This window comes from Taudactylus pleione, unplaced genomic scaffold, assembly GCF_031769625.1.
Source record: "Taudactylus pleione unplaced genomic scaffold, aTauple2 ptg000026l, whole genome shotgun sequence".
Classification (NCBI taxonomy): Eukaryota; Metazoa; Chordata; class Amphibia; order Anura; family Myobatrachidae; genus Taudactylus; species Taudactylus pleione.
Window position 1 is genome coordinate 29,879,500 of NW_028284428.1, and position 144,179 is coordinate 30,023,678.

A 144,179-nucleotide genomic window follows, 5' to 3' on the forward strand; every position below is an offset into this window, starting at 1 on the left:
ACTTGAAATTTTTCCTGAATGTACACATCTCCGAACAAGCCTCCTTGCCTGCCCTGCCCCCCCCAATAAATAGAACATCATAGTAAAACCTTGCAGTGACAGACACTGACTCTATCTGGGTATCTCATAAAGCCTAAAGAATGCACCTGCTCGGTGGCACCCCCCCTTCTTTGCCTGCATAATGAAGCAGCCAAAATTACAGCAAAATATCAGGTAGAGTACTGCATTTTAAATATGACACTTAGATGCTTAAAATGTTTGTGAGTCTAATGATCTTTGTAAATTCGCTTTGTGATTTACTTTTCATTTTTCAAAAATATGTATAGTTTTAATTCCATTACTGTGGTCAATAACCATTTTTTTAAGACTGTAGGAAAATGTGCACATGTGCAAAGTCATTATACTAAAGTAAACTATCTAATAAATATAGTGGTTTGCAGAACACAATAGTTTGTTGCTTGGTAGCCCATATTAAATTTATCAAAAAGTTTAACAATCTCTGATTAGGAATATACTTAAAACTGTTATTCCTGCAACTGTGAGATATTGTTTTTGTGTGCAGTTTATGAATGAACCTTTATGAAGTGCATTATGCAGTGGCATAACTAGGCAGGGCGAGTTGGGCATATGCCATGGCAGGCCCAGCATAGGGGGGCGCCACCGACCAGAACATCATATTTGCACCACCTGCCCACCTGGACTGGACTGAATGAGCAGGCAACTGTGCCTGTAGTGCTGGGGATGACTAGGGAGAGCTGCAGCAAAAGCGCACAGCCCCTTGCAGTTAGTCTTCTCATTCCAGCTATACTGACTGAGAATTGCAGCCAGAGGTGATGATGTGACTGTGATTCTCCTTCCCCGGTGCTATCTCTGCTCCGGACCAGCCAGATAAGTATTTATTTTGTGCTGGGGGGTCGGACTGCCATGGGGGAATTGGACTACCCCGCGGGGAGGGCCATGACTTTCAATTTGTGTTGGTGATGTTTTTACTTGGCTGGCTGCATTTGTGTGAAAGGTTTGTGTGTGTATCTGTGTGTGTGCGTGTCAGTATCTGTGTCAGTGTGTATCTGTGTGCATGTGTGTCAGTGTGTGTGTGCATATCTTTTTGCATCTGTGTCAGTGTGTGTGTGTGTGTGTGTGTGTATATCGGTGTCTGTGTGTGTCTGTCAGTGTGTGTCTGTATCAGTGTGTGTGCATGTATCTGTGTCAGTGTGTGTGTTTGTCAGTGTGTCTCTGTGACAGTGTGTGTGTATCTGTGTCAGTGTGTGTGTGTATCTGTGATGGTGTGCTAAGAGATGACATGGGGGAGGTGATGGTGTGGTTGAGAGATGACACAGATGGGGAGGTGATGGTGTGGCTGAGAGATGACTCAGGGGCAGGCAATGGTGTGGCTGAGATAGGACGCAGGCAGGAGGTGATGGTGTGCTAAGAGATGTCCCAGTGGGAGGAGGTGATGGTTTTGCTAAGAGATAATGCAGGGAGGAGGCAATGGTGTGGCCATGAGATGAGGCAGGGAGGTAGGTGATGATGTGCTAAGAGATGACACAGGCGGGGAGGTGATAGTGTGCTGAGAGATAACACAGGGGGGTAGATGGTGGTGTGGCTGACAGACAATAAGGGTGGAGGTGATGGTGTGCTGAGAGATGATGCAGGGGAGGAGGCAATAGTGTGGCTGAGAGATGACGCAGGGATGGAGGTGATGGTGTGCTGAGAGATGATGCAAGGGGGAGATTGTGTGGATGAGAGATGCATGGGAAAGGAAGTTACACAGGGAGAAGAAGTCTGGTTGAACCGCTGTTGTATGATGTTGACCTTGTTAATATTCCTACACAAACAGGCATCTTCTGGATGATGTGACCTACAGTACATGAATAGTGAATACCGACTGAAGATGCTGTCATCCCAGAGAAGATACATCTCTTCAGAGATCCCACATTGTGAGAAACCACTGTATAGGTAAGGTGCATATCGAATGGAAAAGAATGTTCCCAAAGTGATGAGAAATGAGTGGTGTGTCATGTGGACACACCCCATTTTCAGTGTCCATGCCCATTTGGTATGTGACCACACCCCTTTGGTATGTGACTACACCCAATTTTTGCCACAAGCTGAAGGCACAAAATTATTCTTTATGCTTGAGTGAGTGTGGAGGAAGGGGGGGCATTTTTTATCTTGCCCTGGGCTCTAATAACCATAGTTATGCCACTGGTATTATGTCACTACTTTTGTTAGCCATTCTAAATATATGTGATGGCATCTACTTCATATTTAGTCTACAGTACTTTGGCATATTTTATCAAAAACGTTCAGTATTTACATACTTTATGGATAATTCAAGGTTGCACACAAAACAGCTGCAATTTACATTTGCATTGTGTGAATGGAACTAAACAATTTGTTTCCTAGCCGTTACCATTATTGGTACACAGTCAAACATGCCCTATCCCTGGTGCAAGAGACCCATTTGAAATCAGATGGATAACTGAATATACTTAATTCACTATACTGTAGTTCATTTATCTGTATACACACCTTAAAAACCCCTAACTAAATTTAACATAGGATGTATATTTACTAAAGCTTCTAAAACAGACAAGTGAAGTGTATCAGTAGAGGTTAAAAACAGTGGTATATGATTCTTGCTATATACTGACCATCTGTGTTAACCTATGTATGTTTTTATATTATCCAAGCTAAGAGCCTTGAAAGATGATGATGAACAGAATATTTTGTATCACTGTCTGGTCAAGTAGTGACACACACACACAAGTTTTTATTGAGATTAAAGTGCTGAATATGCAGATTATTAGTTTTATTATAACAGCAGGTATCTGGCATTGGCATTTGGAATATGTAGATAAGCAGGAGAGCAAATGTATTTTTCTTTTTCTATTTTCATAATTGAGGAAAGACTGCCCCATGCTGCTAAATTAAGTAGGACACAAATGTATGTGTTCTATAGCTTCTACTAAACTGGGGAAGTTAAAGCTTTCTTCAGCTCCCCTAATAACAGTTAATAAAAAGAAGTTACTACAGCAGATGGGAGCCCTTGTCCCTGGAGCCAATCTGATGGCATCCAGTCTCTATCCTTAATCTGGACATAGGGAGCTCTCCAGGAATCATTGAGCCTTATGTCTATAAATTGCATTGAAGCTGACCTTATCTCTTTCAATAAACTTCATATGTTTGTTATCTTGTAATCTTGTGCTTCTGTATTTACTCAATCATGTGTTATTTTAGAAGCTTTAGTTAATCTACCCATGACGTGAATACCTCACTCCTATGTCTACTAAGCATGCAGTGCTATAAAATTTACTATCGTATCTGAGTGCTACTCTGCATCAACTCCTTTATAAAAAAGTTTTATTGTCAAATATATACTGTATTGCTCAAATTATCAAAATAATTTCTAACAACAAACATTCAGAAAAGTAACATTTGATTTGAGTTTAGAATGGTTTCCAGATAAGTATCAGATTTTCAATCAATAAAAGGAAAATGGAATCCCACAGTATTAAAGGTTGGAATGGGAGTGTATCTAGGGCACCCTTGACAATATTTCACTTGTCCTCTCTACAAGGAGCCCTGAGAGAAGATGCAGATGACCACAATAGTTCCAGTTTTTTCACATCAATAGGCCCCATCCTGTCTTTCTTCGAGAATTGAGCCATGTTTACCCCATCCCCTTAATTGCTGGTATTATCTCTCTAGGAAGTGGGTAGGATGCTTGAGATCCACCCACTCTTGGGACTACCCAAAATATCAAGAGCTTTCTGGACCTTCCAGGAGTGTAAGCAAGTATGATCTAAGGAAATCTTCCTATCAGTTGTGTAAAGAAATACAGGAAGTAAACAAAAAAGATTGTGGACAAGCCAGTGTCTGGGAACCAAGTGTGCATATATATTACCAAGGATTGGTACTAATAAGAGATGTGCGCCGACCCTCGTGTTTTGGTTTTGTGTTTGGATAAGGATACCCCTGGTTTTGGATCTGGATTGGTTTTGCCAAAACCTCACCTCTGTGTTTTGTTTTTGTGTTTTGGTTTTGGATCTGGATTTTTTCTTAAAAAATCATAAAAGCAGCTAAAATCACATAAATGGGCCTGTTTTTGTTCCTACAGTATAATTAACCTCTAACATTTATTTCCAGTAATTTCCAATCAATTTTGAACACCTCACAATATTATTTGCTTCATCTAGTTAAGGCCAAAAGCCTGCATCCAGCTAGCTGGCTGACTAAGCTAAGTGACACAGTGGGTGGCACTAACATGTGGCAGTTCAGCTTATAATTTCCAACATGGATACAGTGTGTTATACAGTGTGGGTTGGATACACCAATAGTGTACTTACTGTGACAGGAGTATTGGTAGAGTTGGGTTGCTGATGGTGTCCTCAGTACATGGAATGGCAGTGCTGCAGTGCTGGCAGTGTTCTCAGTGAAGGGTACCGGAGGTGTCAGCAGAACGGTGGTGCTGGCAGTGTCCTCAGTGAAGGGTACAGGTGATGTTGGCAGTGTGGGAGTGCCAGCAGAGTCTTTAGTGCAGGTTTACTGGCTGTGTCAGCAGTGCGGGGGTTGCTGGCATTGTCCTCAGTACATGGAATGGCACTGCTGCGGTGCTGGCAGTGCTCTCAGTAAAGGGTACTGGTGGTGTCAGCAGATTGGAAGTGCCAGCAGTGTCCTCAGTGCAGGTTTGGTGACTGTGTTGGCAGTGCAGGGGTGTTCTCAATGCAGGGTGCCGGCGCAATGGGGTTTCCAGCAGTGTCCTCAGTGCAGGTTTGCTGACTTTGTTGGCAGTGCAGGAGTGTTCTCAATGCATGGTGCCGGTGGTGTCAGCAGAGTGGGGTGCCAGTGGTGTCCTCAGTGCATGTGTTCTGACAGAGTCAGAAGTGCAGGGGTGCTGGTGGTGTCCTCATAGTGGGAGTGTTGGCAGTGCTGGCAGTGTGAGGGTCGCTGACAGGTGACCTCAGTACATGGGGAGCAGAGCAGGGGTGCCGGCAGTGTAGGCAGCAGTGGTGTTGGCAGTGGGGGATGCTGCCAGTGGGGGTACCGGTGGTGTAGGCAGTGGGGCTGCCGGCGGTGTCAGGTGGTGGGGATGGCGGGAGCCATCTTCTTTTTCTTCTGTGCGCATTTTCAATGGGCTTAACGCTGATTAACTGAGAGCCATGACAGACAGCTCTCTCAACCAATCAGCATTAACCCCGCTCAATACAGAACCTCGCGACCCGACAGCCTTCAGGTGGGTTCAGATCTCTGAGATCCAAACCTGCTCATCTCCCTTGGGCTAGCTGTATGAGCTGGAGAATGGGTGAAGCTGGGTGGTTCAATAATGCTATTTTTCATGCAGGTATACTAGTAGCAGATGACCTAAGCAGGAGAATGGAATTGAGAACAGATGCAGGCTAGCAGGATTAACTGCATCTGCAGCAGAATATAAAATTGACAGAGGCAGATAGCAATGAACTAGAACTGGGTGCTGGAAACACAATTGAGGCAGACTGCAATGAAATATGCTGTGACACAATCCTTTTAGCATGTTTTCTGGATAGCAGTGGTGCAGACTTCTATGAAGTAATACTGGAGCAGGTTTTCTGGATAGCACAGGATCAAATACTGAACCATGAGCCAGGGAGTACTGATCGTCAGAGAGTGATGTTGTTCTGACACCGAGCAGTCAGCAGTCCCTGATATAAATAGGGCACAATTAGAACCAATAGACTGGATGACTCATGGGACCATGTGAGTTGCTGGAGACTGGTTTGTCAGAGTGAGTCATGTGATACTGTCCAAGATGGTGGCAGCCATGATGCAGAACAGCAGGATATGCCTTTGCAGAATAGTGAGCACAAGTCTCAGGGATGCCACAAGTGGCCAGAGGGAACACAAATGGCAGTAAGGTGACACTGCCAGACCCAGTAACTGGGCCCCAGACCCTGTTGTGTGACAGTAAGCAGGTAAGCTGGTATCAAAACCAGATGTTGTTTTGGACACATAGCAGGAAACAATTATGACAGATGACATATAGAGGAAAGGAAAGGGAAGAACTTGTCAATCAAAAGGTTCTGTAGAACTGAGCGTCTGATTCACCATGGATCGCTATTGCAATCGCAGATGCGATTACAGACCCTCCAAAATGGCCCATTCCATTAGGTATAAAATGCTCTGCTCCTGGACTTCCTTCTTAATTGATGATGGTCTCATCTATTACCTGGCTCAACAAAGGTGACTGCAATCATCAATTAGGTGGAAGTACTGGAGCAGAGCATTTTGTACCTGATGGGAGGGGTCATGTTGGAGGGTAGGCAATTACGCATGCAGGACTGCTGCGCAAATATGCTAATGAATGCAATCGTAAAGCTGTTGCACAGCCAGCATAGAGACGCCCACTACCACTATCTCACATCCATAATACCTTGGAGTCCTGCATATACATCAGGAACATTGAGTAACATCGCCCCCTCACACACAGTTACAACAGGTCTGACCTTATTCAGAAATTGCTAACCTCATCACACGCAGTAAGTACTCAAGCTGTGTATGTCATTGCAGTGGCTAATTTATGCATGGCCATACAACATCGTTCAGATGGACAGGCACTCCTGCATTTCTCCAACCGTTCCCACATTACCACCCCCAAACGCTGACATCCAGTCACTCAATCTGCGATGGCTTTCTTTCTGCATGCGAGAACACAGAACGATCATAATGCTAACTCACGCATGTGCACTGCGATCCATAAGCATGCGCAGTACCCAACATTGGCCGATATGCGTATGCTGTTGCAGTTGTGATCCATAATGAATCAGGCCCTGAGTTCTCAGTTACAGTGTGCTGTTCTACCTATAGTAGCCACAAAGCCCATTGTTTCTGCAGGTACTCAGATGCCACAGGTGTTTACATTTCATAAGAAAACCTTCACAGGTAAAAAAGATGGCAACAGAACCAGGGAATGAAAACAAGTAAAACAGCAGCAAAAACAGATCATAACATACTGTAGGACTAGGAACACAGAAATTAGTGAAAACAGGATTAATGACAATGACTGAGACAGAACTTGTACTAGGACATCTCAAACTCAGACATGCAGAAACAAGGCAAAGCTTGATAGAGACAAGCCACAAAATGGGTTTGAATCAGATATGTATTAAGTGCCGATATTTATGCAATTTAGCAACTATCAGCCAATAGTGCATGCATCTTAGTCTCAATGCTCATGCACAGTGATTGAATTGCAGTGATCAAATATGACTATGGTTGTAGTATGGATTTATTCGCAAGTGACTTACATGCAAAGTCCGTTTTGTAGGGAGTAACAGGGAGTGGTGTCAAAAATGTGGGCATGTCGTGACTGTTTTTGGGGCATGTATCTGCATACATCTAAAATCCCGTATGCAAAAAATATGGCATCAGCATTTCAGTTCTCGCTGCCATTTTGTGTGACCATATCGAAGGATCTGTGACCACTGCTGTGAGTTTGTACACACTTGCTTGGATCGGAGAAACCACTGGTGTGCATCTTAATACATTTCCAGATGGCTGCATTCATTAGCATATTTTGACACAGCTGCTGTGTACTGGATCGCAGCTGCGATGACATTAGCATACAATTCTGAATCAGGCCCAATGAACCAACAATCTCCTGTGCTTCAGCAGGCCTTATAAAATCTTGGAGATTGCTGGGAATTCACTGCAGCTGAATTACATGGGGTGGAGAACACAAAGTATAAAGGAAATACATGTTCCAAAACCCCAGAGGCTGAAATAGAGGCCTTCCTGGGTTTAAAACCACAGAAGAACATCACAAATGGCTGATAATCAAATTAATATTTACTGTTTTGAATACAACACATTTACCATTTCTAAATCTTTACCTTTCTAGATTGTATCTGTCTCTATAGCATGAATTGCTTTGTGAAATACAAGGTTAACAAGTATATTTATCACTTTATAAAGACATTATCTGAATTTTGTATTTTTTTTTTTTATAAGAGACCATCTAAGAATGCACACATTGCAACTCATTACCATGGAAACTAAGGTATGAAACTTTAGTCTACAGTACTTACAGGAATACATTATAAATTGAAACTAATGACATGCTTTGAAAACTTAAATAATTGCATTTTTCAGTAATATTATTCATTATCACATTAAAAAAGCAAACATAACATACTTTGTGGTGTATTTCTTGACTCAGCAGGTTACAATGACTTTATCACTATCATTTAAACCTGCTGCATGTCTATACCTGCTGATGATTCCTGTGGTGGATGTAGTGCACAGGACCAGGGCCGGATTGAGGGCCACATGGGCCTGGAGCTGAAAATGATCAAGAGCCTATTAAGAGAAGCAGATGAGGTGTGACCAGGGCTCTGTGGTGTGGCCAGAGCCACATGGGCATATACACCCTCTATAATCTCAACACCAATGTCTCCATAAATATGTAAATGAAAAAAATGCTGTATTTTGTGAGGTAAATAGAAATACAATTTTTGCAGATGGTCAGTCAACATCATGCTGTCATGATGATGGGCCTATTTTTATTTGGAGGCCTGGAGCTGTAGCTCCATCTGCCCCATTGTTAATCTGGCCCTGCCCAGGACTGAGGTCTACCTGTTCCATATTAACAGCAAAGAGGGATGTCCAGTGGATCACCTAGCCAGACAGTAGTGTCACTGAGGAGTAACTATATGTTATGTTGTTTTAATACTTTGTGAGTGCTTTCATATATTAAATTACATTTTCCTGTCAAGGGTATCTGCACTATTGTTTGTGTTTTGTGTCCCATTAGTCTAAAATGCTTTAAGTGCATAGGACTACAGGGGACAGATGCATTATTTTGTGGGATCTGAATTTATCTGAATTGGAAGAATTCAAATTCTGGTTGGCACTGTGAAGTTGATTGCACACATCACCTGTGAATGGAATATTATATAAGGTTGTTGACCTTCTATTATCATTTAAAGATATAAGTGGACTGCACCTGTATATTATTCTTTTTTTTTATTAAATGCTACTGGGATATCTTAGAAAGCTACATATGTATGAGGGACATGCTTGAGGTCTCGTATACCTATAGGAGTTAAAGTTTATAGATGGAAAAAGTATGGATTTTACGTAACTTTTATATTATGTTTTTATTATTTTACTCTTTGATTGTACACTATGGATATTATGTTATACTTCTGAGTCGAAGGCAAAGTGGTAGTGCTTGAGTGATGCTGTGGCAAGGATCCATGCAGCTTCAAGCAGGAAGTAAATCCACCTTCTTATTTTCAATACATGGCCAAAACCGTCATCATTAGTATCTACACTTGCACCAGCCCCATGCTAGGTGCAAGAGATCTGTTGGATACAGGCTTCCCTCCTACATATAAAAGACTTAGAATACTATGGAGCTCTAGCTGTATGCCCTTGATACTACCATGATACTCTGACAAGTCAGAACAGTTCAGTACTATTATATTTTCACTGCCCAGTTCCCGCCTCAAATCAACCATTTCATGCAAAGCAACAACCAGCTCTGTACATTCACTTTTGCTCTTGCGCTGTATGCTAAAGCTCCATTATTTGCATCCATACAAAAATAAATCAGCTCCATTATGCATATTACATATATAGCTACAGAGGTAACATGTTATTGTAAATATCCAGTATATAATAAGAGCTATGCTATCATTATCAAGTTTTGGAATCTTAAATACAGAAGGTTCATTTACAGTACCTCAACTTTATTCTGTAACATCTTTTATCTGCATTATTTAATATGTAATGTGTTGCATTAGCAGATTACTAAATATTTATTTATTAAATATAGCCTGTATCTTAGTTTGGTTATCCCCACTTTTTTTGTACCAGCGTTATAATAGGACTTACCGCCCATTAATTAAGTCACCCGTGCTCAAGCATGGATTTCCTAAAATTCCTGGACTGTAATAACAGAGTTTGGGAACCTTAGAACTAGAAGATTGGTAATGAATATGCTAGTGAGAAAAGGAGAGATGAAGACCAGTGTAATAATAAAATTCTATAACACTGTATAAATGTCAACTTTATAAATGATCACATGTTAAATGGATAAATGGGATGTTCAATTTGAAAAAAAAAGCTTCTATAAATGTTATTATGTATCATGTTTTTATTTGTACCTTATTTGGTGTTAAATGTGAAAATCTTATCCTTACTTAACTTGAATACATGGAATTGTTTTGATGGCATATTTTACTTAAGAAGTTATTAGTTCTTAAAAACATGCTCCATGCCAGGGGCCAGAGTGTAAAAAACATTGTTGTGCTTTTATCCTTCTTGTCTTCCTTGCGGCAAAAACTTTAAATGTCCTATTATAAAATATCAGAGCTGCAAGGAAACTTTTACTAGGGTATCTTCATTTTCTAGATACAAATGTATGTTAAATGCCTAAGGCATTTTCTGTAACACCTATTGTAAACTTAAATTAACCCAGCACAGATGTTGTTAAAGTAAAACCAGCCTCTATTGCTTAATTAATATTTAAAGTTGAGAAATTCAATGAAATGTGAGTATACATATATATATATATATATATATATATATATATATATATATGTATATATATATAAAACAACATTTAGCCAGAGCTCATCATACCAGTACATAAGGGCCCATGTGCTCAACCAAAAAACAGCAAGTGCACAATCCACGGGGGGTGGCACTCAATAACTTTAAAGTAGGCAATCACATTTTCAGTTTATTCAAAACCCATCAGGCAACAATAGATCATACAAACCCCGTTACCTTAAATACAGCAATGTGCAAACAATCTTGGCACTGCTCTTAATGATGTCAGGAGGGCACACAGCTGTAATCAGCCTGTGTGATTGCCAAATTTGAAGTCCTGGAGTGCCGTCCCCAATGAATTTTATATAATATATATATATATATATATATATATTTATATATATATATATATATATTTATATATACTGTGTATATTTAGGTCCAATTGGTCCGGCATTCCCGTTTCCACTGATTTTACTGCCTGCATGCCCTCCTCAATGGTGGATGTAGACAACAAAAATAGGTGGCACTGCAGGTCTTATTGAGCGTTGAATTTATTTTGCCAACGTTTCAGGGCTTAACGCCCCTTTGTCAAGGATACATAAAAAATAATGAACCAAGATTCTTACCTTAAATAGTTCACTGGTGCATGTGTGTGTGGCTTGAGGAGACCCAAGGCTTCCACATGTTGCAGGGCGCGTCCCCCACCAATGACATGTACTGTATCCAGCTTCCCCAGTTGCCTAGGAGACCCAGATGCCACGTTCACCAGCCGCAACTGTATCATAGTGAAATAAAAATTAAGGAGCATACCGCCACCAATAGACATAACATTGTTAAACTAGAAATATACTTGAGCTCATATATAAATGCATATTTACAAATATATACAATGTGAAATGTTGAACCGGGAATATATAGCGACCAGGAGATAGAGCAAATAAGCATTTCTAAATGGGGAAACATTCTCACGTTAAAGTACTGCAGTCCGCTGCAAACAACAGTTAGATAATCATTATATGCTACGGAAAACTACTGCTAGGGAAACCAATACTGTTGGTTGCATATCGAAAGGTGTAGTTCAAAATGTATTCCAACAGATCTTATTGTTTAGACCTTTTGGTGCAATAGTGTCCAGTTCCATTATCCACTTGGCTTCAAGTCATAATAATTTTCTCTCCCTGTCTCCCCCTCTTGGGGTGGCAGGGTCATGATCTATGTTCTTATGTTTGAATGGTGCCAATGAATGTTTCTGTTCTGAAAAATGATGCGCTAGAGGCTGATCTGTGGTTTTGCCTTGTAAAGCAGCTCTTATTGCTGTACATGTATATTCCCGGTTCAACATTGCACATTGTACATATTTGTATATTTGCATTTATATATGAGCTCATGTATGTTTCTAGTTAAACATTGTTATGTCTATTGGTGGCAGTATGCTCCTTAATTTTTTAATATATATTGCTGTATATATATATTCCTGGTTCAACATTGCACATTGTACATATTTGTATATATGCATTTATATATGAGCTCATGTATGTTTCTAGTTAAACATTGTTATGTCTATTGGTGGCGGTATGCGCCTTAATTTTTATTTCACTTTGATACAGTTGCGGCTGGTGAACGTGGCATCTGGGTCTCCTAGGCAACTGGGGAATCTGGATACAGTACACGTAATCGGTGGGGGATGCGCCCTGCAACGTGCGGAAGCGCGGGTCTCCTCAAGCCACACACACATGCATAGGTGAGCTATTTAAGGTAAGAATATTGGTTCATTATTTTTATGTATCCTTGACAAAGGGGCATTAAGCCGTGAAACATTGGCAAAATAAATTCAACGCTCAATAAGACCTGCAGTGCCGCATATTTTTGTTGTCTACATCCACCATTTAGGAGGGCACGCAGGCAGTATAATCAGTGGAAACAGGAGTGCCAGACCGATTGGACCTATACAGTATTGGGTTTTCTCTGAGGATCCCCTAAAGGGCCAGGGCACCCGTCTGCTTCATCTTTTCTCAAAATAAGGATTACTTTTAAATTAATCTCATCACTTGAGACTGTTCATTCACTTCACATTATAGAGCAAGCTGCAACACCAGGACCGGTGGATATTACAGGTTGCAGGCGAATCTATTATAGTCACAAGGAACAATACAGCTTCATGGATGAAGAAGCTGAGAACATTCTCTTCAAAGAAAAATTAACACAAGAGGATACTAATGTAATTAATGAAGATCTTTTTTGCTACTTATTAAAAATGAAAAAGAAGGAGATAGATTTTCAACTACATGGGATTTCATTGTTTGAGTACTATCGTGAGAAAATGCTACTGCGGGGTTTCAGGGTTAAAAACAGTCCGACCATAGGTCGATACAATCTTGAATTTTGCCATAAATGGACAGGTATATTAAACAAATGCGAGATGGACCTCATGCTCCTCGTAATAGAGGAGGCAGGTAAAGAGTTAAAACTAACTAATTCAAACCTGTTTGAAGCTACCAACAAAAGCATTTTACAAAAAACAACACATGATCTACATCAAAAATTATTTACCCAGTGTGAGAATTATAGGAGAGAACTGATTAAATTTAAACAAAATAAACTGCATATTGTCCAAGCAGACTATGAAGGGAACAAAGTCTACCGCTGGTTAACGGGGAATGAACAACAAAAAACACCTCCTTTTTTCAGACAGAAACAGAGTTGGAGAAAGAGAAGAGGGACTAATACCACAAGCGATATTATCACTTAATAAATAAACAGCGACAGTGATATGATGAATGTTGACCCAGATGGACCAAGCCAAAGTACATCTTTCCCTTTAGAAATACCTTCTGCAGTAGTCACGTAACCTATAGGATGCCCACCTGTCGGGGGGGCCAAAATAAAAGAAACCGTGATAAGAAGAGGGAGGAAGAAGACTTAATAGTCAACTTATCCTCCAGACAACTATCTGAAGTGGAAGGGTTTTAAACAAGGGCCTTTAATTTGTGCCAACCAAGAACCACAATGAATTTGAATGGCAAGAAGATTTACATAAATACACATGCAAATTGCGATTGCGTGAATTTTTCCAGCACAAGGTGGACTCAGACCAGCTACAACCCTTTTCTAGCTTTATCCAATCGAGATCCACTTCAAACTTTGAGCCGCAGTCCCAAAATTCATCCATTAAAACCTATTCAAGATTACTGGATAACTCAGTAAAAAGATATTACATGGCAAAAACTGTAAATCATTATAATCTAACCAGTGAGGAAAATAAAGCTTTAAAACAATTAGGTCAACGTAGAGACATAGTGTTCCACCCTGCGGATAAGGGCGGTGCTTTAGTTGTGTTAGACCTGAAGGATTACAAGACAGTGGTTAGTTGTCAACTATCAGACCCAAAGGTATATAGTAAATTACTAAAAAATCCCACTACAGAATATAAAGCAGAGATAGATGAACTACTCAAACAAGCCACACAAGAAAATAAAATTACCAACAAATTGTGTTTGGCACTAACTCAAAAATTTCCTGTAGTGCCAGTTCTTTACCTGGTACCGAAGATTCATAAAAGTCTTGTACAACCACCAGGCCGCCCGATAATATCGGCAAAAAACTCATTATATCAGCCAATATCGCAATTTTTAGACACAATTCTGCAACCCTATGTCTCTAAACAAAGTACAGTGCTTACAGATACCACATCATTTTTACTTCAGCTCAAACTAATTGAGAGAGTACCTGAAAACACCTTGATTTGCATAATGGATGTATGCAATTTATATACTGTCATCCCACACAGTGAGGGTCTTAATGCTTCTAGGAAATTACTCATATCTGAAAACTACAGTGAATTGGATCTAGACTTTCTTTTACATCTGCTGGAACTCACTTTAACCCGCAACTATTTTCTGTACAATGGTGAATACTATCTGCAATGCATGGGTTGCGCAATGGGTAGCAATGTGGCCCCCACTTATGCAAATATATATATGCTAAAAGAAGAACAGAATATGTTTTTTCAAAATCAAGAAATATCAAAGCATATATTATTTTTTTGCCGTTATATAGATGATCTATTTATGTTTTGGAAAGGTGATGAACAAGATTTTATTGATTTGATGACAACTATTAACAATAGAGAATCACCTATAAAACTTACCTATCAGTACAGTAAAGAAACACTGAATTATTTAGATGTGAAGGTGTCTCTTGTAAACAGAAAAATTGTTACGTCAGTATATAGCAAACCAACAGATAAGAATAACCTTCTGCTTGCTTCAAGTCACCACCCAACACCATTGAAAAATGGCCTTCCAAGATCACAAATGTTGAGAGTGGCCAGGATAACAAGTAATCCGGAGTAGTTAGGAGATGCATTAGATAACATCATTACCAAATTTTTTAATAGAGGATATGATATGAACCTATTAAAACAACAGAAATTGTAAATTCTTAAGATAAATAGAGAGCAATTGTTACAACCCAGAAGTAAACAGGACAAACTGGTAATTACTTGGAAACAGAGATATACGACTTCTAATCTGGTCACCCAACATGCTAGTAAAGCTCTATGGCCAATATTGGTGACAGGTAAGGATTTACCAAGCTTCAAAGGGAAACAACCAATGACCTGTTTTCTGAGAGGACACAACATAAGAGACACAATAGTACATGCGGATATTACAGGATTTGACAAAAAAATAGAAGATGGGTTGAAATTCCTTAGAAAATCAAATGGCTGTTATCATACTCTGACATGTGACACATTTCAGACATTTGAAACATGTGGGGACTTTAAACATCCCCACTATAACAGAAGTTATAAAATACATCATATACTATCAAGTACATCGTCATACATAGTGTATATTATCATTTGTCCATGCGGATTAACCTATGTAGGGAAGACGATTAGAACTATGAGAGAAAGGATGGCATTATATCGTACAGCAATAAGAGCTGCTTTACAAGGCAAAACCACAGATCAGCCTGTAGCGCGTCATTTTTCAGAACAGAAACATTCATTGGCAACATTCAAATATAAGATCATAGATCATGTCCCTGCCACTCCAAGAGGGGGAGACAGGGAGAGAAAATTATTACGACTTGAAGCCAAGTGGATAATGGAACTGGATACTATAGCACCAAAAGGTCTAAACAATAAGATCTTTTGGAATAAAATTTGAACTACCCCTTTCGATATGCAATCAACAGTATTGGATTCCCTAGCAGAAGTTTTCCGTAGCATATAATTATTATCTAACTGTTGTTTGCAGCGGACTGCAGAACTTTAACGTGAGAATGTTTCCCCATTTAGAAATGCTTATTTGCTCTATCTCCTGGTTGATATATATTCCCAGTTCAACATTGCACATTGTACATATTTGTATATATGCATTTATATATGAGCTCATGTATGTTTCTAGTTAAACATTGTTATGGCTATTGGTGGCAGTATGCTCCTTAATTTTTATTTCACTTTGATACAGTTGCGGGTGGTGAACATGGCATCCGGGTCTCCTAGGCAACTGGGGAATCCGGATACAGTACACGTCATCGGTGGGGGACGCGCCCTGCAACGTGCGGAAGCGCGGGTCTCCTCGAGCCACACACACTTGCATGGGTGAGCTTTTTAAGGTAAGAATCTTGGCTCATTATTTTTATGTATCCTTGACAAAGGGGCGTTAAGCCCTGAAACATTGGCAAAATAAATTCAACGCTCAATAAGACCTGCAGTGCCGCCTATTTTTATTGTCTATATATATATATATATATATTCCAAAATCAACTCTGGCACTCCAATGATGAAACAAGAACTTTGCTCTGGTGCCGTCCTCAAGGGCTGGTGCCCCCATAATGTAAACCTGTATGTAGCAAACAGGCGGCACTCGGAGACTAAGAAATTCAAACAAGTGACCCCATAGCAGGGGAATTTATTGTCAACATTTTGGAGATCAAGTCCCCTTTCTCAGGACAAAATATGGGGCCAAACACAGACAGGCATCTGGTATAACCTCACATGCAACACCTTCTCACTCTGGGCCTAGAGGTGTTACCTCTAAAACAGGCTATAACACGAAGGCTGAAACACAAACTGTGTGTTCACAAACTTCACAGATCCTCGAGGAGAGTCTAAGGGTGTCAACAAGTGCTCTGTGTGAGTCTGACATTCTGAAACTGTAACTGTAGATAAGCCTCCTTCCACCATATCTTCACCCTCTGCAAATGTAAGGACGAGCACTAGTAATAGTAATGGTGGTGACATAGAAATTGAGAATGCTACTGTGGAAGTGCAACACAATGAGTAGGATATTTGTGTATCTGATGCTAATGAGGATGTTGATGATGAATGTGTTGGACAAGAATAAATTGATAAAATTCAGTAGGATGCTGTCTTTGTCAAAGTAAGACAGCCACCAGTTCTTGCCAGAGATAAGAAGAAGGCCATTGTCATGCCTGGGCATAAGAACAAAAAAATCCACCTCTTTTGTGCGGAATTATTATTTTCAAAATCCTGACATTTGTCAAGACAGGCAAGGTTCAGTCACCGGAGAAAGACGGTTAGGGTTTGGATAGGAAATGGGGAATGGTTAGGCTAAAGACCAAAAGCTGTTGGTATCCTAACCCTGTTGGGATGCCTGCATGAGGATTCTGACCACTGAGATCCGAAGTGCTGGCATCTCAACCCTTGGACAAGTGGTACTGGTCAAAGTAATGATTACATGACTGTGACAGCCAACAGGGTGGTTGAATCACCTTTAGAAGCAACAGCATCCAACAAATAATGCCAGCTCATTCATAGCAGGCTACTCTCTTTATTACAGGCATCACTAATAAGCATACCAGTGTCAACTTGTTGGAGAAACTTATGTGATAGCAAAATAGCTTACTCCACTAAGACTTTACTCAGTATTTGTAATTTCTGATAATTCAAGTAACATTGTACAACAATTACAACTGGGATCATGCTTTGCACACACAATAAACTTGGTGGTTCAAAATGAAAAAAAAAATGACAGGTGTATTCAAGAGATGCTGATTGTGGTACAAAACAAATCTTGACATTTTTGTCATTCAGAAAATGCTTGTAGAAGATTGCAGCTGCTGCAAGAACAGTTCCATCTGCCATGCCACCAACTAATTTAGAAGGTAGTAAGCAGGTGAATTTCCACCCTTTATTTGCTTCAGCGACTGGATAAACAGCAACAAGCCATCAAAACATATACAACAAACCATGGCTTAAGAACTGGGAGAAGGGTGCATTGTATTCTCAACACAGTGGAGAATACTAAGTGTTTTATGCAATCTATTGAAACCATTTGTAAGAGAAACCAATGAAGTGAGTTCAGACACTGCTAACATCAGGTGATTCCCTTAATTATAATATTAAGCAAACAGCTAGAAACTGAAGGAGGAGACTGAAAGAAGCAATTCCACTAAGTATGTTAGACTTCAATGTCAAGTTCTTTATCTGTATTACCAGGATCAAAAGGGTTTGCAACACTCTGCATTTGGATCACTACATTTTGGCAACCATGCTTGTTCCTATATATATATATATATATATATATATATATATAGTGCATCCGGAAAGTATTCACTACGTTTCCCTTTTTCCACATTTTGTTATGTTACTGCCTTATTCCAAAATGGAATAAATTGATTTTTGTCCTCAAAATTCTACACACAATAACCCATAATGACGATGTGTAAAAAGTTTCTTTGTGAATTTTGCCAGTTCAATAAAAAATAAATTAATAAGAAATCACATGTACATAAGTATTCACAACAATTGCTCAATACTTCGTTGATGCACCTTTGGCAGCAATTACAGCCTCAAGTATTTAAGTATATGATGCCACAAGCTTGGCACACCTATCTTTGGGCAGTTTCACCCATTCCTCCTTTATCCATCAGGTTGAATGGGAAGTGTCAGTGCACAGCTATTTTCAGATCTCTCCAGAGATGTTCAATTGGATTCAAGTATGAGCTCTGGCTGGGCCACTAAAGGACATTAATAGAGTTGTCCTGAAGCCACTCCTTTGATATCTTTTCTATGTGCTTAGGGTCATTGTCCTGCTGAAAGATGAATAGTCACCCCAGTCTAAGGTCAACAGCGCTCTGGAGCAGGTTTTCATCCAATATGTCTCTGTACATTGCTGCATTCATCTTTCCCTCTATCCTGACTAGTCTCCCAGTACCTGCTGCTGAAAAACATCCCCACAGTATGATGCTGCCACCACCATGCTTCACTGTAGGGATGGTATGGCTTGGTGATGAGCAGTGCCTGGTTTTCTCCAAACATAATGCCTGCCATTCACACCAAAGAGTTCAATCTTTGTCTCATCATGGTCTGAGAGTCCTTCAGGTGCATTTTTGCAAACTCCAGGTGGGCTGACATGTGCTTTTTACTAAGGAGTGGTTTCCGTCTGGCCACTCTACCAAACAGGCCTGATTGGTGGATTGCTGCACAGATGGTTGTCATTCTGGAAGGTTCTTCTCTCTCCACAGAGGAATGCTGTTGCTATGACAGAGTGACTATTGGGTTCTTGGTCACCTCCCTGACTTGGACCCTTCTACCCCAATCACTCAGTTAAGCTGGCCGGCCAACTCTAGGAAGAGTACTGTTGGTTCTGGACTTCTTCCATTTATGGATGATGGAGGCCACTGTGCTCATTGGGTTCTTCAAAGCACCAAATATTTCTCTGTACCCTTCCCCAGATTTGTGCCTCAGAGGTCTACAGACAATTCCGTGGACTTCATGCTTGGTTTGTGCTCTGACATGCCCTGTCAAGTGTGGAACCTTATATAGACAGGTGTATGCCTTTCAAAATCATGTCCAACCAACTGAATTTACCACAGGTGGACTCCAAGTAAGCTGTAGGAAAATCTCAAGGATGATCAGTGGAAACAGGATGCACCTGAGCTTAATTTTGAGTTTCATGGCAAAGACTGTGAATACTTATGTACATGTGATTTCTTAGTGTTTCTTTTTTTATTAAATTTGCAAAAACTTTTTACAGGTTGTCATAATTGGGTATTGTGTGTAGAATTTTGAAGACAAAAATGAATTTATTCCATTTTGGAATAAGGCTGTAACATAACAAAATGTAGAAAAAGTGAAGTGTAGTGAATACTTTCCAGATGTACTGTAAGTCATATGTAATGTATTTCTTTCCAACTGACACAGATATTAAGATATGCAAGCAGGTTGTCAGCTCAAGTGTCACATGACATGATTACATCTCCTGCTTCAGTTTCTCTTGCAAATGCTGCTGTCAGGAAAAAATGATTATTTCCAAGGAGACTCATTGGTGATGAGGATGAGTGAACTTAACACACCAGAGTGAAACATCCTTATGACATCTGGTCAGGCTAAAAATTATTTTCCAAAATTATTGACATCTCCACTGTGACTTAATCTGATTCAGTAAACATCAATAGAATAGTGCATAATAATTTTAATGATAATGTACAAATTTACATACCACACACTCTCTTTGACAACTGGGAGAAAAAAGAGGAAATTTGTATCTCCTTGTACAAGCTAGCTTTGCTTTACTTAAGTTACCCACTATCCAGTGTATACTCAGAAAGAGTGTTTAACACATCTGGAAACCTTGTATCGATTGGTGTAGGAGGCTACTTCCTAAAATTTTGGAAAAATTAACTACAAATTCTATGAGTAAGACCTTTGCCACCAATTACAAAAAAGTACAGAGACTTCTGCAATTGTGGATTCCAAAAGCTGGCTAGGCAGGTGACATCTGTTGAATTAGAGGTGCCCAGCCACTTTTAGGTACATGTGGATATCTGCATGTGTGCAGACACTGCAGGTCCACAGCCAGTCTCACCTGCCTAGCTATGGCTTCTGTACCCAGCAGGAAACTATTTGCCCATACAAGCATCAAACTTTGCAGCACAGCATGGCTCCAACTACACTGTGCACAAGTGACTGGATTGACTGTGTTTTCTAAAGTGCTTACTGTTGACTGCTTTCCCATGTCCCACATAAAGTGGATCAGTTTCACACATACCAAAATTGGAATATAAGTGTGCCATACCCTGGAGCTATACAATGCATTTATAGGGAATATTTAATATCAAGTCAAAGTTGTGAAAGGGCATATAGCACAAATTTTTATTTATGCCAATTGCTTGAAAGATTTAGAACTCTGTATTTTTCTACTCGAGGATTTTTTGTTACTAATACTTTTTATTTCATGTCGATATTGACTTCATATGGGTGCTACTAATATGCCCAAAAGCAAGGAACAACCTTAGTGCTATTTACTAATTTGCTTTAGTATCCTATACAGGAAATAGTGGTTTTTAGAATACCAATATGGTTAAATAATTTATGCTATGCATGATTAAGATTTAATGTTACATTTTAAATTTAAAACAATTGTATTATATTGTTAAGAGTACAATTTTTTTTACATTTTATTGTGAAATTTCAAAAATATAATAGAGTCATCAATCAAAAATATATAAGTCTGAGAATTAAATGAGTACATAAATTGATTCAAGAAAAATAACAACAGGAATGGCAAATGTAAGGGAGGGTGGGCATAGAAGAAAAGAAACAAGAATAAAAAAATAGGCAAAAATAAACAAAAAGCAAGGGGGAAAGGTTAATCACATAACATAAATAGTTTGAAATGAAAGGGAGAACATAGCTGTGAAAAGTATTCTACATGGAAGCAAAGGGCCTGATTCAGACCCACTCGCGAGCGGCTGTCCGCTCGCAAGTGGGTCGATGTTATGCACTGAGCATGCGCACGACGGAGGGAGCTCCGTCGTGCGCATGCGCCAGACGCGATGAGCGAAGGAAAGTCCTTCGCTCGTTGTGTCCGATCAAAGGGGGCGTGATGTCAATGTTGATTGACAGCACGCCCCCGTTGGTGGGCGTGCCGGGGGCGTGCCTCCCTGACAGGGGCGTTCCCACGGGAATGCCTCCCGTCAGAAGCCAGCCCACTGACATCACTAGTGATGTCAGTGGGAGTGATTTTGGCTCTGATAGAGCCAAAATCACTCCGGAGCTTGCGGTTGAAAACCTCAACCGCAGGCTCCGGCTCACAATTTCGATGGTCGCGATGGTCTCGACCATCGCGGCCATCACAAAGCACGCTCGTATAGCCTGTGGGTGGTGACCCACAGCTATACGAGCGTCCAGGAGGACGCTCCATGAAAATGGAGCCCGGCCCTCATTCAGAGCGTGCGCTCTGCTCAGAGCGTACGGCTCTGAATGAGGGCCAAAGTCTTCTCAGTGTCCAAATAAGTCAGGGATGTAACATTTCCTTAATGAAGCATATCAAAGGTATAAATACAGTTAAATCATCTCAAGTAAATAGAAAGGAAAAAAGTCAACAAATTAATAAGTTAAGAAATTTGGCGCAACAAGTACCATTTGGTCAATTCAAAGGTCTTAATGGTCTGAAATTTAGTAGATGATGGGAGTGTATATATGGTCACCATTTCATATACAAATGTTTGACACCAAACTCTATATCTAAAAAAGTATATCTATGATCTAAAAAAAATTAATCTAAAAGAGCAGTTTGTAAATCACTAATTAAGGGTATGGTTTCCTTAACCCATTTATAACAATTTTTTTTTTTTTTGCAACCATAACAATGATTGTAAAAATGGGGATGAGGTGATTATTTTAAGCCTCCATTTCCCATATGTCAAAATTGGCAAACAGAAATGGAATGGGGTGAAAGGATTGGTGAAGATGGAATTATTTGTTAATAAAATTCAGGTCCTTGTTCCAATAATTATGGACCTTCGAAAACGACCACATGCCATGGACATAATCTGTGTGAAAAACTTACATTTAGGTAAAAAACCAGAAGTTTAAGGAAGCATTTAATGGAGTTGCAATGGTGAGACATAGGCTCCATGTATGGCTTTCAAATTAATTTCTTGAAGTGCCGCTAAATTTAGCATTTTTAGTTTTTTATCTGTGGGGTGTATAATGGCTGAAAGATCTGTTTCCTCAGGTAGGTCCTTAGAACAAGCTGAAGAAAGAGATTTCCAAAGGCATGAAGAATCTTGAGCTTTCAGGTCAGTGTAAAGGTACCTAACATGAAACAAATTAGAGGCCAAAGAGCATACCAATTAATTATGTCAGTATGAGGACGGTTATGAAAGTTATGTTGAGGAAATTTGCTGGATATGAAATGTTGAAGATACATAAAGAAATGAGAATTGGGAATATGGAATTTATGACACAATTGCTAGAATGTAAACATATGCAATCCTGTGTCAAAAATATCTGAAATAACCGTAGTCCCTTTAATTTTCCACTGTAAAAACGAAGCATTGTGTAAGGATGGCATGAAATCAGGGTTACCCCAAATGGGAAATTATATAGATTTGGTGTGATCCTCAACAAGTTTCCTATTGATCATCACCCATGCTGAATAAGTGTCTTTAAAAAAGAGGTGGTTTTGTATATGTGAGGGGATGGATGCCCTGTGGAGGTGAAGTAAAGCTGCTGGTGCAAAAAGGGCCTTATCTAATGAGAGGATAGTGAAGAGCTCACAGTTTAGTAACCAATCAGTGACTTAGTGGAATAAAGCCACCTGTAAAAAGACACAGATGCTAGGAAGACCCAGGCCACTCAATTGCCTTGCCTGTATTAAACAAAGTGAGGATATTTTTGTTTTTTTAGTTTTCCAGATAAATTTAGTGAAGGCTTTGGAGCATATTGAAGTATATCCACCCCTTATAGAGACTTTGCAGCTGCCATCAATAAATTGAGACTGAACTCTATAAAAATAATTTTTGTTTCTATATCAGCACTTGAGAAATTATTTTCTCTTTTTTTTTCTCTTTTTTTCTCTTTTATATTGAAATATCTGCCTTAGACATGGCTAGAGGGAGCATTTGAATGAAATCATAAAGTTTAGTAAATATTGCACTCTTTATTAATGCATTCTCCCAAGCAATGAAAGGGGCAAATGTAGTCTATTGCTTAATTGGCTTATAATCTTCCAGACAACCAGAGAGAAATTTAGATTGTAAAGCCTTTGTATAGATGCTGGGATATGAATGCCCAAATATTTAATGGATTGGTGTGAAATGTGAAATTTTGATAAAACAGGTAGCTACTGGAATGAATGACAAGAGGAGCATAAGGGAAGGATGTCAGATTTTTGGATGTTAATATGATATCCAAAGAAAGAGCTGAATGTAGTTATATAAATCCATTATAGCAGGGATAGTTGCATCTGGGTTGGATATAAATAGCATCATATCATCAGCAAAGAGTAAAACTTTCAGCTCCAAATGCCTGAGGCACAAGAGGTTCTAATGCTAAAGTGAACAGTAATCATCCCGCACTTTATAGAAAATGGAGAAGATAAGAAACCATTGGTCAAGACATAAGAAGGTGATGTATATGAGGTCTGAATTAGTTGAATATATTAGATAGGAAAGCCAAATCTTCAGAGAGTCTCATAGAGGTGATCCCCCACATCAAGTGCTAATAGAAACTGCCCACAGAGGACACAGCTGGCAGAACCTTGCAGATGTTTGTGGCTGAGTGCTTTCACCATATAAACCTGTTTTGGTCCATGTGTACAATATTCGAGAGTAGACGTTTCAAACAATCAGCAAGAATTTTGGTAAAAAATTTGTAATCTGTGTTTAGTAATGATATTGGTCTAAATGAGGAAGGCATTAAAGGGTCTCCACCTACTTTAGGAAGCAATTTTATAGTGGCCAAATTAAAGTGTAAAGAAAGAGTGTAACTCTTAGTCAAAGAATTAAAGAATGACGTGAGAGGAAGTGGGATTTTGAGCAGTGATACTTTTATAAAACTCATTAGTCAATCCATATGGACCTGGGGTTTTAAAAGTATTTGATGTTTTAATAACTACCTTAACCTCTTCAATGGTGAAAGGAGTAAGCTAAGATTTGCTTAGGTGTAATTTGTGGCAGGGAGAGGTCTTCCAAAAACATTTTCATGTTGTCTACATTAAAATAGTTCTGAGAGTATATGTTGGCTAAAAAGCATTTGAAAATCTTAGAGATATCATTGCCCTAAGTTGTCAACTTGTTTATTTTAAGACTATTACATCACTAGGTGGTATGGTACCCCGGAGTACTGTAAGTTAGATAGCAAACAACCTGATTAGTTGCAATGCTTTTGAAACATATAGCAGCACTTGTTTCCCTGGCGATCACTAATTTAAGTAAGGACATTGTCATAATGAGATTTAGCGGTTCTATACAACTGAGCATTAGAGGGTGAACAAGATTTCATATTTTGATTTGTAGTTGTTAAAGTTTTTTGGGCAGCTATAAGATCCTTTCTGAATTTATAAGTACTGTATAGTATATAATGGTGCCTCTAACAGAAGCTTTAGCCATCTGCCAATACAAGACCAGATCCCCAACATGAGATGAACTGAAAAAAGCAAAGTTATCCCAGGCTGCTATTAGCATGTCTTTACATTTTTGGGAATTCACTAGGGCAGATGGGAAACACCATTGTTTGTAAGATCCTACATAAACTTAATTAACACTAATTAATTAACACTAAGCCTAACAATTAATTAACACTAACATTTTGCAATGTTACCCAGATGGGAGAATGGTCAGAAACTGATATAGAGACAATTGATCACATATAAACTGAATGTCAACTTTATACAGACGAGTAGGAGGATAAACTTTGGATTTCCTTTTAAGAGTTTTAGATGCCACTATATTAAAGTCACCTCCCAAAATAATATGCAATCCCACATTGGGATATAGGCTGTTAATAAGTTTTAGGAAATAGGACTTAGAATGTGAGTTAGGGGCATAAAGATTAGCGACAAAATATCGATGACCCACTAGTGTGGCATCTAGAAAATAAATTTAATTTTGGTATACTTCTACAAGACCATATTTTGAATGGGGTAATCAGGCTAGATTTAAAAGTAATATTTAAGAAAAATATGAACCTGAAGAGTGTATTAGCTCTAAGTGCTTTAAAGAGAGCAAAGAAGGTGCCTGCAGTGGCAGGAAAAAAATGGCTTCTTCCCCCCTAGCAGGGTATTTTTGATGTGGGACTACAAGATGTATTACATCATAGAGTATTACAGTATTAATGATTTCATTAACTGAAACACTGTGTTCTGTATATAAGTACTGCAATGCCCATGTGGCCTACAATATATGGGAACAACTACACGCACACTAAAAGTAAAATTCAGGGAGTCTAGGGTGAATATATTGAAGAAGTATTGCCTTCACAGCATTACACAACATTTTGCAAAAGTTCACAATGGTGACCATACTGGACTCACTATAACAGGGGTTCAACATATAGCACCTACTGATAAAGGTGGAGATAGATATAGGCAACTATGTGAAAAAGAAGCCTTGTGGATATTTAAGTTACAGACCTTGTTCACATCTGGACTTAATGATAACATCGATTTTGAATCCTTGACATCTGTATAGTTTAGGAGTAGTATACATCTTCAATGTCCTGAATTGTTTGCTATTTGGGCTATTATTTATATCTTTGTTAGGGTTTATGAGAGTAAGGTCTCATTTGAGTCCCTCTATAGGAATCTAGTATTAGTGTGAAACCTTTATATAATGTGACTCCTTTTGTTTTATATATTGTGGGGTAGTGGATATTTTGTGTACAAATAGGTGACATCAATATATATCCATTTGAATGTTAGATCTATTAACAAGGGTTATTTTGGATATTTTATGTGTCTTATAAATAGTTAGTGGTTTAACCAGAGGGACCAGTACATTGAACACGAAGTATAATCTATATGTCATATTGAGGCTGTACTGTGCTATCTGAATAAGAAAGTCATAAAATCTTGTTTATATCTGTATACAAGCTGACTGGGGTTCAAAATACAGCAGTGGATGTTTTAATTTTATTATAACTGGAGAGTATTTTTACTTATTTTTTGTTCAACATTGTTTTTTTTATTGTTTTTTGAATATTTAATATCCTGAATGTTTTGGATCAGGATGCCATATGTTTTATAACTAAGATAGATTGTTATTCTATATGCATCATAAATTTAAATCTAATTAGGTTCATAAATTACACTTGTTGAAACAGGTGCTGATTAAATAATGAGGTGGGCAGGTGTAAAATAGGAGACCTGTACCATATGACAATATGCTCTTTGATAAAGCTTCAAACTGGGATGTGAAACATGTCAGTGGAGTTTTTATTGTGACTGGAATATTACTAGAAAAGTGGCTGTAAGCTGTTACTCCACATCTCCCCTTACACTTTGTTACAATGGACCTGACTAGATGTTTGCTGACTATGGGACTTTCTATGTAAGCATCAGATTTTGGTGCTATTTAAACAAAGTATCCAACTGGAGGTTTTCCTTGATAGGATATTGTTTGCATAAACGGCTATCTGCAGGGTCGTCACAAGTAAATAATTACCTTTCAAGCTGCTGGCGGAATTGGACATATAGTGTAGCTCACACACAGTGCTAGTGCAGTCTGGGGTGACATACTCCGCTGCATCTTTGGAGATCTGTGTGACAGGAGATCGCGTACACAAGTGGCAATCGGCAGGGTCATCATGAGCTGACTAAAGTTTTACCTGTTAAGCTGCTGGAGGAATTAGATGCATAGTGTTTCTCACACACATTGTTAGTGCAGTCCATGGTGACTTACACCAATGCTTCTTTGGAGACCTGTGTGTGGAGGAGCGGATCCTTATATTTCATCTGTGTTGAGTCCCAGTGAGATTTTAAATGTGGACAGACTGTCTATGATTTTATACTGTAGACAGGTAAAAGGCAGCTTATCCCTGTACATTTTTTCAGAATTGATTGTGGTTTTTGAGAAGTAGAATGCTGCTATATTGATTCAAATATATTGTTTTTAACATAATATAATATTAAATATACGTGAATACAGTATATGGTTTTGGCATCTTGATTCTTTTTTGCTTCTACCATATAAAATTTATTCAACAAGGTATATATTTATATTAGCACAAAACATTTCTCTTTCTTAGAAATATAAATCTGTCTCCTGGGTCTATTATGGTATGGTTGGCCTCAACTGGAAAATCCCTACGGGCCAATATAGCCACCTAACTTTATTTAGAGGAATATGATGCTGAAGCTAAAACATTGTGCCTAAGCATCCCGCGTTTGGTTCAGCTTCGGGTAGGTGTGTTTCTTGTAATAGAGAGATATCGGCATGAGCTTTGTTAAGGAATATTAATATACACTTCCTCTAATTTACAGCCTTGACATTCCATGAAAATACCTTAAGTATAGTTATAATACCAAAAGATGGAAAAGAAAAGCAGTGAGAGCTGCATGATTAGAAAAGGATGAGGTTCCAAGAAAGAAAAAGATGGAAATGAGAAAGAGGAAAATGAGGGAGAGTAAACCAAACTAGAGCATATTGAAATAAATTGAGAATAAAATAAAAGTTGTGGTAAGACCCCTTAGTTGTCATTGACATGGATGAAAACAAAGGGATAACAGAAACATGTGCATATAAGAAATAAGTCAGAACTTATGAATATTCTATAAAGTGACAGTGCTTAACCTGAGTAATGTCGAGACACCATAGTAACCAGCTGGTTATAAAACAGGAATACCCGTAAACATTACTAATCATAAAATAGAGCAAAGACCAGTATAACAATATTTGGTAAACAAATTAACAAATAAACTAAGATAGGAATATTAATAAAAAGAGTAAACATTGACATAAACAAAAGTCCAAATACTCAGCCAGGGTATGCAGGTGCGGAACATTCAGCCCCTTCAGAGCATTCCATATCTCTCTCTATTAAGAACTCCTGTGCATTAGCTGGAGTGGTGAAGTCCTTAAAGTACTTGACCTCATAAATGGAAAGGGGGGCTGGGAAAAGCAAAGCAAATTCCGGTGAGTCCAGGCTAGTTTTGTACAAATTGGTGTCATCTCACGGTGAGCCCTGGCAATTTCTGCAGAATAGTCCTGGAACATAGGGAGGGAGAGGCTATTCTATTTGATTTGATATACATACATTGATTTTTGCATTAGGGCTTCCATAGTTTCCCGGATGGCCTGTAGAACATCAGAAAACATGATTGGTGATGGGAAAGGGTCCATTGTTGTAGGAGAGATAGTAGTGACCAGCAGTTGCATAGTAGAGATGGAAGTATTTGTTTGAACACCGGCCAGAGGAGAGGGAGGCCAATTATTATGTGTGCTTAAGCATAGGCGTTGTGACTTCACTCTAGTGGAGGAATTATAATGGATTTATTAGCACAATAAAAAGGATGTAAAATTAGACAAGACAGCATGGAATACAAGTCACCAGCTTCATCAAAAGAGATAGTGCATAGAAATCTTCACCTGTAGCGGTGACCACTAGGTTGGGACCTATAACAACAAAACTCACATATTAAGGACTAAAAATGTAGTTTGAAGAATAGGTGATCTATAGCAGTGGTTCTCAAACTCAGTCCTCAGGACCCCACGCAGGTCATGTGTTCCAAGTCACCCAGCAGGTGCACAGGTGTAGTCAGTACTCACTGACACATTTTTAAAGATCCACAGGTGCAGCTAATTATTTCACTATTAATTATGTGAGGAGACCTGCAAAGCATGTACTGTTTGGGGTGCTGAGGACCGAGTTTGAGAACCTGTGATCTAGAGAATGGGACAAGTAGACACTTTTCTTGTGTGAATTGACGTAGACTAAGCACAGCAAAAATAAAGCAGACAATCTTCACAAAAAAAGAGAATTGTAGGATGGAATAGTATACAAAAGAGGCTGGCTGTTAGAAAACAAAGTTTATTCTCCAGGGGAAAGGGAAGGATAGAAACACTCACCCAGGATACTATATGGCTTCTGTACAGTAGAGCTGAGATGCTGCTATAAATCTTGTTGGCAGCAGGGCAGCAGCTGCAGCTGGAAGTTCTAAAAGGAAGACTCTCCAAGATGGCACCCACAGTGTGTGTGCAGAGAATCCAAGTGTCCTAGTGAAGATTCTGCAAGTGTTGGTGAGTGCAGTACATCTTATTTGTCTGCAATGTCCTGACCAGCGGTGTCCCTGTGTATCTTGGAGAATGCATGTAGCACCAAGCCAGTGGGGTGCCCAGTGGCCGTGGGATCTAAAAATGGAGTACCATCATGTAGGGAGTCCCAGCAGGCCACAAGCTCTGTTTCCATGGCAGCCAAAGTGGAGATGTGGCTGATCACCCAGAGCACAAGGCAGTGGAGGTGTTCTGCCAGCAGGACAGCCGCAAACTGTCAGTTCAGTAGGGAACAAGGAGGAGTGAAGGAGCTACAAATTGCGGAGTTCCTGCACCATGCTGTCCAAGACATGCCCCTACATTTTTTTTAACTAATGCTACTATATGGATTAATAAAATAGATATTTCCCTGCAAGAAAGACAACACTTTTCTCTGTTTATATTGAGAACTGAGGGGAAGGGGTGACTCTGTGAAGAAGGGATAGGATAAACTATGTTTTGGACTTGAACTAGAAATTGCTTTGGAATATATTTGTGCAGACAACTAATTAGACACACAAGTTAGTAGTAAAGAGGAAAGATATGGAGAGTGGAAGTAAATCTTTATATTGTTAGAATAGGAATGGCTCTGGAGGCAAAAGTATTAACTAGGTGAACAGTGAGAAAATCAGAGTGCATAGAATGATCCTTGTGGAACACCAATTGATGGTAGGAGTAGAGGGATGGATTTACCAGATTTGCAGACACATAAATGAGGGTTACATAGCAGATATACCATTAAAATACTGTTGCAAAGGTCAATGAAGTGAGACATGTTCTTAAGAGTGATCAACAGTGTCACAAACTGCAGCAAGTTCCAGGAATATAAGCTATTACCGTACTGTAGGTAATTGATCATGTTTGTAATATTGGAGCTTAGTATTTGATTGTAGAAATTTGATTAGTATTTGATTGTAGAAAATAACCCACATACCCATCTACAGGTATGTGGCCTTTTGTGTGTGTTTATGTTTAATATATTTTTTTCATTGGAGTTTCATTTGTTTTTTTATTGAATATATGTCTTAATAACAGCCATATCTTTGTCCCACACAGTTTTGAAATGCCTTATAGTCTGCTTAACAACTGCTGGAATACTATTCCATATATTTTTTACCCTGGTTTTTAAAATATAATTATATTACCTTTCAGTCTACTTCCCACCAGTATCAAACTTTTATAAAAAAAATAAAAAAAATGATATCTTCCTGAACTATTTTAATACCTTTGATATGTAGGCTTGTTCCTACCATATCACCTCTGTCCCTTCTTTCCTTTAAGCTCTGCATGTTCAGCTCCTAAAGTATTTAATGAATCGTTGTATTATAGTTACACTGCACCAATTTAGTAGACTTTCTATGATTTACTTTAAATTGTTTAAAGTTTTTTAAAGGAGAAATGCCTCCAGAGCTGTATACAGAACTGGCAGTTGTGTCTTATTAGTGACCTAGAGCATACAGATATAACCTCACTCTTCCTGCTTAAAATAGCTCCTGTGCAGACAAGTATTTTACTGTCTTTTCCCACTGCATCACTAGCCTGCTTGCTTACCAACATATCATCTGAAACTCCAAGGTCCTATAAATCAAAACCCACTATCATTTAAATGCTTAACATTCTGAAGAAAAACACTTGAATTGCTTGCTGTCAATGCTGATAATTTATTTTCTCCATTTTATAATATTTGAAATGATAATAGTGTGTCTAAAATAATCTACACATTATATCATATTAAAATTGTTATCCGCTGTATAGCAATAAAAATGTAAATGATTGAAGCAAAAATGACCAGTACAAACATCCCAAAGATAAGCTTCTTTATTTTGATGAAGCAATTAACAGATATATTTTTTAAGTACTATCCACAAAATATTATCATAATATTTAAGCCACTGTAAATATAAAGACACATTATTGTCTCTTACATGTTACATATTAGAAAATGTTTATTTTCTACTTTATATCCATAAGATAATGGATGCATTAATAATGTTTTCATTTTATTTTGAAAGGCTTTATTCAGTATCTTAGGATAGTATATTAAGCTTTAAAATCATAAACAAAATATAAAGTTGAATGTACCTTGTTATTCTAATTTAAAACAATGGTGCTGGATTATCAAAAATACAATAAAATATTATGTTCCCCCATACACACATGCGTATGCAATTCTCACACATACATTCATGGTATATTACTCAATTTATTCTGTTTAATTCACCCTGCAGCATATCTGCAGTGAAACTTGTGCATTAAGATCACACATCACACATTACACATTGGCACATGTACAGTGCATGTTTTAAAGTTCTAGAGAATTCATAATTAATCGCAGCAAAACCAAATATGAATAATATAATTTATGTGATAAATATAAATTCTTCATATTTTTGAAGTAAATGAATGTAAATTGGAAATTAATTTTATTCATGGTATAAGTATTTCACCTATTGTACTGCAATGTATTGCTGGTCTTTTCAAATGTTGTGTGTTCTGAGAATGTCACAAATATTACAATTGGCACATTTTATGATGTTTGTTATGAATAATCATGATTTATACAGGAGCTGGAATAAAGCACCAATGTGAAACATGATTTGCATTCATTTCCTCTGTTGTTCTCAATGTCTGATTGTGAACAAAAGGGGGGTTTACACACAATCTCAGAAAACAAGGATCTGTGTCATATATACCATTACTGAACACACACATGGCTGCAATACAGAAGTTTTTAGGTTTATTTGTGCTGTACACATGATCTAGTTTTTAAGTGTGCAGTTTGTATGTGCTTCATATGAAGATTATTTGTGTGCAGTTTGTACGTGCCGCATATGAAAATTTTCTGTGTGCAGTTTGTATGTACAAAATTATCTCTGTGTAATCTGTATGTACTTCTTCTAAAAAATCCTTAAAATACAGCAGTTGATAGACTTGTTCCAGTTTAAGAAATTCAATTCTGAGTAAGTTATAACATGTGGTGTGTTAGTACTGTATTATGTGTGTATTTAGATTGCATGTAAACCACATATAATGTTGCAGTTATAACTGAGTGTGATTTGTAGCTTTGCATAATATGCATAATACATTATGTTTAAGATAATCAGGGAACTTGATGCATTTTGTAAGGAATATTAGGGCGATTATTGGCCCTGTGAAAGCTTGCATGTTTAGCTCACATGAAGCTTTGTATGCTATGCATATATACATAGTGTGCATAGTGATAGTGACACAGTGTCTGGGGTCTGTGGTACAGGACAGGAAATGTAAAACAACTATATGGAAAGGTTATCAAGGTTCAAATATATATAAATTCCTTAAGATTATCTAAAATATCACAGGTTTCGTAATTTCGACGTGATGAATATTGTGGTAATTAGCAATTATTATTGTTTTTTGTATGTAAGGCATTCTGTTGTTTTAATTCTAACCCTTACTTCATACAGAGGCATGTCTTTGAAAGTAGCGGGTACTGCTTCGGTGATGCAATAAGAGTTTTGAGCAGACAGAGCATGCACTGGGAACCTGTAAGGGCATGAATTAGCTACTCTTGCTGGGTGATCTCAGATCGGTAAGATAAATTCTCCAATCTTGTAAGGATTGAGGACTTCATTTCCACTAATACAGACAGGAAAAAGTAATACACCAGCAGTGTCAGACTGGAACAGTGGGGCCCACCAGATGTTTCCTATACCCTTATGGCCCAGTCTGACCCTGTATACTAGTCATTCCTCAGATAGATATGGATCTCCGTAAATAGATTAAGGAACTCGCAATGGGAGGTATGTGTTTAACCCATTTATTCAGTTCTGTAACAGATATATAGGTGACTCCAGTGTGAAGCTTAGAATCAAGTGATGTATTGCTAAGCAGAGAATGATTAATTTGATCATATGGCAAGTTTGCAATGAGTCCTGTAATAATCATTCTGTATATACTGGTAAGTAGAATATGGTTGAAAAAGACTGAATCGCAGGTTGGCGGAGTCTGTTTTAAAGGGAAAAATGAATAATCATTTAATTTTAGATGCCACAGATGTTAGGATGTCTAAATAATTGCTTTCCTTTAGGTAAACCAGTCATGTGGTAAGTGGTAAGTATATATGATATTGATGAACAATGTGATATGCATAATGCTCAGAACGTTGGACATGAGATATTCCTTTAGAATTAGGGATATCATATGGAAAGCAACAATAAGGAAATCTAAATTTGTCTTTACTGCAGTAAATAAGCAGATGTCCTTATGATACTGATACTGATTATAGGTGATAATGGATTTAACATTTAAGCTTATAGCAATGTTTACGATATATGCAATTGTTCTTAAGACTGTATATATTATAATATGGGTTAAAAACAGAGAGGTGGTATAAAATCCTGCTCATTTTAAAATCCCAGGTTTATACAGTTAAATTATAATGGTATAAATATGAATATCAGAGTAAAGAATACTAAAATCACCTAGTGGTAATAAGTAGGTATTGCAACCCCTGACCAAATTCATAGTAATTGGAAGATGGGTGGACAAGGTCATTTTTGAAGGATCTTGGAAATATTAATAGCTGAAAATACTGTTTATTTCCCATGAAGTGATGTATGTGGTGAATGCCATCGGAACTGTTCTAAGTGGTAACAGTTCATAAGGAATAGTTTTAGAGATCCCAATTGATTTTTAGTAACAGGCACAAATGTAATATTTTTGTGGTTATAAATCCCTGTAAAACCTATTTAAATTGTGATGAAAGTATTAAAGGATAACCCTATGGTTGAGGTTTCATTCACCAGAACAAGGGGATTGCCATAGATCATAAAAATATGGGTATGATCATACGGTTTTAAATTGTTGCAGTGACAATACTCAACAGAATGTAAGTTTTTCTCAAAAACACCTGTTGTAATTTTGATGTTTTCCTCCTATGACCAGTAGAGACACTCATAGGTCCTAGGAGGAGGAGTTGAAAGGGAAATACACATCCAATTCCCAGCAGAGGTGGTAAAACCTGGAATTACTAAGGGTTTTCAATGAAAAATTACATTTAAGGTGGTCTTATGGTCTTATTTAAGGTTACACAGGGTGATTTTCTGTTATTACTAAATTAATTGGGTGTATCTATTAACAGTTTATATATTTTGAATAGATAGGTATTAGTTACATATTGACATGCCTGTATTATGTATACTAACAATTCTTTCTATTTTCTCAGAACATCGGAATGCAGGTTAAAGTGTATCAAAGAGCCCAAGACTTCTCTGATTCTCCTCAACAATTAATACACAGATTATTGTCAAGAGAAAAGGGAGGTGTTATATGGGTATTTGAAGGTTGAAAATTTTGAATTTTCCAGGTTAGGGATATTTTTTTGGAGATTTTTATTGGTAATGAGAAAAGCAAAGGCATAGTAGGATCTTAAAATGCCACCTAGTGGAGAAAACAATGTAAAGTTCAGTCTGTAACACTAGTCAATGTTAATGATATGTGATTTTTGGAAACTCCAATATGGAGCAGACAAAATTATAAATTATCACATTGGGGAGGGACCGCTAATGCTTGGAGAATCTGTTTTTTGCCCATATAGGGAAATCAAGTCAACAACAGGATATCTGAAGACTGCAGGCAGATAGGATGGAAAACAAGATGTCAGATTTGGTAGGAAAGGTAGAAACATTCAAAATAACTGATATCTCTTAATTCTTATTTAGATGCTGATGAGGCACAGCTGCAGACAGATGATATTCCTGACAGATGACTGCATGAACACTAAGATGATTGGATGGAACTGAGGGTCTGATTCAGAGCCGTTCATAAGCGGCCGCTCGTTCGCTCCGAGCGATGTTCGCACATCTGCGCATGCATATGGGTCATAATGCGCATGCGCCAACCAGTCATTGCGGTCGGAAATCGAGCGCTCGCAAAATAGCGAGAGCCTGCTAATTTGAGTGACAGGATGAGGCGTTTGTGGGTGGTAACAGGGGAAGGTGCTTGAAAACAGGGAGTGGTGATCTGAACGCAGGCATGCCAAACGGTAAAAATGGGCGTTTTAAGGGTGTGCATAATTAACAAAGCAGCATCATCGACTACGTCACTTCGTTGTTTCTTAGCCTGAACTGTTCGCATGATTGCGGTAGGATAAACCTACCACAAGCACTGCGAGCAGTTCAGATGCCTTTCGATGTTCTCGATTAATCAAATAAATAGCGGAGATGATGTATGATGCGAGCAGCCAGGGGGCGTCTTTACAAAATAGCGAGCGCATGTTTCATTCGCTCGCTCAGACATAGAGGCGTCAACAGACCGCAAAGAGCGAGCCCTCAATTTAAATAGCCAGCCCCTTTTTCTGAATGAGCGAGCGCAAATAACATCCGGCTCTGAATCAGGCCCTGAGATCGGAAAGATCGGAACACAGATCATCCAAAACAGATGTCCAAGATGACTACATCCTAGAAGCACACCCTCACCACATTTGGCAAAGATGACATCATACGAACAACTTTAGGCTTTTGCTTCCAAAAGTTAATAAAAATTAGGAACGGGTTTGTCTCACATATGAAATATTTTTTATCCTTGCATAAATCCACATATATACAAAAACAAGGTTTTTTCCACCCAGTTATGTGAAGCAGGGGAGAGCCATTAGTTATCCACCCTTTCATTACTTTTTACTTTGAACTATGAAAATTACATTGTTATGATTCTCTCCAATTTTCTCTCTCTTTTCACTACCTGTACGATCAACATACATACACATAACACATACACTTATATGATGATAATACACAAGCTTATGTCAGTTCAGCTGTCATTAGTAATCAAACTCATGCAGGGGGAAATGTAACAGTGTATGTATTAAAATCACAACATATAAATGAATATTACATTCTTATTACAGCTATATAATAAAATGAATTACTTATTTTAGTTACAGCTAAGGTCATGTAAAAAAGTAACTATAGGAAGCCCAGAAACCAGTTTATCAGGGTCCACACCAGCATATGAATAGACATAGCCAGTTCAACCTACAATCTAATTAACCAATAGGATATTCCCTCTTGACCACACCTTACAGGGGATGTGAGGATGTGGCTGTACAGAGACACACACTGGGAACAGACACACACTCTTGCAGAGAGATTTGAAGGACAGCAGACACCCTCCACCCCAAAAGGCTGCTAAGATGGGCATAAGTACTCCAGGAAAAATGGCTAAGTATATTGTTTAAATAATGTAGTAAACTGTACAGTAGTTAGCCTATATGGGTATTTGTAGCAAGTTTGTAGTTTGGTAAAGGAATTGATAAGTCTATGTTAACATACAGTGGATGATATAGGGTGATCTAGTTTGTCTATTATATGGATATGGCTTCTGTACTATTGTTACTAATATGGTGGTAATACAGTGGCACTAGACTTGACAGTCCGGCATGTTTGGGCATTTGGCTGGATGCATGACATCGCCACATTGGTGACGTAATCACGATGCATTCGCACTGTATCATAGGCATGTGCTGATGTCGTCACACCTCATGCACCTGCGGTCAGCGCGCATAGGTAGCACCAATCACCTCCGACACTCTGTTATATAGGTATGTTTGTTTGTTTGTTATCTTGTTTGTGTTCTTGATAAAAGCCTGTATTGATGAAAACGTCGGACAAGAATTGACATAGTTGTCAGAGTGATTCTTTTCTTTCTACAAGACCCGTGAGTGCTGCCATTTAAATTTGACTTTATATGCACTGCTCCTCTGGAGCATGATGGATGGTACCTGGGCCAGTTAATTTTTTGCTTGAATGTGGAGTAGCATCCTTTTTGACATTATATATATATATATATAAATATATATTTTATATATATATATATATATATATATATATAAAATCTGATGTTAGTTATATGATAAAAATAGATTATTTTCTTCAGAAATATGAGGTTTAAACTGGCAATTGCCTGTCTGCAGGTACAAATAAACAGAACAAGCACAAGGAGGGAAAACAACGCACCCCTTAGCAAATATATTCAAAGGTGTGAACAAAGCAACTGGTTTTATATAATTTTAAGGAGTTTCTGGAATTTAAAAATATGAGCAATCAATAACATTTTATTATATATTTAAATGTCTCCATTTATGTATTAATAGTTAGTAGGGATGTGCAGGCTCGGTTCTACTCGGTTCCGTTCGGGTTTTTTTCCCGAATCTTATTGGGTTTCAGCTGTCACGAGTTTTGGATAGCCAATAAGATTCGGTAAAAAAAAACGAACGGAACCGAGTAGAACCGCGTAGAACCGAGCCTGCACATCCCTAATAGTTAGTCATATTATCAAATATCAATTAAAAGATTTGAACAGCTGGATAGGCATGTCTTTATGTTACTTTCAAATCTAATAAATGTTGTGCTTGACACTGGGATTGTCCTGTCATTCTGGTAGTAATGTACAGTGTACTATACTCTCGCCATGGGTGAAAAGAATGCACAGTAGTTCCATAATAGAGGGCCAGAGTAACAAGGCACCTCTGGCAAGAAGACCAAAGAAAAATGCACTTGTTATTAGTTACTGTATGATTTAAATAAAGAAATAACAACAACCTCTTTAATACCTCTTTAATACTGCAAATGTAATCTCCCTGCTTGCAAATGAATGAAATCAAAAGAAAATTGTTTATAAATACAATCAGCCAATCAAAAATGGCTAGCTAGTCATCATCATCATTTGTTTACAAGAGTCCTCAGACACCCACATGTGTTGTGGCATGTCCACAGGTTTGCCTCAGTCACAATTGCACAAAAATGCACTCACTGAACATTGATGTAGATATAGAATATATATACATATACAGAAAATCTTATTGGTCCACACTCACTCCATCATCTCCATTACCAGCTGGGGTGCCACACCAATTCCATGTTGCCAAGGGATCCATGCAATATTCAGAATAAGGGGTGCACTAATGAGGCTTGAAGTATGCAAAAAAATACTTTATTTCAGCATTGTAAGACACAGCAAGACACAGTCAGCCCATTGACATTTTGATCCTCACTCAGATCTTTGTCAAGATAGTCACACACTGGCACCTTATGATCTTTTTTATACCATATTATTTATGCTGAAATAAATTATTATTTTTCTACTTTAAATCTGATGATAGCACCCCTTATTCTGAATATTATATATATGTATAAATTCCAATCAGGCAGCACTTCAGCAATATACAAGAAAAAGTCCCCGGTGCTCTCCATCAACAGACTCAGCTTGTGAGCCCAAAATACAGACACTCAGGTCAATAAAGTCACCAATGTGCAGGTAGAGAATATCAACATTTTGGAGAATTTATTATTCCATCATCAGGATACAAAATACATTAAAACATATACTCACTTATATCGCCAGCACCACCCCACGTGTTATGCACGGCTACCGGCGTCCGGCTGGATGGCACATCTCTAACATGTCAGCGCCGTCCGACAGATGCTTATGAGACCACCAAACAAACAACACACAAAGTGAGAATCAGAACATCTAAATTGCATATTGAAAGTACAAAAGCGGATCCTAACATCATGACTACACATTACACAAACACACCAACAGGTGTGATAACTACAATATAGATAAATAAGCAGCAATACAATAATGTTAATTGATTGCTTCCGATCTATCAAATTCACAAAAGTGAGCAACATATTAAACAGACCAACAAATATGTTAAATGCTGTTCAGTATTAAGTCCAAGTACCAAGGCTATGGTATATAAGTGTTAAAAAAAAAATAACTCCCTAATATACAAAATTTACATGGTCACACATTAGAACCTGCAGACTAATATTCCACTGTTGTTAATATCATTATACATGTTAACCATTTTTGTGATCACATTTTCTCATGCACCCCTTTTAACTAGTTTAATCTAACTTGTGTCACTGTTTTCCTAGGTGCTTTGCAACAGGTGTGCTTGGTAACGGTCTCACGTTTAAAAGCAAAGTTGCTGTGAGCTTTAAACCTTGATAGCATACCTTGAGTTTAACAATAATGTGATGGATATGTCCATGTTATAATTCTGAGCAATAGAGTAGGGACTTGCAGTAAAGTGGGGTCCTGTGGTGGCGGCTGCAAGCTTAAATGCATTGATCAATTCATGAACCAAAACACTACTGTTTATTATGTTTATTATTATTGTTAGTTATTACGGTGAGTGCAGAGCCCCTGTGATTTCTATTGAAACAATGTGGTCACATACCATGTTGCACCCCACATCTAGGAATGGTGAGTGCCGTGGATTAGTGCTTGATGTTTATTTTGATTATTTTTATAATTAATCATTTTTGTGATCACATTTTCACATGCACCCCTTTTAGCTAGTTTAATCTAACCTGTGTCAGCTGTTTTCCTATATGCTTTGCAACAGGTGTTTTTATATATATATATATATATATATATATATACATATATATATATATATATATATATACAGTCAGGTACATAAATATTGGGACATTGACAGAATTTTCATATTTTGACCTCTATTCACCACCATAATGGCTTTGAAATGAAACAAACAAGATGTGCTTTAACTGCAGACTTTCAGATTTAATTTGAGGGTAATTTCATCCAAATCAAGTGAACTGTGTAGGAATTACAAAGGTTTCTATATGTGCCTCCCACTTTTTAAGGGGCAAAAAGTAATAGGACTATCAACTCAAAAGCTATTTCATAGACAGGTGTGGGCTATTCCCTCGTTATTTCATTATCAATTAAGCAGGTAAAAGGTCTGGAGTTGATTCTAGGTGTGACATTTGCATTTGGAATCAGTTGCTGTCGACTCTCAATATGAGATCCAAAGAGCTGTCACTATCAGTGAAGCAAGCCATCATAAGGCTGAAAAATCAAAACAAACCCTTCAGAGAGAGAGCAAAAACATTAGGTGTGGTCAAATCAACTGTTTGGAACATTCTTAAAAAGAAAGAAGCACCGGAGAGCTCAGCAACACCAAAAGACCCGGAAGACCATGGAAAACAACTGTGGTGGATGACAGAAGAATTATTTCCCTGGTAAAGAAAAACCCCTTCACAACAGTTGGCCAAATCAAGAACACTCTCCAGGAAGTAGGTGTATATGTGTAAAAGTCAACAATCAAGAGAAGACTTCACAAGAGTGAATATAGAGGGTTCACCACAAGATGCAAACCATTGGTGAGCCACAAAAACAGGAAGACCAGATTAAAGTTTGCCAAACAACATCTAAAAAAGCCATTACAGTTCTGGAACAACATCCTATGGACAGATGAGACAAAGATCAACTTGAACCAGAGTGATGGGAAGAGAAGAGTATGGAGAAGGAAAGGAACTGCTCATGATCCAAAACATACCACCTCATCAGTGAAGCATGGTGGTGGTAGTGTCATGGCGTGGGCATGTATGGCTGCCAATGGAACTGGTTCCCCTGTATTTATTGATGATGTGACTACTGACAAAAGCAGCAGAATGAATTCTGAAGTGTTTCAGGCAATATTATATGCTCATATTCAGTCAAATGCTTCAGAACTCATTGGACGGTGCTTCACAGTGCAGATGGACAATGACCCCAAGCATACTGCAAAAGCAACCAAAGAGTTTTTTAAGGCTAAAAAGTGGAATGTTATGCAATGGCCAAGTCAATCCCCTGACCTGAATCCGATTGAGCATGCATTTCACTTGATGAAGACAAAACTGAAGGGAAAATGCCCCAAGAACAAGCAGGAATGGAAGACATTTGCAGTAGAGGCCTGGCAGAGCATCACCAAGGATGAAACCCAGCATCTGGTGATGTCTATGCATTCCAGACTTCAGGCTGTAATTGCCCGCAAAGGTTTTGCAACAAAGTATTAAAAAGTGAAAGTTAGATTTAGGATTGATTAGTTTGTCCCATTACTTTTGGCCCCTTAAAAAGTGTGAGGCACATATAGAAACTGTTGTAATTCCTACACCGTTCACCTGATTTGGATGTAATTACTCGCAAATGAAATCTGAAAGTCTGCAGTTAAAGCACATCTTGTTTGTTTCATTTCAAAGCCATTATGGTGGTGAATAGAGACAAAAATATGAAAATTCTGTCAATGTCCCAATATTTATGGACCTGACTGTATATATATATATATATATATATATATATATATACATTGTAATCAAGTCAGAGTGCCTTAAAGTGCTAGATAGTGTAAATAAATTATGTGCAAAAAGAGAGCAGTGAAAAAGCACGAGAGTTAAGACTAGATGTGAAGCACCTCTTACTGAGGTCAATAAACAGACTATAGATCTAGACCATGAACATATGAAGTAAAAAATACATATTTAATAATGACAATGGTCATAATAAAGATGAATAAATGGACATAAATAATGATAACTAGCAATGATAAATTAATGAAATAGACAAAGTGCATGTGAATAAATAAATATAGGGCTTATCTTATTTCATGTATAGCAGAAGGTAAAATCAGGTAGAGTACAGGCCCCAACGCATTTCATCACTAACGGACTTCTTCAAGTGGATGATGTTTGCAAGTGGGATGTAGCTTGTATTTGAGTTTTGCTCAATGCACAAGTTTTTAGCATCTCCTGCAAATAATCTTCTCCACCAAGTGGCAAACCATGTAGACAAATGGTAATTGAGTAGAATGGTTTATAAAGGTTATAGTTTCTTCAAGAGTTTATTAATGCTTTCTGAAGAATATTACTGAATTTTCATGGTAAACATGAAGGAAATTCATATTGTGTGAGGTGCATGGAACCAGCAATGGTAACAAGCAATGAACACACTTGGGAGATACAAGTGAAGAAATGTATGTTGGTACAGTTTTGTTAATTGATGTGTATGTCAATAGAAGTATTTTGTATTGAATTATGTGAGACAAAGGCAACAAAGAGAGGCAAAGTGAAGCAGCATTAAAAGTTTGTAGCTAATGCACTTATAATATAATAACACAATAAATAGGGTGCTCCAAGATTACCTGCATAATGTATAAGTCAGTATTCTGTATGTAATTGGAGATAAAGTTCTATTTTAATGAAACTTGTGGTACAATTATACAATACAATTAATGTTCACTTCAATCTACTTGGCATGGTCAAGCAATCTTGTTCCCTTCTAATACTTAACAACCTTGTGTTACAAAGCCCTGTTGCTACTAAAATCAGTTATTCAATAAGTAATAGTCACTTGTGCAAAATTCAATGATTTCAATCCTTTTGTGCTATTCCAGTCCAATCTGTGCTAGTGCCTTTAAACTAGGGGAGAGCGGGTTCGGATTTCTGAAATCCGAACCCCCCCGAGCCCCCCCGATCCGAGTCCGATCCGAGTCAGGCTCGACTTTTCCCGCCTGACTCGGATCTGAAATCGAGGCAAAACGTCATCATCCCGCCTTCCGAGTCTCGCGGGTTTTGGATCCTATATAAGGTACCCGCGTCGGCGCCATTTTCTCACTCGGCTGTGGACAGTGAAGAGGGAGGGTGGGAGTTAGGGCTGTGTAGTGTAGTGTAGTGTAGTGCTGCTGTTGTCCACTACTTCAAAGTCCATAGGGGCTGGCTGTGTTGTGCTGTGCTGCTGTTGTTAATAGGGGCTGTGTCCACTACTTCAAAGTCCATAGGGGCTGGCTGGACTGTGTTGTGCAGTCAGTTCTCCATAGGGGCTGTGTCCACTCCAAAGTCCTGTGCAGTGTCCCAGTCCTAAAGGAGAGCTGTAGTGTTGTCCAGGGGGTGCTCTGTCCATCAGGGGCGCTCCCCCCAAGTGCTAAAAAAATAATATATTTTCTGTGTTTGTGAATTGTGTGCGCAGTAGCCGCACGTGCATCAACAAAGTAGTGCCAAGCGTGCGCCTGTGTCATAAGTAAAGGGCCGGCTGGCTTGACCGTTAAAGGGTGCTGTAACCCCCGAAAGTACACTCCAGTCCAAACCAAAAAAAAATTATTTTCTGTGTTTGTGAATTGTGTGCGCAGTAGCCGCACGTGCATCAACAAAGTAGTGCCAAGCGTGCGCCTGTGTCATAAGTAAAGGGCCGGCTGGCTTGACCGTTAAGGGTGCTGTAACCCCCGAAAGTACACTCCAGTCCAAACCAAAAAAAAAATTATTTTCTGTGTTTGTGAATTGTGTGCGCAGTAGCCGCACGTGCATCAACAAAGTAGTGCCAAGCGTGCGCCTGTGTCATAAGTAAAGGGCCGGCTGGCTTGACCGTTAAGGGTGCTGTAACCCCCGAAAGTACACTCCAGTCCAAACCAAAAAAAAAATTATTTTCTGTGTTTGTGAATTGTGTGCGCAGTAGCCGCACGTGCATCAACAAAGTAGTGCCAAGCGTGCGCCTGTGTCATAAGTAAAGGGCCGGCTGGCTTGACCGTTAAGGGTGCTGTAACCCCCGAAAGTACACTCCAGTCCAAACCAAAAAAAAAATTATTTTCTGTGTTTGTGAATTGTGTGCGCAGTAGCCGCACGTGCATCAACAAAGTAGTGCCAAGCGTGCGCCTGTGTCATAAGTAAAGGGCCGGCTGGCTTGACCGTTAAAGGATGCTGTAACCCCCAAAGTACACTCCAGTCCAAACCAAAAAAAATATTATTTTCTGTGTTTGTGAATTGTGTGCGCAGTAGCCGCACGTGCATCAACAAAGTAGTGCCAAGCGTGCGCCTGTGTCATAAGTAAAGGGCCGGCTGGCTTGACCGTTAAAGGGTGCTGTAACCCCCAAAGTACACTCCAGTCCAAACCAAAAAAAATATTATTTTCTGTGTTTGTGAATTGTGTGCGCAGTAGCCGCACGTGCATCAACAAAGTAGTGCCAAGCGTGCGCCTGTGTCATAAGTAAAGGGCCGGCTGGCTTGACCGTTAAAGGGTGCTGTAACCCCCAAAGTACACTCCAGTCCAAACCAAAAAAAAAATTATTTTCTGTGTTTGTGAATTGTGTGCGCAGTAGCCGCACGTGCATCAACAAAGTAGTGCCAAGCGTGCGCCTGTGTCATAAGTAAAGGGCCGGCTGGCTTGACCATTAAAGGGTGCTGTAACCCCCGAAAGTACACTCCAGTCCAAACCAAAAAAATATTATTTTCTGTGTTTGTGAATTGTGTGCGCAGTAGCCGCACGTGCATCATCAAAGTAGTGCCAAGCGTGCGCCTGTGTCATAAGTAAAGGGCCGGCTGGCTTGACCATTAAAGGGTGCTGTAACCCCCAAAGTACACTCCAGTCCAAACCAAAAAAAATATTATTTTCTGTGTTTGTGAATTGTGTGCGCAGTAGCCGCACGTGCATCAACAAAGTAGTGCCAAGCGTGCGCCTGTGTCATAAGTAAAGGGCCGGCTGGCTTGACCGTTGAAGGGTGCTGTAACCCCCGAAAGTACACTCCAGTCCAAACCAAAAAAAAATTATTTTCTGTGTTTGGGAATTGTGTGCGCAGTAGCCGCACGTGCATCAACAAAGTAGTGCCAAGCGTGCGCCTGTGTCATAAGTAAAGGGCCGGATGGCTTGACCGTTAAAGGGTGCTGTAACCCCCGAAAGTACACTCCAGTCCAAACCAAAAAAAAATTATTTTCTGTGTTTGTGAATTGTGTGCGCAGTAGCCGCACGTGCATCAACAAAGTAGTGCCAAGCGTGCGCCTGTGTCATAAGTAAAGGGCCGGCTGGCTTGACCGTTAAGGGTGCTGTAACCCCCGAAAGTACACTCCAGTCCAAACCAAAAAAAAATTATTTTCTGTGTTTGTGAATTGTGTGCGCAGTAGCCGCACGTGCATCAACAAAGTAGTGCCAAGAGTGCGCCTGTGTCATAAGTAAAGGGCCGGCTGGCTTGACCGTTAAAGGGTGCTGTAACCCACAAAGTACACTCCAGTCCAAACCAAAAAAAAAATTATTTTCTGTGTTTAGCCGCACGTATATATCAAATCGATATAACATAAATGGAGGACCAAACTTTCTCCGATAAAAATAAAATAGAGAAAGATCAAGAACCACTTCCTCCTAGTGCTGAAGCTGCTGCCACTAGTCATGACATAGACGATAACATGCCATCAACGTCGTCTGCCAAGGCCGATGCCCAATGTCATAGTAGAGGGCACATACAATCCCAAATGGCAAAGTTCAGGAAAATGACCTTGAAAAAGACATTTAAATCAGCTGAAGAGAAACGTAAACTTGCCAATATGCCATTTACGACACGGAGTGGCAAGGAACGGCTAAGGTCGATCCCTAGTATGTTCATGACTAGTGGTTCAGCTTCACATGATGATGGAAGCCCTCCTCCCACTAAAAAAATCAAAAGAGTTAAGCTGGCAAAAGCACAGTGAAGAACTGTGCTTTCTAAGAAGATATCACAAATCCCCAAGGAGAGTCCAAGTGTGGTGGTGGTTGCGATGCCTGACCTTCCCAGCACTGGACGTGAAGAGGTGGCTCTTTCCACCATTTGCACGCCCCCTGCAAGTGCTGAAAGGAGCACCCACAGTCCACTTGCTGATATGCAAATTGAAGATGTCACTGTTGAAGTACAACAGGATGAGGATACTGGTGTAGCTGGCGCTGAGGAGGAAGTTGGCGAGGAGGATTCTGATGGTGATGTGGTTTGTTTAAATCAGGCTCCGGGGGAGACAGTTGTTGTCCATGGGATGAAAAAGCCCATCACGGTCATGCCTGGGCAGAAGACCAAACATTCCACCTCTTTGGTCTGGCAATATTTCTATCCAAATCCGGACAACAACTGTCTTGCCATATGTACCATATGTAAAGGTGAAATAAGTAGGGGTAGGGACGTCAACCACCTAGGAACATCCTCCCTTATACGGCACCTGCAGCGCGTTCATAAAAAGTTACTGTCAAGTTCAGAAACTTTGGCTAAGACCGTAAGCAGTCCAGGGACACCTAAATCCCGTTGTCCTGTTGTATCCAAGCGCCTGCAAACCACACCGTCAACTCCCTCCTCGTCAATTTCCTCCTTAGTCAGGATCGGAAGTAGTCCTGCAGGCCATGTCACTGGCATGACTGACTCTCCTATCCGGGATTCCTCTGGAGGATCCTGCATTGCTACGCCTACTGCTGCCGCTGCTGCTGTTGCTGCTGCTGGGAGTCGTTCATCATCCCAGAGAGGAAGTAGGAACACCACTACTTTTACTAAACAATTGACCCTCCAACAGTCCTTAGCGAGGAGGATGAAGTACGACAGCAGTCATCCTGAAGCAAAACGTATAACTGAGGCCTTGACTGCTATGTTGGTGTTAGATGTGCGTCCGGTATCCGCCATTAGTGCAGTGGGATTTAGACAATTGATGGAGGTAGTGTGTCCCCGGTTCCAAATCCCGTCTAGATTCCACTTCACTAGGCAGGCGATACCGAGACTGTACAGAAACGTCAGAAAAAGTGTCCTCAGTGTCCTGAAAAATGCCGTTGTACACAATGTCCACTTAACCACGGACATGTGGACAAGTGGAACAGGGCAGACTAAGGACTATATGACTGTGACAGCCCACTGGGTAGATGTATCACCTTACGCAGCAACAGCAGCAGCATCACCAGTAGCAGCATCTCAGAAACGCCAGCTCGTTACAAGGCAGGCTACGCTGTGTATCACCGGTTTCAGTAAGAGGCACACCGCCGACAACCTCTTAGAGAAACTGAGGGAAATCATCGCCCAGTGGCTTACCCCACTTAGACTCTCCTGGGGATTTGTGATATCTGACAACGCCACCAATATTGTGCGGGCATTACATCTGGGCAAATTCCAGCACGTCCCATGTTTTGCTCACACAATAAACTTGGTGGTGCAGAATTTTCTGAAAAGCGACAGGGGCGTGCAGGAGACGCTTTGGGTGGCCCGAAAAATTTCTGGCCACTTTCGCCATTCAGCGACTGCGTGCCGAAGACTGGAGCGCCAGCAAACACTCTTGAACCTGCCCCGCCATCACCTGAAGCAAGAGGTTGTGACGCGGTGGAACTCAACCCTCTATATGCTTCAGAGGATGGAGGAGCAGCAAAAGGCCATACAAGCCTATACATCCACCTATGACATAGGCAAAGGAGGGGGTATGCACCTGACTCAAGCGCAGTGGAGAATGATTTCCGTGTTGTGCAAGGTTCTCCAGCCCTTCGAACTTGCCACACGTGAAGTCAGTTCAGACACAGCCAGCTTGAGTCAGGTCATTCCCCTCATCAGGCTTTTGCAGAAGCAGCTGGAGAAAGTGAAGGAGGAGCTAAGACGGAGCGATTCCGCTCGGCATGTGGGACTTGTGGATGAAGCCCTTCATTCGCTTTGCCAGGATTCCAGGGTGGTCAATCTGTTGAAATCAGACCACTACATTTTGGCCACCGTGCTTGATCCTAGGTTTAAAGCCTATGTGGTGTCTCTCTTTCCGGCCGACACAAGCCTGCAGAGGTGCAAAGACCTGCTGGTGAACACACTGTCAGCTGAAGCGGAACGTGACACGTCAACGGCTCCTTCTTCATTTTCTCCCGCAACTGGGGCTGCCAGGAAAAAACTTAGGTATCCTAAGCAACCCGCTGGCGGTGATGCAGGGCAGGCAGGACCAAGTTTGGACATCTGGTTCGGACTGAAGGACCTGGCAACAATTTCTGACATGTCTACTGTCACTGCATATGATACTGTCACCATTGACAGAATGGTGGAGGATTACATCGGTGACAGCATCCAAGTAGGCATGTCAGACAGTCCATACCTGTACTGGCAGGAAAAAGAGGCAATTTGGAGGCCCCTGTACAAGCTGGCTCTATTTTACCTGAGTTGCCCCCCCTCCAGTGTGTACTCCGAAAGAGTGTTTAGTGCAGCCGGGAACCTTGTCAGCGAAAGGCGTAGGAGGTTGCTTCCACAGAATGTGGAGAAGATGATGTTCATCAAAATTAATTATCAGCTCTTCCAGGCAGACCAGCCTCCAGAAGGTACAGAGGGACCTGTGGTGGTGGATTCAAGTGGGGACGAGTTAATACTTTGTGAGGATGAGGATGTACACACTGAAGAGGGTGAGGAATCGGTGGATGAGGAGGATGAGGATGACATCTTGCCTCCGTAGAGCCAGTTTGTGCAGGGACACATTAATTGCCAGCTTGTTTTGTGGGGGCCCAAATGAACCAATCATTTCAGCCACAGTTGTGTGGCAGACCCTGGCGCTGAAATGATTGATTTGTTAAAGTGTGCATGTCCTGTTTATACAACATAAGGGTGGGTGGGAGGGCCCAAGGACAATTCCATCTTGCACTTCTTTTTTTTCTTTGCATTATGTACAGTTTGGGGCCTAGTTTTTCTAACTGCCATCCTGTCTGCCACTGCAGTATCACACCTAGATGGCTCACGTGTTTGTGCCGCCCACTCGTGTCGCTTAGCATAGTCATCCAGCTACATCGGTGCAACCTTTTGGACATAAAAACACTATTGTGAGGTGTGAGGTGTTCAGAATAGACTGGAAATGAGTGGAAATTAAGGTTATTGAGGTTAATAATAGCATAGGAGCAGAAAAACCTACAAATTCTGTGATTTTAGCTGTTTTTATGCTTTTTTTCAAAAAAATACAGATCCAAAACACAAAACCCAGAACCCAAAACACGGAAGGGTGGTTTTGGCAAAACCAATCCAGATCCAAAACACGAAGAAAGATCCAGATCCAAAACCAAAACACAAAACACGAAAAGTGGCCGGTGCACACCCCTACTTTAAACCAGCAAAAACACAGTCCAACAAACTAAGTCCAGCATAACTATAATCCAGCATTGTAAAAGTCCAGCAATATTAAAGTCCAGCAAAAACTGTAGTTCAGCACAACCTTAGACTAGCAACACTTTGGTCCCAAAATTGTCTGCCAGAAAAAAACCCTCATTCAACATGTAAAGTATGCTTCACGTATGAATATAACATCTCAGAAAAACAAAAAAGAAAAGCATCAGGCTCTTACAGACTTCATTTTGCATAGAAGAAAAACATATTTAGATATGTACTTACCCTTCCAATTTGCTTTCATTCTGGTCTTTATTTCTCTGTACTTCATCTGCAGTGTGAGTAGGGGTGGGTGTTTAAGTAGGTTGTGTTGTATGATGAGCAAATGTTCATTCAATAAGGATTTTTATTCAAGCAGTATATGCATTCTAAATAATTGTGTAAATCGAAAAAGGAATGGAAAACATACTGGTGATTAACAATTACATTGTGCAACTAAATATGTCCAGAACATGAGCATCCCCGGATTTCCATTTCTGTACATGCACAGATCATGCTGAAATGCCTACAATAGCACAAACTGTGCCTAGTGTTAGTTCATGTGCACATGCATCAGCATATTTGTTTGATAGGTTGTCTTAGCACTGCTTTCATATTGTTGGTGATGTATGGAAAAACACAAGTGTGTCTCTAGGCTGGTAGTGGCCATTTTATTGGTTGGACCCAGAATCATTTTGCATTGTCACAGAGTCTATTGTCCACATATCATAATACATATAATTTGACATTGTATAATTAAGTTTGTATATTGCAACATAATTAATAATAATACAATATAATAAGTTGTATCTCAACTACCAACAGCTTAATTGAGTTTAATGAATTTTATAAGTTGGCATTGCAAAATTGTAAATAGATGTAACATTCTTGCTATGTTTAACCATCAATATTATTAATACGGGGATAATATATCAATCATTGCCAAACCCAAATTAATTACGTGATATATCTCTATACCTAGTCAGCCTTGATTGGCTGGTTTGAAAATTCTCCTAAAATATATTGTCTGCTACATAGTCTTTATGTATAATATCTCCTGCAGATATGATAATGGATCATATATTAATAAATCTAAAGCCTTTGTTATGGAAAGTGTTGAAGAAATGGTATAAACTATTATTAATTAACGGCATCTATAGTGTACTCCTGGATATCTTGCTCACATCTCTTAGGTAACCTTGTCTCCTTCCACTATAGTATTTTGAAAATGGCACTCTATTCTTAAACCAGTTTAAGTGATTACATGTATGCTGTGGGTCTATATTCAAAGCTTTTGGGGTCAGTGTTTCCAATGTGAAGATCAATTTACTTTTTATTCTGTCTATCTGTTTTCATGGTCCCCTCCCCACCAGTTCAGTTCTACCTTTGCTATAGAAAAAAATCTGAAGTCTTCTGGGTTGCATTGATGTTTTACCATAAATTGTTCCAACCCTGTTTTTTCAAATCCGCTTTTTATGTTTATCACATAATCTCCCACTTGAGTTTTCAAATTTCTGATGGAGTGCCCTATATATTATGCTTTACATGGGCATTCTAGCATGTATGTTATATGTGTGCTATCACAAGTAAACATGTTTCAGATCTTACATTATTATGGGGTCTGATTCAATTGTAGAATTGTGGAAGGTGAGATGTTTCAGTACCCCAAGGTTTTGTAATGTAGCATCTGCCACAGTGGTAAACCCCTGATTGTCCTGGCTCACCAGTCATGGCCTTACTTGATTTCAGATGATTCTTTACTAATTTTTGTTTCAAATCCTGAGCTTTACAAAAAATATATCTGATCTACTCAGTTTACTGTATGTCAGGTTTTTTTTAAAATTTTATTAGCTGATTTTGTATACTCTGTAACAAGATACACCCTATCTGTGTTGTTCATCACCTGTGTATTTTTATAATCCAATATTGTTTTTCTGTATTTTTTTTCATATTCTCAAAAGCTTCCTCTACTTTCACTATGTTATATTTTTTGTCTTTAAACTGCTGTTTTAATTTTTCACTTTGTTCAATATAGTCATCCAATCTTGTGCAATTTCTAATTCTCGTGAACTGTCTTTATGGTATACTATTTATCAAATTTGGATGATGGCTGCTATTTGCTAGAATGTAACTATTCACGTCCACTTTTTTATAATTTGTCATAAGTGCAGATGGTGGAATTTTGAATAAATATGTCTAAATCTAAATATTCAGCTTTATCTTTACTCTATTGGGATGCAAATTGTATATTTTGATTGTTGGAGTTGATCTGTTTCAAGAAATTTGTCAGTGATGTTTCTTCTGACTCCCAAATACATAGCACATCATCTATGTATCTCCTCCAGAGAACCAATTTTGTCCCAAGATCATGAGGCATGGTTTGGGTAAGTCCCATTGAACCTCTCTATTTAGCCTTTTACCCAGATTTGTGAATGGTTTGCATTTAGAATATTCTTGAAATGCCAGCATCAGTTTTCAGGGCATACAGCATGTGCATTTGACTTTTATTGTATTTGTGATGCAAGTAAGATGTATGGGGTAGCTAAGTTGCAAAGTCTGTGGTGCGCCACAAAACCCCGATTGTGGATAAATGTGTGTGGACACATTTTTAAGCTATTTGTTTTGAAACCTTATCTTTGTAGACAAGACCACTAGAGAGATCAAAGTTAGGCCAAATAACCATATTTTCCCAATATATGCACTAAATTGTCTTAAATAGAAATGTACTAGATAAAGATAATGATGATTTTGTGTTTATAGATATTGTATAGAAGTTTAGGTTAAAGAGGTTTCTAGAGCAGGGGACATAATATAGACTATGGCCCTCATTCAGAGCCGCTCGTTAGGGGCAGTATGCTCGTTCCGAGCGATGTTCGCACATCTGCGCATGCGTACAGTTTTTAGTACGCATGCGCGAACCAGTCAGTGCGGCCGAAAATCGTTTGTACGCTATATAGCGAGTGCCTGCTATTTTGAGTGACAGAATGAGGCGTATGTGGGTGGTAACAGGGGAAGGTGCTTGAAAACGGGGGAGTGGAATTCGAACGCAGGCGTGCTTAAAGGTCAAAACGGGCGTTTTAAGGGTGTGCATAATTAATCCAGCAGCGTCATTGACCACGTCACTTGGTTTTTTTAAATCAGAACTGCTCGCAAAATAGCGGTTGACAAAACCAACCACAAGAATAGCGAGCAGTTCATACGCTGTATGATGTACTCGATTAATCAAATAAATAGCGGACATGACGTATGGTGCGAGCGGCCAGGGGGCGTTTTTATCAAATAAACGAGCGTATGTTTTGCTCGCTCGTTCAGACTTAGAGGTGTGAACAGACTGCAATGTGCGAACGGATCATTTGAATAGCCACCCCTTGTTTTTTACCGAACGATCGCAAATAGCGAACGGCTCTGAATGAGGGCCAATATTCACAATATGCTTACAAATGACTGACTTTTACACTTTTAAATGTAGAAAATCACCTTGTAGCTTTACAATACAGGGATCAAGTGAATAGTATATAGTGTATGATACAGTAAATATATTATTCTTACATTTTATTTGCATTAAGTGCTTTATATATATTTAATATAATATAGTCAACTTAATAACATGTTCGAATTATGTTTCAAATGTGATCAAATGCAAGCAGTCACAGTTGTTTGATATGCAAATAAATTCCTCTTTTGTTTACTTTTACTGTATATTTACAGATGTTGCCTCAGCAAGAAACATTTCTATTCTTCCATCTGAATGAAAACTGTTTTTTATATGAACACTCTGTACATCATTATTACATGAGTTATTATGATCATTCGTTTTGAGAACAAGGGCATCAGATAGCACTGAATCCACTCATTTTATAATAAAGTATATGGATCAGTATCTAGAGTATTAATGATCCAATGCAGAAAATAGTCATAAAACTGTTTAAAATAACTTGGAGAAAAAAATGATTGTCTGAGAAAAAAATTGGAAAGTGAATGCAATTTTTCATTGTAAACTTGGAATATATTGTGTTCTTTTTTTCTGAATGTTCATCATATGGAATATTGTTTTGATTTATAATATTTAAAAGCCTGTTACACTGTGTTACATTCTTTTCATTAAACTGATTAGTCCAGTTTATGGTTAGCAAGAATAAAGGGTTCTGCATATAGTGTTCCCACCAATCATTTACTGGAAAAAAATAAACAATATCCCATTTGTGCAATTACATATAAGTTCCAAACAATCATCACTTTAAATGTTTGGCATAATGTTTAGTAATGTGGAGCCCATTTTCCTATTGAAGGTTTTAGTCTTTACAGTTTTGTTAATTTGTTAATATGCAATCTTATTTTATTAGTGTGACAGAATACAAATGGTCGGTGTGTAGGAAAATGGAGTTATCTTAAACAACTGTGATAAGTCAAGAAATTATAATAAGAAAGAAAACATACCCTCTTTTTTTGCTGGATCAGAAGGACAGTTCCAGCCTACTCATATAAATAGAACAAAAAAACTGCAAAACATAGTGTACAGTAGGCCAAATCATTACAGTCCACTTTTGTGACCGTGGATGTGATTACACATGCAGATCTGCAGTGAAAATATGCTAATCAGCCATCTGCGTACACTATTGCAATAGCGATCCGTGCTGAATCAGGCCCAGTAATAGGTATAAATATTGTGGACACTCCATGTGTCCTATAGTAACCTTAGAACCAAATAAAGATCAACATATGAAGCTTCAATTAGCATGTTTAATGCATATAAATAAAATCATTATGCCTAATAAGGCATATTGAAGTAAATGCATGACGTAATAAAATGAAAATGCTACCACATATGTTGTACTAAACAGAATTTTGTTATAATGGACACTCTAAAACTCAGACAGGGGTTTACAGAGTGTGCAGGGAAGTTCCCCATTGTGCTTCCAAGTTCCTACCAGTTGAGAAAGCCCACAGGTTAAATGCACATCCACGTGGGGGGTATCAGCGGTGCACAGTGGTACCTCATGCCAGCACTTGGAGGAACAAAGGGGAACTTTCGTGCATACTCTGCAAACCCCTGTCAGTTACCTTTCTTCAACCTACTCACTCTTTCATAGTGTGAGCTCCTGCCTGTGCTGCACTGCAATACATGCTATCATAAGTGATGTGCGGTGAGGTCAATGGCTGAGGAGGCACTGGCTAGTATCAGAGCCAGATTTGCTCATACATATATGAACCCGAGGATTCATGTGGGCATTATACAAAGGTGCAGCAGTATATAGAGCTGTAAATTTGGAAGTTTTGATCAGGGTTGTGAGGTGAAGATAGGCATGGGAGGCAGTGCCTCACCTGTCACACACTATTTCTCCAGAGTTTTGACTATAAAATAATTAGAATAATACAAAGAACATATTTGTAATATTTTCTTACATTTTTCTTAGAATTTTTATAGTAGAAAGAAACTGTGGAGATGACCTAAATATACCATACAAGTATGACAGTAAAGGCTCTGTCTTACCTGCCTCACCTGACCGAATGTCAATGGCTATCAGTGCAGTCTTATTATATGTAAAGATTGTAAGTTTTCACTGAAACACAGCAGCAGGCACTTATAACCCAAAAAACATTTTTTGTAATAGTAATCTAGTACATTCATTTTCAAAAAAATATTTTTGGTGTCTCTGTATTTGAAATAAAACATTGATGTCCTTATACTATGTTAAGGGCCAAGGAATGTATAGGTGTGTACCCAACTTGAATGTCTGTTATATCTACTGCTGATATCCTTTCATAATGGAGGGTGTAGAAATGAATATTTTCTGTGTGCAGTCAAATAATTTTATGTACTGTATTTTCTTAGGGTGTTTTGAACTCCAAGCAACGCTTGTTTCTATAAATTATGTTAATTTGATATATTACACATGCGGATACAGCATCTATTCTTAGCGACATCCTTCCTTTACTAGTACTGTACCTGCTACCATTTATTTTTGTGCTTCCTTATTACACAAAAATATGATATTACAGTTATGATTTACTATTTTAAGAAGTTTGTGTTGTGCCAATTGATATGATCTGACAGCTCTTACTTTTGATTCTCCCATTATTATTTCATCTTTGCTGTCTCAAACGTATCATATCACTATTTCACCATTCTTTACAGATACTTGTAAGCATCTGATACCTTACAGACCTATCTTTGTTTAAACTTATTTTATATGTTATTATTAAGACTCTTATCCAGTAACAAATACAACACCTTTCTATATCTAGAACTATTTGTTACTATTTTTACAGAGCTTATTATTAAAAGTTATGTATTAAAATAAATTTTCACAAGTGTTCCCCGAAAATGAGTTTTTTCTTTTTTTTTATCTTGTTCCTTGCAAGATAGATCTCTGTTGTATGTAACAATGTCTATTTAAAAATAAGATTTTTTCCCATTAAACCATGATGAAAATAATTACAGAAATTACTTTTATACTGTAGGCACTAAAATATATCAATACACACACACACACTCACATTTATTCTCATCTTATTTGAATGTATTTATTTCTGCCAACATACTCCAGAGAGAAAGAACCACATAATATTTAGAGCTTCTTGTGGGATCAAGGTGTCTTCCTAAATAGAACGATGCCATTTATAACATATCTGTCCTTTATTTTATTATGCTACAATAAAAATCTGAATGACATTATGCTGAAGCTAAAAACCTAAATTTATGTGTTCTGTCTAGAAATAAATTCTACAGGGAAGGAATTTGAATATTCAGAGATTCAGATTGACATGAACTGTTTTACTGTCTAAAGTCCTCTGTAGTTTTTTCTCTAATTAGACATAAATGCATTTTTATAATTATAATCACAAGCATCATAATGTTTAGTGTAATTATTATTCAGCACTGGTTTTTTTTCAATATCAATGTTCTCAAAGCCACAAGCCTATTGGAAATAAACCAGGCTCATTTGCATAAGTGTAAATAAACAACATTCCTTTTTGAAAGTTCTCTTGTTGTAATTATGAATAAAATTGCACATGCTGGATAAAGTAAAAGGTGTACATTTTCTGAGCTGCAGATTTCAAAGTGGCTGCTTCTTTGGTGGTTTTGGCCACTGGATTTAAATGGGCAATAATATTAAATAGAAAATATGATGTGTAATGTTAAAGCTTTACAGACATACATCAAGTTAATTGCTAAAATCCATAGTCATAAATATACCGATAACATTATAAGAATTATGTTGTCATTGCTAAACATATATTGCAATTAAAGCTGTAGCTGTGTACATTTTATTATTACACAATTATGTCAAACAGAAATACATATATTTTCTCTTGTAAAATTGCAATGTAATAATAATAATAATAATAATAATAAAATAATAATAAAAACTATAGCTTTAATGTTGGACCTCAGTGGAGAGTGGAATTTATATGAGTCACCACAGCCACAGTGACCACAGTGAGAGGAAACATTCTAAATTAAAAAACTAAAATGTGCTTCACTGACACAGGGTCCAGAAATTAACAATACTCAGCATTCTCCTTGCCAGCCAAGTGGGTGTATCAAAATTAATGTATAAATTTTTTCCACCACTATTTGACTGGTTGAAGCTTTCAAAAAAATAGCAGCTCAGATGAAAGTTCTTATAAGAGACTCTATTCTAAAAATCATGCAATTCTTGCCTTCCCAGCCTATGGATAAATGGTGTTTTTTTTTTATTTATGATATGGGCTGTGGATGTTTGTATAAACATTTTATTTTACTTTAAGATCTTCTTTTTAATTAAACATATCTTTTAAAGATCAAACAGATGTCTGTTAAGTATAATGGGGATCAAGTAAATGTTTAAGAATGTACAGTACAGGACTGATTCTGAGTCAGATGCATCTGTGGCCACTGCTTCGTATGGCCATGGTAGCCTGTTTATGCTATTGTGAGTATCCAAGCATCTATACTGATTATCCATGCGTCTGCATGTTGAGGCTGGCTTACTCATTGTTTTTGCACCCACTCCATTGTGGGAGCAAAGGATCCATCTTAAAAAAGTGACTTATCTTCATCCACATGCTAAAAATGAGCACGGAAGTTTGCATACCCACCTATGACACTCATATGGCAATTCCACAATACATATTGGTTCCATGCAATGCCATGTTTACTATCCAGTTATCAATCTCTTCTCATAGAGTATGCACAGTTTGCAGTTATCCAACAAGATCCATCCACATTTCCTCTTGCATTCATCTCAGAATCAGGCTCTATGCCTTTAATTTATTTGTTTTAAATTTACTTTTTTTATTTATAAACATTTTTAATTGAGGTTTTGGAGAATATAGCAAAGTAAAAAATTTGGACTAAGTAAATGGAAAAAGAAGAGACTAAAGATATGCTGGTAAATCATTGGACAGAGTTTATCAATGCACTCAGTGTAACTCTATTATAAAATTTATTAACAATTAATAATACATTAAAATATATATCTTATACTGATAGAATATCATATTTAAGTCTAGATAAAGGGCATGATTCTGACATGCAAGTTGGATGCAGCTGCAGCTAGAATTTTTCAGCAAACTGAAACTTTAGGTAGTTACAGTATGTATGATTCTGACTATTTTGACTGTGACCACTGACTGAGAAAGTGTTCTTCTCTGAAACTTTGTTAAAGTCATGCAGACAAATTGTAAGAAATATTTCCTGAACTGTTTGGTAATATATGATGGGAACCCATATGGTCCTGTGCTTTTGCCTTTGGGTGTAATTTGATGGCTTCATGTAATTCTAGTTACATGAAGGGAAAATACAAGTTGGACTTCCTCCAGTAAAGCAAGGAAAATAATCACCTCAACATATTTCTGATTTCTCCCTCACAGAGCAGAATCTCCTATGACATATTTGGTATCACTAGATAATATATCTTAGAGTTTTTTTTTTTTTTTTTTAAATATCTTTTTATTGAACAGCAATAAAACAATTATACATTGCACAATCCAAGAATTAGAGAAAATAAAATTATCTGATAAACGACTAGTCTGTTTCTTGGAACAAACAATATACAAACTACTGTTAATCTTTTCAAACTTTTTTGGAAAATAGTACAAATATAGATTGAAATTATGTCAAAGTACAAAGAAACAAAGTACTTGAATATAATATAATGTAGAAAATTACAAAATTACAAATACTGTATAAAAAAATCGATATAGTACACCGTATAGGAATGCAAGTAAATATACAATCAATGTCACTCAAACTGTGCAACTTATAGAGCCAGTGTAAGCAGCAATTGAATTTTGAGTTAACCAATTATCACATCAACTTCGGTATATCAGTCAATCGTTGCGTCAATATAATCTACATCAATGCAGAATTATATTAGAAAAAGGGGGAGAGTTAGAATAAAATGATAAAAGAAACAGAAGAAGAAAGAAAGGTGAAATAGAGGGGGAATCACTGACAGAAGGTGAGAGATACCTTGTCTGGGGGGATTCACAGAGAGCTACATATAAATAGCAACAATAGGGGCATTTTAAGTGATATTTCTTAGCATAAACCATTCCGTGTGATCAAAGACTTTCCATATGTTATTCTGAATCTGGACCGGTAAACATTGTATGTATGGTTCCCATTTTTTGGAAAAAATCCGTACCACTCTTTCGATGTTAAAGATAGCCATACGTCTCTCCGCATAAATAACCTCCAGCAGCGCAATTTTCCATTCCATTAGTGTAGGTGCTGATTTTGAGATCCAGTAATTAAGGATAAGTTGTTTAGCTACTGTAACCATGACTCTCAGAGCAGGTTTCCATGGGCCCAAGGAGGACTCAGACTCCCATATTGAAAATTCTGCGAAAATAAGAGCTGCCGCATTTTTGGACAATTTAAGATGTATCGTATTATTTAGATAACACAAAATTTTATTCCAAAATCTTTGGATCTTTCTGCAGTACCAGAGGTTATGCGAGAGAGAGGCATTAGAGCAGTCACATTTCACACAATTTCCCTCCTCCAGTGGCACAAAATGTCTCCGTTGGGCCGGGGACATATATGTACGATTTAAAATTCTAAGATGAATTTCTTGAAGTCTCGCTGACTTAAGGCAGGGTAAAACACAATCCAGATTCACAACAAATGGCTCCAAGTCACATAATTCGGGTATCTCTGTGTGCCAAGCTTCCGCAACTGGTGCCCAAGCATGTATAGGAATTTCAATCAGGTATTTATATAAATGAGCTATTCTGAATTTGGTTGAGCGACATAAGAGTAGAATGCGACCCATTGTGTCTGTGTTAATTGAGATCCATAAAGGATTATCTAAGGATTGAATGAAATGACGTACTTGTAGAAACATAAAAAATTGTGTACGAGGGATGTCATATTTATCCTGTAATTGTACAAAGGAGAGCAAATTGCCACCCGGATCAAATACATCTTTGATGGACATGATTCCCTTTTGATTCCACATTTTAAAAAGAGGAATGTCAAGTGAAGGGGGAAAACAGGGATTACCCCATAAGGGGATGTACGGGGATGAAAAAGGATTTTTCCCCAAATGTGTATTAACCTTCAACCACGTAGTGTAAGTGTCCCAGAATAAAATATTAGAATGAAATATCTTAGGAATGTGTATTTTAGGGGTGTGTAACAAGGCTGCTGGGGCATATGGGTGAAATAATGCTTCCTCCAAGTCAGGATTAGTATAGTGATCGGTATGTAATAACCAATCAGTTATATATCGGAATATGGCAGCTTTTGCAAATGCAGAGATGCTTGGGATGCTCAGCCCTCCATTTTTTTTTCAATAGGTAAGCTCGGGAACGCGGCATTCTGGGTTTCTTGTACTGCCAAATGAATTTAATAAAAGATCTGCGTAAACTTCAGTACATCCGCTCTTGTTAAAGTAATGGGTAAAGTTTGTAAAAGATAGGCTAGTTTCGGGAACACCACACTCTTTATTACAGTTACTCGTCCGAGTAGAGAGAGTTTAAGATCTTTCCAATTCTGGAGTTGGGAGTTTAATCTATTTAGCAATGGAGAGAAATTAAAAGCATATAGAGAGGATAATTGAGCTGGTATAAATATACCTAAGTATTTTAATTTATGTGTTGCAATTGTGAAAAGAGAGGCTATGTGGGGATGTGTAGCTAAAAAAGTAGCTGCATCAATAGGGAGCAACTCAGATTTACTCACATTGATGCGATAACCTGCAAATGATCCAAATGTGGTAATTAAATCCAGAAGTGTAGGGATGGATCGTAGGGGATCAGATATAAAAAGCATCATATCGTCTGCAAATAAAGACAATTTACATGTTTGGTTTCTGATAGTAATACCCTTTACCTCCGTTTCCTGTCTTATTGCTATCGCCAATGGCTCTAGCGCAATTGCAAACAAAAGTGGAGAAAGCGGGCAACCCTGTCTCGTCCCTCTCTGTGTACAGAATACAGGTGACAAATATCTATTAGTGAGAATCTGAGTAAGGGGAGAAGTATATAAGGATCGTATGATCTCAACAAAAAAGGCGGGCATACCAAACCGACGCAGAGATTCAAACAGGTGATCCCAGGTTACCAGATCAAACGCTTTTTCTGCGTCTAAAGACAACAAGAACTGGGGATCACCCGTCTCGCCCATATGCAGAGACTGCAGCACCGTAAGGACTTTCCTAATGTTTGTGACAGAATTTCTGCCACAAATAAACCCGGTTTGGTCAGGGTGTATGATAGACGGGAGAATCAACTTCAACCGTTCTGCAAAAATTTTTGTCAATAATTTATAGTCTACGTTAAGTAGAGAAATGGGTCTATATGATGAAGGCAAAAGGGGGTCTCTGCCTGACTTCGGCAGAACTTTTATAATGGCCGAATTAAAATAGTGAGGGATTATTTTACTATCCATTATGGAGTTAAATACATTAGTTAAAGTCTCTGTGATTTGGGGACGTAATATTTTGAAAAACTCCCCACTCAGACCATCTGGGCCTGGGGCCCTGAACGTCTTGAGAGATTTAACAGCCTGATCTACCTCTTCATGTGTAATTATGCCAATCAATATATCAGCCTGTGCAGATGAAATCTGTGGCAGGGTGTGTGATTCCCAAAAAGCCTCCTTTTTAGTGATATCTATTGGGTCTTGGGAATAGAGGTTTTGGTAGTAACGGAAAAAGATATTCGCGATATCTTTGCCATTGTATTGTATGGCAGAGCTTTCATCTTTGAGAGCTGCAATATTATTATGTGGCTTGGTACCTCTCAGCATGTTTGATAGGAGTCGGCTAGGTTTGTTGCCGTATCGAAAGAAATGTAATTTACCTGAGTATACATATTTATCATCCATTTGAGTGAGGATTTGATCAAAGTGTAACTTGCACTCACCATATGCGGCTCTAGTCACCGGTGAGGGTGAAGCTCTTAGAGCTTGAAATGCGGATGTTAAGGCCGTCTGTGCAGATCTATAAGTGGCGTCCTGTTCAGCCTTATATTTTGTCATAAAGGAGATAATTTCCCCCCTAATCACCGCCTTAGCAGTTTGCCAATATAAACCTGGGTTATCTTTATGTATTTGGTTGTTCATTTCGTAATTGGCCCAAGCAGACTCTAGCATTGACTTAAATTTAAGGGATGAGGCTAATTTTGCCGGAAATCGCCATTGGGAGTATGAACCCAAAAGGAATTTCCCCTGTACATCCACCCACACCGGCGCATGATCCGAAATAGCTATAGTTTCAATCAATGTATCGATAATCATTGGGGATATTGAGTTAGATAAGTAAAAATAATCAAGCCTAGAAAAGGCGTTATGAGTGGCTGAGTAGTACGTGTATTCCAGATCAGTGGGGTGTCTCATTCTCCACACATCTAATAAATTCAATTCTTTGGCTATATAATTTAAACCTATTTTTGGTTGTTTGGGGGAGGAATGAGAGAAAGTTTTCCTATCTAAGGTTGGGGAAGCGACCAGATTGAAATCACCCCCTAATATAATCTTAGAATCTGCAAAAGAATATAATTTGTTAATCAATCCTAGGAAAAAAGATTTATCATATATATTGGGACCATAGACATTACACAAACAATATCTAGTGCCGTCTAGCGTGACATCCATAAGAATGTATCGGCCCTCTTGGTCTACATCAGAGGAATGAATATCGAATTGAATACCCTTGCGTATTAGGATTACCACTCCACGTGACTTAGAACCAAATGATGATGACGCCAATACCTGGTGGTGCAGTGTGTTTAGCTTGGCGTGTTCTGTGGGAGTTAAATGAGTCTCCTGTAAATAAGTGATATCGGATTTAAGCTTATTAAGATATGTCAATATGCGCTTTCTTTTCACTGGTGAGTGAATCCCCCTGACATTCCAGGTGCAAAACCTAAGGTGGGAATGCATCACAAGGTGTGGAAATTAGGTAATGCAAATAGTAAAAAAGTGTAGTATAAATGTTAATATACTCCCCATAATACCGGTTGGTGCTAGGTAGGTTCATAATAATATGAATGTCGGCTCTAGTATAAGTCATAAATAAGCTATGAAGGGCATGAGCTTCGTGATTCATACAGTATAAAGAAACAAATAAACAAGATAGACGCTTATATGCAGAGATTGCGAATCAAATGCAAACATATAACCAAAACTATAGTCATTGATCTCAGCCTATTGAAAAGAAAAAAAAAAAAAGACAATAGTCTTAATAATAACTATAAAGCAACGTCACAAGTATATATGTAATTATAATCCTAAATCAGACTATAAACATATTTTTGAAGAAAAGGGTAAAACCTGGTAAAGGCATCAAAATAGGTATGGGACATCTTCCCGTAATCAATCATTATGATCCATCGTAGAGGGGTCCGAGGACTCTTTTACTTCATTAAGGAAAGCCTGGGCGTCAGCAACTTCTGTGAAATCTTTAGGGCCTTGAGATGAGAAAATGCGAAGTCTAGCTGGGAATAAGAGCGCGAAGCGAGTCCCTGATTGGATGAGCTGAGAGCAGACAGGGGACATATTTCTGCATGCTCTGGCAACCTCCGCGGAGTAGTCCTGGAACAAGAGGATACGTTGGCCATCCCACTGAAGAGGGCCCTTCTGTCGAGCAGTTGACCATATCAGATCCTTGTGATGAAAATGTAAGCACTTGAAGATAACAGCTCTAGGGCGTGAGATGTTAGAATCGCGAAAAGGACCTAATCTATGTGCTCGTTCTATCTCAAAATTATTCAGTTCAGCCGAGATGCCGAGTAGCTCAGGGAGATCGGTTTGAAGAAATTTAGTGAGATCGTTGCCTTTAATCGTTTCCTTAAGACCCAGAAGTCGCAGGTTGTTGCGTCTGGACCTACTTTCCAGATCGTCTACCTTGGATAGTAATTGTTGTTGAGTGGTCGACATGGTAGCAACTTGTTGATTTAGTTCCGAAAGTTCATGAATGTTGACTCCGATCCTGTTTTCATTTTCACGCACTTGTTGTGAGACAGAAGACATTTGCGTCTTAATATCCGCCTGTGCCCCCATGAATTTATCCGCTTGGTTTTGCAGTAGTGGTTCCACTGTTTCTTTAATGGCTCTAACTATCTCTGCATATGAGAGAGGAGCAGGAACCGGGCCCATTGTGTTATGGGTAGTAGCGGGTTCAGAACTATGTGTATGTGGCATGTTTTCCACAGAGTCTGTAGGTTGATCTGTACGTTTGCTACTACCCCTGGCTCGATTTGCCTTGGGGGTGGGCTGTGGAGCCATGAACTTATCCATGTAGAGATTGGTCCTAATTTTCACCAGGTTATGATAATACTGAGGAGTGTGTTGCTTAGAAATGGCTGTGATCACAGACAGGAGATCCTTTACATTTCAAATAATTGTGAAGTAACTTGAAAAATAGGGCAGGAGCACCATCTGGTGGTAGAAGCTGGCACTGTAACTATTCCCCAGAGTAAAGGATATGTACATAAATATTGACAAATTTATCATCAGCTATAGCTGGGGATTCAAAAGAAGTATAGAGTTGCAAGACTTCTGTTTATAAGCAGCTGTACGTTCTCCAGTATAGGGCTTTAACTGGTAACACACAGTACCTTGTCTCCTGTATATGCAGTGTCTGCAAAATGGCGCCGTCTGTAAAAGGACCTTGAAGGGAGCCAGCGTCTGCCTTCTGCAATTATGATATGCGGTCGCGGGGACCCGTCCAGCGGCGTCCCCGTGTGTTCCCCTCGCTGCTCGCGCCCACCAGCTGACTGTCTGTGAGCCAGCGTCGCGGGGTTTGGCAGTGGACCAGGCGCGATGCAGGAGCCGGGAGGCGAGGGCCGGAACCCAGCACCACGCACCGCGTCTGCAGTAGGCCGCGAGGTCCGGCAGCCCGAGTCCGGGAACCAGGATCCCGCTAGGCAATGGGAACACCCGCCTTGGGGGCAGAGATGGCTTGTGGCGGTAGGAGAGCCAAGAAGCACTGCGCACGGCCGGAGGGACTGGATCAGCAGGCTCAGTCGTAACGGAGCCCCGACTCCATGCAGCTTTCCTCCTCGGCTTCCAGGCCACGCCCCCGATAATATATCTTAGAGTTAAATGCCAGAACGATCTACATTATACAGTATGTATCCAAATACAGATGTGTCCTTTTCCACCATTGTTGCAGATGCAGCAAATGTGCACAAGCATTGCAGCCACACCATGGGAACATTTGCACCATGCAATCCTATGGATCACAGGTGCATGTGCCAGAAAGGAGGTGGGGCAGGCTTGACTGCTCACCCTAGATTTAAACATAATAGAGCGCTACCATGCTAAGACTTGCAGTGTCATGCAGAAAAAGAAAATGTAGGTGCACACTCTAAGCGCTAAGAATACTGATAAAAGCAGATATAATAAACTCTAACAGTTAACATGGAGTATAAATAAGGTTCTTAGAACGTATTGCCAAAACATATGTTCACCTACAACATCAAGGTGAACTGAATCAGGTGGGTCCTTAACATCCCTAATACTGACACATTCTGCAAATGTATTTATTACTTACCTATAATATTAGTTTTTTGTGTCAATTACCCCACTAAATGAGTCTGTTTCCACAGCACCAATTAGTTTTACATTATAACTCATAAGTTGTTTAATGGTGTTCTAGCATTTTGGAGCTCTATTGTGGTGTTCATTGAAGTTCCAATTTCAGCATCTGGAAGGTGGTTCCTGTAACATTAGTTATAGTGAAATATGTTCATGATCAGAATCTGTTATCTGACGAAGTGAAGAGTTAACCAAAATAGCATTTGTAATCTATAAAGAAGTAGTTTATTTATGAATATGGGCTAGGGGATTGAATAAAATGTGAATTTTCTCTCTGCTGGGTGATGGAGTCTCTAGGTATCTACTAGGTGGAAATACTTAGTTATTAGTTATTAAAGATAGGTTGTAGGGGCTTTGGATGATGTTTCAGTTTGGAGTTCCAATGCTCAATTGAGATTTCCACCAAATGTAAAAGAAGCTTCTTCACAATTGAGGACATGTACAGTAGATTAATAAAGGAGAACATATGTTTAGAAATGGTGGCTTTTATGATGAGGCCTCAGCCATTGCCAAATGAAAATCCAAATAGATTAGTATGACTCAAACTTATTGAAAATAAGATTGCAACCACCTTAATTTTGGAGTCATTATTGAAAATCCCAGGGTAAAATGATTCTTAAATAGATGAGAGGCTTCGTTGTAAAGTATGTTCTACAAGATGAATGCCATATCTGCTTCATCAGTAGGGAATGCAAGTAATAAGTGAACTCTCTTCTATGGTACGGTACATTCAAACTTTTAGTAATATTTAAATACTGTAAATAATTAATTTACCCATTCCTGGATATTGCATGTTTGAATATTAGCAGAGAGTTGTTCACTGCCATCTGTGGTTACTGCATGTAATAGGTCTAATCATCTAGCTCAATGATAACATCTTATCACTGATCAGGTATTATATTTCCATAATGGAAGCCATTGAAGCCCAAAGAGAATCCATAATAGACATAGGAACAATGGAGTATAAATTGTGGGGGTATTAAAAAGAATGATACTCTGCTACTCTGAACTACTTAACCATAACTTACTTCAAATGTCTAGCTAATCGGGGACCAGTCAAATGCTGTAGCCTAGCTGTATCTATTTTGTGCAATTATGGCAAAGAGTCATGTAAGTAATAATAGAATAAGCCACTAAACCAAAGAAATGGAAGAACAAATGACTTCATGAACTGGAGCTCAGGCAGAGGCTAGCTATAATCTAACACAATACTAAAGTATACTGTTGCAAGAAAACTGAAAGTTTGACAATGAACCAAAACCACATAAAGAGTTTAAAAGATACATTTCACACTGTAAATAACTCAGGTACATTTGGAATCCACAACAGTTGCTTCTGTAATTGAAGTTCTAAGATAACTGTGGAGGTGATTTAGTAGAGTACAGAATTGCAAAGCTGCACACAAGTAGCTTTACAATTCCATCCTTTCTAAAATGCAAATGCAGCAGGAGGTACCTGACACCCCACTGCTGCATCTGCGATCCCAGTGCTGTCACAATTATCGCAATGTTGGATGGTGCCCAGCTTATGCAGGTTGGCAAGCATGTGAGGCCAAGAATCTGCATCCATTGATGCAGATCCTGGCCTTGCCACTCCCAGAAAGCAGGGGTGACATGCCCCCATTTCTGGGATTGTGGGCTGTCCACGCCCCTGTTTCCCCCCATAAATGCCTCTGCCGGTCAATCTGGCAGAGGCATACGGGGCGGCCTACATACGATCACTCAGGACCCGTTCTGCACATGCAGAGCAAATATGTGCACTGCTGAATGAGGCCCTGTGAGATTCAGCTATTTAGGGAGAGGTGCATACTGCAGAGCCTGGGTTTCAAAGAAATTAACCAGATCTTTATATTTATTGAGAATATGTAGTTTACCATTGTAACTGACTTAAATGCTGAGAGGAAAAATCCCATCTGAACTCTTTCTCTTTCTTATTAAATTAACCTTTTACATGATGGAGGATTTTTCTCTGATGTAGGAAACTGAAGTACTGGAATATTTTGCTCTTTTGTTCTTTGAATTCAATCTCAACTGCATTCCTAGCTTTTTAAGAATCTCATCTTTAGTAGTGAAATAATGCATTGTCCATATAATATTGCAAGTTCTTTCCAATAGCTAACCTTGAAGCCACCAATCTTTTTAGGCCCTATCAAATCTAACTTAAGTGTCTCTGTCATTTCCAAAGAGCTCATTAAATATTTTGGTTAGTGCATCAACAATTTGGTGTTGAATAATATGTGATGTAGTCAACTTTTAGACAATGGAAGACAATCATAAGGTTGACACCGAAATGTCCTCTGACATAATGCCAACATGGTCAAAATGTGGACAACCAAAAGGTTGACATGGACATGATGTCACAATCAAAATATCAACATTGAACAAAAATGTTGACAGTTGAAATGTTCACAGGCACAATGTACACAGTCAAAAATGTTGACAAGCAAAATGTAGACACAATCAAATTGTCAACAAGCAAATTGTAGACAGTCATAATGTCTACTTAATTAAAATTATAATGCTGACCAGTTGATCAAAATTGATAAATGTACAAGATAGTGTCCTGCTGAGGGAAGTGCACTGCACATGAGCATACTGTACACTGATCCTGTTATGTCAGTCACATTGTCTGATGTGAATAATTGTCATATCAAGATATGTGTAGACCAGGGGGTTTATTTAGGAACAACATACAGTGACAGAAACTTCACTATATTGGCTAGCCTTTTTTTCTGAGCACAATACAAAACTATACCCATTTATCCATTCTTCTTATTGGTTCAAATTTATGATGCCATCTTGGGATCGACACATGCAGGCAAGCTTTAGAATGTAAGCTCTCACGAGCATGTGATTTTCCTTCTATTACTTAAATAATCATCTACTCCAGGTTTTCCAAAACTCAGGCTTCAAGACACCCTAAAAGTCCAGGTTTTATGAATATCCATGCTTGTGCACAGATGGTATAATCAAACTGACTGAGATACTGATTAAGTCACCTGTGCTTAAGCATGGATAATCTTAAAACCTAGACTGTTAAGGTACTTTGAGGGCTGAGTTTGGGAAACACTATATATACAGTACTCCATACTCCTTACAATGGCAACTAACCTTTTGTTTCTGCCACCCTGCTGCTTATTTGAGTGTTATGACTGCTGATGCAGCAATATTTATAAACCATGTACTTGTCATGCATTGTCTTGTACTGTAAGTCACTGTTTTCTTGTTTTTGCTTTTTTATTTCTATACTTTGTTAGGTGCTGCGGAACCCTTGTGGTGCTATATAAATAAAGGTTAATAATAATAATAATAATAATAATAAATGGAACATTGTGGGGTCAGTCCAATTAGGTGCGAATTGCGAGTTGTAAATTGCTATTTTCTCTTCAGATTTGCATAGCGAAATTATTTTGCAATCCGATTAGTAACTCGCAATGAACCAGTGAGACTGAATTTGCATTTCTCCATTCGTACCTCCGTGAGGGTGAGAGATGGAAAGGAAAATCTTTATTTTAAAGTTAAAATGTCAGGGCACTGTGCTACACCTTTAGGACACTCCCCCTAATGACCAATTAGGCAATTGGAAGTTTCCAATTGGCTGATTTAGTCCAATAATTACATGTAATTTTTTGGGGTAAAAGAAATTGTCCTCAAATTACCCCAAAATCAACATTTTTCCTTAGTTAAGGCACCCTGAATTCAATTACAATATTTTTTTAATTGAAAAATAATAGTTTTTATAATTATTTTTTTCATTTTTTCAAGGTACCCTGAAAGTACCCCAAAATCACTTTTTCCAACTTTTTTTTGTATTTTTCATTTAATTTGTTTGATATTTAAAAAAAAAGTTTTTTTTTTTATAATTTTCTTGCATTTAAAAAAAAACACAAATCGGCCATTTGACACCATTTAAAAACCTACACTACCTTCCTAATGCCCACAAACAGCCTTCTATGCAGTCCTGCTAACAAAATTATCAATTTTGGGGGTTCCAGGATGGACTCCCCACTTTTTCATGCACTTCTCTCAAATCTCATTTGGCAGTCAATTTGCAAACCTCCATTGCGAGCAGTGCGAATAGAAATTTTTAATAGGATTGGAGAATTATTGGGAGCGCACACCGATGCAAAGTCTGTGAGTTCAAGAAACAAACTTGCTACTCGCAATTTGCATCTAATTTAAATTGACTCTTGTGTGTTTTGACTGTTTTATGGTAAAATTTAGCTAGTCCATGCAAGTTTGGCAAAATAGTTGTGCAAGGATTACCAATAAATACTTATTGGTCAGCTAGTGCACTGTTTAACTTACATTTTTATTCTATTATTCACTGTATCTTAACATTCTATCAATGTGAAACTATGCATTTTTGTAATATAATGACAGGATGCTGCTACAGTAATTTAACCACAATCTCCACACTTGCATCTCAATGAATTATTCTATACATCCATATCAAAATTTCAAGACCTAACAATCTTCTAAGACTTAAAATGAGATAATACACTAATAAAGTGCTTCCAAAACACTTTCCTCAGGGAGCACTAACAGTACATGTTTTCCAGGTTTCCTCAGAGAATCACTAGTGAAATTATTAGCTCCACCTGTGGATCTTTTATAATGTGTCAGCCAGTAATTAATACACCTGTACACAAACTAGGGAAAATGGAAACCATGCACTGTTAGTGCTACCTAAGGAATGAGTTTGTGAAACACTACATTAATATATTTGTAATTAAAGCACATTATAGTTTTCTATTAATTTCAATATAAATGAGCAATGTGTATATTTATTGAGCAAGCACAAACTAAACTTTTAATTATATTATCTAACTCTAAGCATTGGTCTAAAAAACCTTGGATTTATAATAAGCTATATGAAATTATCAAAAGATGTATGCAAAACATGGCTGACAACTGATACATTTATTTTTCAGTTCCATCCTTTTGGGGCCTTTGAACCTGTGTCCCCACCCTTACATGATCTGTATCACAGCCTGGGGTGAATTCTTACATTATTTCTATCATCATCATCATCATCATCATCATCATCATCACTTTCCTCATACTCCCTACCCATCATTTCCATGGGTACATATATGGCCTAAAAAAAACTTCATTCTATCCCTGTCCTCTTCAAACAGCATTTACTCAACCTCGGGATACAACATGTCACCAGTTTAACCATTATTTATCTGTTTTCGCTTTACCAAAGAAAATATGTTTAATCATTTCTGTTTCTACACATATATTGTTGTTTTGCAGTGTAATAAGTTAAATCAATATCATTATGTAGAATATATGTTCCCATCTCTTGTAATCATTATTTTCTTTGTAATGCATGTTAGAAGTTTAATATTCCATTCTGTATAGTTATCATGTGTGACTCCAGGCATCCTGCTATGCAATCATAATTGACCAGATACTCTTACATTAGATTTTTTTTTTCAGATTTGTTTTTTTAGACTAACTGCTGCATTTGTTGTTGAGGTGTCTAAAGAGTACATAAAATTTTATTAACATGTCCAGTAGTTAGTTCTTCCAGTTCCGTGATCCACCCTTTGACCAAAGGAAGGACTAGACTGAAGATGAAATGAAAAGAAATGCAATGTGATTGTGGCTGAAGTATGTTTCTTAATTGTAGCCATAGTACATTACCTCAGCAATCCAGTAGGAATCTGGGAAGATTGTTCAGAGGGAGCTCCTGTAGTCCCGGTATAGTATTAGGCTTGAGAAGGGATTGGATAAAGGGCAGAACAAGGTGCTTTGTGTGAAAGAGTAGTTAATGGTAAAATATGAAAAATATGAAAAAAAATTAAAAATAAATAAATATATATATATATATATATATATATATATAATTATTATTATTATTATTAATTTGTCTGTAAAATCTCACAGGTTCTCTTACACCATAGGATTTTACATTATCTAGCATTTATACTCTACAATGTATTAGGCCAATGAACTGATCCCACCAGAATCAGGGCATAGATAACATCCAACATATTGGATTTCACTGATTTGCCTATCACAATCAAAATATGATCTTGATCAGCAAATTGGAGATTTTTAATATGTACAATTTCACAGTTTGCCCAGTGGATCTGCCACCATTGATGGATGCTGGTTGGTTTCTCTGAGCAGTGGATTACAAGTTTAGGATGTAGAGTATGGGGCCCATAAGTCTACAATATAACTGACAGTTAATAATGATGCCATCTTGGTCTCAACACCTGCAGGAATGTAACATCATCTTATTTATCATAAAATTCTCTCAAACAATTCTTGTAATAGATATATTTATACCTAACATCCTGTAACAACATTTCAAGACCTAAAAAACTAAAAAAAGACACTACACATATAATATATTTGTAATTAAGGCACATTTTAATTTTCTGCTATTATCAATATTAATTCACAATGCATACAATTATTAAGCAAGCACAAAACTAACTTTTAATAATATTTATCTAATGCTAAGCATTGACATAAATCACCTTTTATTAACAATAAGCTACATGAAGGGATAATCAGAAGCTGCATGAACAACAAAGCTTACAGATGATAAATTATAAGTTCCATTTGGAATTTAATTGTCTAATGGTGGTTAATAAAGGAGAGCATCTATGCCTTTAAAAAATATATTTGATGCACTCTATATATGATTATTATATGTGAAGATACCCATTATGTATGTGCCTCGATGCCTCCATCCACGATGTCATTTGGAATTATACTTTTTGTGAATATTTCATGTATTTTATGGTAAAAAGTTACATTCAATCCTATTTTGTGTCCTTTCTTTATGCAGGAAGCATATTTTCTATGCTCATAAAGTTTTGATACCTCAGGTCTAAACAAATCATATGTACAGTATGACATTGGTCAAATATATGAAAACATTACATATCATATATTTTGCCAAAAGCAAATAAACAAATGTTCAGAAACATAATTTTAGTACCTATAAGCAGTTTAGTCTTAACATGAAATAATTCATATTACAGTAATCTGCTCAAACTGATTACCTTGTTTCCACTCTAAGGGGCAAATTTAATAAAGTGAGAGGTTTTAGAAGTGGAGATGTTGCCCATAGCAACCAATCAGATTCTACTTAACATTTAAATAGCAGCCTTTTGCTATAAGCAGATTGGTTGGTATGGTCAACATCTCCACTTCTAAAATCTCTTACTTTAGTAAATTTACCCCTAAGATTGTTTTGCAACCAACCTTAGAGATTTTATATTTCACTTTGTGTTATTGATATGTTATTAAAAGTAGTATTGTTTGATACCAAGCTTTATTAGTTATTGCTGCACTTTTGAGAGGACATCCCTCTGGAGTGCTCTGTATATAGGTCCTGATTCATCTTTGGGAATAGAGTAAAGTATAGCAAGTAACTGTGCATCTTGGTAAAACCATGTTGCACTGCAGGTGAGGCAGATTTAAAATGTGCAGAGAGAATTAGATTTGGTAGGAGTGTGTCCAAACTGAAATTTAAATTGCAGTGTAAACATTAAGCTGTGCAGTATTTGTGGGCATAGCCATAGGAAATAATACAAACATCCGAATGTGGGGGGTCTCTGATCAGTGAATTCAAAATAATTAGACCCACTGAGAGGCAATTGGAGAAAGGAGAGGATGCACCATAATGCTCTGGCCAGGTGGACCAAATTGTTGAATATTTATGAAATGAATTGTAGACTACATAGGAGATTTATATTTTAGATTTTAAGAGCAAGAGATGTTGAGATATTACATTCAAAACATGCCAAATCAGACACTAAGTGTGTTTTGAGATGTCAGGGATAAGCTAAAGCAGAAGAGAGAAAGAGGGCCCATGGGGGACATGGGTCTGGGTTACATTTGATGATGTACTTTTTTTCCGGTGCAGTGTGTTTTTTGGACAATCCTAGAAAATGTGAAGCAGGGTACCCTCCAGTCCAGAGTTATGTCAGTATAGAGGCAATACCTCAGAAAATATTTTACAAAGTTGGCTGGGGACCAGACATCATCAGAGGAATATTTTAGCTGAGGTTTCAGTGATATGTAGGCAGAACAAAGGAGTGGCTATTTTGAAATGCAAATTGAAACTCCAAATCAAGGGTGCAATGGTCTCCCCATGTTCTTTTCCTAAACCAAAAATTGGGATATTTTTATTGTGAATGGGCTATTAATAACAGATGGTAGATGGAGGATAACAGCCCTTTGGAAGAGGATTTGAGCCAGCAGGATTCCAGTGAAGTACAATGAGATCAGTATTGATGTACATGGATAATATGAAAAAGTTTTGCAACTGGAGAAAATGGAAATATCCTGTGGTAGTGATCAATTATTTATCTTGAACATTAATAATGGAAGTAAATATTCACATGTGGGGTGAAATCAGTAAGGAAAATGAAACCTTGGTAAATCCATAGAGAGCATTAAATATCATCAAGGCCCATGGGAATGCAAGGTTGTCCTATAACAGCACAAGGGCCAGAGGGTCTGAGATAAGTATACATTTTATAGTTTGTTTGTCCCCTATTCTAAGTGAGAAGGCCACTATGGGGACTTGTCAAAACTCTGGGGTTCTATTGTATGGAGTAATCCAAAGCACAGTGGAGACAAAAATTGAATTCATTAAAGAGTATTCAATGGAGACCCAGAGTCTAGTGTCAGATGGGGAATGCCAGAGTACACACTGAATGAGGTGAGTGGCATTATAATAATAATATTGAAGGTTATGAATACTGAGGCCATCTTCCCTGACAGATTTAAAAAGAGAGTGAAGCCTCACCCTTGGTTGATTTTCTGCCCAATAAATTCAGAAAAGAGGTGTTGCAGGGAAAGATGACTGTTGAGGGATCTTTATTGAGAGTGCTTGAAAAACGAACAGCAGCCTTGGCTGTGCATTCATTTTAACTGAGTATTCAGGGACAGTCCAAGAGTTGAACACAGAGTTCCATTTGCGAAGATCAGCAAATATAACTTTAAATAATGTTGGCTAATTAGCTGAATAAAATTGCTCATCATTTTTGTTCAGAGTGATACCCAAATATTGAACACAAAAACAACTCAGAAAGACTCTGCACAGGATAAAGTATCTCACCCAAGTATAGAACAAATCAACATTACTCAATTAATGTAGACAAAAAAAGTTCCTAACTGTAATCTGGTTGGTGGTGCTCCCCAAGAGTAATAGCAAGTATCTAAAAGAAAAGGTGTATCCTGTACAGCAGGATAACTGAAGAAATTCTTGTGTGGGGGCACTCTTTTTGATTAATCTATGTAATGAATCATAAAATATAACTTTTATTAAATATACTTAAAAAAAAAAGAAAAAACCTTATATTAAATTTATACACAAATATCAAACACAAAATACGTGTAGTGGTGTTCCTGAACAAATATTTGGACCACAAACGATTTCTGAGTAATTGGGATATGGCCTAATCAGACCACTGTGTATTTATGATAATTATCCCATTACTGTAGTACCCTTAGAAAATTAAGTTGGGTAAAATAGAAGGTGAAATATATACAATGCTTGTTATATCAGATAATTAAAATATTAATACCCTGTAACACATTGGTATTATTTATTGTAATTATACAAGCATAATGTTAACCCGGCATCTGAGTGGTTAAACAGCAAGTTCTCTATACATAGCTGTATCTTATCTATAGCTTTAAATATCCTTGCTGAGATTCCAGCAAGGAGCAACAAAAATATTTTTTTAAGGTGTTTTAACAAATCATAATATTATTAATAAGCTGTAAACCAATAATCTTACTACACAGAAAGTATATAGGTACCGTCTGTTAAATCGTGTTTGGTCCAAATATTTGTTCAGGAACACCACTACACGTATTTTGTGTTTGATATTTGTGTATAAATTTAATATAAAGTTTTTTCTTTGTTTTTAAGTATATTTAATAAAAGTTATATTTTATGATTCATTACAAAGATTAATCAATAAGAGTGCCCCCACACAAGAGTTTCTTCGGTTATCCTGCTGTACAGGATATACCTTTTCTTTTTGATACCCAAATATTTCAAATGAATAGAAAGTTATATATCTGCACACACAAAAAATGTATTCTATAGTGATATGATTATTGGAAAAATCAATATTTGATTTGGACCCCATTACATTTTCATCAAAATAATACACTTGGGGGTGCAGCCCAAAAAAACAATTAGAACTCAAAAATTAGAAGAAAAAAAGGGGGGTTGTATGAGTGGTTATTATAATAAATATTGATTGAATTGATTACTAATTTTCTCTTGTTGACATCCACCACTTATGTTTGGGGAGACTCTTTTATAGGATCATTTTACAGATTAGTTAATTTGGGCAGTTATCACAGTGATATAATAAACCAATGGACAAAATGAAACAGATATATACCTTGTTCTCTCTTTTAAAATACTATTTATTTCTATTGAGCACAGATACTTTTTTCTATTACTATTAACCAATATATTTCACTGTGTACATGACTTATTCTAGATGATATTATATAAGTCTTTTTAATATTGATCAATAACGGTTATTTTTTATTAATTGTTAATAATGTGCCTACCATATACAACCCCTCCTTTGTTTCTTCTAATTATTAACAGATACCCAAATATCTAAGAGATTTCTTGCCACCAGAATTTGAAGGCTCAGGACAATTGTGACTTTAGAGGGGTTAAGAGATTAATATCTGACCTCTCTCTTTTAATTAAGTAATTAATCCTGATATTGAAAATTTCACAGAACAATTTTATTTCCTGTTCAAGTTTAGGAAGGGAGACAAAGAGGTGTGTCACAGTTAACATGATGCCATCCACATACAATGCTATCGTATGCTCAGTCAAACTGACCTCTATTCCAGTTGGCATTTTAATGACAAAGGACTCTATTTATAATGCCAATATAAGTGTGGAGAGAGGGCGCCCATGTTGAGTCCCATTTTTTTATAGCAAAAGGCAGGGAGGAGAGTTAAGACTGCTGCTGTGGGATGTGACTAAAATATATTTATACCTCTGAGCAAAGAAAATCTTGATGTATAAAAGACAAAGAGACCCAGTCAAATACCTTTTTGTCATCTAGAGCCATAACCAGGGTGGGGACCTCTCTATAGTTGACTACATAGATCAAATTAATTGTTCTATGAATGCTATCTAGGGATTGTTGTTCGGGGATGGAACTCAGCTGATCCAGATAGACCAGAGATGTGATAACAATCACAAGTCTGTTTGCAAAAAGGTTTGCGAAAATGATCCACATTAAGTAGGGATATCGGGCGGTACAGTCAGATCTTGGCCTGCTTTAGGAATAACTATGATCTATGTCCTAGTGCTGACTGGATCAAACCTAGATTATTTTAATATTGCATTGAATAAGTCAGTCAAGTCAGGAGTGAATTGCTGTTGGAATGTTTTGTAATAGATTGCAGGGAATTCATCTGGGCCAGTGGTGGAGAGTTTTTTAAGGAACTTAGGGCCTGATTCAGAGCCGCTCGTAAGCGGCCATACGCTCGTACGAGCGGAAACATTTAAATTCAAGCACTCGCTCGTAAGTTCGCTCGTTGCTAATTTACCGCCCCATAGTCTCCCAACCCCTCCTCTAGCTTGCAACCGTTCAAAATAGCGACCGTTCATCTCATCTTTGGTTGCTTTGGACGCTCGCACAAGTCAATTCCGGAAGTGGGCCTGTCAGATTTCGATTACCTGCTCTTTCATTCTTCAAACATACTTGAATCGTTTCAGGCCAATCAATATATTAATTAGCTTAATTGCTCTTCACATGTTTTCAATACGTGTTTTTTTTTCGTTTTCAATAAACTTTATTTTTGTCAGTGTGTGTCATTTTTCCCGCAGAATACGTACGGTTTCACCAATGGTTTTCTTTTTCAAAATTACATGTTTTTAGGAATGATCCTATTGTTTTCCTGTGTTTGTGAGAGGCATATTTTAGTTTTTTAATTTGTTTATTTAAATTAGCTTAAGCATGTCACTGCATTAAGCCTATCATAACTCACATTATATTTCTGAGGCTGTAGGACACATGACTCATACAATAACCAATAGAATGGTTCCTGTTAATTTACAAAGTACATTAGCCAATCAAATTTTTTCTAGGGCCTTTATGAAAACTGTTTTGTGATAAAAAAATCATTGCCATCATGAGAGCCTCCACGTGTACTAGGCGGGAGCTCATAGTCCTCACCGAGGTAATGGACCGGAGGATTACAAGCCAGCCTCCCCCCATCACCAACCTACTGAAGCATATGGCATACGCGGAGGTGTGCCACCACCTGCGCTCCTTTGGCTATCGCTGAAATATCGGGCAATTGGAGCGCAGGTGGTCTGATCTGCGCTGCCACATGCCACGCCTGCTGGCATGTTTGCGGATGCAGATTCAAGCAAGTAAGTTTTTTTTGGGGGGGGTTGTTTTGCGGCCCTACCTGCGTGTGCATGTTTCCATTATAGCCCTGTTTGTTTATTGCGGCCCTACCTGCGTGTGCATGTTTCCAGTATAGCCCTGTTTGTTGTTTTATGACATGCCTGTGTGTGCATGTTTAAAGTATAGCCCTGTTTGTTGTTCTTTGACATGCCTGCGTGTGCATGTTTCCAGTTGTTTTACTGTTTTAACATTTTTGGTGTTTTGCATTTGTTCCCAAACCCCCAAAAAATAAAAACCTAAACTTTTTTCATCAATCATTTAGGGGCTGAGCGCAGACTCCTGCATCGCGTAAAAAGACGACACCGGGCTCATCCCCTATCCCCCACTCCCAGCCAAAACTCCTCTCCACAACCTTCCCCAAATTCCCCCTCAACCCCAGACCGCCCAGTACCTGAGGCCCCTCCCTCACCAAATTTTCCCATCCAGCCAAATTCTACCTGCCCTCCCCCCCTCTCTTTTCATCACCCTCACCTCCCCCACTCTCTTTTCATCACCCTCACCTCCCCCCACCCCTCTCTTTTCATCACCCTCCTCGCTGAGCCAGATCTCCCCTCCTTCTTTGGTCCAGCACTGGCCCACCTCAGAGGAGGAGGATGTAGGGGCTCCAAGAGCCGGCATACAGATGACTGGTATGTTTCCCTTTTAAACTATGGTTGCTTTGGCATTTTTTGGTTTTTGGGTGATGTTGTCCTTTTGCCTGTGCATGTCAAAATTTTTAAGTATTTTTAATTGTTGGGATATATATTTTTGCTAGACAATGTCTTGAATGTTTACCACTGACACATATCACACATGTCCAAACACTCATACTTGTGTATTTCATTTATACTGCACCAAAAAATGTTTGTTTTTGGCGTACTTCGCCCTTTTTTTTGTTGGCTTTTTGTGTGTAATTTTTAAAGTTTGTATTTATACCATCTTTGCGTTTGCCATTACTTTGTTTTTTTAAAATAAAGTGTATCTTTGTTAAACTATAGTCTGATTTTTAAGTTGTTGGCAAACATCTAATGTAATGTGTCATTTTATTAATCCACACATTTTTATTTCCCACAGTGGACCAGAGGTGGCGGGATTGCAAAGCTTGCGGGCCCATCTCATCGCCATGCTTGTGGTCCTTGACCACATGTCAGCGGTCCTTCATAATTAATTTTTTTATTTTTTGTCCCCCCCAAATAATGTTGTTTCAAATAAAATTGTGTTGTATTTTAACAAGTCTCATTCCTTGTCTGTAAATATTAGATTGTTTAACCTTCCATAAGTCGACTATTGGAGCATGTTTTTTAAAGTAAGGCAAATTAGATTGTAGAAAGCGCAAGTAAGTATGTAAGCTGGCACATTAAACACCTAACAATACCAATAGGTTTGTAGAATTACCAGCATTTTTTATTTTATTTTTTGGTGGGTAATGTAAATATTAATTCCAACCAGCTTAGGCCTAGTTTATGAAACATACTGTTTCACCATAATACCTTTGGTGTTTGTTTTTTGCCACAAAGCATGTTAAAATACTTAACAATTTAACACATTACAGGATTAGCCATTAAGAAAGTGTGCATTTTTTGACCCAGGTTACACGTGCTTTTAATTTACCAAGGAAAAGTCTTTTTAACGTTAGTCAAAAATTTAATACACACAAATAATAAAAAGAAAGTGAATTGTGTCAAAACAATTCACACAGTGAAAACACACGCCAAAAAACAACTAACACCGAAAAAAAAAAAAAACACTCAAGAACTGTTGGAAGAAGTAGCAGGCCAACATGAATCCACAAATGAGGCGAATAAATAATTGTTTCTGAAGTTATATCCAATGTGGCCACATGAAGACAATTTTGGGGATCAGGTAGTAGGCATCGTTTTTTCGTGGAATTTAAGGGATTGCAAGAAAAAACAAAAAAGACTAATTTGAAAGTTGCCCATTACAATCTTACATGTCTACATTGTGTCAATTAACTAAATGTTTTACAATAATTATCTAAAATATCTGCCCACAACATCATCGCGTATGGCCCCCCAACATACTGACCTCCGACCAACCTCGGGGGGGCCATCCTCAGGCAGGGCCTCCTCTGGCTGCATTGGGACACCACTCCTTATGGCGATGTTGTGAAATATCCCACACAGGACCACAATTTTAGAAACCATAGCCGGCAAATACATGAGTTCGCCACCAGAGTGCTGGATGCATCTGAATCGGCCTTTTAAAAGGTCGATACAGCGCTCCACCACCTGACTGGTGGCTGTAAGTGTGGAATTATACTCACTTTGTGGGCCTGGTGTGGGAGCCAAATAAGGAGCTAGCAGCCAGGGCATGCAAGGGTAACCACTGTCTCCTGTGAAAAGACAAATACAACAATCAGGACCATTGTGTAACAAGCTTTGCATTGGTTTCAACTGAAGGTGTCAACTTACTCAGAAGCAATGCATCACCAGCTTGTAGGTTGTCTAATTTGGGCCAAATCCCTGATTGCTGGATGACGAAGGAATCATGTGCACTCCCGGAGAATTTGGCATTCAGGGACAGGATCTGGAGGGAGGCATCACATACCACCATTACATTCAGGGAATGAAAGTGTTTTTGGTTCCTATAAATAGCATCCAGCCTTGCTGGAGGCTGAAGTGGTATGTGAGTGCCATCCACAACCCCTAAGATGTGTGGGAAGCCAGCTATTTGGTAAAAATTGGCCTTTGCCACACTAAGGGAACCCAAATCCAATGGAATATTAATAAAATTATGGAGGTGTTTGAAAATGGCCTCCATCACTGCCCTCAGGATCCTTGAAAAGGAGGATTTGGAGATTCTGGCAACTATTCCCACCATGGTTTGAAAGGATCCTGAGGCACAGAAATGTAACACCGACATTATTTGCGTAAGTAGTGGTATTGCTGTAGGACTGTTAATTTGCCATTCAAGATCACTCTCTATTAATGAGAGATTATCTAGGATGATTTGTGGAGGAAGACAGTATCGTCGTAAAACCTCATCATCAGGCATTCCAAAAAGGGTGACACGTGTTCTATATATCTGGGGCCTTGCATGCCTACGAGGCCTACGCCTGGGACAAAGTTGAGGTTGGTCGGTTTCTGGAACCATGGCCAAGATAATACGACCAACATCAACCTGAAATGGTAAGCCAGGTAGTTATTTTCCAAAAATTTGAAAAGAAAAATATACTTATCTTTTTTTAAGAAATCCAAAGAAGCTTACAGGCCGGGGTCTTGTCATGAGTAGAACAACCTACATTTCAAAAGTAGAAAATATATTTAGTTATCATTGGGCAAACTTGGATTGTGATCACATTTTTTAGGCATAAAAAAAAGAGAAGGGAGCACACATTAGTTTGGAAAAACACACGCTACATTTAGTGGTCAAACATGATTTTACCCTGAAATAATAAAAACACATTAGTGCGCTAAATAGTACGCATTTTTTACAGTTAAAACAATACACATGAGTTTGTTAAATATTACGCTACTTTTACAGTTCAATAAGGAGACATTAGTGCGCTAAATAATATGCATTTTTTACAGTTAAAACAAGACACATGAGTGCGTTAAATAGTACGTTCAGTAAAAAATAAAAACAACTCAAACAATATTTCGCAAAAGAGTACGCTATATTTAGTGGGAAGACATGATTGGTCCTACAACCCAAAAAAAATTACTTAGCGAAACATAGGTGAAGACCAACACATCGAAATTGTAACTTCATGAAACTAAAAACACTTACCAAAAACAGACAAATAACCCAAAGTCCAAAAACATCAAGGGGGCAAGGCCAACATAATTGTAAAAATAAAAAAATAAAACATAAGTACTAACATTTTTTAACTATTTACTATTATTGTTTACGGTGGTTTGGAAAAAGACTTACTCAAAAACTCCAAAATAAAAAGGTAAACAATAAAAAAAAGCGAACGTAAAAAAATTAAGTAAGAAAAATAAAAAAAAGATCACACTCGAAGAATCCAAACTCAAAACTCCAAAATCCGCACACAAACACCTCCTCCATGAAACCTCCAACATTCCTCACCCGCCACCTCGACTCGATCACACCAAGCCATAAATAGTCTATTTTCCAACTCAAATTACGGACGGACAATAGGAGCGCACAATCAATGATGCGGCAGAATAATGCTGACTCATGTATAAAAACGTCACTGAAAACCCCAATTGGTCTGCTGTAGTGAGACCTGAAACTCAAAAATGGCTATAGAGCAGCAAAGCACTGGCCAAGAGGCGCCAGGTAAGTATTTGTCTTTTTGGCCCTAAAGGATTTTGTTGGACCAACATTTTAAGCACATTTTACATTAAAATTTTTATTTCCAAATACCAAAAAGGTATTGAGGATGTAATGGAAGAGGCTGCTGGCCCTAGCAGGCCAAGAAAAGCCACAAAAAAAAAAAACGCCAGCCACAATTCACAAGAACGGAGATGGAGGTTTTGGTCCAAATATGCATTGACAACCTGCCCTAGGCAGCAAGAAATATGGGTGCAAGCCAGAATTGGAAAATGTGGGATGACATAGCCAGTGCTGTCAATAGGGTTGGTGAGTTTGAACGAGCAACCCAGTTCGTCAAACGCCGGTACGTACAAACTACATTTTAATAAAAAGTGTTTACAGGTCCAAATACTTCAGGAATAATGACAACTTTTGAACCCACAGATGGAGCGATTTCAAATATCGGCTGAAGCAAAAACTGGCTGATAGGGCTAGGCATGCAGGGGGGACAGATGGGGGTCCCACCCCTGTGGCACTGGAGCTCACTGATTTGGAGGAGATGGCACAGGGGTGTGTGCAGGATGAGGAGGTGTTTGGCGTGTCGAACATGGATACCGACATGCCAGACTTTGCGGCTCCTCATGTTGCCTCAGGTAAATGTAGTAATGTTAATAACTCAGAAATGTGTTTTGGACAATATCTAGATTATAATGTTACTGTTTTCTCTTTTTTTTCACAGAGACACAGGCGGATGAGTCTGCTCCAGAGGGGAGCTTTGGCCTCAGAACTTCTGCTGGCTCTGCAGGGGAGGAACCAGTAGATCCGGCTGGGGACCCTGTGGAAGACAGTCCAGGGCAATCCCCCTCGCAGGCAGTGGCCATCCTCACTGATCTCAATACTAAAACGGATCAGCACACTGAGATTCTGGTGAAGCTGGATGCCAGTCTGCTACGGGTGGCGCAGGCCCTGGAGCAAAGTGCTGCGGCCAACATGACCATTGCTCAGGCCCTGGAGGCAAATACTGGGGCCAACATTCAGATTGCAAATGCCCTGGAGCAGCTCGTTCGCCAGCAGATGTTGGAGCCGGCCTCCCTTCCTTCTTGAACATCAGGATCCTCCACCTCTGGCACAACAACAGCCATCCCTCCAAATGTGCCTAGCCCTATACCTAGTCCAGAGGCCCCAACATCTGCATCTGGACAGGCGAGCCAAAGGACCTCCCAGACCCGTTCAGGCATCCCTCCCTACCCCGGCCAAACGGGCCAAAAGGCGATGACAGCACTGGCTAAATTTCCCACATTCTTTCTGTGTTTGCCCCATATTCCTTAATGGCCAAAACCTCCCTCTCCCTTCTTGTGAATTGTTTTTACATTTTGTTTGTTTGTTTGTGGCTTGAAAATGCCACTTTTTTTGTTTGCACATTTCTAAAACCTTTTTTTTTTTTTTTAGAGTTATCCATATTTTATTTATGAAAAAAACTCTTAAAAAAAATTGTGTATCAAAATAAAAATAATTTGAAAAACTGAAAAAAATCTATTGTTAATTCATTCAAAAACTGGTTAAAAGGTAATCCCACTAAAAAAATTACAAACAATACAACGGAAATGCAAACATTTTTTTTTTTTAGAAAGCAAGGGTCAAAAACCATGTAGAAGTTTTAATTAACACTTATCTAAAAAAAATGGACGATTGTTTTCTTGGCCCCTAAAAAATGAAGAAAAACAACAAACCTGCGTACAATATTGTTGCCCTAAAAAATAAAAAAAAAACAAATTTGGCAAAAATATGCAAATGCAAAATAAATTTGTAAGCTAATTGATTGTCTAACCCAGAAATTAGCAGCTGAGTAGATCACCTGCGTACGTTTTTTTGCTAGTAAAAAAAGGCTATTTGCTAAACACCTTACAAGCATTTTTGCAATTCTAAACTGATTGTTTTTGAGGCCTCAATTGATAAATCGGGAAACCATTGATGAGCCGCGGGAGGAAACTAGAGACCATCGTCATTGTGGTAGAGAATACCAGACCACAAGCTAAGCGAGCAGTTTGAAAGGAAAGTTGATCACACAGCGACGTAACACTTTTTCCGTTCACATTGGCTGTTCGCATCAGATAATTTAGGTACGCCCAAAAATACCCTCTCCACGCCTGCGTTTTCCCATCTCCACCCCCGTCACCGCCCCAAAACGGACAGTTCTGTCAATCACATTTGACATGTCACTTCCTGTTCGCTATTCGACGAATGACTGAAAAAATTATCGCAATCAGCCATATGCACATACGCACTGTTACACCAACGCATGCGTGGTTTGACAACATCGGACCACTACGAGCGTACGGCCGCTTACGAGCGGCTCTGAATGAGGGCCTTAAATCCATGCTCAAGTTTCTCAGGGATAAAATCTGCAATGAGTTGAAGCTTAGGTAGGGAGTAAGCATTCAAATACTGATTAATCTTTGTATCAATAACTGAATTGGAGTTGCAGCGAGATGGATGATTATAGATGTTGAAGTAAAACTCTTGAAAACACAGCTATTTTCTTAGGATTTGTTTTTTTCACAGCTATATCAAATATAATTTGGTTAATTTAACCTTTTAGTGCCAGTAGTTTAGTGTAAAATTACCATCTAGGAGGATGTTGTAGAAGGGAAGTACGAGCTAAAATTTGAAATATGAGGTCTGTAATGCGCTGTTGTTCCTGCAGCTTTATGAGCTTGCCAGATGACACATAGGGGGTATGTGAGTTGTCTAGTTGAGTAAAAAAACAGCTCTATGTGCGTATTAATTTCAGTGATCGACTTTGGCTTCAGCAAGAGTCAATCAATCTCAAACAAGGGAGTGATACCAAGGACTTGGATGCATCAAGGAAAACCAAGACCACTGCATGATCTGACCATGACACCCCACAAACCTCACCCTATTAAGCCAGGACAAGTCAATGCAAGAATGAAGGTTATGAGGAAGCAAAAAGTGAGTATAAGTGCATTCCTCTGGATTTAGAACACTTTATGCTTCAAAAGGAGCATAGTGTTTAACAGACTCAGCTAAAGTATTGGAGGCTTGGAATATAGGGCCTGATTCAGCAAGGATTACAATTGCAAAGCTGCACACAGGCAGCTTTGCAGTAGTGATCCTTGCAGATGTGGTAATGCAAGCCAGCCATCGCAGATAAGAGGAAAATGCCAGGAAATCTCTGTCAGCTAACATCCTGGTCATTTTGGGAAACAGAGGCCATTGCCACTTCCTCCCCACCCACAAAGGGCAGCAGACTGTCAATCAATGACAGTCTGCTGTCAGTCTACGTGTGGGTTCACAGACAAATTCTACACATGTGCAGTATTGGTCAGGTGCCTACCTAGATTCCTGATCATCAGTAATCTGCGTTCAGTAGTACACTAGTGTCCATTACAGAATAAGGCCCATAGTCAGGTTAACAGGAAAGTCACAACCAGTGATGATCTGGCCATCTGCAATCCAATGAAGGTGTTAGAGAAAAAGATCATAGAAGGCACCCTGCCCTACATTGGGGGAATACATAGATACTATCAGAAGGAATATTTAATTATGGTGAACAATGACATTATATTACTGTCCCTGGGAAAAGAGATAGGATCATTACTTGAAGGGAAGCTTGGTTATGTATTAAGATGGCTGTTCCCTTCCTATTTTATCAGAGGTGAAATAACATGCCTGCAAACAAGCTTTGGTTATAAAAGATGTGTGAGTGCAAATTGAGTTTCCTGGATGACAACATCTGCTAGCTGCCTTTTAAGAAATTGAGCAACAAAAGTATGTTTGTTTAGTGAATTGAGGCAGGTATGTATGGAATTGTATGGGGTAGCATGTACATTCCGACAGGCAGGTAGAAATAGTGTTTATTTTGTAGGTATTAATGAAGACAGAGCACCAAGTCCAGGTAGGCAGATCAGGAGGAGGATTTGGGCAAAGGTGGGTAAACTCTGTCGAGAAGGAGGCTCTCCATTGTCAATCTGTATAGGTGCCAATAGAGTCAATGTCCAGTTTCAGTTCTTGAATTTCCACCTTTCGTTCTATCCAAAACAAAACAGTGATTTGAAATCTTGAGACATGAAATCCTGAGATCTTTCAGTCTCCGGAAGTTCCTCAGGAATGATGATGTCACCAAAAGCTTCCACAGGGAATACCAAAGAGGAAGACTAAGACTTTTTTTTGTGAGCCAAAGAAGGAGTCAGAGTCACCACCAGTTGACTTCCAATTTATGTGTGCCAATGCTCATAGTACAGGTAGGCACTGGAAGATATTTCAATGGCAGCTGGTTTGATGAACATGCAAAAATCCATGTTTGACCCCACCTCTTCATAAAGAGATTACAGCTTGTGTGAGGGGGCTCACTCATGTGCAAGAAAACTGCAGATATAGATTTAGTCCAGTAGGAACATACAGTATATAATAAATAGGGTGTAATGCTGGTCAAATCCATGTTAAGGCAATAAACACCCAGGAGAGACAATGGTTGAGGCAGAGTTCCCAATAAAAGGCAATAATACAGTAGTGATCTTTCAGAGGAAGGTTGCAATAAAAATAAAAATATGGGGCCCCTCAAGAACAGCAACTATACACCAAGAAAATAGGCTCAAAATATACAAAGCCGCACTTTCCAGGACAATGGAACAGTCCAAGAGTCATTGAAAAATGAGAGGGGAGTGATATGGCTGGGAAAAATGCTGCAAAGTCTGGAGCTGCAAGGGAGCCAGGAGATGGGTGTCCTACCCATGTGGGCAGTTGGAGAGAGCTGCAGGTTGTGTGCCTTTGAAATGAACAGCATTTCTCAACTTGAACACTTCAGAGAAAGACATTTGAGGCAACCATCAATGATGGATTCAAATACAGAGTATGAAAAATTGACCGCTGAATCAAGTGTGGAAGAATAGAACAGCCAGGAAACCCCAATAATTGCATTCTTCTCATTGAGCACTAATATCAAATCAGGAATCTTTAATTTGTCTGTCTCTTGCTTTAGACTTTAAAATAAAAAATTGTAGGGGCATGTGGGCATTATATGTGTCTGCCTCACTTTTTGGCCATGTGCATGAGTAATATACTTGCCTTCAGCAAAGTGTTGATATAGTGAAAGTATACAGATAGACATAGGGGCATATACAATTGGGTGCGAGGTTTAGTGAGTTAAAAACTTTGCGTACCTCGCTCCTAATTCCAGAATACCGTGGGTATGTGCACTCCCGCTACCTACGGTATTCAATTTAAAAAACAGTGGTCGCTGGGTTTTCAGCTCTGAAAACCCCGTGTCACGTAAAAAGGAAAAACACACACACAGTCATGCACAAACACACACTTACTCACTTACTCACTCATAAACACTTACATACAGCACACACACTGACATATTCACCCTGCTACAGAAGAGCCGGCTCCAGACACTGGATGCAGAAGAAGATGCAGAAGATAGCGCTTCGGAAGGTGAGTAATTAAGGACTAATTAAGCTAATTGGATACTTCCAATTGCTTAATTAGTCCTCAGGGGGGTGCCACGGGGGTGTCAGAGCAAGTCCAGGTGATTTTTCCTACAATCATAGATTTTAGGAAAAATCACTCTTGCTCAGGAGGTGTGTGACAAAAAACCTCCCAGTGCGTGTTTTTTAAAAAACCATGCATCTAATAGAATAGTAAAAACCCGTACCTACAGGAAAAACCTCACAGGTGCAGGTTTTTTGCTATTCTCGCACACAATTGAATATGCCCCATAGTTAGGGGATAACAATTTCCATTTGGCACTACTGTAATAATCAAGTCTTTACAGTTCTTGTGGTATTTAGAGCCAGGTGGAGGACTGGGCGTATGTGTCATTTCCCAACCTAATATTGAGGGCCCTTCATGATGTAATTTAATTAAATAAAATAAAGCCAAATCATATAAAAATAATTAGCAAATATCATAGAAAAAGCCAGGATCTTACCTGTTTTCAACTAAATAACTGAATATGAGTCTAATCATTTGCAAACTCACTGTTTTAAGATGTACTTATTCTCCTCCCTGGTTCCATCCCACCGAAGATGTTATTTTTGCCTCTGTACAGAATATTCTTTATTGAATATGTAATTTGCAGGCACACATTTCCAGAGTCATGATTATGGTTTCATGTTTATTCTCATTCACAGTGAATATTTTTTTTTGTACATTGTGAAATATTAAATCCCAAAGTAACATTATTATATTTGTACATTATTATATTGTTATATTAAGCGTCATATATACTTGATGGTATATTTAATCTAAAATGTAATATGAATCTAAAATGTAATTAAAAACCAACAACTCCACATCTATAAATATAACTCTTTTACTCTCTGCAGTAGTGCAAATGAATATAACAAATAAGCAATGTGAGTAGCAAGCTTGATAATAGAGCTTTCATGTTAATGAATTAAATTTTATCTGCCAAAAAACAGCCAATCCAAAGTGTCTAGATAGGATTGCTTGTGGTCACAATCATTGTGTATCTTTTTACCAGAAGACTAGTATCTCTAGTACCTAGTATGCCTCTTAAAAAGCACAGCTGGGCATGTTATAGCTATGCTTAAATGAACCTGCCCTTAGTCTGCTTATGATTTTTCAACCCATTCGACCTCTCCAGGCAAAAGAGACTACAATATGCAAAAACACATTTTATATATTTTTGCAGTATAGAAAAGTATATATTAATACCACAAAAATTGATGCATGCCAACTCAAAATTAGAATCTTTTTTCTAAATTAAATTATTGTACTTACGTAGAAAAGAGTGTTATACCTGCACTACATTTTATTATTTTTATCGTAAAAATCAATATACACCTACATAATAAAATAAAATATTTGGGAGGTGTAATTTACAGTAAATTATATATACTTTAAATCAAAAAAGTAAAGAAATTTCAAAAACAATGTGCACAGACTGATATAATAAAACAGCCAGCACTCCTCTGTCCGCTGTCCTCCAGATTACCTAACCCCGACAGGTGAGGAGACATAGAACTTAAATGGCGGCACTCAGGACGTCTTGCCAAAAAATCACAATGGACCCGCTTGGTGGTATATAAACAGTTCAGACCCCTTAATAGATCTTTTGTCAGGATTATCCTGATGAAAGAAATATAAAGGGTTATGAAATGTTGATAAAGGACCAAGCTGGTCCCTTGTGATTTTTTGGCAAGACATCCTGAGTGCTGGCATTTGGGCTATATATACAGCATATATATATATATATATATATATATATATCACTAATAGTCCTGCACTCTCAATATTTAAATGTCAACAGAGGGGTGCTTCCAAGGACCCTGAGGTCCCAAATAATAAACTTGGATTTCCTGGAAGGAAGGATGCACTCGCCATTCAAAATATTCTCTCAAATTTTATTCATCACACGACTTGATCAGAAGAATGTAGTTATGGTCGACGTTTCGGTACACATCTGGACCTTTCTCAAGACCTTAATACAATCCAAACACAAAAATATTGTATTCAGACATCAATGTTATACATCTGTGCTGAATAAGAAAAAAACAAAATAACCTGTCTATCAGGCTCCAGTAAAACCCAAGTGACACCATTAATACAGACTGTGGCCATAAATAAATATATCCAAGTGTAAATAAAACTAACACCGTGCCACTGTGCAAATATGATTTGTAAAGCTGTCAACAAGCTGTGCTCCCAGCATGCAGACTACCAAAAAACGTCACAATACCTCTGGTATTTTCAGCGTCAGTATGGTAACATAATAAAAGCAGAGACAACTCATGTTGCACAAATAAATGTTAGGTCCAAACGAGAACCATAGGACCTAAAAAATACAGCATAATAATAGTCATATATACCACTGTACTGACGTGCTTAATATTGACTTCCAACAATAAGAGCATGAAACTTACCCCTAAAATGCATACAAATATATCTTTCGCGTGCTGTCACTGGCCATACTCTGCCGCGGGTACAAGCGTGTAACCTCGTGGATGTAGAGAACCTCCTACCTAGTCACGGCTAAAAAAGCTGTCCAGCCGGAAGTGGTCAGCACCTGTCTGACTTCCGCGTGTCAGGATGACATGCACGCCCAGTCTTAACAGCTAATACTAACGACCATGTGTCTTCTCTCAGTCACGTGGTCAGGGGAATAACGGAGCATACAGATCAAGGATTACAGGAACCTGATACGACTGACAGTCTGTCAGTGTAAGTGTTAAAGGCTGCGTGCATAATAATGTGAAATGATAGTTGAAAAACATAATAAAACAAAATAAAACATCAAAACATTATTACAAACAAAATGCATATATTAGAAATAATTTATGCAGCATAACTACTGAATCTATGTTTCAGTATATATCTGAGTTTTTTAGAAAACACAAATTCCACCCCTTAATGAAACATACAATGCAATTAACCAAATATACATAATAGGACAACAGAAACATACCTAACGGATTATACTCATTGAGCCCTCGGGGCATCACTGTATCTAGTTTGTGTATCCAAAAACTTTTCCTTCTTTTTAAGCTCAAAAGTCGATCATGCCCAACATCCGGAGGGATCCAATCAATTAATTTACATCGTAAAGGATGCAGCTGGATGTGATTTTTCAACAAAGTGCCTAGCAACAGGCTTATCACTTTAACCCATTTGCACGGCAGCCCTAATCGATGCTCGATGGTTAGCCATCCTATCTCTAAATCTCCGGGTGGTCAAGCCCACATAATATAGGCCGCATGGACAAATGAGTATGTATATAAGATGGTCTAATGCACAATGCAGTCTGTACTTAATGGGAATCTTAGTACCCAAATGGGGATGTGGAAAAGTGGGCCCAACCACCATTGATGCACATGTTATACAACCCCCACAAGAATAACTTCCTGGTCTTAATAACAGTAAATTAGATACCTCACTCTTTTTACCCGGATATATAGTGGGCCTCATTAGCATCTGTTTTAAATTTGGGCCTCGACGATACGCCATCATCGGTGGTGGCATATGTTGAAAAGGAAGTGCCTTATCACTTTGTCATATGGGCCAGAACTTTTTAATCGATTTTTGAATATGCCCGGCATTACCATCGAAGGTAGTGGTGTAGATCATCCGTGGCTCCTTAACTGCTTTAGGGGTCACTTTGTTAGAAAAAATATAATGGGCTTTTCTCAGACATCTACGTAATGTTGATTGCTGATATCCTCTGTCAAGGAATCTAGTGGTCATATCTTGCAACTGTAATTCTCTCATTTCAGTTGAAGTGTTGATACGCATCACTCTCAAGAATTGTGATACTGTCAAATTATCCTTTAACGAAATCCAGGAAATCCAAGTTTATATATAGATATATATATATATATATATATATTATACACATACACACATGCACACACACACAGTTTTAGAGACTGGGCAGCTAACCTTATGAGAAGACCTGTTAATAGAGGAAAAATGTGTTAAAATGTGTTGTATCCAAATATATTAGCACTCAATTTGGGGAGTTATTAGAGCATTAATCTATACAAATTAGAAGTCAAGTATCCCCCATTTTATGGTTCTGATTTTCCTGCTTATTTGGGTCACAGTATCTTGAGATCTATTCTCTATGCCTGAATTCTATACACTAACATGATCACCAGAGACTCATAAGCAGGATCATATAGTCATGATTTTTGTGCACAATTAAGTATGAGAGATATAAAAACACTATGGCCCGGATGCAGAGCTGGATGCTCTGAAAGAGCGCTTGCTCTGAATCAGGGCGTTTTTTTTTTTGTGCAGCCTCCAGAGCCGCTCGCATAGCTGTGGGTGACCATGATGGTGGTCGCGATGATCAAGACCATTGCGACCATCGGGCTTGCGATGAGACCCTTGTGGTAGGGTCTAGTGGCAGCAAGCCCCAGAGAGATTTCGGCTCTAACAGAGCCGGAATCTCTCCACTGACATCACTCGTGATGTCAGTGGGGCTGCCCCCAAATGGGAGGCGTTCTCTTGGGAATGCCTTCATTTGGGCAGCCACCCCCCCGGCCTGACCACCAAAGGGGGCAAGCTGTCACTCAACATCGACAGCTCGGAGCGATGGATTGCCCATCGCTATCCGGGTCTCGCGTATGCGCATGACGAGGTCAGCTCCATCGTGCGCATGCACTCAGGGCCACCATCAACCCGGTTGCGAGCGCTCAGCGCTTGTGACCTGGTCTGAATCAGGCCCAATGTCCTTTATTAATGAGAGCACATATGATGATTAAAAAGAGAGCTTTTTTTTGAGTAATGCACATTAAAATGTTATTGATATGGTTATGAAACTATTTATTGATACATTAGATCTACATATATTTTTATTTTAAATTTCCCCATTTAAACATTTTTATGACACATGAATAAATAAAGTATTCTCCCATATAGTGAGTGCTGAACAAAAAAAATATTTAACATAAAGCTAATGCTAATAAAATTGTTTAAGTAATGTGTGACACTATCCAATGATATGGTATATTAAGATAAATTTATAAACCAAGACACATATTGTGACAATATTCTTCTTTTTATCATACACAGGCTGCAAACATGTCTTACTATGGCAAAGTGCCAAAGCATTCCCTTCTGAAAAATGTATTGATGTTTCACTGGTATCTGCAACAGTAAAAAAATCAGAAGTATTAATCCAATACCCTTCAAAAAATATTTTGGTATCCCCATGTATATGCAACTTTAAGATAGACAATGACTACTAGTATGTTACTGCAGTACCACAAAACAGAACAGAGTTAATACACTATCAGATTCATAAGAAGCATTTTGCTACTTGTTCAAAGAGCATTGCATTTTGATTTTGTGCGCGTCTTTGAATAGGTAGGAAAATTAGTTTTTTTCAATCCTCACCTTATACTATATGTTTGTGAATAGTTGCAAATTGCATCTAACTCTCTATAAGGTTTTTTTCACCTATATTAAGATACTAGGTCATCTCTTTCACCTCTGAAACTCTATAGAACATTTTTAAATCACCAATTCACAGTGTATGTCACTTAATTTCCCATATTTTTTAATATTTCACTTTTCAAGTTAGCAGCTCATTTATTTTAAAGTGATTATGTTTCAAAATATCACTCAGTGCACCTTTTTTAGGTACAGTAACTTATTTTGTTTTTGAAATTACATACTAGATTGTGTTGTAAATCTGTTCGTACCTACCTGCTTATGCTTGGATAACAGCTAGTGCTGGATTAAACCCTCTGGAGGCCCCTAGGCAGTCAAAATCTTGGGACCCCCTTGCAAATTATCTCCAATTACATTTTTAATTTTACCGACCAACAAATTGAATAAACCAATTTTCACAAAACAAACATTAACAAATAATAATGTTATGAAACAAATTAACATATTATGTTATTAAACAATATCAATAATTAAAATAATTTTGATCCATTGTCGTGGGGCCCCTAAAAGGCATGAGACCCATAGGCAGTTTCCAACTTTACTATTTGCTAATCGAAAATCTTGAATTTATGTTCAGTACACATTTTTGTGGTTAAATTCAACTATGAAAATTATACTTAACCATGAAATCATTTTAAGAGTCACCTAGCCTTATACACAGGCAAATAACAACCCAATTGATTTTAATGATGTTAGGGTGACACAAACATGACCCATACATTTATCCAAAAGATGTACAACGTACATATGGAAAACTATATTTCTTTCTCCTTAGCATCTCTTTTTTCCCCCCGAGGCTAAACAAACTTATAAATGCTAGTGTTTGTTTTAAATTAACTGATTGGCATTTGTTTCTGTCAAAAATATGACCTTTCTTACTGTATGTTGTTTTTTTTAGTAAAGATCATTTAATTGCTGGAGTGAACTTTAACTTCAGAATAACATTGCTGCTGTAGATTGGTGCTGCTTCCTTTGGATACTTTGCCAAAGTATCATGTTGAAGTTCACATTTAGAAATATAAAACTTAATCTATCTCAGTCAGTTCGTTTTCTGTGTGACCAGTTAAAACACTTTTTATTTCCAATAAAAGAAAACATAAGCATATGATTTAAATATTTTAAAAGCATGTGATAAAAAATGTTTAAAAGTATAATTACGTTTATCATTGTTGTCATAGTACATATAACATTGAAATGAAAAAAGCATTAAAAATTAAACCATTAAGGTTCAATTGAAAGGAAAAAGGATGTTGTTATTAAAGTTGCATGCAAAATGAATTACTTTGCCTTAATTATCCTTGCAACAAAGATGTTCTTGATGATTTCATTAATAAAATGACATGATCAATTGCAACAAAATGGCACTAATGATGTTACTTACTGTAGAATAGTACTAACATTATCTATGAAAGTACAAATTAAGAACAATACAATATTCCTTTCTAACATCAATAGTTATATGAAATAAACAATAAGAAAATTGAGGCATCACATTATTATTCCCAAATAATAAAAAAAAGCTCAGATGTATTTTAATTGCTAATCAAATATATGTCCATGTGACAGTGTAATATGCTGTATAGAGATTACAACATTTCTCTTTCTGAGAAATAAAAAAAAAATTGTCAAAGATTATTTAGGGATTTACTGATTTGGACTCAGTTATTCAAAGAACCTAATAATGAAGTTGCTCATCTGTATGCATGGATTGTGTCTGAGGAGAGGTAGATTTAAATCCAGGTAACAGAAAGCTTTACACAGATACAAGTTAGACACAAATTCCCCAGTAAGAGATATACATTCTACCTTACAATAAAATGCAGAGGACTCAATTACATAGATTTGCAAACATATGATAAGCCAACAACCATGTTTCTGTTGCCAGTCCAGAGTTTAATATAGTTATATAAGGGTGACACTATCATGATTTTACTGTATGATTTTAGCCTAGCACCCAAATCTAGCATGTTGATAGGGTGTGCACAGCCTCAGCCACATGGAGATATCTACTTTCACCTCGATAAAGTGAGAGAAAGGAGGAGGTCAGCAACCCAGCACTATAGAACCACAGAGTAAAGGAGTTTCAGAGCCTGCTGACAGCCTAGCAAGAGGGAGGATCCTAACACATGGGCACAAAGTAAGGCTTAAGTGTGTTTGAGCTATTCATGGTACTTGCACTGTGCATATGCCCCTGCTCCTGGTCCCTTTACATAGGACCCCATCCCAAGTTTCCATAAGATTTGGGCTCCAACCTTCTAAATCCCTAGGAAAGACCATAGCTCCAAACCCACAGGCATTTATGCTCACTTTTTAAAGTCCAAGTGCATCTAGTTCTGGATAAAGATACATTATATGTACAACAATTGCAAAATTTTATTTTATTTTTTTTAAAGTAAAATTTATATTGTAAATCATCATAAAATTACCATATACAGTATGAAGGCTTTCTTGATTTGGTAAGGCACTTAATGGTTTAATAGCAATGTAAAATTACTGTACTGCACACATGGGCAAAATAGAGTTATGTCTTCACTATATTCCTTGTTCAAGCATTTACAATGCATAGATTCATGAGTTATCAAATAATGACTGGTGATTTTTGAATGGACCAATTAAAATAATAATCCATGTTTCATGTGGACTTTTCTAAGCTGTTCAATACATGGAGTAATGTCCCTAAGGAATAATGGTCATACATTTCATATGTCTAGAAGAACCATTGACAGGAATCATTCTCAGTGGGGTAGAGCAATGAAAAATGTACACATTGAGACATGTATGCAGCCTTACGCATGTCTCCATGTGAGCCTTGCTCTGTGCAAATGACCATAGTGTTTCATGTTTGACAGAGACTTTGAGATTTCAGGGCAGAGAACTCAAAGTAAAATATTAAAGTTAGAAGATGAGATCCCTGACAAGCTGTCAGCTAACGTTTGGAAAATTGCTACAGGTTTGATAGTCTTTTATAAAGAGAAACAAGGGAAACATTGCATTACCTGACTGTACATCCGACTGTACACAAAAGAACAAAAGCTAGATGGGGGTTTTCTTTCTTTCTTTATTTTATTGCCATAATATATGATTAATTTAATAATTATCATGACAGACACATTTTTATACAGTTATACATACTTTAGTATAATAATACATACTATTTTGGAAAGTCAATTAGAACATATTTTGATATATTTACATTTTTAAACATTTTCCTCCTACACTAAAAGTATATACCATTGCATAAACAAGGAAGGGAAGGGAGCAGAGGGTAGGGAGGAGGGGGAGAGAGGAAGGGAAGGGAAGTTTTGTAGTTACTAAAGAGATTGCTACAGTATTTTTAGATTTTATCATGTATTATTATTTATTTGAAAAAAACATCTGTTTAGTATGAAACTTATGATCTTGTATACATAAGAAAATCTTTATTATATTTATGATTTTAAACAGCACTTTTATATTTTATTGCACTAAATGTAAACTTACTATCTATACAGAAGTAATAGGCAGTAAAGTGAAGTGAGCTGGCTCCATTACGAGCAATGAATATACAGTAGTTTAAATATATAATTATAATATTGCAATGCATCACTTGCATCACCACATGGCAGAACTGACTGAAAAAGAAACTTGGAATATATAATTATATATGACATTGATATATAATTATATATGGCACTCTCCATTCCTATATCTGGGGTGCATGTGGTATGTGACCACATTGTTTAAATAAAAATCATAGACAATCTGTACTCACTATTTACATTATGAACACTCCAAGATGTATTCTTTAGAACTTCCAAACAGCTATTAAACAACTAGAAATGAACCTGACACAAGCTGGATTACATGAGCTGACACTGGGGTGCATTAGTAAATGAGACCTAAAAAAGAATAATTAAAAAATAATGAAATAAACAAAAGGCATTGATACACTTTACTCTCCACTCCTATATCTGTGTGCTTGTGGTATATGACCACATTGTTTAAATAAGAAACAGAAAATATTAGGAAGATGTGTCCACAAATAGATTCACCCCAGTGTTAACTCATTTAGTTCAACTTGTGTCAAGTGCTTACATATGAATTTATTAGCTGATATGCTTGGTGGAGATCTTACATTTAATCACTTCCCTGGCATGGTTGTATCAGGTTGCGACCAAGCCAAGCTGGGCTTCCCCTGAACAGTCGCAGCTGAAGTCACATTGTGGCAGCTGGGAAGCAATCTTCTGACAAGTGCTGGGCTCTGCACATCTGTCCTGCTCCTCTGTTGCTGAAGTAACTTCCTCCTGTCTCTTCCTCCCCACTGGGATACAGAGAGGTTATGTTAAATGGATTGCCCACCCTTGGCTGCATGAACACAGTTTTCCTGCAGTCCAAGCTCTGGGGGATCAGAGAAGCTATGGCTTCCCTTCTCTTCCCTGTATATAGTCACCTGTGTATGGCTGCTGCAATTGGCAATCCTTATAGGATCACCCATCAATGTGGATTGACCACATCTGAATAAGGTTTAAGTAGGTGTTAAATAATTTGATAATAAAATAAAATTACAATTTTGGGGATATATTTGCTAAAAAATATTAGCCAGTTAAGTAGTTAAACCCTTGTTTGCAGGTGACCTTCAAACCAGGAAGCATATTTATTTTTATTTTAGTTATTTACATTAATGTGAAAGCAATTGACATGTTTGCAATACTGAGTGAACTGATGAGATTGGGAAGATTTTAATGCAGTTTGTCAGGTTAACAATTAAAACATTCCCTGTTTAAAAATAACAATAACCTATTTACCACTACACTATTCCTGTTCAAAATTCACTTTCTCAACACATGATTATTGTGTACAGTTTGATTAAAATTATATATTTTTGTGAAAAAGCATATATATCCATGTACTCCTTCTGCTCAATCGTCACCTTTATAATACATATTGAGGATAAGTAGTTGTTTTTATAGTTTGAGGTTGCCTAGACATTGAATACAATGGCCAATGCAGCGTTGTATTCACCTCATCCTCAATTGCACTTAAATTGCATGTATGGAACAAATGGAGATATTTGCCCCTATACAGCATTCAATACTATGCACTACTCCACTCCAAATGGTTTGTTTTAACAGCCATCAGATTCTGCTTGCACCAGCACTATACGTGATGCAAATTTTTTCGTAAATCAGATGGATCTTTGAATAAGCCCAACTCAGCACAGTCTGTGATTCCACCTACATGTCTATGACATACCTTCACTCAACTTAGTCTATGTGCAAATGTCACCAAATTATGCCCCTTCAGTCACAAGTGAAAAGGAGTTATATCCCACTTAGTTGCTAAATAATGCATATGGAGAAAAAGGGTTATTAGTATCCTGCACAGATCATTGAAAATGGTATGAAAGTATATATATATATATATATATATATATATATATATATATATAGTGCAAATGGTGGTGGCACTCCCAAAAGATAAATATTAGAACCAGGTCAGTAGACCACAGGCATTTTATTATAGTTCAACATTTTAGTCCTTGCGGACCTTCGCCAGTAATAAAATACATACAAAAGACAAACTTACCTAAATACACATGAAAACAGCACCACGAGTGTGCACCCTGCCAACCTCCCAGGGCTGAGCCATGATGTCATCATCGTGCACTACGCAGCACATGTGGCGTACGGCAACCAGCTCACCATGGCAACACTGTAAACAAAAACAGTGAAGCCAAGAACAGTGAGTGAGTAAGATAAGAATAAAAACTAACAACATAATGAACAGATGGATATTAGAGCCCAAGAAAATATAAGCAACTGTATTAGCACAATGGCATCAAAGACACATTATATAGTAAGAATGCATCATAAACTAAAAAATCAAAATGGAGAGAGACTTATACAAAGCATGTCAGAGAGAGTGTTTCATTCAGCCCATTAGGCTGCACAGTGTTTAGCCGGAAGAAGCACCGAGCTTCCAGTTGCAGCAGTAAAGTGGACCTGTCACCCCCCTGTTTACTCTCCAGGATATGGTCGATCATTTTATATCACAGAGTGGACAAGTTATAACCTTCACTCCTTAAAGTGACTGGCCACCGTCAGATCAAAATCCTTCCCTGCTAGAGCCATGCGAATTGCTGACCTGTGTAGCGCCATGCGCTCACGGAATTGTCTATTATTTTTACCTACATAAAGGTATCCACAAGGACACCTAACGTAATACACCACAAACTGGCTTGTGCAGGTCAGGATATGTCTGATCCTATACTTGTGGCCATTATGAGGATGCACAAAACTTTCACCTGTTTCTAGGAAACTACAGATTGTGCATCCCAAACATCTATAATTCCCAGGTTTTTTAGTCAAGAAATTAGAAGTGACCACATTATCAAAACCTGTGATGTCAGTATGCATCCTCATAAATGCCACAAGTATAGGTACAGACATATCCTAACCTGCACGAGCCAGCTTGTGGTGTATTAGATTAGGTGTCCTTGTGGATACTTGTATGTTGGTGAAAATAATAGACAATTCTGTGAGCGCATGGTGCTACACAGGTCAGCAATTCGCATGGCTCTAGCAGGGAAGGATTATGATCAGCCAGTGGCCGTCACTTTAATAAGTTTAGGCATAACTTGTCAACTCTGTGATATAAAATGATCGACCATATCCCGTAGAGTAAACAAGGGGGTTACAGGTCCACTTTACTGTTGCAATTGGAAGCTCGGTGGATCTTCCGGCTAAACACTGTGCAGCCTAATGGGCTGAATGAAACACTCTCTCTGACATGCTTTGTATAAGTCTTTCTCCATTTCGATTTTTTAGTTTATGATGCATTCTTACTATATAATGTGTCTTTGATGCCCTTGTGCTAAGACAGTTGCTTATATTTTCTTGGGCTCTAATATCCATCTGTTCGGTATGTTGTTAGTTTTTATTCTTATCTTACTCACTCATTGTTCTCGGCTTCACTGTTTTTGTTTACAGTGTTGCCATGGTGAGCTGGTTGCCATATGCCATGCTGCTGTATAGTGCATGATTATGACATCATGGCTCAGCTCCGGGAGGTTGGCGGGGTGCACACTTGTGGTGCTGTTTTCATATGTATTTAGGTAAGTTTGTCTTTTGTATGTATTTTATTCCTGACGAAGGTCCGCAAGGACTGAAACACTGAACTATAATAAAATGCTTGTAGTCTATTGACACGGTTCTAATATTTATTTACTGGGAGTGCCACCGCCATTTGCATGCTATTATTCCCATTTTGGGGGAGGCACCCAACATATACTTCCCAGAGGAAAAGTGCCAAGCCTGTTGCTATTTTATATATATATATATATATATATATATATATGAAAGGCAACTTATAAATAGGATAATTATAAAAGCAAAATGTAGTACTATAAGATCAGTACAGTTGCTGGTGCTCCCCTGGGTCAAACAACAGTATATCCAAATACTCTATAAAGCATTGTTACCAGAAAGAGATGCCAACAGTACTTTTTGTGGGGGCTTTTGTTCAAACAATGTAATTACAATGTTGTATAAAATGTAATTTTTAATTAAATAATAAAAAAAACCTAGTATGACCACACTAATTTAGACTTGTTTACTAAACAAAAATGTATGTCCATTAATCTGAGAAATACATTACAATACAACATATAAATTAAAAACACAAAGCACCTACTAGGTAAAAAATATAATGCATAGGTGTCCCCAATAAAATGGGGAAAAAAAGACAAGTTTCTTTATAATGAGGCTGATGTCAAAGTCAAAAAGACACCCATCTGGGTAAGATATCACTGACGTATAAATGAGTATATTTTATACATACTATGGTTAATTAATACAATCTTTATAACCCATTAGGGTTTAAATTTAGAAAGGACAAGGCAAAAGAAGATCAACTTTCCGTTATAAAAAATCTGTGTAACACATAGGTCTCTGAAGTCTTCAAAATAAATGCGATACCACTCAAAATGGTTAAATGTATGTCAGAAGTACAGAGGTGTCTTTGCATTACCTCAAGCTATGCACCTTCCAGTGTGTACTTAGAATGAGTTTTCAGCACTGCCGGGAACCTTATCAAAAATTGGCATAGGAGGCTACTGTGAGGTACTGTGCCTGTAATGGTGGATTCCAGCAGGGATGAATCAATACCATGTGAGGATGATTTACACACTGATGAGGAATCAGATGAGGAGAATGACCTCTTCCAGTTCCAATTGTAGAGAGGATTAAAAACACTGTTAGCTGCCTTATGTCCATTGGTGGCTTATTTTCCATGGGAACAAAAAAATTAATCACTTCTGTCACAATTGGCCATCCCTGTCGCTGAAATTATTGGTTTGTTAAACTGTGCATGTCCTGTTTAATATATGCAACAGAAGGGTGGGTGGAAGGACCCAAGGAGAGTTTCATCTTGCACATCTTTTCTTTGCATTATGCGCTGTTTGTGGTATTGCTAACTGACTTTTTTATAGTTTATTGAACAGCTATCTTGTCTTCCACTGTTATGTGGCAATGTTTCATAGATGTCATATATTTTTTAAACTGCCATGCATTTTTGCCACTGCTCTAGCCCTTACTTTTTTGTTTCATGCTGTATTTATATCAACTAAAATGATAAATAGATATACCTGCAAAATACTCTTATGCATTTTTCAACATTGATTTGTAGATACCAACCTGGTTACCTTTTTTCTTAAACTTTCATTCCAATGTGTAACAACAGATGGGCTTGGCTTTTCTTGACCATAATAGCCATGTTTGGTCAGATGTAACTTAAGCACCAAATGGAGAGGATATTTTCTGATGATATCTGCAGATGTTCTCCCCCTCCCATTCCAGCCTTCCCATACATAATCCCAGAAGCATGATGATCAGAGATGTTTAGTACTAGACTTTAATAATATATCTGCCCCTTCCTGTTCAGAGCTTTTGCTTTGTGTGCTGCCACTTTTATAGTTATTCCACCTGTTCAAGAACTGAAATGGACAGGAGCAACACTGGCATTACTCCGGTCAGTGGGGGGGCAAGGATAATTCCATGTTACACCTTTTTGATTTGCATTATATAAAGATTGGGGCATTGCTGATTGTCTTTTTGTGTAGATGACAAACATTATTGTTAGAGTTTATTAAACTGTCTCCCTGTCCACCACTGCAGTACCATTCTCTGTCCTAGCAGTTCCAAGTTGGTAATTAAATGCATTTCCTGCATGCCTCTTTGATTACAAAAAAAATTGGAAGCTCCAAAAAGCTCAAATCAAGGACTGATGTGAATGAGTCAATTTTCTTTGTAAATGCCTCCCCTCCTAACTTTTAAATTTGCTTCAGAATCCAAAACTTAAATTAAATTTACTGCAAATCAAACCTTCCTTTCCTTGCCTTCAATTACATACATACTCCATCTCCCTTGGGCCTCCTATCTAGTTCTTGATTAAGGAAAATATTCTTGGGTTCTTTTTAAGGGTTCATATAGTTTATTAAACCGTGCCATTCTATTTCATAGATGTGCCATGTTTGGAAGTTGAAATACCACAGATGTTGAAATCTTCTACATGTGGTTGATGAATGCCAAAAATGGCCAAAAAATGTTATGGCCACAGGCTGCATGCCCCTTTGATTAGGAAAAAAATAATTCCAAACCACCAAAGATCTCAACTGGGGCAAAGACTCATGTGAATGATTAAAGTTTTTTTTTAAGTGCCTGTCCTCCTCCCTCATTTATTTGCTTTGTAATCCAAAACTTAAATTACATTTACTACGAATCAACAATTCCTTTCCCTGCCTTCAAATACATACATACTCCATCTCCATCAATTCTCTTGATTACTATAAACATTTGTTTCCTTATGTGACATGTTGGAAGTTGAACAGCCACAGCCACTGAAATCTTCAACATATGATTGCTGAATGTTGAAAATGTCCAGAAATGTTTATGGCCACAGACAGCTTCTCCTGCATGCCCCTTTAATTTAAAAAATAAATCTGAATCACCAAGTCGATTTTGTGAGCAAAACATGGGACATTTTGTTCTTCCATGCTCTCCCTTCCTCATAAATTTGCTCTGGAATCAAAAAATTAAATTCCATTTACTACGAATCAACTTCTCCTTCCCCTGCCTTCAACTACATACATACTCCATCCCCCTCAAGCCTCTTGATTAATGAACAATTTGTTTCCTGATGTGCCATGTTAGAAGTTGAACTGTCACGTGTTTGTGCCACTGCTTTTGCTTAGCTTAGTCAGCTAGCCAGCTCAGTGCAACATTTTGGTCTAAACTGGAAGAAAACAATATTGCTTCAAAATTGACTGGAAATAAGTGGAAATTAATGTTACTGAGATAAATAATACTCTAGAAATAAGAAATGTCTCTAATTATGTGATTTTAGCTTCTTTTGAATTTTTTGGGAAAAAATCTAAAACCAAAACCAGTCACAGCATTTCGTCAAAACTAAAACTAGATGACAAATTAGAACCAAAACCAGCAATAATGGTCCAACCCCCATCTCTAGTTTTGGTTTTTATTCTGGATCTGTATTTAAAAAAATACTCAAGATGACTAAAAGATGAAAGTACATAAAATAAGGCATATTTAATATAATATGTACATGTAGTATGAGAAAGTAAGCTATTATTTTTTTAAGAAACATGTGAGCTGTTTTACTGTATTTTTTAAAATCAAGGTCATATTTATTATTTACTATTGCTCCTTATCATAGAAATAATAAATTGAGGATTGCCAGCATTTAACATTAACATTACATGTTTAATGGAAATTACATTTTGTTATTCTTAAAGTTCAGTGAAATTTCAACTTTTGAAACAGGTTGATTCAGCAATTATCTCTGATACATTTTCTGCTATCAACAGATGTAATAAAGAGATTTGGAACATCTTGTTGAGCTTCAATCGACCTCCTGTAGAGTGCAAGGCTAACATTAAAATGTTTTCTGTTTTCAAACTGTATAAATTACATCTTTTATGTATAGAACAATAAATAGGACACTTGTTTATTTGATCCTGAAAATTCAAAAGTTAATACATTATTTAAAACAGATCTAATAAGTTGAGCTGAACATTTGACCTAATTAAGAAATTTGTTGTGAACTGAGCACAGTTAACTAAATAGCAACCAATTAAATATTTTTTTTAAATATAACCAATACACTAGTGCAAATTATAGATGTGCAGGTTCAGTTTTACTTAGTTCCTTTTGCCACATTAGCGCAAGTTTGGATTAATTAGGATTTTTCATATTCTCTATCCAAACATGTGAGAGCCAGATAACCAATAAGATAAATCCAAATTAATCTGAAATTGCGCTAATGTATCAAAAAGATCTGAGAAAATTGGAACCCGCACATTTCTCTATTGCAAACATATTGGTTGTGAACAGTAAATAATGTTATAGTATTTTCTTAACATGGATGTGTGCATACCCCTGTGTTGTGGCTTTGTTTCTAAATCTTTATCATATTTTGATTTTGTTTTTTTCCACTCTCAATTGTTTCAGTTTTGAATCTGTTTAAAAATTTATAAAAACAGCTAAAATCATGTAATTTCGACCTGTTTTTGTTCATACATTATTATTAACATCAATAGCTTTATATTTCCAGTCATTTCATGTAAATTTTGACCACCTTACAGCTCACAATATTCTTTTCACCAACTATGGACCAAATGCTGCAGCAAGCCAGCTGGCTAAAAGACAGAGCAGAGGCATAAAAACACATGGCAGTTTAAAATAATATAGCACATTTATGAAACATACAGTACTAGTACAGCATTGGCAGACAGGGTACCAGTTTAATAATATATGAGACCCTACATAATGTTTTCATGAATAAAGAACTACAGTAATAGCCTATATGTAAAAGCCTAGTAGAACATATAATATATTACCAACACACTTCCCCAAACAGCAAATCACAGGTCTCAGGCCAATACAGGCAAATTAAGCCAGAGTAACATCCTAATAGAATATATAATAAATGTTAATTCATTCATATTAATCTTATCCAATCAGCACAACACAAGCTCAGGCCAATACAAGAGGACACTAATTAATTAATCTAGTACAGGGAATATAAAAAAGAAACTCATTACATTTCACTGAGATAATACCCTGACTTCTTTATTTTCAATAACAGTTTACATGTACTCATACTATCACCATCACTATTCATATTGATTTTGCCAGTGCCCAGTGGTGATAATCGCATGGGGATTTGTACCCTTGTCTTCATATGGTCAGAATTTTGTTTTCTATTTGTATTTTTAAGTGTGGCTGAAACACTCCATAAAGTACAGTAATATATGCTGTCTGTCAAACATACAATCTTTGAAAAACCCATAATCAAAAGTGGTGCATTATAGACTTCTACTTAAGTCCTCCCACTCACCCGTATGTTGTATATTTAAAATAGAAATGCACAGTTTAACAAAGCACCCACTTCACTTTCATGGCTGAATGCTTAGTTTTCTTTGGGCCCCCACAAAAGAAACATCTAGGTGGTTTAGTTAAAGGCTAACAGTGTTCTAAATCATCATTACAGTTAAAAGATGTAATTTTCTTCATTAGCACCATTACCACTGTTGTCAATATCTTCATCACACAATATTAGCTAATCCCTACTAAAATCCACCAGTATAGAAGTCTCTGATTGTTGTAATTAGTAGCAATGGTCTTTTCTCATAGAATTTGTAGTTTATTCTAAGGAACATCAGATTTTCAAATTTTTTTGGAATCAGCCTCCTATGACAATCACTCACAGGATTCCCTGCTGTGCTAAACACTCTTTTTGAGTACAGACTGAATGGTGGGCACCATAGATAGCTTGTACAAGGAACTTCAAATTCCCTTTTCTGCCTCCCGGTATTCAAAGGCACTTTGTGAGATGCTAAAATGTACATTGTCACTAAAGGAATCCTCCACAATTGTATTGATGTTTACTGTATCCAATTTAATCACAGTAGATGTGTCAATATATGTGGACAATTCTTTCAAGCCTGATTAGATGTCATAATGGTTTACTCTGGTGTGCTGAGTTGACTCAACATCATCACCAGTGAATTTCTTAGGAAAGGTCAGTTTTTTTCCTGGCTGCAACATTTGCAGGATAAACCAAAGCATGTGATGTTGTGTCATGTGCCACTTTAGCTCACATCTTGATTGCAAGGAGCTCTTTGCATCTGTTAAGATATATGTCAGTTGGATAGAAAGATATTACATAGGACTTAAACCTAGTATCAAGCATGGTTGCCAAAATGAAGTGATCCAATTTGAATATGTTGCATACCTTTTGGTCCTGGTGAAGTGAATAAAGAAAATACTGAAATAGTATTGATACAAATAGTAGCAACAAAACAAAAGGAAGAACTCTGTGTGGGGGCAGACCTTGAAAATAGAAATATTCATATAAGAATATAACTTTTAATAGATAAACTTAAAAAAAATTGTGGGTAAAAAAGCACATTTATTAAATCACTGCAAAAACAATCTTGCTCAAACAAAACAAAAAATCTGAATTTCTAGTTATAGCTACATAAATGTGATCAAAGATAGCAGGATTGGAGTCTGAGTCAACTCAAAATTGTGTAACAGATATAGAGAGACACAGATATTGTTTATATATTAAAAGGTTCTTTTCAAAACAGTATTCTGTATTATTGAGTGAAGATATTCTGTTCTCAAGTCCCAATGTGGGTAGATGAACAAAAAATAGTATAAGATCTGGAGAAATTAGTCTCAAGAATCAGAACAAAATTTTAATTAATTTATTAAGATATTAGCTGATAAGTAGTCACCATAAAAATAATTGCTATCCATTAGGCGTGAATGGTGAAGGAGACAATTTCAGAAGTAGTACATGCAAATATTAGAGATTATCATACCAAGACACCTTTGACATAGACAAATGGTTCCGTAGTATGTAAATGGTATTTGTCCATTTTAAGATTGCATTAATGAGGATTGTATGCCAGTAAGATATCATAAGTGGAATATATTCAGATAAATGGTCCACAATACACCGAATGAAGGTGAAGTTTCATCATTATCTTAATGTCATTGTGTGAATATTAAGAAGAAAAATAGAAAAGTTTCAGGAAGTCACCCTTATTTATGGAGAGAGATCAGTATAGGTACACATAAGATAACCACTCTCTATCCAAGGTAGTTTTAATTTATCTCTACTGGTCACTAATAAAAAGTTTATTTTGCATCAATGTCATTGACAGCAAGTTAGTTGTATGTGCAGACAATAGAGTAGATTGGAATATTGATAGTAAACACTGTAAAAAGGTAAGGCAAATACAAATAACAAAACTAATATCAATGTGCCATTGCAAACAGTACATGTATATTCCCACTGGTCACTGCCAATGATTTCCTTAGCATATAGGGTACTAGTGACAGCAAATATGTGATTTGTGCAGATGATTGATTATAACTTTTGTATTACAACACTATATAAAGGCAGTTTAAATACAAATACCAACAATAAAGCACTGTTTTGCAATATTCCAATGCTGACAGTATATGTAATTTCTGTATGGCTAAAAGCTACTGGACCAAGTGATATAAGTAATAATGATTAACGAAAAAAGGTTCTTAATTATTCATGCTGATATTCTCAATTACTTGTACCAGTTGTTGTATCAAAGAAATAATGTGAGCCAGACTTCCCTGAGTTCTCACATGCATTAATATTGTAGTTAAGTAATTGAATAGAGCAGCAACACCGCAATCGGAACCCTGCAGTAATCTGTGTGCACTATGCAGTGAACAGGTCTTGACAGGGTAAGTGATGCAGTAATTTACCAGAGAAAGAAAGTAAGAAAGAAAGGACCCTGTTGCTCATGCCTTGCAGGGATCCACTAACAGACTAAATGAGAGAGTGACTACAGAGAAGGAGAGAAAAGAAAAGATGCCTTTATGTAAGTCTCTGAATTGAGAGATCAGCTTGGTTCTCCCAGGCTGTGTAGGTGCCCCATTGGCACCTGCAGGAGCCCCGTAGTTGACTGAATGCGAGTTTCACCCTTTTGAAAATGGGCTCGTTCACAAGTAAAGTGAATAAGTAAAGTGAATGAATTGAATAAAGAATTTGATCTACAAGGTACAGCATACTTAGCAGAACAACTTAGCTTTATCTCTTCATTCAGCTTCTATAGCTGCTTTTCCAGTAGTTTAATTTTGAATATGACCTGACTCAGTCTGTCAGTGTCTAAACTCACTAAATTGGTTATAATTTCAAATGGTTTTAGTAGTTTGCATAAAATAAAGAGTAATTTCCAATGTGCGGCAGTATGGCAGCATGTCCCCCCATTCCCTATCTCAGAGCTCAGAGGTTCTCAAACTCAGTCCTCAGGACTCCACACAGTGCACATTTTCCAGGTCACCAAGCAGCTGTACAGCTGTATTCATTACTCAATGGCACATTTTAAAAGTTCCAATGGTGGAGCTAATATTTCACTTGTGATTCTGTGAGGAGACCTGGAAAACATATACTGTTTGGTGTCCTGAGCTCTGAGTTTGATATCCTGTGCCCTATCTCATGGCTTGATATGTACAGCAAGATGGCTTGTTGATGTTTTTCAAATTGCTGATGCATATGAATAGTGGAATTTCACCTGGTTACTATCTCTTGCTTTAGTTGGTGGAATGGCAAATTAAACCTTTCTTACAGTTGTTTCAATTTTCTACATGCGGATGCTGAATACTGAAAATAGCCAGAAATGTTATGTGCCACAGCCAGCATCTCCTGCACAGACCTGACATTTTAGAAATTCTGAAACACCAAGTTTATTGTGTGCACAAAACATGGTACATGTTCAAATTCACTCAGTTGTAATGCAAGTACAGTGTTACTGTACTTGTGTTATTAGAAATGACCAACCTTGAGGAGAGTCTTAGCTTGGTAAGCTATTTTGCTATTACATCCTTGAGTTTTTCCTTCAGATTGACACCATTATGTCTCTTAGTGAAGCCAGTGATGCAGCGAGTGGCCTGCCTGTGAATGAGCCGGTGTTGTGTGCTAGCTACTGCTGCTAATGGTGATACACCTACCCAGTGTGGTGTTGCAGTCATTAAATCTATAGTTTGACCAGTACCACTTGTCCATATATCTGTAGTTAAGTAGAGAGTTGATACAATAGAATTTTCTAGACAAAGAATAATTTAATGTTTATTTTCCCAAAACAGGTGAAGAGTTGCTGATCTGGTAAAATAGAATCAAGATGGAATTTGGTAGCGTGGACACATTATCTCATATACAGTAATTTTCTAAAAGCAAATGCATTGTTGGTGGATATTGGATGCAGTTATAATGCTGACATACTGTAGTCATAATCGATTCCTACATTTTACAATACTTGAAAATTGTAGATGCACACCTTAATGTATCAACTAAAATGGTTAAGTGAATACATGAATTATTTTGAAAAAAATGTGTCATATTTTTCAAACATATATCCCTGTATGAACTTGTGCTAACTACCAGAATGTATATTTGCATTATTCATAATCTTATTTCTTACTATTTATACTTATCCATGAATATATGCAATTTACATCTGTTTATATTAAAATGCAACACTTAAAATATAACAATATACAATAAACGTACAATTGTGTGTATATTTGAGCCTGACTAAACTGTGGACAGATAGTTGTGGGTAGAGATGGTAAAGGTTAATGAGCCTTGCTGACCCTTTTCAAACCTTAATGCTTCCCTTGGGTCCTCTGTGGCTTATTGTTGTATCGAAGGTTAACTCTATCTGTTGTCAGCTATGGATGATGTCAGTGCCAAGAGCTTGGTGGTCCATAATGCTGTCCTGGCAGCTTCCAGTGCATTTAAAACAACTAGGTACTTTGACAAGAATGTTGGTATTGGCATTGGATGGTCCTTTTATTCTAAGACTCCATTGTTAATAAAAAGGGAAAAATATAATTCTTGTTTTTAAAACTAACTTCTTTATGGCCAGATATCAATTAAACATAAAAAGTAATCATATGGTTATTAAGAGTTATTATTATGATATAATAAAGATATAAACTGATGCAGTGTGTATCTTGCTGATATGTATTAAATATATTGAGAATACATGATAATTTCAGTGTCTGTTCTGTTTTTTTTCTGCTACAGAAAGGAATTAAGATCCATATCTGTATTTCGTTCATTCAATGTTCTCATGAAATAAATATACATGCTCTCAGTGTGGTTGTTATATTTCCCATTTACAACTAGATTGTATTGTTTTTAATTCCTACAAATTTCACACATTTAGGGTCCCTATTGTGGACCTTTGAAAAATTATGAAAGATGCTATGTGTTGTAAATCCTTTCCTGACATTGTAGATTGGTTCAGCAATAATTTTTTAATTTTCATTTTTCTTTCTGCCCTATATACTGATGTCCACATGGGCATCTAGGCGGTAAAGTGTACCCTCTTTATTACATGATAAATATAAATTTATTTTATGTTGCTTCTTTGTTTGTTTAGAGACAAAACTGGTTACCATTGTTGTTGTGTTGTTGTTTTTACAGCCTTTGAGGTATAGACAGTAGTGGAAACCTGTATTCCCCATATCCTTCTTCACATCTGTTTGTATTGATATGTAGCTTATAGTTAGATTTTGTGAAGGGGATGTAGATAAAAAGCTTTTGGATGGGATCCTGGCCACTGATATATCGACACCAGAATCCCGACAGCTGGCAAAATACCGATGATGCTATTCCGATTGAGATCAGGATAGCAGCATCATCATCCCGACCACCAAAATCCTGAAAGTTCAGATGCTGGTTAAGTATCACTGTCCCCGGGGATAGGGGTGTTAGGGTTAGGAACCCCCATCAGGGAGTTTAGGGTTAAACACCCCCCTGGGAGGGTTAAGTTTAGGGTGCAGGAAGGGGGTTTAGGATTATACACCACCAGGTGGGAGGTTAGGGTTAGGCACTAGGGTGGAGGTTTTATTTAGGTACCACTAAGGGAGGGTTAGGGGGAGAGAGGGGGAGGGTTAGGGTACTTACCACCATTGTTGGGCTCTTCAGTCATCGGGATGGCACTATTGAGCTGTCGGTATTTCATACCAAAATCTGTATGAAGCTGATTTTTAATGCAGTCCCATTGATTTGTTTATATAAATTTCCCTTGTACCATAAATAGCTATGGTGTAAAATGTAGTCCATACTATCCACAATGTAATCCTTGTCGGTTCAGCAACTCGGTCATTTGTAGGCCCTGCATGGTAATCCCTTAGATTACTTTTTTGTTTTATTACCAATGGTTCAAATATTGATCTATGTAGTGTGAAAAATTTTCAAAGATGGATGATATTCTTGAGACTGTGGGTCTTCGGTGGGGGGATCATTGGATTCTTACTAAAAAGAAAGAGATGCTCTTTTTGTGACAATTATCACTTATAGATGTTGTTTTATTATTTTTGGCATTGTTATATTGAGTCACAATTGTGCTTAGGTCACTGTATCAACCATGAGTCTCTGTTTCTTTCCTGTAATTCTTCTTGAGATATATTTTCCAGACATTTTTTTTATAATTTGTATGAAAGAATGAATTCATTTTTATTATTGTATCCATTGGGATATGTTTTACTTGCATATGCATTAGTAAGCTCAAATAAATGTAAAGGTTTCCACTGCACAATAACAGAATTTGCTGCACTATATAAAAAACTGTTAATAAATAATTCTATTGATTATTAAAACATATTATTATTAATCTGGATACTCTTCCCTATATTACATTACATTTTTGTTATTTCAAGATTTATAAAGGACCTTTCTTTACAAAGAGTACATTTATGTAAGGAGCTAAGCTTGTCTTTCGGCTTACTAAACATGTGTGACTGACCAAACAGTGCTGATCATTGCTGAGGATATGGCTGGCAATATTCAATGGTGAACTGCATTGTGCATTGTTGATTGGGTAGTGGTTACATAGGAAAAGAAAATATGAAAATCATTATTGACCAGCAAAAAATACTTAAAAAATAACAATAAAAATATAAATGAAACAAAAGTGTCTACATGGAGCTAGATCTCTAAGTCTACAGATGTGTCCTCAAACACTATTGCTGCAGTCACACCAATTAACCTTTCTAAGAGCACCAGGTCCCATGTGACTTGACTTGCACTGAGTGTTTTTTTTGCACAAAACTGCAGACAGAAGACTGCACTGAATCAGTTGATATGTGACACAAGTTTATCTGTGTGTAACTGTGTGTAAATCTTTATTTCAACTGCTACGATGCAGCAGCCACAGCCTTTTTTCATGTCAAGGTCCATTGTGCTTCGTATGCAGACTCAAATGCATAGAGATATACACATGTCACATCTAAAATTAATCAGTGCAGTCTTGTGAAGTGGTGTGTTTGATTGTGACTAAGACACAATTTCAAGCAACAATTTTGCAAAAAGTTGTTAATAGCAAGCCAATTCGCACAGGCCCTGGCGGCTCACTCATGCCAAGCATCTCATGTCCCTTATGCATATTGAGGCTAGGTGTATGAGGACTAGTGATGAGTGCCTCTGGTTCTTATTGGGTTTTCCTGCCTGACTCGGAATCCAAAACATCCTGCCTGCCTGACTCGGAATCCAAAAATCCAAATCAGATTCTCGCTGGCTTTGGATTGTATTTAAGTCCATTCCTGTGGTGATCGGTGCCATTTCTTTGCTCAGTCCCAGGCTGTCCACTCCAGTGGGGTCTGTGTGTCAAGGGGGCTGTTGTTCAATCCAGACTGTGCTCTGTGTGCTGTGCTCCATCCACTCCAGGGGGGGCTGTGTGTCCAGACCAGGTGCTGTTGTCCAATCCAGGGGTGTGCTGTCACTGTGCTCTGGCTGTTGTCCTAAACAGGGGTGTGCTGTGCTCTGTCCAGGAGGGGGTATCCAATCCTGGGTGTGCTGTCACTATGCTCTATCCAGGGGGCTGTTGTCCAAAACAGGGGTGTGCTTTGCTTGGCCCAGGGGGGGTGCTGTGTGTCCAATCTAAGGGTGTGCTGTCACTATGCTTTGGCAGTTGTCCAAAACAGTGGTGTGCATTCTGGGGGGACTGTGTGTCCAATCCAGAGGTGTGCTGTCACTGTGCTCTGTCCAGTGTGCTGTTATCCAAAACTGGGGTGTGCTGTGCCCAGGGGGGAGCTGTGTGTCCATTCCAGGGATGTGCTGTCTGTCCTTGGGCTGTAAAAAAAGTGAAAAAAAATAATAAATGTTATTAAAAAGTTAAAAGATTTGTTTTGTCCTGTATCCCAGTTTATCCATATAAGCACTGTGATGCTGTATGCCGTACCCCCCCAGTGTATCCATATAAATGCACTGTGACACTGCTGACCATACCACAGTGTAATATTCATACAAGTATTGTGATGCTGTTGGTTATTCATACTGCAGTGTAATATTCATAAAAGCATTTTGACATTATCAGTCATTCATACTGCAGTGTAATATTCATAAAATTATTGTGATGCTGTAGGTCATACAAACTGCAGTGTAATATTCATAAAAGTATTGTGATGCAGTAGGCTCTACCCTAGTGCATTCACATGGTGAAATAATTGAAAATGAGGATGACAGTGTGGAGAAAATACAAAAGGAGGATGAGGGGGATATTTGTGTCCTATCTGATGCTAATGAGGATGTTGATGATGAGTATGATGTTTGTGTAAATCAGCCACCAGTGGCAGCAGTTTTTGCTCATGATAAAAAAAAGATATTGTCATTGCTGGACATAAGACCAAAAATGCCACATCTTGGGTGTGGAATTATTTTAACCCAAAGCCTGACAACAGTTGTGAAGGCATCTGTACCAAAGTTAGTAGAGGTAAGGGGGTTAACCATCTAGGCACCTCATCCCTGTTACATCATTTGCAGCATGTTCATGCTATTCAGCACCTGCAATCTCCACCACCAACACCCTCATCATGAAACTCCTCCTTAATGACTGGAGGTTAGTCCTGCCAAAAAATTGTTTTGTGGGGGCCCAAACAAACCAAGGACTTCAAACACAAATGTCAGTCCTTGTCACAAAAGTACTTGGTTTGATAAACTGTGCATGTCCTTTTTAATATCCCACATATGAGTGGGTGGGAGGGCTCAAGGACAATTCCATTTTGCGCCTCTTTTCTTTACACTTTGAACAATTAGGGACATTGCTGACTGACATTATTATAGTTTGTTAAACTGCCATCCTATCTGCTACTCCTGTGTGGTAATTATAGATTTCCTACATATTTTTTAAACTGCCATGTGTTTGTGCCGCTGCTCTGTCACTTAATTTAGCCAGCCAGCTCAGTGCAGCCTTTGGCTTATATTGGTGAAAAAAAGTAGTGAAATCAATATTGTGAGCTGTGAGGTGGTTAATAATGACAGGAAATGCCTGAAAAATATTGTTATTAAGGTTATTAATACTGTAGAATCAAAAAAATGCCCAAATTATGTGATTATAGATGTTTTTATAATCTTTTTAAATAAAAAATACAGATCCAAAACCAAAACCAAAATACACAAGTGTGGGTTTGCAAAACCACATCCAATCCAAAACCTTGAGGGAGATAAAGATACAAAATCAAAACCAAAACACTGAGGCCGGCGAACATCTCTAATGAGAAAACAACATTTGCCTTTTTGTCTACTGTTGTGGTTTACAGTATCTTGCCAAAAGAGCAATGAGGTGGGGGAAAGTAATACTTGTTAGCTTAGAACAGGAACCCAACAAACAGCGCCACACTTTTTCTGTGTTCTACTATTTTAAGTATATGATTATTAATGTTAGTTATGTTAAACAGTGCTACATAAAATATCCTTGTTATCTACAGTATATCATGTTAAAGTCCAGTGAAGATTGATTATCTTTCCCTATACTTTTTTTTATTAGACTTAGACCTATTTTTTAGGAAAGGATTGTGTATATTTATTTATATCATTACTTTGCAGAAGTTTGTTATTTTTAGAACATCATAGATCACATCTTGATAAGATGAGGGTTCAGAAGATGTTATATCAAAATTCTACAGCTCTGTGATACATTATCCACATCCAAATGTCAGATTAACAAACACATGCCATGATATTATTATTATTATTATTATTATTATTATTATTATTATTATTATCATCACCATCAGTACATTTGTGTCCCAAACATGAGATCCAATGCAAGTTGCATGCATAAATATTTTACCAATTTTCATTAGACCTATAAACTATAATACAACAGGTGCAATTATATAAACTAAGAACAGATGGCTACTTTAAGTCAGTGTTCATTCAGGTGGTTTGTTAGTTCAGCCAAAAGCATAAGAATAATTGATTTTTGATCATCACACTTGTTGTATTGCTTGGATTAGCACATTATATTTTGGACCAATGCCATGAATTTGAACAATTCTAGAATCAAACCATTATGTTAAATATAAACATGATATAAGCTCTTGTTGTTCCTGCATATCAATTAAATTAGCATACAATTATCATCTTATATCATGTATATATGAGTGCTGCAACACCTAAGGAAGTGGTCAGGTGCTGTGATATGCATTGCAATTTTAAGTGAGAATTTCATTTTCCTTTTATGCTTTATTTTTTAAGCCTGATTTTTAACTTGTGGTACTGTGTTTTTAAATTATTTTAAAATCATTTATATTTTTAATTATTCCTTTAACCATTGTTGTCTACAGTAGTGACACTTTTTTATTTATTTCATTTATCCATGACAATAATGAGTTGTAATATGATGCCATTAAACTAACTAATAAATCAGTTGACTATTGTTTCTCATTCCTTTTTAACCAATTGTAGCCTAAATTTCATGTTTGGGCATGAGGGTGTTTGAGCACTTATATCATAAGTGCTAACACTACCTTTAATCACTTAACCATCATGGTCATATGTAATGCGACCGGAGACAGAAGTGTTTAATCTGGCAAGATCGCATCACATGCAACCACACCAGCCCACTCTGTCCCCCGGCTTCTGCAGAGGAGATCCCTTATGCACAAGTGGAGAACAGATCTCCTCTGTCTCCCTGGACCTGCCTGCAGTGATGCGATGGTCTGTGACTGCCGATATCACTGCAAGAATCGTGCTCCAGAATGCCATGTGAATGGCGCTCTGGGGCACATGCGCCAAAAGTAAAAGTGCAAGAAGAGGAAAATAGTTCCCCTCCGAGCACAAATCTGCTGATCTATGCATACGCAGATTTCAGCTGCAGCAGGATGGACTGATGATAAGTCCCTCCTGACCCATGCTCCACTGCACTCTGCAAAGGTGAGGGGGCAGGGCTAGGACATGGGGGAAGGGGGGGTAAAGGGGAGGCATCTTTGGGTCCTGATGGGCAGAGAGGGTTATGCAGGGCATTAAAAAAAAATTTGGCTGGGGGCAGGGATATCACATTGGGAGGGGTCGACCAAATTGGGTACCATTTGTCCCTGGGGTGAGGGAGGGGGTATATTTTTTAATTAAAATATTTAAATATATTTAAAAAAAAACTTTTTAATCTGGAAATGTCAGAAGCTGTGTGTTTTTTTATTGCATATAAATCCCTCCCTCTCTATGCTCCCATGCTCTCAGCCAATCAGCACTTTCACATTCATGTCAATGGGAGTGACCAGTAATTTCAGTTTAGGCACTGTTACAGAGTACATGTCCATGGGGATCAGTAATCTTTTTTATTTTGTCAAGACCTATGGGTGTCTCAATGGAAGGAAAAGAAGGCCACCAAGGGATTTGGTAAGTATGTAAATTGTGTTTTTTTATTTTTTATAAAGGATCTAAACTAGTTGCTTTAGATTAGTGTGTTGGTAAGAAAATATATTTTCTACTAGGCTTTTAATTTTAGGCTATTAGTTCTTGATTTAATGAAAACATTATAGAGGGCCCTATAGTTTATTAAACTGACATCCTCTCTGCCACTACTGTGATAGTATGTTTCATAGATGTGCTGTATTCTTTAAAACTGTCATGTGTTTCTGCCACTGCTCCATGGCTTAGTTTAGCTCACTGGAGCCTTTGGGCAATATTGGTAAAACAATATTGTAAGCTGTGTTATGAACAAAATTGACTAGACATTCCTGGAAATTAATGTTATTGATGTTAAACTCCAAAATCCAAATTACATGATTTTAGCTGTTTTCTATAAATTTTAAAGAAATGCAGATCTACATCCAAAACACTTGAGCTTGGTTTTGCCAAAACACAACAAAGATTTAGAACCAAAACATTGGGATCTATGCACATCCCTACCTGTAAGTACCACACAATAATGGTATTTATTAATGCATAATAAATTGACAGTTATGAGCTGATTTATCACTTTCCAGAGCTTAGTACATCTGCCTGTATATGGATAAGATAAGGCATCTTGGAATTCTGTGTCCTATAAAAAGCACTCCCCGAAATATTATAATTGCTGCTTAACACAAACACTCTCCATATTTGAGATAATTGCAATCTTTTAACCCTTTAGTTGCATATGGAACACTTGTCATATGCATGTATACTAAAACTGTGGATGATTAGTGTGATTTGTTATCCACTTTTCTTTAGAGATGAGCGAGTATGGTTCTCCAAGAACCAGACCCACCCGAACTTCGTGATACAAGGCTAGATCAAAGTCCAGCTCGGGGTTTCCCTAGTGACTCAGATCTGAAAACAAGGCAAAATGTCATCCTCCTGCTGTCAGATTCTTGTGGTTTTTGGATTGTATAAAGTTCCTGGTAATCGGTGCCATTTTAACTACAGCTGTGGAGAGTGTACACAGCAGACATGCTCTGTTCTTCTAGGGTTCAGTCAGTGTTGGATGTTGTTGTCAGTGACTTGTCACTATTTGTTCAAGGGTGCAGTTTTGTCAGGCTCTGGCTGCAGTAGATAAAGTGGGGGGTACTGCTGTTTCACTCACTGTTGTCTGTCAACCAAGGGGCAGGGGCTGAAGTACAGAAAATGCTGCTGGTGTGTTGTCCAAAAAGGGGCTTGGGCTACAGTACATAAAGGGGTGCTGCTGTGTTGTCCTGTACTGTCCATCAAGGGGCTAGGGCTGCAGTTCATAAAGGGGTGCTGTATCATCCAGGGGTGCTCTTCCCCAGTGTAAAGAAAATAAAAAGTAAAAAAAAATTGTTTTTAAATTTTTATGTGTGTGCTAGGTAGTTACTACTTAGTAACTGGTTATGCTATCTTTGTTCAGTGACACTGCCAGCCAGACCGCAGTTTATCATCTAGGTACAGTATTTGTGACTCTGCAGGTGGTCCGTCCACAATCTGCTGCTCCGCAGGGGTGCTTTGTTGTCCATAAAAGGGTGCTGTGTTGTTCATCAAGGGGCTGCTGCCTCATCCAGGGTGCTCTTCCCCAGTGTTTAAAAAATAAAAGTTAAATAAAATTATCATTCCACCAAAAAAAAAAAGATCTGTTTAATTTTTTGTGTTTGTGCGCGCTACTGTAGCTACACTATTAATGTTTGGTGATACTGCCGGCCAGACCGCAATTTATCATCCACATATTTGTGACTCTACAGGTGGTCAGTCATCTCCACAGGGGTGCTTTTTTGTCCATAAGGAGGTGATGTGTTGTTCATCAACCTCATCCAGAGGTGTATTTCCCAGTGTAAAAAAAAATAAAGTGAAATAAAATTATCATTCCTCCAAAAATAAAAAAATATATATTTTTTCTACCTTTTTTGTGTGTGTGTTAGCAACTTAGCTGCGTTGTTATTACTAGTTGACACTGCTGGCTGGACCAAAGTTTATCATCCACATATTGTGATACTCGTAGCGCAGTGTTATTCTTATTCATAAAAAATATTGTGACACTATAGTCCATATTCAATTAGCGGCTAAAAGCTGTTTTTTGTGAAAAAATTTTGCCGGTGACGTCATTTCGCCAGCAGAAACTTATCCCCAAATTGAATTGTTGCAACTTTTCGCCGGTGCGAAAACACAATTCAATGCACCCAGCAGAAAGGTTTTACCTATGAATAGCTGGTGGAAAAAAGTGCAGAATTGTGGTTATGGGGTGCAAAGGTACGGAAACCACCCTGCACTCTTAGGATAGGTCCCCAATGGTAAACTGCATCAAAAAAATCCAAAAAAGAATTAAAGAACACCCCAAAAAATTACTTTGAAAAAGTTCAAAGTTGGGGTACAAATGTAAAAACTAGCAAAATAGACTTTAGGGGGGGATCTGCAAGTATGGGGGAGGTGTTTTTTTATTGCAGGTGCTTTGCTGAAGGTGCATTTTTAATACTTTTTAAAACCTCACTTTAGCAACTTTTAACTATGCTTGCACCCATTTGTATGTACCCCAAATTTACTGGGACTACTTATGTTTGCCAAGAAAACCAGCAAAATGCTATTCATCACCACTTGTGCAAGACGCAAAATAGCACCAATTGAGAGCATTTAAGCACCTCAAATACCTCCAACAGGGCTATTCAGGGGTATCCATAGTGATCCCCCATGTCAGTGCATTTTTTGCGGGGTGTCAGGCTGACTTCCCCATATCTGCCAGAACTTTTTGCCTGTTCGAGTTTCACCGGGATGCGTTTTCGCATCCTTTGGAATTGAATACGGGGATAAATTCAAAACCAGCGATGTCGGCGAAAATTCCGGCATGCAAAAAATACAGGACTTTTCACTTCTAATTGAATATGGCCCGATAAGTGGTAGCACAGTGTTTTACTAATAAAAAATCTTGTGACACTGTAAGTGGTAGTGCAGTGTATACTTTTCACTTCTTTTCTCAATCATGAATAAATGATTAGTCTACACGCCGACTACAAGACCACAACAATGTGCTAAGTAACATGCGTAATATATAAACATACTGACATCATTGTAAGTGGCAGGGCAGTGTGTTTTTTCCTTTCATATTCATAAAAAATCTTGTGACATTGTAAGTAGTAGCACAGTGTGTTATTCTTTTCTTATTCATAACAAATATTGTGACACTGTAAGTGGTAGCGCAGTGTCTTTTTCTATTCATAAAAGATCTTGTGACACTAACAGGGGTATTCAATTTGGAGTGAAAATTTCAGAATCGGCAATAAATTATCGTCGATTACATCATTTTCGACGATTTCAATTATCCCCGTATTCAATTTCAAAGACTTTTCGCAGGTTCGAAGTATTTGATAAAAAAATGGGGATAACTTTTCACCAATGAATAGGTGATGAAAAAAGTGCAGAATTGGGGTTTAGGGGTGCAGGCTTAAAAAAAATAGCCTGCACCCCTGGGAAAGACATTTAAAAGATAACTGTCAAAAAAAGTTTAAAAAAAAATATAGGAACACCCCAAAAAATTAACTTAAAAATTTTGGGTGAAAAAAAAGGAAAAAAAGTGTTTAAAATAGGGAAATAGGTTCAGGGGTATTCTGTAAGTATGTGGCAGGTGTTTTCTAGAATAGATTGTTAGCGGCAGGTGCATTTTTGCAGAATTAAAAAAAAACACTTTAGGGACTTAAAAATATGCTAGTATCCATTTTCATGTACCCCAAATTTGATGGAACCACTTAAAAAAATGAAAAAAATAACCTAAGTGCTCTTCTGCATCACATCTTCAATGTTGGAAAAAAAACACCTGCCGCTGCTATTTTAAACCCCGACTTTCATTTGCCGGCTAAAACAGGGGTACCCGTAGTGATCCCCCATGTTTTGACAGCTTTAGGGAGGTCCTACAATTTATTCCAGGTAAATCCCAGTTTTTTTTGCCAATCCTATTTTGCCGGCTCTCGTTTTCGTAGCTTTTTAATTGAATACGGTGATAAAGCGGGTGCGCGCCCGATACTTTATCCCAGGAAAAGCTCTGATGTGGAGTGAAAAGTCCAGCATGGACTTTTCTCTCCCATATTGAATGCCCCTCTAAGTGGTAGCACAGTGTATTATTCTTCTCTTATTCATAAAAAAATCCTGTGACACTGTAAGTGGTTGTACAGTGTGTTATTCTTTTCTTATTCGTAAAAAATCTTGTGACACTGTAGGTCATTGATACCACAGTGTTATATTTAAAATTGGTACAAATTGACATGAGTGTTGTACTCCACTTAATTCATTTTTGTGGGTTACAACACTAGCGCTGGAGCTGCTGCCAGTGCCACCAGTCATGACTATAAAAGTCTGTCTATGTCATCTACTAAAGCCAATGCCAAGGGCATACAGGGCTTAAGTCAGGGCATCTAAATTTATGAACCAATATTTTGCAATGGTAAAGAAAAAAACATCAAATGGAAGGTTAGCTGCAAAAAGACATAAAATTGGCAATATGCTTTTCACCACACAAAGTGGCAAGGAAAGGCTATGACTGGTGGTTCTGCCTCTTATGATGATGTAAGCACAAGTGAACATGCTGTCATAGAAATTGAGAATGCTTCTGTGGAAGTACATCAGGATGAGCAGGGTATTTGTGTAACTGACACTAATAAGGATGTTATTGATGATGATGTTGTTTGTGCAAATCAGGCACCAGTGGAAGAAACAGTTGTTGCCCATGATAAGGAAAGCCCATTGTCATGCCTGGGCAAGATACAAAAAAATCCACTTCTTATGTGTGGAATTATTTCTACCCAAACTCAGACAACAATTGTCAAGCCATCTGTACCCTTTGTAAAGACAGAGTAAGTAGAGGTAGGAACCTTAACCATCCAGGAAGCTCCTCCCTGTTACATGATCTTCAGCGCATCGATCCAAAAAGTTTTTTTTAAATTCTGAAACTTTGGCTAAAAACTACCAACAAGCAGTCCAGCATCAGTTAGCTCCCTTCTCTCTGCTAGATCAAAGCACCTGAAATCTTCACCACCAACACCTTCATCAACAATATCAATCATGATGCAATTGGTTTATTTGGCCCCCCACAAAACAAGCTATCAATTGGCAACTGACATTGCTGGAAATGATCTCATTGTGCACAAACTGGCTTTACAGAGGCAAAATTTTGTCACCATCATCATCCAATTACTCACCCTTATCAGTGTGTACATCATCTTCACACAATATTAATTTGTCCCTGCTGGAATCCACCATTACAGGTGCCTCTGTAATTGTTGGATGTAATTGGCATATAATTTGTAGTTAATTTTGATGGACATCATATTTTCCACAATTTGAGGAAGTAGCCTCCTACGCCGATTGCTAACAAGGTTCCTGGCTTTGCTGAAAACTGTTGCTGAGTACACACTGAAGGGTTGGCAGCTCAAGTAAAGCAAAACCAGTTTGAGCAAGGGCATCCAAATTGCCTTTTTTCCTGCCAGTAGTCAAACGGACTGTCTGACATGAGTATTTGGATGCTATCATTAAAAAATGTAAATTAGTCCACAACCATTCTTTGAATAGTGACCATATCTGTTGGAGTCATGGTAGAGGTCTCATTAATTGTATTCAATTCTTTTAGACCCAACCAGATGTCAAAACTTGGTTGTGTTGACTCATCTGCATCACCAGTGGGTTTTTTGGGAAAGTATTTTTTTTCTCGGCAGATGCACTTGCTGGAGAAACTGAAGGAGAAGCCATAACTACATCACGTGCCACTTGAGCTGACACATTGCTTACCAACAGCTCTTTGCATCTCTTTAGATTTATATGCCTGATTTTGTAAGGACTGTAATTGCAAAGCTGCACTCAAGCAGCTTTGCAATTGCGATCCTTTGCAGATATGGTAATGCACAGGAGGCATCACATTACTTAACTGAGATGCATTGTTCAATGCAGCATCAGTTAATCTGTGTACCATCAGAAGGCTGTGGTGAACCATAGGGTCCTGCAGCTGGCAACTGCAGTTTAGAGGAAGAGGCTAGGAAATCTCAATCACCCAGCAGAGATCCTGGCCTCTTCCCTCCCCTCCAATTCTGGTGACACACCTTCGTTTCTGGTAATGGAGGATGTCACTACCCCCTCCCTGACCTAAAATGGCAGCAGACTGTCAATCATTGACAGTCTGCTGCCAGTTTGCAAGCAAACTTGCAGACCCGTTCTGTACATGCGCAGAATGGGTCAGGCGCCTGCACAGATTCCCAAACATTGGTAATCTGTATTCACTGCTGAATCAGGCTCTGTAACCATTGGGAAGAAAGACACAATTAATGACTTAGGCCATCATTCAGAGCCGTACGCTCTGAGCAGAGCGCACGCTCTGAATGAGGGCCGGGCTCCATTTTCATGGAGCATCCTCCTGGACGCTCGTATAGCTGTGGGTCACCACCCACAGGCTATACGAGCGTGCATTGTGATGGTCGCGATGGTCGAGACCATCGCGACCATCGAATTTGCGAGCCGGAGCCTGCGGTTGAGGTTTTCAACCGCAAGCTCCGGAGTGATTTTGGCTCTATCAGAGCCAAAATCACTCCCACTGACATCACTAGTGATGTCAGTGGGCCGGCTTCTAACGGGAGGCGTTCCCGTGGGAACGCCCCCGTCAGGGAGGCACGCCCCTGGCACGCCCACCAAAGGGGGCGTGCTGTCAATCAACATTAACAGCACGCCCCCTTTGATCGGACACAACGAGCAAAGGACTTTCCTTCGCTCATCAGGCCCTTAATCTTTAAATCTTAAATGTTGCATTTGCTCAGCTCAGCTTGTCAACATATCTGTAGTTAAATGGATAGTGTGTACAATGGCATTTTTGAGGCCACAAATTAAGTGTTTTTTTAACATCCCTGTACAGGTTGGCAATTGTCTTTCTAGTGAAGTGGAATCTAGATGGAATTTGGTAGTGGGGACACCGGACCATAATTAAATGTCTAAAACCCACTGCATTATTGGCAGATATTGGATGCACATCTAATACTAGCATAGATGTTATGGCGTCAGTGATCCGCTGTGCAATTGGGTGACCGCTGCTCCCCCTTGCAAAAGATTATTTAACAGTCAATTGTTTTTAAAGTACTACTAGTAGTTTTCTTGGTCCCCTTCTGGGGTGAAAATCCAGTCCCAGTAGCAGCAGGCATAGCGCTTAAGGATTCTTCTGGGGCAAGGACTGATGTGAATGATTTAAATATTTTTTGTAAATGCCACCCCTCCTCCCTCATAAATTTGCTTCAGAATCAAAAAATTAAACTAAATTTCACTACTAATCAAATCATCCTTTCCCTGCATTCAACTACATACATACGCCAACTCCCTCAGACCTCTTGAATAATAAAAACATTTAGTTCCTGATGTGCCATGTTGGAAGTTGAACTGCAACAGCTGCTGCAATCGTTGACATGCATTTTCTGAATGCCAAAAATGTCCAGAAATGTTTATGGCCACAGACAGCATCTCATGCATGCCCCTTTAATTAAAAAAAAAATATTCTGAACCACCAAGTTGATTTTGTGGGCAAAACATGGGACATATTGTTCACCCATGCTTTCCCCTCCTCCCTCATAAATTTGCTTCAGAATTAAAAAAGGAAATTAAATTTACTACCAATTAACCCTTCTTGTCCCTGCCTTCAACTACATACATACTCCATCTTCCTCAGGCTTCTTGATTAAGTAAAACATATGTTTCCTTATGTGCCATGTTGGAAGTTGAACTGCCATGTGTTTGTGCCATCCACTGCTGTCTCTTAGCTTAATCAGCCAGCTAGCTTGGTGCAAATTTTGGACCTAAACCGGATGAAAACAATATTATTAGCTGTGAGGTGGTCAAAATTGTTTGGAAATGAGTTGCAATTAATGTTATTGAAGTTAATAATACTGTAGAAACAAAAAAAGCCCAAATCATGTGATTTTTGCAGTTTTTATCAATTTTTGAAAAAAAATACAGATCAAAAACCAAAACACGGGGGTCAGCACACAGCCCTACTTTCTGTGGGTGGGAGAGTAAATAACACTTTTCCCAGAAATCCAGATGACTGGTGGAAACATGCAGGCATCCACTGGGATTTTCTGAAAGTGCCATTAGTATGTGCATGCACGTAATAGCCACTTCAGCAGTGCTTGTACCCCAGTTTTAATAAAGAGGGATTGCCACATACCACGAAGTTGCAATACAATCTACTAAGTGTAAACACTTGAGTGGCATGCACATGACACTTCTATAACACACCCATAAGATACACTATCTCCATGCATCTGTTTAGCCACTTCTCAGTCACCACCCAGGAACCCCCAGCACTTTTCCAATACATTTCTGATACCATGAATCTCATTTGCAATAGTGCCATTGTGCATGCACTCTATGTAATGCATGCATCATAGAAATACTTAGGATTATTTGAGCATGCACAGTAGCAAATAATTGTTCAACTCTGTCACCATTTGGATTAAGTGCAGCTCTTAAACAGGCATCCCAATCACCTGTATCCAGACTGCTGGCATCCCACTGGTACATAGTGGGGTTAGGGGGAGGGATAGGGTCTAGAGTTAGGCATTAGGGGAAGGGTCAGGGTTAGACAGAAAGGGAGGAGGGTTAGGTTTAGGCACTAATGGGGGACTTTAGGTTTATGGTTAGGGTTAGATTAATTACCAACAAGTGTCAGTATCTTAACCCTGTCGGGATGCTGGCATCAGGATTCTGACCAATAGGATCCCAAGCACCAGCATCCCAAACCCAACCCCTATCTATCTATCTATCTAAATATATGTGTATGTGTTCATTGAGTACCTAGTTGGGTTTTTGTCCTCAATTGTTACTATCCAACAGTTGCCTCTTAGCTCAGTGGTCTTGTCTACAACAGTTGCTGAGATGTGCAGTGAGCAGTAATGAACATTGCTGTATAGTATACAAAATTCTGCTGTTTTCAAACAGGAAACTAATGTCTAAGATGGATATGCAAGGAGAATAGGGAGTCCTATAATTAAAAATAAGCAACACAATTAAGTATAAAAAAATCAATTAAAAATGGATCTACTGTAAATGTATCCCAATAAGAAATTAATAAATTATAAAAGTTTTACTGAAAAATCACTTTAAAAACTCTCATTATATCGGTATATTACACTTAAAATTAGTTTCCCTCGCTCTGCTCAAATCTTAAATAAATAGTTATGCATTAATGACTATGATGAGATACATAAAATGGTTATATTTACTAAATTAGGAGCTATGGACAATTGAGAAAAAGAGTGAAAGATATAGCTTTACTTTTGCTTGCTCAATAGCTAAAAGCAAATACCACAATGCTATTCATTCTGAGTAGTAGTAGTAGAAGAATGCTATTATAAAATGTATATTTTTTCCAGGGAAAATGTATGCATTAGATTTCAAATTGTAGAGGAAAAGCAATCATTTTGAACTGAGTTATCTGCAAATGCAATAGATGATTGTGTTGTGAAATTAGAAATGTGGGCATAATAATAATGATTTATTTTCTTAAGTGTATAGCAAATTAAATACCTGGAAAAATACTGTAGAACCCAAGTTAAAATTAATAAATATTAAATATAAAAATGTGTACATCCCATATAGTTCACATTTTCAAGTGTGTACAGTACATAGTAATTTAGAGGAATAATCATTTATTTTACTCTTTAGTAATCATTAAATGCACAATATCCAAAGTTTTTATTATACTGTATATTAACAACAAAATAAAATAAAAAAATGTTTTAAAAAGGTTAAACTGTTTTATAACAGCAGGAGTTACATTGATACCAGCAGGAATTATATAAAAAAACTGTAACAAAAATGTAATCCTATAATATTATTATACATGCTACTAAGCAGAAAACAATCAATCTACTGTATTTGGACAATCACTGGCAGCTGGAAACAAAAACAATAAGATTAAGCAATTTAAAAACAGCTCATAAAAATAAGAAAATTGTTGATAATCACCAGGAAAGCAAAGAGGAAAATAAAAATAGTGTAAAGAGAAGAATATGGTAGATAAAGAAATTGGGAAAAAGAAGTAGGAGGTGTGGGTGAAAGAAGATGAATCTCAGTTCTAGTCCAAAGAATAGAATGGATTGGAAGACAGTGGCTGGGATAATTATATAACAATGGACCTTCTGAGAGATTACACTTCACACAGTATTACAGTCGTCCATCAACTTAAAAAGTCACATGGAAATCACCCAATATTTAATATATGGCATTCACCAGGCAAATAAATCTATTTCTACTAGTGTTAATTTTGACAAAAATATAGGTAACTTTTAGTAGTGTCAAAAACTTTTAGTATATTATTTTTTTGTGCACAGGGGATGAGCATTTTTTGTAATAACTCAGAACTCCTTTCTCAATATCCAAAGAGCCACCTTCTGTCAAAGTATAAAATTTGAATTAAGTCTACTTTAATTAAGTCTGATTTAACAGTGTTAGCTAGAGGAGAGACAGGAGAGACCCATCTGGTTAAAATTGCCTTTTTTCCAGGGTTATGGCCACAGTTAAAATTAAACTGCCAGCAGGGATGACTTGCCAAGCATACATTTCTGAGTAAATTTAGAACATCATAGCTCATGAAAAATAGAGTTCAAGAATCATAGCAAAATCAGACAATTTTTGGGTAAAACTGAAAGGGATAAGCAAAAGTGGCAGCATCTCTACTGTTTTTTAGACACAAATCTGACTCTCCTTCAATCATCTGCTTTGATATAAATGCTCTATGATGTATTTTAATATGTATTTCTTTCAGTTTAGTAAACTGATGACTTTCATGGCCATCTCCACGGAGTTGAAGATTTTGATAATGTTGCATAATTCTTAGAGAACCCTCTACCATGCAAAACACAACTTGTACACAATGTATTTAACAGAAGAAGTAAATATATGTGATCCTTTATTTGACAGTATAGTACATGAGAAGGAAATCAAGCTTGAAAAGCTTGATGCTACATGCAAAATATATGAAATTGTGGAAACAATATGGTAAGTGTATAGTATCGAGATTAAAAAACATAAAAGTGGGAGTTAGAAAATCATATTTGTCTGTAAATTACTGAAAGCAATAAAGTATGTCTCCTTGGTCAAAAACATATTATGGCAGCTAGTGGAGAAAGGTATGAACACTGGGTTTCACTAAAGGGATACTAGATGTATATCTAGTATGACAATTTGGCCATAATTCAAGTTTTACAATTCAGATCTGTCAAATTTAGTAAGTATACTGATAAAGACATGAGGAAATGTACTCTCATGACACGCTGGATCCCAGCATCTCTATACTGGATCTAGAGGTGCTGGTCCTTGTGGGAGGATGCCTGTCTTTGGCTGTCTGGCACCCACATCCATAGTGCCACCTGTGGGCTACTTTGCCACCCTGTAGATGAGGGTGCCCTGCTCTCTGCCGGATTTGTAATAGCGGTCATGTGACCAACGTTTTCACACTAATATCATTCTGTGCCAAATTTGAATGGCTGAGCCTATTTAAACTGCTTTGGCAGTATGTATCAGTACCAGAGTATTGGGCTCACTCCTGTACTTCAGCATTCTACCTACTTGTGCCTATCTGCTACTTACCTGTATCCTGACCTGGCCTCTTGCAAATACTTGTGTCTACTTATTTGGTACTATCTCTTGAATCATCCTGGTTATGACTCTGGAGTTCTCCTGACCTGCTCTGTTCTATCCCCTTGTACTTTGTTGCCCACCTGGTTACTGACTTGTGTCTGACAACCACGCTCCAGTTTGATATATGGTATAAAGCTCAGCCACTCAGTCTATTGCTACATTCTCTGCCAACCACCAGGCTTTACACAAGGAACACAGTCAATTGGCCACAACCTGCATGTTGGGCACTGCAAAATCCAAGCTCCCTTCTGAACATTCCTGTTGAAGTTAACAAATATGTTAGACTCTGCAACCTTGTTAAGATCAGATGCCACATCTCGCTACCATTGCTACTCAGCTGTAATTCCATTGCCCATTTGTCATGGCCAATGCATTTTGTAGCACTTGGCTACATTTTCCTTGAAAAAAGTAGCCAAGTGCTAAGAAACACATTGGACATGACAAGTGGGAAATTGAATTAAAGCTGAATAGCCAATGGTAGCGGGACGCGGCATCTGACATCACCAGCAGAAGCTGCGATCATCACACACGTGGAAGCAAGCAAAAAAGCTGGCCCGGGGAGGACTGCGCTATCAGTATGAAGAACCCAGACTAAGTAGGGTAAGAAATAGGGACAGTTCCAACCATCCCACTGACCTAACTGGACTATATCCCACAACTTTCTACAGAGTATAAACATTTAATGTGCGGGATCATTTCCAGGTTCTTTTTCTCTCTGCACTTTATTTTACTTCCCATGACTATTGCTGTTATACCTATTTTTAAACTCTGTTGCTATATCCCTTTTTATCTTAAACTCCCCCGCTTTTTTCTTTTTTATTCTCACTCCCCACTATTGCCGCTATGTATTATTTATTATTTGTATGACTATTAAGTTTTACCTCTCTCTCTTTTTTTAATAACACACACCCTTTTCTCTTCTTTTTTTTAATAACACATATTTATAGTTGACTCATATTTTATTAACACTTAATTTTTCCCTTATCAATTCTGTACTTTTTATTGAGCTGCTTCTATATACAAATTTAGCGCAGATAACCTTTTCCATTCGATACACCATTCTTTTATGTACTGAGACTATTCACATATCCCAGTAAGCATCATGACAAGGAATTTGTGAAAACATGTTTTTTTCAATTTACAGAGAGGGGAGAGTATGGCACTGTACAAGTTAAAATGATTTCAAAGGTACCAGTAAATGCGTAACTAAGAGAAACATTAACTCAAATGTATTTTTTTTTACTTTTAATTGTAAAAACTGAGAAAGAACAATCTTACATGCCAGGGGAATTGCTTTAATAGCTCCAAATTCACTGACAGTTCACTTACAATATTTGATGACAATTTTGCATTCTACCTTATATGGTGCCATATTTTCATCTTTTGTAGATTTTTTAACAATTTTCTTTCCATATGGTCCTTTTCCCCTCTTTGCTAGTATAAGTTTTCAACCCTGCAGATTACTATATCATGGAACCACATTTTGCTGCAATAACAGCTTTAAGTCTGTTTGTTTGTACCAGGTTTGAACACTGTTTGGGAATGATTTTTGCCCATTCTTTCTTGCACATTTGCTCCAGGTTGTTCAGGTTGGTTGGATAATGATGGTATACTGCAATATTCAAATAGTGCCAAATATTCTCAATTGGGTTGAGATCTGGACTTTGGCATGGCCATAGTAAAACATTCTACCATGCCAGTGTTGCTTTGTCCTTAATAATTTTACTGCTGAAATGTGGCCTTTGTCTCAAGCTTTATTCTAAGAAACTGAAATGGGTATCTCCCAGTATTTTGCACCATCCACTGTTCCGTCAATTTTATCGAGAGTCCCAGTTCCAGTTGTTGAAAATTCTCCCCACAAAGCAACAAAACCAAACTTAGTCACTTTGATGTTTTCTGACAAACCATATACATGCTTTGATGTTGTTTTTCTTCAATCTTGTTTTCTAGCCACTCTACCTTACAGGTCACTTGTATGCCAGCCACTTGATATGGTTTAGTGTACACCTCCACTCCAATCACAGCCACTGAGCTACAGTATAGTATATTGCTCCTTAAAAATGATAGTTGGTCTCACTGTGGTTTCCCTCACAAGTCATCTTCTTGTTCTGAGGCAAAGCCATGTCTAGAGAGTGCCTGAGTGGTATGATACAGATTCCATTTTCACACAATTGCTCTAACATTGCTGTCTGAACATTATCTTTAATTTTCTTATAATGCTCATTGCTCTTCATTTTTAAGCTATAGTTCAGTTATACAATATAAACAATGTTATTTCAGTTAGGGTGTTTTTTATCCATAAAAGCTACACTTTTAATGAATCACAGATAGTGGAACATTAAAAGCCAATTGATAAGACAATATTTTTCATCTATGTATATTTGGAGCTTCACAGCACAGTAATTGAATATATATGCCATAACATTTTTCAGTTTTCAGTTTTGATTATTTTATAAAATCTGCAGACAAATAATAAATTATGAATTTGAAAATTTCTATTAAAAGCCAATTTTTTTGCAATAAAAACTTTTGAACAATTTATGTGTCACTTGCAATAAAGGCAAATTTGTTGACATTTTAGAGAGGTTGAATACTGTTGCAAACCACTTTATGTTGCATGACAGCTACCTAAAGTACAACCAGCCCCTTACCTGCTAGCCCAGCCCATTCCTGGAAGCAGTACTAGAGAGCTTCGCAGAAGCTGAGTTTTGGCGATCTGCAGCTGGGTCATTTCATAGTGATACTGCCATGCATACTCCACAGGAGCTAGACTGTTATTTAATAACCTAGCAAGGCTTGCTAGTAAAAGGGTTTTGTTTTATCCCCTGGAGAAGTAAAAAACCAAGGATACAAAAAAGGCAGGAGGTCTACATATTCACAGATCATATAAGCAAACACCAATACTTGGTCCTGGTGGGTAACACTCTATATTAGCTTCTTAGCCATGACAGAAAATTCTTGTGAAGCAAGTAATTAGCATGCATTGCACATGAATGATCACAGACTGCCACTATCTCAATCCAAACCCCTGACATATTTATGCATAGTTACTCATTTAAACCTGCAGAGATATGCATATACACTTGTTATAAGGTATATTTTTTGTAACTGCTGCATGTCAGCTGCAAATACAGAGTGGAGTCACATTATTATGACCACCAACTAATAGCCAGAGTAACCACCATGTGCAGCATGGACAACAGCTAGATGGGCTGGGTGTGACTTAATAATGTGCTAGTAGGTAGGTACCGGAATCTGGAGCCATGCTGACTGCATTGCATCCCACAGCTGCTGGAGGGTGTTGGTGGAGTATCCATAGAGCAAACACAATGATCAAGATGGTCCCACAGGAGCTCAATTGGGTTCATTTCCAGGGAATGAGGGGGCCAGTGAAGTACTTGGAAGTTTTGGCCATGCTCGTCCAACCACTGTCGGACATTTCTAGCCTTGTGACATGTCAATATCTTGCAGGAAAATCCCATCCACCTCAGGGAAGACAATCAGCATGAATGGGTGTATGTGCTATGCACATACTCATTTGAGGGTGCCTTCCACATGGGTGAGTGGGCACAGAGAATGCCATGAAAACATTCCCCAGACCATAAGGCTGCCACCACCTGCTAGTGTTCTTCCAGCAATGGTTGCAGGGTGTTTGTTCTCCAATGTTTCTTGCCTGACATGCCAATATCCATCCATTCGATGAAGCAGAAATCATGACAACATTTCGCCAATAAGCGGAGGTCCAATTCCGATACAGGTGTTAAAATTGAAGCCTTTTCCACCCATATGCAGCAGGGTTCACTGAACTGTTATTTTAGAAACAAGTCTGGTGGCCCCCAAATTCATTTTGATGGTGAGTTGCTCCACTGTAGCATGTCGGTCGGCCCTCATGCACCTTTGTAGCTTACATTCACCTCTTTCATCAATGACATGTGGTGCTCTTCAGTTCCCACATCAGTTATTTGCAAAAGTGCCATTTGTCTAGTCACAATGGACCTCATTCAGAGTCAGGCATAAGTGGCCACTCGGTCGTACGCATCTGATGTTTCCAAACCACGCATGCATATGGTTAGTTGTGCGCATGTGCATACGAGACCTTGCAATCCAAAATGCTGTTGATCATACGGCTTACGAGCAGGAAGTGGCTTCCGAGAGTTGATTGACAAGAAAGGCCATTTGTGGGTGGTGACGGGGGTGGTGGTCTGAAAAGGCAGGCTTTCCTCACCGTTTTCAGGGCATTTTAGGGGCGTACATAAATTACCTGCTACAACCGACATAGAAGGCCGGAAGTAGTAAAACGTCACTTTGGAGTAGGTTTGAAGCCTGGCTGATCATACAGCTTAAGGTTGGGTACGTGCTCTTTCAAGCCCCAGAGTACAATTGATACTATCAAATGTTACTGATATTTGGAGTGATGTTTCTATTATGAGCCACACAATGCAAGCAGTTAATAATCATTTGTTGTAGCTAATAACACTGCTAATTGCATGTAATTGATTCAGCTGCATTTGCATTAGCGAATAATAAGAATAAGTATATTTCAGGGGGATGGCTTATTCTATGCGTTTTTTTGTAATTTTTGGAGTAATTTGCACACAACACAATCGGCCGCAACCATCAGAAGAAAATTAACATACAGCGACTGACAGTCACTGACAACGATTGACTTGATCACTAGCTGCTATCACTCGTTAGCTAGAGGAGGTGCATTGTTCATGTATGGGCGTTACTTTGCTTATGACCGACCGGCCGTGTGATCGCTTCCTTTTTTAGTTTTGCGGTCGTTAGGCGTACGACCGAGCGGCCGCTTACGACCGACTCTGAATGAGGTCCAATATACAGTACCTTCACCACAGCAGCATGCAAACAATTCACAAACTGCACTGTTTCAGAAATACTGCTACCCATGGACCAAAAGCCAAAAATCGGCCCTCAGATAAATCGCCCTTTCCCAATGAGAGCAACGAGTGATATGTGGGCAGATGGCCTATTGCACACTTTATATATCCACCAAGCCAGCACACAGCATGTGATGAACTTCATGGGCTACACATTGCCAACATCAAATGTAGGAGATGGTCATAATAATGTGCCTCGACTGTGTATATGCTGGTGATAAAGACTTGCAATATCTTAGTCACATGTGCTCCCAATGCAAAGGCATACAGGACCTCATTCAGAGTTGGTCGAAGCGGCCGCATGGTCGTACGCCATCGATGTTCGCTATACTGCACATGCATACAGTTCGCAATGCGCGTGAGCAAACTAGCTGCTATGATCAGAAATTTCTCTCTCCTTGAACACAGCTAGGTCGGTAGTTTGAGTGACAGATTGAGGCATTTGTGGGTGGTTTGTAGATTTTTCAACATTGTCTTTACAGTGGAACTACAGGTCCCAGCAAGCCTCCCCCGCATGCTGGTACTTGGAGAACCATAAGTAGCAGCATGCGGGGCATTAAGGGCCCACTGGTTCCTGTAGTTCACCTGTATAGAAATGGTTAAAAAAACACACAACACACCGTGATAATAAAGCTTTAATGCATACATACATACACATACATACTCACCTGTTTCCAGATGTTCACGTCCACTTGTCAACGTAAAGTATCCCCATGATTTACCTGTAAAAAAAGATCCAAAACTCACCTTTATGTCCCACGATGTTCTCCACAGAAATCCAAGATGGGCCACTGATACAATGTAACAGCATGTTGCTGCATGCTGTTACACTGTGCTACTGTCTGGTCATGGGAAAGAGCAGACTTCAGTCCAGGGCCGCTGGCCAATCAGCGGCGGCTAACATTAGTGGACACTCATTGGCTGGGACCCATGTGGGCTTAGCCAATTAGTGGCTCCTCCACGTGGGTCCCAGCCAAAGAGCGGCCGCTAATGTTAGCCGTTCTGTTTCACCATCGGCAAACTCGTTTAGCCTCAAATTGCCTGTTGGTAATTTTGGTAAAAGAAAAGGGATTAAATCACCTGAATTTTGGTGAATTCCAGCGAGATAAATCACTTTGAAAATCGGGACCATCTCGAATCTTAGTAAATTTACCCCCTAGACTTTTTGTGGATACACAGTAGCAAACATTGCTCAAATGCATAAATACATTATCAACACTGTGTCCATCTCTAAATCAGGCCCTAGGTCACTAATAGTGTACTAAGGAGCTCATTCAGACCCGCTCGCAAGATACGATCGCTCGCTGGCAAAAAGGGGCCGGATATTTAAATTAAGCACTCGCACTGTAAGGATGCCCACTATGTTTTAGCGAGCTATGGTAAAGTGCGCTCACAAATGTCTGAAGACGCCCCCTTGCCACTTGCAAAACACATCATCTCCGGGAAATGAAGGATTAATTGGGACCATCAAGAGCCATCGGAGCACAGCGATTAACGATGGCTGAAATACATGCAGGTGACGTGTATAATGATGCTACTTTGCTAATTATGCATGCCCTTTAAACTGCATTTTGGCACCCAGACATGCCTGCATTCGCACATCCACTCCCCCATTCACAAGCACCTTCCCCTGTTACCAACCACAAATGGCACTATGTATCACTCAAAGCAGCGATCTGATAGTGGCTTACGAGCTCCCAAAATCAGATTGCAATGAATGGCTTGCGCTCACGGACTGCGAATTTTATGCATGCGCAGATATACAAAAATCGCTCAGAGCGAGCGATCGCGCCTTAGCGAACGGGTCTGAATCAGGTCCTAAGTACATAGGATTACTATTCTAATAACACAATTATACTGTATTTGTATAAAGAAGCAGATTTGGCCACATATTTTAAGAAAAAGCTGCTTGCTGCGGCTATGTCAAAATGTCTATGGATTGCCAAAAAGGTCTATTTAACTATAATTGAAGATAGTTGTAAGCAAAGAGCAATTTTGAGAAGAAATGTGAAGACAATTGCTCACTGCAGGACAGTTGTTTTTATAAAACTGTTTCTATGAAAATGTTTTGGTCAGCAAATTAGTAAAAATGTGCAAAGACACCCATGTTTTAGTATTGGTTTGGCCAAAACCACTCTCAAAGATTTTGGTTTTGGTTGTGAATCTTGATTTCTTTAAAAAAATAAAAATAATATAATGTAATTTGGACATGTTTGGGTTAATACCGTATTACCGTAAACTAATTTTTAACATATTACTTTCATCGATATTGACCAATGGCTGCAATGCGCTGACTGGCTAAACTAAGAAACAGAGCAGCAAAACAAACACATTGCAGTTTAAAAAATATAGCACATCTAGGAAACAAAGGGCCGTATTAAATTAGTTTTGTGTACGCGATAAAGTTTTGCATGCTGGAAGTCAGAACAGGTGAAAAGTGGTGTCAGAACCAGGGAAATCAGCCTGAACCTCCCAAAAAGATGCAGAAACTTTGGGGATCAATGCAGTAGTGCCTGATTTGCTGTAATACAACTGTTTGGGGTACTTAAGTTTGCAAAATTGCCACCAATTAGCATGTTTGTACAAGTGGTGAAGAAGAGCATAAAGCAGTATTTTGGAGAAAAATAAGTAGTCCTATCAAATTTGGGGTACCTGAAAATGGGTACTAGCATATTTTAATGTCTCTAAAGTGCAGTTTTAATAAATGCAAATTTCCACCCACATACAAGCACATGCAATCCCAAAAACACTTGATCCCTTCATAGAGCACCCCCAGAACCTTATTTCGCTAGTTTGCCAACTTGTCCCCCTACTTGCTGCTTTTTCCCCCCCGAAATTCAACATACTTTTATGGGGTGTTCTTAAGTTATTTTCTGGATTTATTTGATGCAGTTGTCCATTGTGGGTCTGTCCTAAGGGTTCTGAGTGGTTTCCCTACCTTTGTACCCCAAAACAAAAATGTTGCACTTCTTTTCTCCTGCTATTCAGAGGCAAATCTTTTTCGCCTATTACATTGCATTGACTTTCCTCATACGCTTTAAGCGGATGGAATTGAATATGGAGATAAGTTTCCACCTGGCAAAGAGTCGCTATCGGCGATTCTTTTTTGCAAATCTCGGCTTTTCGTTTCTAATTGAATATGGCCTATAATGGCACTGCAATGTCAGTTAGGTTTGGCAGTGTAATATATAATATAGAATGCTAAAAAATATTTTCATTAATCAATATCTACAGTAGATCAAATGCCAGAGGCCAGCACTGGTAAATGTAGGTGGAGTACTGTTTAGTGAAAGCCAGGTAAAACATTTATTGATTGATTAATTGATTGATTAATTAGTGTTAATAATTTAACTACATAAAAGTTAACCAACTAAATGAAAAGCACTGTTGTACCACTTTTACACCTACATTCCGGGTCTGACCTGGAGTTGGAATAGGGTTCCAATCCGGATCAGACCCGGAATTAAGCCGGCGCCAACACAGGACATTTCTGAGTCGGCGCTGTTCACACCGGAGTAGGGTCTGCATAGACCCGCTTTTCCGGCGTCGAAGTGAACACTTGGAGATGATGTCATCTCCAAGCTCCACTGAAGCCGGACCAATCGGCCGGCATATGGCACTCTCCAGGTCATCGTGATGCGGAGCGCTCCGTTCACATTGCAGGGTTTCACAGGTTAATCCCATGTTAAACCCTGCAAGTTAACTGGGTTGGATTGCCAGGTCACTCGACCCAGCAATCCAACCCTCTCCCCTTTTACACCAAGGAGCTACCTGATTTAACCTTGCAATAACCCAGGTTTTAGCTCCGGTGTAAAAGGGGTATTACAAAACAAGCATCCAAAATCTCACTGAGTTTAATTGATTGATTAATTGATTATAGAATATAACTATAAACTTTAAAAAATTGATAAATGGTACAAATCATTTAAAAACAAGAATCCAAATGAGATTGATTGATTATAGAATATAACTGTAATTAAAAAAAGAGATAAATTGGACAAACCCTTAAAATAATCCATATGAGATTGATTGATTGATTGATTGATTGATTGATTGATTGATTAAATGATTAGTGTTATTAATTTAACTATGCAAGCATAAATCAGAAAAGTTGTTTAATGAATGGAATCACCAGACTCAGGATGGCAGTGTCTAAACTAATTTCATTAGTTACTATTTTAATAAAATTGAGAGTATTATTCACTGTGCTAGACTTAAGGTACAATTTCCCTCCTCTCCCAGTCCCTATGTCATGGTTTGTTGTGTACATTTGAATGGCTTGTTGCCATTCCTCCAGTAGCTGATGCATATAAAGAGTGGAATTCCACCTGTTTACTACCTCTTGGTTCAGTTTGGTCGCATTGCAAATTGATCTGATCTTGAAGATGCTGCAATCTTCTACATGCGATTGCTGAATGCCAAAAATGTCCTGAATTTGTTGGGGGCAGATAATGGGGGGATACCACCACACATACAGTCACTTATACTGGAAGGAAAACATACTATACTATGCTAAATGTTTTTGCAGGAGGAACAGATCTCCTTTGTAAGAATTGTTTTGGGGTGCAGATGATGGGGCATACCACTGCACACAGAACAGTAATATATGAACACATACTTTTTAAAATACACAATACCATTTTTTATTTCAATTAGAAAAGACTGCAGTTTTTTTGATTTTAGACAACAACTGAAAAAAAATATTTGTTTGTAATTATTTTTTATATAACTGGGAAAAAAAAACTAAAAACAAAGGTCTTCTTAGAGTGCAGCATCCTCAGACACAGATAAACAATATAAACAATATACTCCACTGCAATTAAAGATTTCCAAGAAAAAATAAAATATGTTTGCTTTATTAAATAAACAAAAAACAGTCAGCACCATACACAGACAGTAGCCTGTTTGCACTGCAGTGTGTGTGACAAATAAAACAAGCACAGTCACAATGAGGATACCTGCAGTCACCCTTTCCACCAGTCACCTACTCCAGTTACTACTTAAAAACTATTTGCACATCCTACCTACTCCTCCAAGTCCTAATGACACCATAATGGTACCATGATTGTGAGCTAATGGTGTATTTTATAATGCTCCAGCCCATGGTCCCACATCTTCTCCTTTCACTCTCCGGTGTGAAATGGCACCTAATCATGAGAGGGACTTTGATATGCAATCCAAAACATGATAGATCTGACACCAGGAAGATGACATTTTGCCTCATTTTGGGATTTATATGTGGCAGGAATACCTGAGCCGGTACTCAGAATCACTCTTAACTCCAATGTTTGGGTGTGCACGGTTTACAGGAATACCAAATTGTTAATTTCTACAATACATTATATGCCTCCTTTATATAAGTACAATAATGTTGAGTCCCCTTTATATTAATAAGTAAAATAGGTGGCCTATTCACTTTAATAATTGATATATTTTTCCATTTTAATTTTGTTTATGTTTATTTATGCAAATAATTTATAATATGCCCCTATATTCTTACATTTTTTCTTTTCCTGATCATTATAGTCTATTGTGTAAAAGACTACAAAGTTGATTTATCAAGCAGTGAAAAGAGTGGAAAAGTGGATCGTAGCAACCAATCAACTTCTACCTATAATTTTATAGAATACACTTGGTAAATGCTATGTTGAAGCTGATTGGTTTGTCTGTGCAACTTCTTAACTGGTCCCCCTTTCCACTCATTTTCACATCAACCCCTTTGTACCAGGATTAGACCAATACTATTAAGATATTGGGTCAGACATTCCTAGGTGTGGGGGCATGAACTTATGATCAGGGTCCCCTAGAAATCCGTTACTGATGCTAAGATGCATGGCCCTTTCAGGATTGGGTGTTAGTGTTATTACTTTTTAACATGCTGATGGGCAATATAGCTTCAGTTTGAGTTCTCACCTGTCACAACAACTTTTGTTTGAGCGTTTTTTGCAACCAGTTCTCCTTTGGATTGTGTAACTGCACTTTAATATATCAGGTGGTTTGTATTGTTGACATGTAATTTGCCATGTGTTGTGCTTGCAAATTGTAGTTTTGATGCAATTTTATTGTGGTTTTGCTTTGATAAATTCAGCAAATAGTGCATTGATTTGTTAAATGTACCAACTTGTTGCACTGAAACTGGTGCAAATACTTTTATTTAATTCAGGAAAATGTTGGCTTGCTGTTGAATATAGCACACTAATGATTAAGGGTTGAGCTAATATGTACCCCCATCTTTACTCTTAGGAGTACATTAATAAAGCAGCAGAAAGTTGTTTCCTCTAGTTGTGGGATTTAAAAAGGCAATACAACAAAACACTTCTGTTTATTTGCACATTTTAATTTACTCATACCCCCTAAAGTACTATAACCTTTTACTATGGTACAAAATTGCACCTTCTAGCTGGGTTTACTCTAAAAGAGACCAAAAGTATGCAGATGAGTACAATAGAGTAAAAGCTATATCTGTTTATATTTACAATAAAAGTAATTTCTGCTATATTTGTTATTACTACTAAAAGCTTTCTTTAAAATTATAAGGTGGAATTAATGGTGAAAGGTATGTAAAAAAGAATACGTATAAATTAAACTAGTGCTGTAAATATACTGCATATACAGATGGAGCACCCTACTTTTATATGAACAGGAAACAGCTGCATCCTATCCAGTTTCTGCATTATGTCATAGGTTCTCAAACATAGTCCTCAAGGCCAGGGCCGGCTCCTGGGGACAGATTACCCTGTGCCTGCTCTTTACAGTGCACCCTAACATCACGTTGATTTAATTACAAGAGGCCATGCCCCCTATGGAGGGGTGACCCCTATATGGGTGGCACCGCTGTTCGCCTGCACTGTTCAAACAACCCTAGAGTCGGACCTGCTCATGGCACCCTAACAATCTAGGTTTTAAGAATATCCATGCTTGGCCACTGGTGACATAAATGGAACCTCAGTCAATTTGATTTAACCACCTGTGCTCAACCACAAATATCGATAAAACCTAAACTATTGGGGTACCTTGAGGACTGCATTTGTGAACCTCTGCATTGTGCTATGAATATCCTATGAAATCCAATATATGTATGTTGAGATGAACAAGTACAGTATGATCTCTAATAATTGCTGTAATTTATTTCATAACCAAAAACTCTGTATTTTTTAAATTATAAATGTATTTAATTTTTATTATCATAGATTTAATTTGTCATGAACAGAAATAACACTTTTGGCATTATCAAATATGTTAGTCAGAATGATATTCATATGAAATAATTACATTTTACATTAAAATTTACGTAGAATAAACTACAGAGGCCTTTACCACTCATGGAGCAATTAAACTCATAATCAAACATTCTGTCCATATCTAGGGTAGAATATATGCAAAAAAAATCTCTTTGCAATAAATTTGATTCAATTGGAATCTATAATTCCATAACAATGTCTTATAAATCTCTGTTTCAAATGTTATATATGACTGCATTTTAGTCATAGTTTTTCTGCAACCTTATATCAGTGGATCAGTGGAATAAAACTCCACATGCATAATGTATTTATGGTACCAAGTTTCTGATATGATGCAGAGAAGATAATTTCTCCATTCCTCTTGGCATTTTAAGGATTTATGAATATTTAATACTGTCCACAGTAACTGAATACATGTACCTTTATCAATATAATGTGAAAGTAAAAGGACCAAGCCATTGCAAAGCAAAAATTTTTTTTATAGTTAATTTTACATAAATGTAATTTCATGTTTACTTTTAAATCATGGTATGTGGTTGAGATTGCATGATCTTGCAGAACAAGATATGTGGTTCTTGCTGCCTAAAAGGAGGATATAAATTAGTAAGGGGGAGAGCAAGAGAATGGTGGAGGTAGAGTAATACCCCTTTTCCACCTAAATTCCAGTTCTGACCCGGAGTTGGAACAAGGGGCCTGATTCAGAGCCGGACGCAATTAGCGCTCGCTCGTCCAGAAAATAGGGGTGGCTATTCAAATGAACCATTCGCTGTTTGCGGTCTATTCACGCCTCTAGGTCTGAACGAGCGTACAAAACTTGCGGTCGTTTTTTAGGAAACTATGCCCCCTGGCCGCTTGCATCCTACGTCATGTCCGCTATTTATTAGATTAATCGAGTACATCGAACAGGGTATGAACTGCTCGATATTCTTGTGGTTGGTTTTTGCTACCACAATTTTGCGAGCAGTTCTGGCTATAAAATAACCCAGTGACGTGGTCAATGACGCTGCTGTTTTAAATATGCACACCCATAAAACGCCCGTTTTGACCTTTAAGCACGCCTGCGATCGGATCTCTACTCCCCGTTTTCAAGCACCTTCCCCTGTTACCACCCACATACGCCTCTTTCTGTCACTCAAATTAGCAGGCATTCGCTATTTTGCGAGCACATGAATTTCGGCCGCACTGACTGGTTCGCGCATGCGTATAACGATCCGTACGCATGCGCAGTTGGGCAAACATCGCTCAGAGCGAACGAGCTGCTGCTTACGAGTGGCTCTGAATCAGGCCCAAAGTTCCTATCCGGATCAGACCCGGAATTTTGCCGGCGCTGACTCAGGATATTCCCGAGTCAGCGCCGCTCACACCGCAGTCGGGTCTGCATAGACCCGGCTTTTGTGGAGTGAAAGTGGACACTTGGAGATGACGTCATCTCCAAGCGCCACTGAAGCCGGACAAATCGGCCGGCTAGCAGCGCACTCCAGGTCTTCATGACCCGGAGTGTGCTGTTCCCATAGCAGGGTTTCACGGGCTACGCCCGTGTTAAACCCTGCTAGTTACCTGGGTTGGATTGCCGGATCACTCGACCTGGCGATCCAACCCTCTGCCCTTTTACACCAGGGAGCTGCCCGGGTTAACCCTTCAAAAACCTGGGTTTTAGCTCTGGTGTAAAAGGGGTATAATAGAGGTAAGTATATGCAATTATGAATAATTCTTATAGTGATATATTGAGCAATTCTGCCCTGCGAGTGTGCACTCAAGGAGCAAGTCACAAATATCAAAAGGAAGAAATAAGTATTCCTGTTTAGTGGGGCACACCTCTAAGCAATTATTCAATTAACTAAAACATTACCTGTAATTGGTACATATTAAAAAAATACAGAGAACAATGAAAAAACACAAATATGAGCAACATATCTCAGCCAGAAAGGTTTAGGGTATATCCTTATAGTTTTAAGAGATCATGCATCATTTCTGAATACCAAAGTATATCATTATTTAACAACATGACAAAAAAAGAGAAGAAAAACAAACAATATAGAATTAATACATATCTGTGCAAACACTGCTAATTAGTGAATAGAAATCTATTGCTAAGATAGGTGTCGGCGAAAAATTTGTTACAATAAAGAATAAAATTGCAGTGAAATACACACAATTAAAAAATAGCACCAAGATCCAAATAACACAATATTCATTAGATTAATTAATTAGGCATCCCTCAATTTGATGGGAATGTAATTGTCAAATCTAGACCAGGTATTTCATTAACTATAATTGTGAAAATGTGCATAGAAAAGTAAATACAATAGCTGTGCATTTAGATGCAATGGGATCTGCTTTCTCCAGTCTTGAAAGGCATCAGGCTGGAGATGAGAGTCCCAGTGCAATGGCCTAGTTAAGAAACAATACGGCTGTTTCTGTTGCCAGTACTGGCTAAGAGCTTCACTCTGATGCTAGGCAGTGCAGGTTCTTACCAATAGCCATGGCTGGTGAGAGAACAGGATAATAATAATACAGGATTCCCATTAAAATACTGGTCTGGTGGTGCAGGGGTCCTCCGTGCGCACAGAGGAACCCAGTGAGCGGCACCGAAGCGCATTTTGCTGGGGGCTTTTTCAAGGAAGAATGCGCGTCGGCACGGATCATGGTGGTCATCTGACAATGTTGTTCTTAGTGTTATTGTGGTGGGACTAAATTTATCTTTGTGTGGTAAGTAATTTGTTGCATGTGACAAGGTAGAACATTGTATTATTCACCTTGTAGGAATGCTCTTTTTTTAACAAGTTGAAAATGTTCTAATATTGTGCTGTCTAGTATCTTATACCTTCTGATTTTAACTCTATTTTGTAGTTCGCTATCTCTACAGCTCTTTCGTTGCTTAATACTTGTTGCTATCTATGGCTATTTAAGTGTTTGTACAGATCTTTTGGTGTGTATTGTCCATATTCACCTTTTTATTAGCATGCTATGTACTGTATAATTATTTGCAGTAACTCTCTCTTATGTCATTTATTTCTCTTTATGTTATCCAGCTCCTAAACATGCCTTGTGTTATGTACTGTTAAATGTAAATAGCTCTTTATGCAGTATAAAACATTTGTTAGTGTTTCAAACTCTGTTGTTATTGATTGCACTTATTATACCTGTTTAAAAAATAGTACAGCTATTATTTTGCAGCTTGAGGCATTTTTGCTGTGTAGAGTAGCAAATGTTTGTAGTCTTCTCAGTGTCAGTCTCGTGTTGCTACATATCTATAATGTTAACAGACAATGCTAAGTTAGGTGATAATATGTGAACTGTGCAGTGTCTACAGTTTTTAGCTCAGTGTGAGGTAATATCATTGTATATAAAGTGGGGGGATGTATAAGTTTCTACATAAGGAGGGAGTTGTGTTTTGCTCTCTTATGTGTTGTATTTAAGTATAGCTCTGTTAAGAACTCTTCTGCACAGGGATGTGGTGTTTATATTCTCAATTGTCTTTATTAATTTTCTTCTTTGAAACACAAATGGACGTAAAGTTTTTAGTATGACATTTTCAATACATTTCATCCTTGAATGTCAGTGGACTGCATCAGGGATGTGCTGCTACTACAGTTTGTAGTGATTGGGTATTTGTATGGTATGTGGGTGAGCGTGAGCAGTGGTGTTACAAGAGGGGTGTGGTCCACACCCGGGTGTCACCCGCTGAGGGGTGACACCAAGGTGCAGACACCCCCTCACTAACAGGAGCCGGGTGCTGGACTGT